The sequence below is a fragment of the Pinus tabuliformis genome, chromosome 2_2, assembly GCF_031772625.1.
Source record: "Pinus tabuliformis cultivar Carrire ecotype Pingquan chromosome 2_2, CPIR1, whole genome shotgun sequence".
Classification (NCBI taxonomy): domain Eukaryota; kingdom Viridiplantae; phylum Streptophyta; class Pinopsida; order Pinales; family Pinaceae; genus Pinus; species Pinus tabuliformis.
Window position 1 is genome coordinate 949,933,149 of NC_142300.1, and position 144,179 is coordinate 950,077,327.

Here is a 144,179-nt window from a genome sequence, read left to right on the forward strand (position 1 = left end):
GGTGGATGGAAGCTCACCTGTAAATCCACACTTCCTTAAATCCAATATTACAAGCTGGGTGCAATTAGCAAAGGATGAGGTTAGAGTCCCAGAGAAATTGTTAGAATGAGCGGAGAAAATATATAAAGAAGTTGAATTATAAGAGCACATAGTAGGAATAGGTCCCTCCAAATTGTTTTATGATAAATCTAATATCCAAAGTGAAACTAAGTTGATAATATTATTAGGAATCTTTCCAATAAAATTGTTTGAACTTAAATCTAAGACATACAAGGAATAGAGTTCTCCTATAGCTCTTGGAATTGTCCATTTGAAGTTGTTGTTTGATAAATATAATTCTCTAAGCTCCCTTAAACGGGCAATGATTTTAGGAATGGGACCTGTGAATTTATTTTGAGATAGATCTAGTAGCATCAAATGATTCAAATTGAAAATGCATTTAGGTATCTTATGGCTAAGTTTGTTATCGGAAATATCTAAAATTGTCAACTTAGATAAATTGGCAACGTCTTCATGTATATGAATGAGGCTCTTTTGAGAAAGACATAATCGCTCTATGTTAACCAAATTGGCAATACCTTCAGGTATGGTAGCGATTTTGTTACCAGAGAGATCCAAGTACTTCAACTGGGTCAAATTGGTAATGACTTCACATATGTGAGTCAGTCCGCATTCAGAAAGCTGTAAGTCAGTTAATTTGGTCAAATAGGCAATGGAATTAGGTATCCTCCCTGTGAAGTTAAAACTAAGAGACAGAGTCGAGAGGGGAAGTCTAAATATTTCAGAGGGAATAGAACCGGAAATACTACGACCAGAAATGGATAGATATGAAGTTGTGTCAAATTACTCAATTCACATGGAATTCCGCCTGAGAAGTAGTTGCTTTCTAGATCCATGAATTGTAGCTTCTGTAGCATGCCCAACTCTACTGGAATAGGGCCACTGAACATATTGCCACCGAGGTCCATGTACTTTAGTTTCTGCAGTGTGTGCAACTCGATTGGAATAGCACTGCTGAGCTTATTGTAGTAGAGGTCCAGATACTTTGGTTTCTGTAACAAGCCCAATTCGATTGGAATAGGACCACGGAGCTCATTGTCACTGAGACCCAGTGTTTGTAGTGCTTTAAGGTGGCCAAACTCGGCCGAAATTCCTCCAGTGAATTGATTTCCAGAAAGATCCACGGTGCGCAGATTATGTAGCAGGCCCAATTCGACAGGAATAGAACCGTTCAGCGAACTGAGGCTAAGGTCAACAACTCTCAACGCTTTAAGGTGGCCAAACTCGGCCGGAATTCCACCAGTGAAATAATTAAGAGAAAGATCCACGGTGCGCAGATTATGAAGCAGGCCTAATTCGACATGAATAGAACCGTTCAGCCCATTGCGGCTGAGGTCAAGAACTTTCAACGCTTTAAGGTGGCTAAACTCAGTCGGAATTCCTCCAGTGAAATCATTATAAGAAATATTGAATGTGCGCATTGATGAGAGGTTGCCAACAAACGATGAAACTGTACCTTGCAATAATCCATTAGAGAGGTCAATGGCGGCGACCCTTTTGGTTCGGGGTTTGCAGCAAATACCGAACCAGGAGTACATCTTGTCGGAGTTTTCCACCGTCAAGTTGGACAGTAGGCCAAATGGATCCTCTGTCACGACATTTCTGAACGACAAGAGGGCATGGAGGTCGCTTTTATCGTGGGTGTCCGTTTGAAGATAAATTGAATTCACGTTCCTCCACCATTGTCCTAAATATTTAATTGAATATTAAAATATTCATATTTTATAACAACATTAATGTTAATCTAAATTTAAGCATATAGCTTGAATTTAATCATACAATTATATAATTTGAATTTATTCATATAAAACTAGTATGTTTTGAATTTTTTTCCTATTATTTAGATGCGATTTAATCAACATTTTCAACAATATTGAACAATTAAATATAGCATATTTTATCTCTCAGCACACTTAATAAATATAGAGAATTTATTAAAATTTAGAGATTTATTAATTATTATATATACTAATCATCCGTAGTTTTCATTATCAATTAATTTTGTTATTTTATCATAAAATGATTGTATTTAAAAACTTTGACATTTAAAAAAATAGTGTCAATCTTTTATTTTGTTAATTCCAAATTAAAGTAGATCCATATAACATAAACTTTCAAAAAAACATAACATAAACTTAAAATTATTGTCCATTTCAGCGTCACTGTGTTTATATATCAATAATTAACAACAATTGAAAGAAATTATTTGAACTCTATCTTACATTCTTCCACAAAAGTAGGTAATTTTATCCATATTCAAATAACATTATGTCAAGTAATAATACATGTACACTTACTAAAATGACAAGGTATATTGATAAACAATATTCAAACCATATCATGAAGTGGCATTACATATATTAAGATAGTGATGTATAGGGACAAGTTTGATTGAGCTATGTAGGGAATTGATACAAGCCATAAGAGGGTCTTCTTGTGCTGGTGGAAGGCAAACCGAGAACCCAATACCTTGCTTTATCCCAAACAATAAACATAGCAATAACTCCTCCAAATCCTATCCCCATTCCTATGGATAATGCTATGAAAGACATTTTTTCATTTACATAGCTGAGCCATTCTCTTTTAATGTTACTTTGATTGCCATTGTCTCCACTGGGTGTTTCTGTATAGTTTTGATTGCAGCTTGATAGAGGATATCCACATAAGCACTTATTCTTTTGAAATGAAGCCTTATTAAAGGTGTAAAATTGTGTCCCTGTTGGAATTGGCCCACAAAGGTTATTAGATGAAACATCTAGAAAAGCCAGCATTGATAACTGAGAGAGTTCTCGAGGAATGACTCCACTCAAATTATTTTTGGACAAGTCCAACTGCTCCAAAGTAGATATCTCACTAAAAGATGCAGGTATGCTTCCTTGCAATTGGTTCCCAGAGAAATTTAGTAGCCTCAAGCTTCTCATGTTGCCTATGCTTACAGGGATTTCTCCAGTAAGATTATTCTTAGACAAATCAAGTATAATGTTTGTACTCAAGACACCTGAGACATTATACTCAATCCCTTTGATGTATTCCTCCATATTAAAACCAAAGTCCCTCCAATTAAATACATCTGCAATATTTATAGCAAATCCTTGGAGCCTTTCAAGATGATATGGTATTGTTCCATTAAAATTATTGTTGGATAAATCCAACAAAAACAAGCTGGTGAGGTTTGTGATCCATTGAGGAATACTACCATGAAGATTGTTATAACTCATGCTTAAAACTCCCAAGTTACCCAAATTTGCAAGGGTGGAATGAAGCTCACCTATAAATCCACACTTCCTTAAATCCAATATTACAAGCCGAGTGCAATCATCAAAAGATGATGTTAGAGTCCCAGAGAAATTGTTAGAATGAGCTGAGAAAAGATATAAAGTAGTTGAATAATAATTGCACATAGTAGGAATAGGTCCTTCCAAATTGTTTTCTGATAAATCTAAGATCCAAAGTGAAACGAAGTTGTTAATATTATTAGGAATCTTCCCAATAAAATTGTTTGAACTTAAGTTTAAGTTAGTCAAGGACTGGAGTTCTCCAATAGCTCTTGGAATTGTACCATTCAGGAGGTTGTTTGAGAAATCTAATAGTTCAAGGTTCTTTAAACGGGCAATGGTTTTAGGAATGGGACCTGTGAATTTATTTTGAGATAGATCTAGTTCCTCCAAATAATTCAAAGTGAAAATTCCTTTAGGTATGTTATGGCTAAGTTGGTTATCGGAAATATCTAAATTCGTCAACTTAGATAAATTGGCAATGTCTTCATGTATAAGAATGAGGTTATTTTGAGAAAGATCTAATTCGAATAAGTTAACCAAATTGGCAATACCTTCCGGTATGGTAGCGAGTTGGTTACCAGAGAGATCCAAGGACGTCATGTTAACCAAATTGGCAATACCTTCCGGTATGGTAGCGAGTTGGTTAAAAGAGAGATCCAAGTACGTCAACTGGGTCAAATTGGTAATGCCCTCACATATGTGAGTCAGTCCACATTCAGAAAGCTCTAACCCAGTTAATTTGGTCAAATTGGCAATGGAATTAGGTATCCTCCCTGTGAGGTTAAAACTAAGAGACAGAGTGGAGAGGGGAAGTTTAAATATTTCAGAGGGAATAGAACCGGAAATACTACGACCAGAAATGGATAGATATGAAAGTTGTGTCAAATTACCCAATTCACAAGGAATTCCGCCTGAGAAGTAGTTGCTTTCTAGATCCAGGAGTTGTAGCTTCTGTAGCATGCCCAACTCGACTGGAATAGGACCACTGAACATATTGCCACCGAGGTCCAGGTACTCTAGTTTCTGCAGCTTGTGCAACTCTATTGGAATAGGACCACTGAGCTTATTGTCAGAGAGGTCCAGGGACTTTAGTTGCTGTAACAAGCCCAATTCGATTGGAATCCAGTGTTTGTAGTGCTTTAAGGTGGCCAAACTCGGCCGGAATTCCTCCAGTGAAATGATTACTAGAAAGATCCACGGAGCGCAGATTATGGAGCTTGCCAAACTCGGCCGGAATTCCTCCAGTGAAATAATTACTAGAAAGATCCACGGTGCGCAGATTATGGAGCTTGCCAAACTCGGCCGGAATTCCTCCTCTGAAAGCATTACCAGAAAGATCCACGGTGCGCAGATTATGGAGCTTGCCAAACTCGGCCGGAATTCCTCCTCTGAAAGCATTACCAGAAAGATCCACGGTGCGCAGATTATGGAGCTTGCCAAACTCGGCCGGAATTCCTCCAGTGAAACGATTATCAGAAAGATCCACGGTGCGCAGATTATGGAGCTTGCCAAACTCGGCCGGAATTCCTCCAGTGAAATCATTATAAGAAATATTGAATGTGCGCAATGATGAGAGGTTGCCAACAAACGATGAAACTGTACCTTCCAATGATGCATTAAAGAGGTCAATGGCGGCCACCGTTTTGGTTCGTGGTTTGCAGCGAATACCGAACCAGGAGCACATCTTGTCGGAGTTTTCCGCCGTCCAGTTGGACAGTAGGCCAAATAGATCCTCTGTCACGGCATTTCTGAACGACAAGAGGGCATGGAGGTCGCTTTTATCGTGGGCGTCCGTTGAAGATAAATTGAATTCACGTTCCTCCACCATGCGTTCAAAATCAGAATGACCCACCGGAAGCCACGGGAATCCAGCGGCCATGTGCTTATGAGAAGCAGCATCGGGAAGATGCGTTGCTGCAGGCAGAGGGACAGCCATGATGCAGAGCAGCATATCACAAACAGAAGATCCATTTCTCTCTCCCTACCACCAAAATGTCTCTCACAATCCGTGAGTTGTATGTTGTACATGCATCTCTATATATACACACGGCGGTTCTGATAATGGAGGATCCGTGTAAGTCACGGTGAAGATGCGGAAGGATTGGTGTGGCCAGAAATGAAAAGAAATTGCTGAGTGCGTGCATTGAAAATTATGTATGTGGTATCAATTCACTCGTGGAGCGTTAGCCTCACGGTGGCCAGCGTTTGCCTCACGGTGGCCATTGGTTTTTTTAGCAAAGATAAAATGAAATAATTGTATTTATATTTAATTGATGATAATAATGTTGATAATGGAGGATCCTAGGCTTTAAAAAGCAAATGAAATATCTATGGTTTATTAATCACATCTCACTTAAAATTTAAGCGAAAATGATCTATATTCAAAAATATTTATTTATTATTATATTATATGTTAATGTATTTAATTATATTATTAATTAATTATCTCATAATAACTTTGGCTAAAATGTTATATAGATATTTCCTAATTTTAAAATAACAACTAAATGAAAATTAAATCTATGTTAAATAAATAATAAAAATTAATTTATCATTTAATATTTATATTAATCATTATGATTTAATTTATAAATATATAAATTAAATCAAAGAATAAAATGTTATACAGATGTTTTAAAATTTTAAAGTTAAGTTAAATGAAAATTAAATGTGTAGGGAATAAATAATAGAAATTAATTTATTATTTAATAATTTTATTTATCATTATCATTTAATTTATATATTTAAAAAAAATTAAAGATAATTATTTAAGTTGAATATTAAGTATTTTTTTAATAAAAATAATAATAAATTAATAATTAAAACTGTAAATATTATTGGACTTTTTAACTATAATAGTTATCATAAAAAATTAAAGTAATAATATATTATTTACTAAAATTATATATTTTTTATTTTATTTTAATTTTTAAATTTTAACTTTTTTTTTTTTTTTCCAAATTATCTATATTTTTAAAATTTTATATTTCTAGGCTATTTTCATACCTAGTTATTTGTATGTTATTATCAATTCACGCGCACAATTAATTCACCAGTACAAAGCAACTTAACACATGTATTAACTTAAAAATTAAAAATTCTATATTTTAAGAATATTATATTTTATAAATTGGATTGTTTTAGTTGTACATTTTACATTATTTATATATATAAGATGTTTCTGCAATTTCACAATGTGCATTAGTTGATGAAAAATCTATATTTAAAAAATTATATATATAAGATCTTTCTGCAATTTCACAATGTGCATTAGTTCATGAAAATTCTATATTTTAAAAAAAAATGTCTTTTTAAATTGCATAGTTTTAATTATACATTTTACTTGTAATTTCACAATATGAATTAGTTCAAGTTTAAATATGTATGGTTAAATATTTGAGATAAGCATATAATATTTTATAGTTTTTTTAATTTGTTTAAATGCTTTTTGGTATAAATTGAATTATCAGATTTTAAAGTAATTTTAATATTTTAAATATATATACTTAAATATTTGAGATAAGCATATAATATTTTATAGTTTTTAATTTGTTTAAATGCTTTTTGGTATAAATTGAATTATCAGATTTTAAAGTAATTTTAATATTTTATTTACATTAAAAAAATATTTAAGTAAGATTTATTATTAAAAATATATCTTTTTTAAAAGAAGTTAGAATTTCAAATTTAAAAGGATTAGAATACATACACTTTTATAAATTTTAGAAGTTAATTTTCTGGAGTCTTATACACCAATTTGATGTAAATAAATAATTACATTGAATAATATCCTTTACCTTTTTCTAAAATTAACTAAACTTTTTAACTTTTACCATTTTCCTTTTTATTTACTTATGTCAAATTTTTCACAACTTTATAACTCTCACCATCCTTCTTTTTACTAATTCTCTCATGCCAATTCACATAGAATTTGAAAAATCACTGATATTTTATTTTTATCATAAAGTCAAGTCAATTGTTAGAAGAAAAATGCCTTCGTTTTCTCAATACCTACTTGGCCCTTTACCCCATTTATCCAAGTCAATATACCAATTTCCTTGCAATTGCATTGCAATTTACTCCGCCATTTTTTTCATTTGACCTACTCTCTTATTCCAAGTCACATGGAATTTTGAAAAATCATTGATATTTCATTATAAAAAAACCACTTAATTTTATCATCTCTAAAAGTGAAGTCAAGGCAACCAACTAAGATGGTTAGAAAACACTTGGAAAATAGAATAGCCTATTTATTTTTTATTTTTTATAAATAGATAAAGAAACTTGTATTCACCTCTTCTTTACACACATTTCTATGCAATTCCAATACAATTTCTTCATTGAATTTTAATTTTACCTATTATACATTTGGATGGACATTGAAAAACTATTCACATTTTCTTGAAAAAATAAAAACTTCTAAATTTTATCATGTCATAAATTCAAGCAGATAAAAACAATTATCATGTTTGGGAAATTATTGAAACAATAATTTATTTTTATTTTAGAAAAAAAAATCTTTCTAGCTTATGCCCATTCATGTCAAATCAATACACCCATTTCTATGGACTGCATTACAATTTCATCCAAAAAAAATTATTTTACCTACTTTCTCACACCAATTCACATAATCTTTGAAAACACATTGATATTTTCATGATCTAGAGAAGCTGTCCATTTTATCATCCCATAAAGTCAAGTTAATAAAAACAACTCACATGGAAAAATACTCCCTTTTTCTTCTGAATTTATTAATTAAAAAAAATTCCCCAATTTCTTCTTAACCCTATATCCCATTCTTATTAAAATTAATACATCTATTTTTGTGTGATTGTTTTATAATTTCATTTACCACCTTCTACTTAAGAATCTCTCTTAAGAAACATTAATATTTTTTTAATTGAAAAACAAAATTTAAATTAATTATCTCTTCAAATAAATCAATACAAACAAAATATATATACATATATATACACACTACACTCTACTGTTTAAAGTAAATACACATATAAATAGAAACGAAATATAGATATAAATAGAAACACAAACCTACAACGAAAAGATAACTTCAATTCATTAATAATAAATGTCACAAACCCCGATAACCTCGCATGTAAAAGTAGGAAGTTAGAATTTTTATACAAATTACCCACTAGTAATTTATCAAATTCATAACTCCACAATCATCATTAACCATTAGAAATAGTGTTCATTAATGCATCAAGTAAATTGCAATAACAGTCAGTAAGTTGCATAACCATTAACCCTGCCCATGGTAGTGTAACAACATAAACTATCTCATAATTCCTTGCATCCATTTCAAGATTTCCATAACCATATTAATTTGGGCATTATGATCATGCCATCAAATAAAGAACCATCAACATCAAGGATTCAACATCATCCAATTGACACAAAAGGCAATCACATCAATCACACCATTGAACACTGATATACCCTGGAAACCCCGTAGGGTGAAAACCAACAAACGTTTAATCTTATTATTAAACGCTCGTGAGGGTTTTCACCCCTCACTCAATGGCTTATAAGGGATTCCATCCCTTAACCATTGTCATAAAATCGTTACAATGAATTATCATTAAGTTGTCATATAACTAGCTAAAGCTAATACAATTTCCATGTAATCTTCCACATACATACCGCCACATGCAACATTCCTTGTGGCATAATTGTTCTAGCAATGGACAATACTGCAGCTTGGACTCATTTGCATGGACGAATATTCCTTTTCCTGCCAATGTTAAACATCACTTTTCTTTGGCACCAACCGCCATCATTTCCTGTCAATGCTGTTGACAACAAGCTTGGCAACAATATTAGATACATTATCAATAATTCATTAAACAACCTCTAAAAATGATCTTTTAACATCTACTCATCTGTATGAGCAAGCATAACATACTAACTAACTAGTACATCTATTCAAGTAAATTCTTGTTCTACTTTTCACAACGCTTATTCACACTGGTGCATATCTCTCTCTAAGAGATCTAACCATTAGTTTTACAAGTCCATGTTTTTTTTTAAAACATATGACACAATGGTTATGTTTACATACCAGGTAATAACTGTTGTTCTGCGCCTTGCACATGCATTCCTTTCACATAGCTATTTTCAAGATTTTATCATAGTTTTGCTAACATACAAAGAACACATACTTGAAGTATGCTTTCTCTTACCAAAAAGAAGCTACAAGAATAAATAACTATGTGCCCACAAGCACCTCATTAGCTAACTCCCTCATGCATGTAATGCATTTTCAAAACATCAAAAGTTATCTAGATTCATAAAGCATTTAACACAAAATTCCCATGTAATTTGTAGAAGGAAAAACTGCATAAATTAACATGTTTTCTTTACCAAGAAAACACATAAAATAATTCAGTCTTTAACTTCACCCATTAACATGTTTTCTTAGCTAAGAACCACATATAAAACAACCAATCTTTATTGCATGCATTATCATATTTTCTCTACCCAGAAGACACATAAAACAATCCATGTTTTAGTAAAACCTCTGCATAATTGGAATATTAAAACAATCCATCTTTTAGTAAAACCTCTGCATAACTGGAATATTGCACCTGTTCTTTAAACTCGGTTTCAGAGTGTAAATATAATCTAAGGCATTAATCCAGAGCAGAGCTCTTTTTCCTCGTAAGTTTTTTTATGAAAATATGGAATATATTGGGCTCTGCACAAGTCTGAGTTACAACAGGCTCTTTCTCGCAAAGTCGCGGTTCCATATGTTGAGACTCTTTAATCTACCAAGGGCCATAAACACCTACCCTCTGTAGCGCTAATTCAACCAAATCGATGCCATCAGAAACCTGGGAAAGTTCTAATGAACCCGGGAAGGGACGCAAATAAATCTCCCCCATAAAAAAGGGAGGCAGGCATCCCAAAAGCCAGAGCTACATCCGATGCCCTATGGGCGGAGCCGGCGTGGGAAGCCTTGTGGTCTAGGAGCACGATCAAAATAAAATTTCTGGTGAATGGTCTCAACGCAGCTACAAAAAGCATACAAAACCCCACGCATGGAGGCACTAGATGTAAAAAAAAACTTGCATACCTTGTCAACGCCAAATGAAACCCCACCTAGGGAACCCGAAGCTTTAATCTAAAACAAGTATATAAGTGTGGAGACAGTAAGAAACTCACAACACTTGCCCATCCGTCCCGAATCGCCCACCACAGCATCTGTAAGTCAGCCACATCCACGGCCGCAGAACGCCGAACAACCAAAATGGTGTCGGCTACAGTGTTATGGCTGTCCACCATACAGAAAGAAGCCGTAAAGTCCCGCTGATTGGTTTCATAAAGACCCATATGAGCATAGTGCCGCCCATCCAAATAAGTTCCCACCGATAAAACCAACCCATGACGACAACGAAGGTTCTATTCGCTAAGTAGTTTTGGTCCCCTCGTCCTTGGTCGCCAAGGCGTCGAAGGAGAGAAGGATCCAAGACCACTGTGGCAAACTTTTCAGCTTAGTGGTTAGGAACCCCCGTAAAAGACCCGGTTTCCCTTTTCTTGATTTCCCCCAAATCAGTTATCAAGAATTAGTTTGTAACTAATTCATAACTTATTTCATAACAAATTTGATTTACGTTGAGTCAATTACGTGAGGGATATGACATACTCCCCCCCTTAACAAGAACACCATCCTCGGTGTTCATCTTTCATTGAGAACTTGAGATTTTACTCATGGTATACCATCTAAACCACACAAAACGTGATCCTTCCTCTTTAAAATCAAAGTTGTCATTCCAAGAAATGCAACAAACAAAATAGTAATGATATAGTCATAAGAAATATCATTAGTTATAAGCATCAATAGTCATAAGCATTCGTAATTGCAAAAATATGCAACTTCTAATCGCCACCACTTGGCCCTTATTCATTCATGTTAAACAATTCTCTATGTCAACTTACCATTACTTACCATCTATTCTTGGAAATCATGAATACTTTCATGTAAGCCTTTTAATAGTGGTTGGACAATTCTTCAACCCTCCATGGTAAGTAATTCCTGTAATATATGACTAACAAATTCAATCACATTAGTCACTATATTTTGAGTCAAATGAAATACGTTTGACTAACAACCAATTGTGCAATGCTAGATGATTTCTAAATTACGGTACTTTTACAAGTACTTAAAGAGCACTAACACTAATCATCAAATGATAAATCACTGCTCATGTGCACACTGAGCGAATTCTCACTAAAGGCATCCGCAAAGTGCTTCTAGATGTACCAAAAGAGCACCTAGCTCTCTAATCATCAAAATAGTCAATCACTGCATCGTTTGAAAATGGTCTTAGCCCCTACTAAGACGTTTACAAGATTAATAATATGATAAAGGAATTAAAATTTCCAATAACTCCTTATTGAACATTAAACTCATTTCCTCTTGAATGTGCATAACACATTTCACACAACTATATATAGAATTTATTTTTAACATCACATACAACTGATTAGTTAATTCCTTTAGCCATGAAAATCACAATAGACTAAAGAATTCCCAACCCATGGGAACTGGTTTTCACAACCAAATCGAGTCATTTTCACATCCATACAGTTTCTTTGATAGAGACCTTACCAGGTCTAACATGGAATTCCACTGACCAACCAGCTCAAGAATTCTAGGGAGAGTAAATCTGGGCAGAAAAGTACCATCAACCTCTCTGGGCAGGTAGCTGCCATCAACCCAACTCCGGGCAGACAAGTACCATCAACCCCTCCGGGCAGGTAATTGCCATCAACCCAAGGCATTCCAGCCTTTCACAATCCGGGTAGACAAGTACCATCAACCCCTCCGGGCAGGTAACTGTCATCAACCCAACTATCCGCAACTGTCTGGCATGTTAAATTTCTCTTTTATTACTCTTTCTCAAAGTAATTTACACAATGAACCATATGAACATTATCATTAGCACAACAAACATGCATGTATACCATGCATCTACACTTAACCCTCAACATGGGTCCACAACATCTAGATTGATGGGAAACATATCTATCATACACGTTGTATGCATGCAAATTTTCCAAATAACATAATTCATGCATATCATATAACATCATTCTTTCTCATTTATAATTGCATTTCACATTGCAGCAATTTATGTGATGAGTTTTCTTGTTGCCATTAAGCTACCACTACTTAATCCCATCAGCAACATTAGTTAACACGTAACACGTATTCCATTTCCACGAATGTTCATGCATACAATATTGTCATGTATAAAAGCATATGCAAATATTCATTAATGTATGAATGTCAACAACAGTTGAGTTAATAATCTAAACATTTCCAATTTTTCCATAGTCTGTTGTCTTAATTCAAATCGTCATTAATGGAGTATTATCTTACGTTTACTATGGCCAACATTGGCCATGCGTCATTAATATAATATACCACTTGTCAAAATGACTAATCTTTGTGCATACCATTGCTTATTATATAAGCCCTTCTTTAATGTATGCAACAAATATTCCCTTCACTAGAATACTACCAGCATTTCATACAACAAACTACATACCTCTTCCTTAAAGGAAGTCATTTTAACCTCGTCCCTTTTAGGGAATTATTAAAGATATTCATCTTTATGCATAAAAATCAAAATACAGAACAAGATTTACTTATCCATCCAAAATCAAGAAATCAACACAACTTATCTAGCAAAACAATCTCTTCAAAGATTATTGTCTTCAAGAAAGTTAACATGATCACTTCCTCTATGTACACACGGAGTCATAATTCCAAAGTCACAAGAACCAATAGAGGTTCTTGTAAATAAACAACCAATCTTTATTGCATGCATTATCATATTTTCTCTACCCAGAAGACACATAAAACAATCCATGTTTTAGTAAAACCTCTGCATAACTGGAATATTAAAACAATCCATCTTTTAGTAAAACCTCTGCATAACTGGAATATTGCACCTGTTCTTTAAACTCAGTTTCAGAGTGTAAATATAATCTAAGGCATTAATCCAGAGCAGAGCTCTTTTTCCTCGTAAGTTTTTTATGAAAAATATGGAATATATTGGGCTCTGCACAAGTCTGAGTTACAACAAGCTCTTTCTCGCAAAGTCGCGGTTCCATATGTTGAGACTCTTTAATCTACCAAGGCCATAAACACCTACCCTCTGTAGCGCTAATTCAACCAAATCGATGCCATCAGAAACCTGGAAAAGTTCTAATGAGCCCGGGAAGGGACGCAAATAAATTTCCCCCATAAAAAGAAAAAGGGAGGCAGGCATCCCAAAAGCCAGAGCTGCATCCGATGCCCTATGGGCGGAGCCGGCATGGGAAGCCTTGTGGTCTAGGAGCACGATCAAAGTAAAATTTCCGGTGAATGGTCTCAACGCAGCTACAAAAAGTATACAAAACCCCACGCATGGAGGCACTAGATGTAAAAAAAACTTGCATATACTGTCAACGCCAAATGAAACCCCACCTAGGAAACCCGAAGCTTTAATCTAAAACAGGTATATAAGTGTAGAGACAGTAAGAAACTTACAACACTTGCCCATCCGTCCCGAATCGCCCACCACAGCATCTGTAAGTCAGCCACATCCACGGCCGCAGAACGCCGAACAGCCAAAATGGTGTCGGCTACAGTGTTATGGCTGTCCACCATACAAAAAGAAGCCGTAAAGTCCCGCTGATTGGTTTCATAAAGACCCCTATGAGCATAGTGCCGCCCATCCAAATAATTTTCCACCGATAAAACCAACCCATGACGACAACGAATGTTCTATTCGCTAAGTAGTTTTGGTCCCCTCGTCCTTGGTCGCTAAGGCGTCGAAGGAGAGAAGGATCCAAGACCACTGTGGCAAACTTTTCAGCTTAGTGGTTAGGAACCCCCGTAAAAGACCCGGTTTCCCTTTTCTTGATTTCCCCCAAATCAGTTATCAAGAATTAGTTTGTAACTAATTCATAACTTATTTCATAACAAATTTGATTTACGTTGAGTCAATTACGTGAGGGATATGACAATAAAGTACTAAAAATTGTTTATGTAGCTTTGGCGATGGTAGTTTATCTCTGAGAAGAGATGTGGCATAGACATGTCTTCTGAAGTGTGTTACTATGAGGCTTAGAAACCTATTTATTATTGAGAAACAATGGAAAACCCTAAACATCCAAAAACCTAACTCGAGGAGATGAAGTGCCAAAAGTCTGTGGGCCCCATTGTGTAAATTGGTACATCAACTTTCTCGGGTTGTAACTTTGGCATATGATCTTCGTTTGGTGTGTACGATACCTCATTAGAAATATTTATTTGAGTTCTACAACTTTCAACTGCAATCCCTATCGAGAGATTCAAGTTTTCCCTTTTTCCAAAAAATTATCGTTTAGGTCCTCAAAATGGGTCCAAATGTTCAAGACCTGAAAGGCTACCAAAAATAGTAAATTGCGCTACAATTAAAGAAACTGAAAGAAAAAATGTTGGTGGTCTAAGTGGAATAGGCGAGTGGCCATCAATATCCACCTGGATCAGTCCTCTCCCCTTAGGAAGCAATGGACTCCATCGTGTTGAGTCCGTCCATGAGATGAGGAAACTTTTGTTGAACTTGGTCCCTAGTGAGCCACTTTCCCTGGTGTAGGAGTTGGCCAGCTTTGATAACTTGATATAGTTGGATCTTCTGTTGGAAAGTGTTCATGATTTGTGTGTCCAAGATCCTATCAGTTGTGTCCTATTCCATGCAGTTTGGGTTGAGTTCTTTTGGTGTTAGTTGTTCTATAATGTTTGATATGTCCAACAATGGTGGAATGTATGGCCGAAGGTGGTCCACATTGAATATTGGGTGTAGGCCAAAGAATGGGGGAATATTATGCTTGAAATAATTCTCACCTAGCCTTGGTGATGGTGTATGGCCCATAGCGAAATGGCCAGAGTTTTCGATGGGCTCCAACAAGGGATTCTTTCTGTAAATGCATCTAAACTTTGTCGCCCACCTAAAACTTATGTGGCACCTGATGCTGATCTTAACACTCCTTGTACTTTACATTGGAATTATGCAAGATGTCGTGCACCTACTAGCCGATGTGTTTGATGTGTCCAATAAACCTGGTTTCTTTATCATCCATGGACTCTACATGTGTGGATTGTGTCTATGTAGTCATATGAAACATGGCAACATCAATCATACACAATGTTGAAATGTCATAACCACTTGAAATGGAATGCAGTCAGTTGCGCTATGTAGAGATCTATTATAATTTTGTTGCATATAAGGAAGGCTCTTATCCCAGATTCGTGGAGGCTTGTAATTGTACATGCGTAGTATGTACACTATCATCCCGTTGACGACCTTTGTTCTGTTATCAGTCTAGCAGTGGAATTCATTAGACTTGGTGAGCTTGGTGTCTAATAATGTCCAGAGGCTCGACCAAAATGTGCTTAGGAACCTGCTATCCAAATTTGATATAATTATATGCAGGATCCAAAAATGTATCGAAACTCATTAAAAGAAGATTTTGGAAGTGTCCTATGTTGTGATACTCTTCTTCCAAGCTACTAATATAGCCATCTTAGAAAAATTGTCCATGACCACAAATACATATTCATTTGCATGCTTAGTAGAAGGGAGGTCAGAAAAATAATCCATGGAGATGGATTCCCATGGTTGACTTCAAGTAGGGTTGCTTCTTGATGGTTGGCTTGGCGATGGCACAAACAATGCATGATCTGATATATTTTCCAACATCCTGTCGGAGTCTTGGACAATCAAATACTTTTGCAGTATGACAACAATTTTCTCCACATCAAAGCATCCTATGACCCAATTGTAGTGTGGCTCCCAAGTCAATTTCTCACAGTTGCTTTAAGGAACATGAAGGTGGTCCAGGTAGCATAGTATTGCGTCTTGGGGGTGGAAATTTGGAACTTGTTTGGCATCCACTAGCATCTTGTATGTTCTAGCAAACTCTAGATCATTATTGTATAGTTACATCGATGTAACAATATCATGGCCACAAGAGTTGAGAACAATAGTTAGTGTTGCAATTGGGGGTTGACTGACGCAATATGAAACATGATTTGTGCTACCCTTCTTGTATTTAATGTTCAAGTGGAATTGTTCCATATATATGTAGACCACTTCTAATGGTGATTTTTCTATAACTTCCCTTGTGTCTACATAATTTGAAGAGGTCGATGATTTGTGTGGATGAACATCTCCTTCCACATAATGCAATGTTTCCATTTTCGACAAGCCTACACAATACAATACATCTCTTTTTCATAGGTGGGGTACTTCCAAATTGTATCAGAAAGTGTCTCACTATGATAGGTCATCGGATGCACTTGTTGGGTGATGACTACGCAAATAGCATAAGTAGAGGCATCTATCTCAATTTGAAATGGTTGTTGCAAGTCTGGCAATGTGAGTACAGGTGCAAAGCAGATGCGTTCCTTCATCTCAACAAACACCTTTTGTTGGGACTCAGACTAGGAGAACTTTTCTTTTGCACCACCCTTGGGAAACTAAATCAGAGGCCAAGTGATATGAGAGAATTCCAACACGAACCTCTGATAAAAATTGGCACGACCCAAAAATATGCGAAGCTATGTTAAAGTGGTCAAGGATGAACAATCTCAAATGACATGGATCTTAGATGGATCCACATTCATGCCTTTCTCATCTATGATTTAACCTAGATATTAGACTTGGCTCATGCCAAAGGTGCATTTCTCCAAGTTGCAAGTGCTCTTCCCAACACTTGTTGAAGATGAGGATATCGTCGATATATACAACCACGAACGAGTTGGTGAAAGAATACAAGATGTCATCCATCAACCTCATAAAAGATGCAAGGGAATTTGTCAACTCGAAAGGCATGACCAGCCATTCAAAAAGGCCCTCCTTGGATTTGAAGGTAGTCTTCCATACATTTGTGGGCTCTATGGGAACCTAGTGATAGTCGGACTTCAAATCAATGTTGCTAAAATAATTGGCCCTCTTGAGCTGGTCAAGGTCATTAATTAATAGGATTGTATACATGTTCCTGACAGTGATTTTGTTTAGTGCCCGATAATCAATATAGAGCCTAAAGGTCCCATCCTTCTTTTGTACCAGTACAATTGGGCTGCCACAAGGTGAGGAACTTTGTCATATGTGCCATTTTTGCAGTAACTCCTAGATCTGCCGCTCGATTTCTTCATTTTCTAGAATGGAGCGATGGTATATCAACCCATTAGATAGAGGTGCTCCGAGAGTCATATCAATCGACTGCTTGACCCGATAGTACAAGGGTAACCATGTGGGTGAGGAGAAGATGCCCTTGTATTCCTCCACGACCTTATCCACCCACTTCTACTGCATGGAGGAAACCTTCCTTGGGGACATGGATGTGGTCATGATGTTCCCCTTACTTTGAGAGGAAATTAGAAATGAAACAAATTTCCTAGAGTAGGAGATGATCTTACTGCGTTTCTTAGCAGAGATCAAAGATATGATAGTAGGCGGGGCTACCTCTGGTATCTTGTATAACTTGTTTCCCAAAGTAATAATAAAAGTATGAAGCCTGGACTCATACAAAACATGATGCTCCCATAAGTATGGTTGGCTTAATAATACATCACAAACTTTAAGAGGAGCAATGTCACACAGTACTTCATCCGTGAAGGGTTTGATGTTGTAGGGAAGATGCAATTAGTAGATGATGCGGAGATCCTATCCTTGGTGGAGCCACCCAATCGTGTATGGATGTGGGTGTAATGTGGTCGCTAAGACCAACCACTTAATGACCTTTGTTGAGATGAGGTCCTTTTGGCTTTCGCTGCAAACAATGAACTACAACATAGGCCCCTTCACCGACATCTGTGAATAGAAGAGACTGCTCCCCTTCCTCTATATCTTTGGGATTAATCTTTTGGAACTTGGTGGTGAAGTGGGTGGTGTTGGGATTTGCAACAATAATCTACTTCCCTTTGTAAATCCCTTTGTCGAGGTCTGACTCAGAGTCAAAACATGCATTTGACTTTAAAGCCTTCAGCTTAGCCACCAGTGACTACTTGGCACGACACTCACTTGTGTTCTGAGTGGGGCTCTTATGGAACTCACACCACTTCCTTGTGTCCTTCTTCGTTTTTGTGGCGCTATTATTTGTTGGCAGCTTCAATGGGTTGACTTGGGTTACCCGTCATTAGCTTTGTCCTTTGTTGTGCGGTTTGGTGGTGCCTTTTCCATGCTTCAGATTTGTAGATCCAAATTCTCATTTCTTATGTTTAAATTTCTATGTGATCTTAACAATGTATCGACAGGCGATGCTAAACAAGGAGATGTCGAAGCACTCCATCTCGTCTTGGATATATTTTTGTAGACAACAGAGGTACTTGAGTACCATATGTTGCTTAGAATCATTGATACCCAACTTCGTACGAAGGGTATGAAAAATATTTGTGAACTCTAACATGTCTGGGTTCCTTCCCTACCGTAGTGTGGTCCATTTTATGTACTTATCTTCATAGCTCATGATAGGGTAATATTGTTCCTTTATGGTGTCTTAGAAAGAATTTCAAGTGAGTGCCGCTAAAAACAATGAGGGTTCCCTCTCGCCCCTCTACTCACAGTAGGTTTCCCACTATTGAGGTACTTCTGAATTGTATCTAAAAGTGTGTCATTGTGATAGACCACCAAATGCCTTTGTTGGGTGAGGATTTTGCCAATAATATAGTCAAAGGTGCCTGTCTCAATTTCGAATGGTTGTTGCAGGTTTAGAAATCTGAGTACAAGTATAGACCAGAAGTGGCACTTCAGCCCAATGAATGCCTTTAAAATTATTTTTTGAGTAAGTTAATTGAAAATTGTGTAGGGTATCAATTCACTTGTAAGACAGTGGATGTTGGTCTTCGTGGCAGGAGCGAATTGAAAAATAATCAAGCCTTATCCTCATCAGTGGTCTTCGAAAAGGGTGGTTAATTAATCATATTTCAACTTAAAATTTAACTTAAAATTGTGTATATTCCAAAATGTTTATTTTATTATTATAGTATTTATTAATGTATTTAATTATGTTATGAATTTATTATCTATACACGGTGGTATTTATTAATGTATTTAATTATATTATGAAATGTACAAGACAATTCTCATAGAGGGGGAGTTGTGTAAGTCATGTTGAAGATGTGGAACAATTAGTGTGGTATGAAATGAAAAGAAATTGTTGAGTAAGTGCATTGAAAATTATGTGTGTGGTATTAATTCACTCGTATAACGTCAACCTCATGGTGGCCATTGGTCTTCCTCGTGAGAGAGAAGTGAAAAAAATTCAAGACTTATCCTTATTAGTGGTCTTGTCAAAAAGGGTATGTGGCATTTATAGGTTTTAAAAAGAAAATGAAATACATTATGCACAGATGGTTAATTAATCATATCTCATTTAAGTCTGTTGGGGTACTGCAATTGGAAATGGTCATCAAAATGAAGTCTCACCGAACCGAAAGTCTTGGGTTCAAACCTTTTGCAATCCCCAAAGAGACAATGAGGTGCCCATAAGGAGCTGGACAGATCACCCTTAGAGAGAGCCAAGTGCCTTACGAGGAGCTGAACAAACAATAGCCTCCTAGAAGTTAGCCCCCCAGAAGTTTACTGAAATAAATTGTAGGCCCCCGAGAGATTTACTAATAGTTAGGTGATCGTAGGCCCCTCAGAGGTTTACTAATAATTAGGTAATAGTTAGGTGATCGTAGGCCCCCGAGAGGTTTACTAATAGTTAGGTTACGTAAGAAGCTGAACAAACCGTAGCCCCCTAGAAGTTAGCCCCCCAGAAGTTTACTGAAATAGATCGTAGGCCCCCCAGAGGTATACCAATAGTTATATGATCGTAGATCGTAGGACCCCCAGAGGTATACCAATAGTTATATGATTGTAGATCGTAGGCCCCCCAGAGATATACCCATAGTTATATGATCGTAGGCCCCCGAGAGGTTTACTAATAGTTAAATGATCGTAAGCCCCCAAAAATTTACTAATAATTAGGTGTCACGACTACTAGGTCCTCAGTTACAAAAAAAAAGACATATCTCTTTTAACACTTAACCAAAAATTATGTATACTCCAAAATATTTAATTATTATTATATTAATTATTATTGTATTTAATTATATTATTAATTAATTATCTCATAATAACTTTATTAAAGATTGAAATGTTATACAGATATTTCAAAATTTTAAAGTAACAACTAAATATAAATTAAATCCACATCGAATAAATAATTGAGATTAATTTATCATTTAATAATTTCATTTATCACTAATTTTATATATATATATATATATATATATATATATATATATATATATATATATATATATATATATATATATATATATATATATATATATTATTTAACCGGCTGCAAAATTTTATAAGTTGAATAGTATTTTTTTAATAAAAATATAATAATGATGATTAAAACTGTAACTATTATTGGATTTTCTTAAAATATCTTTGTTATTGGATTGTCCTATCTCATAATTTTATTTTTTAATATAAATTTCATTTGAAAAATTAAAAATTTATTATTTACAAAATTTTAAAATGATATATTTTTAATTTTATTTTAACATTTAAATTTCAACCTTAAAATATCATATTAAATATTCTTTTTTCAAATTATCTGTATTTTTGAAATTTATATTTGTATGCTATGTGTGTTAATATCAATTCACGCGCACAAAGTTACAAAACGTAAAAGATATTTATTGACTTAAATATTAAAAATTCTATATATTTTTGATTTTTGATTTTTAAAATTGGATGGGTTTAACTAAATGGAAATGGAAATGGAAATGGAAATGGAAATGGAAATGGATATGGATATGGATATGGATATGGATATAAATGTAAATATAAAAATAAAAATAAAAATAAAGTCGAAGTTATTTATAATTTCACAATGTAAATTAGTTTTTAATATTTTTTTAATAGGTTTAAATAATTATTTTATTTTATTTATTTATTTTAAATAATTTTAATAATTTTTACATAGAATATTTGTATGTGATTTACTATTAAAAATATGTGTTTTAAAAAGAATTTGTAGTTTCAAATTAAAAATAAAATAAAATATATACAATTTCATAAATTTTAGAAGTCAATACCAATTTGACTTAAACACTTAAGTACATTGAATAATACCATTTATCTTTTTCTAGAATGGACTAACAATTTTTTTAACTCTTACCATTTTTCATTTTACTTATACAAACTTACCAAGCTTTGAAAAACAACTAATATTGTCACAACTTTATAACTCTCATCATCCTTCATTTTATTATTTCTCTCCTAACAATTAACATAGAATTTGAAAAATCTCTAATATTTTATTTTTATCCAAAAAAGCTCCCAAATTTTATCATCTTATTGAATAAAAATTTCTTAATTTCTACTTGGCCTTATTCGCTATTTATCCCAAGTCAATATACCAATTTCCTTTCCTCCACCATTTTTTTCATTTTACCTACTCTCTTATTCTAACCAACATGGAATTTTGAAAAATCATTGATATTTCATTATAAAAGAAAACACTCCCCAATTTTAGCATCTCTTAAACTAAATTCAAGGCAACGAACTCACATGTTTAGAAAAACACTTGCAAAAAGAATAGCTTATTTTGTTTTTTGTTTTTTTGCTTTTTTTTTTAATCAATAAAAAATTGCATTCACCTCTTCTTTACACACACATTTCTATGCAATTGCAATACAATTTCTTCATCATTTTTAATTTTACCTAATACCCATTCACATGGACATTGAAAAATTATTCACATTTTCATGACAAAAGAAAAACTTCTAAATTATAACATGTCATAAATTCAAGCGTTACAAAGAAAAACTTCTAAATCATAGCATACATGTCATAAATTCAAGTGCTACAAACAACTATGTTTTTCTTTTAGAAAATAAAATATTTCTGATTTTTCAGGGCTCTATGCCTCATTGCTGTCAAATGAATACGCCCTTTTCTATGGGACTGCATTACAATTTCATCTAAAAAATTTCATTTTACTTACTTTCTCACATCAATTCACATGGCCTTTGAAAAGACATTAATATTTTCATGATCTAAAGAAACTCTCCATTTTATCATCCCATAAAGTCAAGTTAATACAAACAACTCACATACTTGAAAAATATGGTTAGAAAAATACTTCATTTTTTTAAATTATGTTCCCCAATTTATTCTTAACCCTATATCCAATTCATATATATATATACACCCAATTTTCTTTACCACCCTTCATTATATAGCTTCTCTCTTAACCAACATTAATATTTAATTAATTAAAAAACAAAAGTTAAATTAATTATCTCTTCAAATAAATCAATACAAACAATCTAGATATATACATACCCTACAACTCACTTTCAAAGCAAATACACATAAATAGAAATTAAATACATATATAAATAGAAACAAAAACCTACAACAAAAACAAAAATTTTATTTACTAATAGAAAAATAATGAAAATTAATTAAACTAGTTTGAGTGATGGTAGCTCATCGGTGAGATGTTTCACCCACATGCCTCTTGAACTGTATTACAATGAGCCTCAGAGGACTATTTATTATTGAGAAACAAAAAAAAAACCCTAAACATCCAAAACAATAACCCTAGGTGATGAAGTGCCAAAAGTCCATGAGCCCCATTGGGATAAATTGGTAAATCAATTTCCACGGGTCATAATTTTGACATATGATCTATGTTTGAAGTGTGCACTACCTAGTTAGAAATATCTATCCAAAGACTACAACTTTTGACCGTAATCCTTAATTCAAAGGTTAGGTTTGCTCGTTTTCCAAAAAAAATAGTTTAGGACCTCAAAACGGCTTCAGAAGTTCAAACCGCGAAAAACAACCAAAAATAGTGAACTCTTCTACAATTAAGAAAACTAAAAGAAACTGTGTTCGGGGTCCAAGTGGAATAGGACCAAGTAAATGTTGCTAGAATTAAGGAGACTAAAAGAAAAAAAGTTTGTGGTTCTAAGTGGAATAGGTGAGTGGCCATCAATATCCACCTAGACCAATCCACCCCCCTTAGGAAGAAATGATCCCCATTGCATTAAGTGTCTCCATGAGATGGGGAAACATTCACTGAACTTGGTCCCTCGTGAGCCACTTGCCCTAGTGCAAGATTTGGCCAACTTTGAAAACTTAATACAATTGGATCTTCTATTAGCGAGTCTTATTGATCTATGAGTCCATGATTTGATTAGTTTTAGCATGTTCCAAGTAGTTTGGGTTGAGCTCTATTGGTGTTAGTTGTTCTACAATGTTTGATGTGTCTAGCAATGGTGGAACGTATGGCTAAAGGTAGTTCACATTGAACACTGGGTGCAGGACGAGGAATGGGGGGGGTTGAGCTCAAACGATTTGTCTCCCATAACCTTGGAGATGGTCTAAGGATTGTATCAAAGTGGTTAGAGTTTCTAATGGGCTCCAACAAGGCATTCTTTCTGCAAATGCAACCAAACTTTATCATCCACCTAAAACTTATGTGGCAATTGATATTGATCATGTCGTTGCCTATAATTTATATTGGGCTTATCCAAGATGTCGTGCACCTATTGTCAAATGTGCTGGATGCATTTAGTAAACCTAGTTTCTTTATCAACCTTAGATTGTATATGTGAGGATTTTGGTTTTGTAGTCGCATGAGGAATGGAAACTTCAATTAGACACAATGGTTGAAATCTTAGACCCACATGAAAGGGAGTGTGAGCATTCGAGTTATGGAGAGCATTGGTATAACTATGTTGCACATAAGGAAGGCTCTCATAATATATTTTTTTTTATGCTTGGATTTATACACGCATAACTTGTACACTATCATCATGTCGATGACCTCTATCTGACCATTTTTCTAAGGATGGAATGTAGTTGAATTGGTGAGCTTGGTGTCCAATAATGTCGAGAGGCTTGACCGAAATGTCCTGAGGAAATGGCTATCCCGATCTAATATAATTTTCTATGGGATCCCAAAATGTACCCACACTTCTTCAAAGAAGATTTTGGTAGTGTCTTCTACTGTGATACTCTTCTTGCAAGACACTAATATGGCCATCTAAGAACATTTTTCTACGACCACATATAAATAGCCATTCCCATGCTTGGTAGAAGGGAGGCTAGACAGATAATCCATGGAGATGGATTCCAAAGATTGGTTGGAAGTATGGATAGGAGTTTAAGGGCCTTGCTTCTTGATGGTTGGCTTGGTGATGGCACAGACAGTGCATGATCTGATATATTTCCAACATCCTATTAGAGTCTTAGCCAATAAAAATCTTTTTGTAGTACAACCACAATTTTCACCACACCAAAGAGTCCTACGACTTGACTATAGTGCACCTCCAAATTCAATTTTGAAGGTTCACTTGAAGGAACACAAAGGTGGCCCATGTAGCATAATAATACATTCTATAAGTGGAAATTTAGAACTTGCTTTCCATTCACTAGCATTTGGTATTTGGTGGCAAACTCTAAATCATCCTTGTATAGTTTTGTTCATACAGAGGTGTCATAGCCACAAAAAATGAGAATAGAAGTTATTGTTGCAACTGGGGCTGATTGAGGAAATATACAATATGATTGGTATTCCCTTCATGTATTTAATATTCAAGTGGAATTGTTACAGACATGTAGCCACTTTTGATGGTGATTGTTTTGCAACTTCCTTTGTGTTTGTATAAATTAAAGAAGTTGGTGATCTATATGGATGACCATCTTCATCCCCAAAATGTATTGTTTCCATTGTTCGCAAGCCTGCATGATAGAATACATATATTTATCATAGGTGGGGTACTTGAAAATTGTATCAGAAAGTATCTCACTATGATAGGCCAGCGGATGCCCTTGCTGGGTGAGAACTGCGTCAATAGCATAGTTGGAGGCATATGTCTCAATATCAAATGGTTGTTGCAGGTTCGACAATGTGAGTAAAAGTGTAGACCAAAAGTGATTCTTTAGCTCAACAAACGCCTTTTGTTGGGACTCGAACCAAAATAACTTTGTTTTCGAATCTCCCTTGGTATCCTCACTCAGAGGCCAAGTGATATTGGAGAATCCCAATACGAGCCTTTGATAAAAATTGGCAAGGCCCAAAAATCTATGAAGCTCTATTAGAGTGGTCGGGGCTAGCCAATCCCAAATGATTTTGATCTTAGCTAGATGCACATGCACACTGTAATGGTGTTTTTGTTGCTATGGAGTATCGTAGACACCTTCCTTGGAGTTGGTTGTTACCTACAAGTAAAATACAAGACATTGGTTTTCATTAGTGGACAAACTATGATAAACAAAGCATTGAAAGTAGTCGAAACAACGCATATATAAACATAAACTAAAAACTACACTAGATAACACATGAATGAAGCATAATGAAGCTAAAACATCAAGAAAGTAATGGAAAAGGGTTCAGACTGCTGAATGTAGAAGAGATACAATAGATGAATAAAAGACACTTGGAGAGAATTGTTTGAGAAATGGTGCTAAAAAATCCTCAACAAGGAATTCCCTTTCTCAATCTCCTTGCAAGCTTCCTCTCTCTAAAATAAGTATGAAAACTTTGTCAATGATGAAATCCTCTTCTAAATGAAATGCTTGATTGCTAAGGAGAAATTTTGGCGGCATAACATTGAACTTTTATTTATAAATTGTCTTGAATACTCCTCCTCCCCTTGGCTCATCAATGTGGTGGTTCACGTCATATATGAAGTGAGTTTATAAGTGGTATGAATTAAAAATAAATTGTTGAGTAAGTACATTGAAAATTATGTGTGGGGTATCAATTCAATACATGATGGCCATTGGTCTTCATGGCAAGAGAAAGTGGAAAAAAAGCCAGCCTTATCCTTATTAGTGTTCTTGTAGATAAGGGTATGTGGTGTTTATAAGTTTTAAAAAGCAAGCGAAATATACTTTGCATGGAAGGTTAACTAATCATATTTCACTTAAAATTTAAGCGAAAATGATGTATATTCCAAAATGTATATTTATTATTGTATTATATATTAATGCATTTAATTATATTATTAATTAATTATTTCATAATAACTTTGTCGAGTATTGAAATGTTACACAGATATTTGCAAATTTTAAAGTAACAACTAAATGAAAATCAAAATTTATAGGGAATAAATAATAGAAATTAATTTATTATTTAATAATTTTATTTATCATTATGATTTAATTTATATATTTAAGAAAAATTTAAGAATAATTATTTAACAATAAAATTTTACGATTTGTCAAACTTCCAAAAGTTTAATTTATAAGTTTGAGTATTAACGATTTAGAAAAAGTAATAAAAAAGTTAATGATTAGTAATGGAATTTTTTAAACTATAATTGTTATTGGATGGTCATATACTCTAAATATATATATATATATATATATAAACATAAATTTTAGTTAAAAAATAAAAAATAATACTTTATTATTTATTAAAATTATATATTTTTATTTTAGATTATATGTTTCTGTGATTTATGATATAATGTCTAGATTTTCTAGAGAAATCACATAGAGAACAAAGGGTCGACACGTTTCGAATCAAAATCTAGGTTCATCATTTGGACCAAGATGAGGAGTAAGATCAATTGAACACTAATAAATATATCATAGATGCAACAGCGTGTTTCCTTGATGTTCTTATCTCAAGGAAAGTTGATGGCTCTTTCTCCCACCACGTTTTTTGTAAGAAAATCCACAATGAGCAATATCTTCATGCTAATTCTCACCACTTTCTAGCCCAGAAACTAGGGGTTCTCAATACTCTAGCTACTAGCGCTATATGGGTTTCTAATTAGGACCATCTGATGGATGAGAAATACCATCTTGATGCAGGAGCATCTGGCTGACAGGACGAGATAAAAGGAAGGTTGTTTGGTCTCTGAAGGGGACGGAGGAGTAAATTTGCTGAGGGGATAATGTGTTTGTTTTTTTTTCTTTTATTTGATTAAGCTGTCTAAGTCAAGTAACTGAACAATAATTAGGAATGGTAGAAATTATAATTAGTTAGGATTAGAGTTTTAAAACAGCCAATTTTTGTCTTCGTGTTAATGACGAACGACAAAGAAAAAGTTTTGAACAAAACTGATGTAACTAATCAAAACATAACCGACAACAGTTGAAAAGAAACTGACATTCACCTAACGGTTGTTAAAAGGGGAACAGAACACAGTAGTCTTTCTTCTTCGATTTTCTGGGTAATGGAAAAATTGATTGTTACAAAAATTTTGTGTGCTTTAGCCTCTCCGGCGTCTCTAGACTGTTTTGAGTTGTTATACTATATAGCATCTGTTTTTCTCTTATGTATAGTATAGTTCTGTGTGTGGCATAATTCACAGGTGTATGGTTATATGTAAATCGAGCTACGCTGGTCCAACGAGAGAATTAAGTCTGGACAACACACGAAGGAACCCCCAGGATGAGGGACGAAAAGCCACTTACAGTTTACAAGAAATCTACAGGCAGAATTATCAAGACCCGACCCAAATTAAACGACAAGCGAGTAATTAATATCAGACATTGCTAGGTATGCACAACAGACGAATATTCATAGCTCTATGCGTTTAAATTTACACAGAAGAGAAAACATAAATTTCTGTGCATTCATTTCATATATATCGGTCAAAACCAAAACCATTCAACAATTACAAATTTCGTGCCAAATTCCTTGACAAGTTGGGGCAAGATACCACACAGGGTTAGAAACCCTCGACGCAATTACAGACACCAAACAGAGAAGTAGCAATTGTAAACCCTACAACCGAGACTGTAATTTTCAGCGGCGCAACAAGCCATTGACACATCGACTTGACAAAACCCGACCAGACTTGAACAAAAAAAAACAAAATCGACTAGAGCATAGAAACGTTGCTACCCGTGACAAGCTGGGAAAACCAAGCCGCCAGGCTTCGAATCACTTCGAGTAGCCAAACAAGCCACTAGGCTTCGAATCACTTCAACTAGCCAACCAAGCCACCAAGCCCCGAATCCTTTCGAGGAACCAGATTTGCAGTCACAAAACAATGTCATAAAAATAAGAAATGGTTCGCAAGGAGGGACGAAGCATATAACAAGACGACATCAAATATTCGTAAGCGTTTACCTGACATTGGCGAGCCGTGATCGAAGCAGTTCCACCAGAATACCCTGCTTACGAAGGAGCCGATACATTAGCTAGTTGAGAGAAGGAAACGCCAAAGCTGATAGCATAGAACTAGAGAACATACCTTGTGAGTGACGAAGGCGCCGAGAAAGTTGACACCATATCCTGCTTGAGAACGAGGAGGGATGAACAGAACCCTGAGGATGTACATCTGAAGCAGACCCCACCAGTAATCGAATACAGTAATAGAGAGAGGAAAACCACAGGCATTAATACAATTATTTACAGGAAGCACAGAGACGCAACCGCGTACCATAGACATCCAGTGAATAGTCAGGGACAAGAACGGAACAGGGGAGACCGGACCTTACCGAGTCGACATTGTCAATAGACGAGGAGGAGCAATGTTCGGGCAACATTCCGAGTCAGAGGACGAGCAACAGAACCCCAAGTCGAAACCTCTAGAAACCACCAAGCATGTAGAGCATACAGAACCCAAATGAAATGTGCAAACCAAACGACAAAGTGAGGGTTTGATTCCCCATACCTAGGCGGGACGAGAAATCTGAGGGAGGACAGTTGGAAATCAACGGAGGGCAGAGGTACGAATCATCTGTACAGGTACAAAGGACAATTACAGTATCCATAAATTCAACCACCGGCAAATCGACTTATATCTAAAAGAAATCTACTGTTCATTATTAACTGCCACGTAATTCCCGCATTGTTGTTCGTGGAGAAGGGCTACGTGGGCTGGGACCATCACATCTCTTAAATGTCTTCAGGAAGAATGGTTATAATAAGTTCCAAGGTTTCTGAGCCTTTTTAAAATCTAATAAAGGATGAAGAACTAAGAAAGAGGTTGAGGTGGCCTCTAATGTCCAACTTCCCTTTATCCAAGGGATGACTCAGAAATTTGCTAGGATTTTGAGGAAATAAAAGATTGGCTCCACCTTTAGGCCTTTAAAAACCATTTGTAGCCCATTAAGATATGTCAAATACCCTATTCATCCCAAATGCATGAAGGGTGTTTATTTAATTCTATGTTCTTGTGGAACCCCCTACATTGGTGAGACTATTTGTTCCATTTCACAAAGGATTCAAGATCACGTGGCAGATCTTAGACATTGTAGGACCCGCACCATATTTTCTTAGAGGATTCTAAGGTCCTTACAAAGGTTGATCATTTCCAGAACTGAAAAATTAAGAGAAGCTATTGAAATTGAAAAGAGGAGTAAGACTCTTAATACAGATGATGAATGGAATTTAAGCAGCTCGTGGATCCCTTCTCTTTCTTATTAACCCCTTGTTTTTCCTCGTATTTTTTGGGTTGATGGGAGTTTTGTTCTTTGGCTTGGTTTCCTTCTTATTTCGTGGTTGATGTGACTTCTATTCTAAGAACATGCTTTCGTCATTGGTTTTTATTTTTATTTTTTTAGTATTTTAATATTATTATTATTACTTTATCTCTTAGCTTTTTAGTATTAATAATATTTTTATCACATTTTTCCTTTATTAATAGAATAATTTTATAATTTTAAACATCTTTTGTAAAATTAATATAATTTTTTTTATTGTCTATTAATGTGTATCTTATTAAATTAGATAATTAAATATTAGATAATGTGAGGGTCACATTATAAATTAATTGAAATTGTAAAAGTTTGTATTTTTTAACTGAAAATAAAATAAATTAAACTAAAATTCAAAATTAATGAATAAATAAATTGGTTTTTATTCCTTAATATTCTTCTGTATTAATTTTTCTTGTGACCATTGGAAACTTACCATTGCATCTCTGAGATATTTATTAATGGTCATTTGATCTTGCTCCTCATCTTGGTCCTCATGATGAACCTAAATTTAGGTTCAAACACATCGACCCTTTATTCTCTATATGATTTCTCCATAAAATCGAAATATTATATACTTTTATTTTCACCATTAAATTTCAACCTAAAAAAAATCATACTAAATATTTTTTTCACTTTATCTATTTTTTAAAATTTTATATTTCTAAATTATTTTTGATACACACTTATTCATATGTTGTTATCAATTCAACCTAAAAGAAATCATATTAAATATTTTTTTCAATTAATCTATATTTTAAAATTTTATATTTCTAAATTATTTTCATAAACACTTATTCATATGTTATTATCAATTCACACGCAAAATGTTAATTCACCCGTACAATGCAACTTAACACATGTATTAACTTAAAAATTATATATTTTAAGAATTTTATACTTTTTAAATGGGATTGTTTTAATTATAAATTTTACCATATATAAGCAATTTGCAATTTTACAATGTGAATTAGTTCATACTTAAATATGTATGTCTTACACACAAGGGTATAATATTATTACATTTTAAAATAATTTTAATATTTTTTTTACTTTAAAAATAATAATGTCTGAGTGAGATTTTGCATTAAAAATATGTGTTTTTTCAAAGAAATTATAGTTTCAAATTTAAAAGGGGTATAATATGCACACTTTAATAAATTTTACAAGTCAATTTTTTCGTCCTCTCATATACCAATTTGATGTAAACAAGTAACTACATTAAATAATATCATTTAATTTTTTCTAAAATGGATTCACAGCTTTTTAACTCCTAATACTTTTCATTTTACTTACTGATACCAACTTACCATATATTTTGAAAAACCACTAATATTTTCACAACTTTATAACTTTCACCATCCTTCATTTTACTAATTCCCTCATAGCAATTCACATAGAATTTGAAAAATCACTAATATTTTATTTTTATCCAAAAAATCTCTAATTTTTTCTTCTCATAAAGTTAATTGTTACAATAAAAATGCCCTCTTTTTCTTCTAATTGAAGATTTTTTTTTCTCAATTTCTACTTGGCCTTATACTCTATTTTTCCGAAGTCAATATACCAATTTCCTTCCATTTGCATTACAATTTCCTCTGGTATTTTTTCATTTTACCTACTCTCTTATTCCAGCTCACATGGAATTTTGAAAAATCATTGATATTTTCATTATCCAAAAAAACCACTTCCCAATTTTATCATCTCTTAAAGTAAAGTCAAGGCAACAAACTCACATGCTTAGAAAAACACTTGTAAAAAGAATAGTCTATTTTGTTTTTTTAATCGATAGAAGAAGATCACATTCACATATTCTTTACACATATTTCTATGCAATTGCAATACAATTTCTTAACCATGTTACCTTTTCTTTACACACATTTCTATGCAATTGCAATACAATTTCTTCATCATTTTCAATTTTACCTAATACCCATTCACATGGAAATTGAGAAACTATTGGCATTTTCATGACAAAAGAAAAATTTCCAAAATTTATTATGTCATAAATTCAAGTCCATACAAACAACTATCATGTGTGAGAAATTATGGGAAGAATAATTTGATTTTCATTTATAAAAGAAAATATCTTTGATTTTTCTTGGCTCTATGCCCCATTCATGTCAAATAAATACATCCATTTCTATGGAAGTGCATTTCAATTTCATCCAAAAAATTTCATTTTACCTATTTTCTCACATCAATTCACATGGTATTTGAAAACACATTGATATTTCCATGAGCTAAAGAAACTCTCCATTTATCATCCCATTAAGTCAAGTTAATATAAACAAATCACATACTTGAAAAATACTCCATTTTTTAATTAATTTATTAGTTAAAGAAATGTTTCCCCAATTTATTCTTATCCCTATATCCCATTCATATTAAAATTAATATATCTATTTTTATGTAATTTTTTTAGAATTTTCTCTACCACCTTTAATTTTACCTATTATCTCTTAACAAACATTAATATTTATTTAATTAAAAACAAAATTTAAATTAATAATATCTTCAAATAAATCAATAAAATCAACACATGCACACACACACTACACCCCACTTGTCAAAGTAAATATACATAACATCAATTCATTAATTACAAAATACTGAAAACTATTTAAACTAGCTCGGGCGATGGTGGGCCTATCTCTAAGAAGAGATGTGGCAACTACATTCCTTCTGAACTATGTTACAATGTGGCTCAGAGGCCTATTTATTACTAAGAAATAATGAAAATCCCTAAACATCCAAAAACCTAACCTGAGGGAATGAAGCGCTAAAATCTTGTGGGCCTCATTGGGGTAAATTGGTACATAAACTTCATGGGGTCGTAACTTTGGCATATGATGTATGTTTGACATGTACGATGCCTCATCAGAAAGATCTATCTGAGGACCACATCTTTCATCTGCAAATCCTATCAAAAAATGGAAATTTTCTCATTTTCAAAAAAAAAAAATTGTTTAGGGCCTCAAAATGGATTAAGAAGTTCAAGACCCAAAAAACTAACAAAAATAGTAAACTATGCTACAATTAAAGAAACTTAAAGAAATAATGTTGGGCGTCCAATTGGAATATGCGGGTGGCCACTAATATCCATCTGGATTAATCCTCACCCCTTAGGAAGCAATGGTCCCCATTGCGTTCAATGCCTCCATGAAATGGGGAAACTTCTACTGAACTTGGACCTTACTGAGCCACTTGCATTGGTGCTAGATTTAGTCATCTTTAAAATCTTGATCTAGTTGGATTTTCTATTAACAAGCATTCTTGATGTAGAAATTAATGTATAGATTTAAAACCGCTCATGAAATTTACTAAATCATAAGACTAGAAGCTACTCTACTAATATGTGGAAGAAAATCATGATCGAGAACACAAATCATTAACATGAAAAAGGAAACATCACACATGCACAAATATTTGTCTAGGTGAAAGAAACTACGCAAAACCCCTTACTATCTGTATTGTATTAATCAAAGAATCTAGATGAATACAATTTTTTTGATCAAGCTTGAGCCCAACCTACACATGCATCTTCTATACTCTACCTGACTAACTGAACTTGACCAACACTTATCCAATTTTTCAAACCTACAAGATCCTAATTCCTTGTGTTTTTCATTCAAGAAATTAGCCCCTATTAAATAGGAAATTCCTTCATCTAGATCTCACAATTCCTTTAGGTCCTTCCTCTGACTGCATGCACCATATGTACACATTGAAATATGCCACAAATTGTAGTACACTACCTTGGAATCTCCATCTCAACTGGGTAACTTGAATTCTCTAATTGCATGAGCTAATTTAGGCTGAATGCTTAGTTATCTGGATGATCATTGTGTGTGATTGAAGTTACACTACACAACTTGACCTTCCACTAGTTTCTCCAACAGTTGGAACTATTTTAACTTACCATAACTCAATTTAACTTAACTAAATTGCTACAACTAAAATTAACTCAACCTAGGCTCCTAAAATTTAGGAACCCACTACACACAACTAAAATTCATGCCCCTAGATCGAATTAACTAAGCTAGAATCCTATTTTTTAGTAATCAACTCAAGCAAGCTAAAATTCAACTCATTAACTCAAATTCAATGTTATTAACTGAGTGACAAGAGCCATGTCACCTTAGTTAACTCCTCCAATTTATCTGTTGATGTGGAATTTCAAATTTCCTCAATTTTAATGAAGGAAAAATCAAAATTGAGACTTTCTTGCTTCATTTTCAACACTCCCTCTTAGCAAGAAATGGATTATTAGCCACCCATATAATGCACCTATGGAATGTAATGCATGCAACACCTCTCACGTTTGCTACTGCTACTGCAACATCTGCAACTGAGAAGTATTCAAAAAAGCATTTAATAAATTGTGTTGGAAATTGTATACTGGGAAATTGTGCTGCTCCTGACTCTACTATTGAGACTCATGCTTTTTTTTTCACCATTCCTCTACACTCCTTAATATTTGACTGACACTAATCCTCCTGCTACTCAATACTCTCAACCCCCCGTAGTAAGGTAATGAACCATGAGGAGAATGCCTCAATGTACCCTACCCGAAATTTTGCAATTCTTGGACTAGGGAATGAAATCACCCCTACCTCACACCTGGAGGTATGGGTGCATGTGATCCCTCTACACACTTGGCTCAGACTCTCCCCCTACTAGAGGTATCTTCTTGAGTGGATGTCTCCACTTTACCTCCTATTTGTTTCTCCAGAACTTGTTGAGGCTTCTTCTGAGGTTGCATGTTGAGAGATCTAACATGCTTTGTCTCAACCACCATGTCTCTAGTCTCTGCCTTTATCCTCAAGGATTTGCATGCATCTTCTACCTCAGCCGCATATAAGTTCTTTACTCGAGCATTGATCTTCTTCACATGTTCCATGGCTATGTATCTTAGGAATTCCTTTCCTTTGTTGAAGATCGCATTGTACCCATGATCTTCCAAAACTACAATGGAGACAAGATTCTTATTTATACCTGGAACAAACATCACATCCTTGAGTTTGAGAGGGGAGCCATACTCCCTCTAAAAGGTGTTTATGTCAATCCTGGTCACAATGTACCTTCCATGATATCCCATATCGATGTGCATCTAGAGATCTTTCTCCTCCAAGTCACTGAAAAATTATTTGTTCCCTGTCATGCGGAATGACGCACCATTGTCCAGATACCACACGCTTCCCATCACTGTGATCATCATGCATGTGATGAGAGTAAAGTTAAGCTCAAACTATGAACAAAATATTCACTTGCTACTGCTATTGCAGGCTCCCTCTTTCTTTCCTTCTTCTGTGGACACTTCGTGGCATAGTGCCCATATTCATGATAATGGAAGCACTTGATTTTGGACAAGTATTTCTTCTTATCTTCTTGGCTAGAATTAGCCTCACCTTTGGGCTTCTTCCCTTTCACCTTTCCTCCTTGGCTAACTAATACGAAGTCCTCTTCCTTTACCTTGGATGAGGTCCGATATCTGGTATTATGCCTTATTTCTTCCTACACTAGGTTAGACCATATGCGCTCCCAAATTTGTAGTTTCTCTCTACCATTTACCAAATCTTGATAGTTATGCCAACTATTGGGAAGGCCCAAAAGGGCTAGAGCTACCCAGGGACATTAACACCAACCCCACAAAGCTCATCATGACACTGTGTAAAATTACTCAGATACTGCATAATTGTGTCATTCTTTTGCATCTTGATACTTTGAAGTTTTTCCTTGAGTGCTAGCTTCTTGTGGTCACTATTGTTCTTGAACAAGTCTGTTGGTTTTTTCCACATAGCGAACGAATTCACTTTCTTGTGGAGATTCGAGACAATATGATCCCATACTCCCTCTAATAATATTATCCTCACTTTGGCCACATCCTTCTTCCACTAAGAAATAATCTAGGCATCATATGCTTAGGGTTTTTCACAAATTCCATGATGTATTCTAGCAACCCATTTTCATCCAATATTGCCTCCATGTGAATCTTCCATGCAACAAAATTTGAGGTGCTATCCAAGGCCTACTTGAACCTGAGTCCATTGAAATCCATCTTCTTAGTCCTAAAAAAAACATGTAACATTGATCTTCAAATTCGAGTGTCCTACAATGGCAACTTCAAAATCTCTTCTCCACTGAGAATATAGATCTAATACCATGTAGAAATTAATGAGTACATTCTAAATTTCTCATGAAATTTACTAAATCACAAGATGAGAAGTTACTCTACTGATCCACGAAAGCAAATTCACAATCAAGAACACAAATCATTAACATGAAAAAGGAAACATCACACATGCACAAATATTTATCCAGGGGAAAGCAACTTCTCAAAACCCCTTACTATATGTATTGCATTAATCAAAAAATCTAAATGAATACAATATTCTTGCTCAAGCTTGAGCACACCCTGCACCTGTATCTTCTATCCTTTTCCTGACTGACTGAACATGGGCAACACCTACCCAATTTTTCAATCCTCCAAGCTCCCAATTATTTGCAATGTTCCTTTAGGAAAGTAGCCCCTATTAAATAGGAAATTACCTCATTTGGATTGTGCAATTCCTCTAGGTCCTTCCTCTGATTACATGCACCATATGTACACATTGGAATATGCTACAACTAATAGTACACTGCCTTGGAATCTCCATCTTAACTGGGTAACTTGAATTCTCTGCATGCATGAGCTAATTTACGCTGATTGATTGGTTATGTGGATGATCACTGTGTGTGATTGAAGTTACACTACACAACTTGACCTTCCACTAGTTTCTCCAACAATTGGAACTAGTTTAACTGACCAAACTCAATTTCACTGAATTAAATTACTACAACTGAAATTAACTCAACCTAGGCTCATAAAATTTAGGAACCTACTGCACACACTGAAATTCATGCCCCTACCTCGAATTAACTGAGCTAGACTCCTAATTTTTAGGAATCAACTTAAGTAAGATGAAATTGAACTCATTAACTCTAATTCAATGTTATTAATTGAGTGACAAGAGCGATGTCACCTTAGTTAACTCCTCCAAGTTGTCACCTTAGTTAACTCCTCCAGGTTGTCTGTTGATGTGGAATTTCGAATTTCCCCAATTTTAATGAAGGAAAAATTAAAATTAAGACTTTCTCGCTGCATTTTCAGCACTTTATTTGTGTCCATGATCCGATCAATTGTGGCTAGTTCCATGCAGTTTAGGTTGATCTATGTTGGTGTTAACTATTCTTCAATGTTTGATGTGTCCAACAATAGTGGAAAGTATGGTTGAAGGATGTCCACAATGAACATTGGGTGTAGGTTGAGGAATGGGGGGACGTTGAGCTCGAAAGAACTGTCTCCCACAACCTTGGTGATGGTGTTAGGTTTGTATTGGAGTGATCGTAGTTTCTGATGGGCTCTGGCAAGACATTATTTTTGGAAATGAAACCAAAAATTTTCGCCTACATGAAAATTATGTGGCACCTAATGCTGATCATGTCTCTCCCTATACTTTGCATTGGAATTATCCAAGATGTTGTGCACCTACTAGAAAATGTGTTGGATGCCTTCAATAAACCTGGTTTCTTTATCAGATTTAGACTGCACATGTCCAGATTTTGTCTGTGTAGGCACATTAGGCATGGAAACATCAATCATACACACTGGTTTAAATCTCAAACCCACTTGAAAGGGACTGCAGCTACTCAAGCTATGGAGAGCTTTGTTATAACGGTGATACACATAAGTAAGGTTCTCATCCCAGGTTTGTGGCTGCTTGGAGTTGTAGATGTGTAGTATCTGCACTATCATCCTCTTGAAGAACTTTGTCTGGCCATCAGTCTAGGGATAGAATGCAGTTGAACACTCTATCCCAGTTTGATATAATGGTTTACGGGATCCCAAAATGTACCCACACACCTTCAAAGAAGAGTTTGGTAATTTCTTTTTTTGTGATACTCTTCTTGCAAGCCGCCAATATAGCCATCTTAGGAAATATGTCGATGACCATAAATACACAGTGATTCCCATGTTTGGTAGAAGGGGTGTCAGATAAAAAAATCCATGGAGATGAATTCCTAGGGCTGGATGGGAGTAGGAAAAGGACTGTACGAGCCTTACTTCTTGATGGTTGGCTTGGTGATGGTACATGCAGTGCATGATCTGATATATTTTCCAACATCCTGTTGGAGTCTTGGCTAATAAAATACATATGTAGTACAACAACAATTTTTTCCACGCCAAATTTTCCTACGACCCGACTGTAGTGTTCCTCCCAAATCAATTTGGAACAATTGCTTAAAGGAACATAAAGGTGGCTTGGGTAGCATAAGAATGCATCCTAGAGGTGGAAATTTGGAACTTGCTTGCCATCCACTAGCATTTTGTATGTAGTGGTGAACTTTGTATCATCCTTGTATAGTTGCGAACATCTAGAGGTCTTGTGGCCATAAGAGTTGAGAACAATAGTTAGTGTTGCAACTGGGGCCCGATTGAGGTCGTCTACAATATGATTGGTGTTGCTCTTTTTTTATTTAATGTTTAAGTAGAATTGTTGCAGATATGTAAATTGCTTCTCATGGGGATCATTCTGCAAGTTCCCTTATGTATGTATAAACTGAAGAGGTCAGTGATCTATGTGGATAACCATCTCCTTCCCTAGAATGTAATGTTTCCAATGTCGGCAAGCCTACATGACAGAATACATCTCTTTAACATAAGTTGGGTATTTCCAGAGTGTATCGAAAAGCGGGTCATTGTGATAGACCACCAGATGCCTTTCTTGGTTGAGGATTTTTCCAATAGCATAGTCAAAGGTATTTGTCTCAATTTCAAATGGTTGTTGCAGGTCTATAAATGCGAGTACAAGTGTAGAACAGAGGTGGTGCTTTAGCTCAAGGAACACCTTGAAAATTATTTGTTGAGTAAGTTCGTTGAAAATTATGTGGGGTATCAATTCGCTCATATAGCATCAGGTCCATAGTGTTCATCAGTCTTCGTGGCAAGAGAGAAGTGAAAAACGATCAAGCCTTATCCTCATCAGTGGTATTTCTCGAAAAGGATGGTTAATTAATCATATTCCAACTTAAAATTTAATTGAAAATTCTTCGATGTAAGGGGATGAGAGAATTTTATATAAGCTTCCTATAAAATATAGTTAAACCATTTGGTCATCATAAATAATAAATCTAAAATGCAGACTTCAACTTGAAAATAGAATTGAAGAAAATGGAATTTAATATAATCCATGACACATAAACACAAGTCATGAACAATGATATTTCTTTTAAGTATCTATTTATTGATTATGAAAAAGGGGCACTCCACCCAAACATAGGCTCCTTGTTGCACCAACTCTCATTGTAATAGAGGCCAACACTTAAGCTAAAACTCTGGATCAATGCCAAAGCCATGTGTCAACGCTGCTTCATTATTTTTTATAACTAAATAATGCAAATACATGCCTAATAATCCTTTGCAGTCGAGCATTCTTAGACAAAAACAACAACTTTACGAATGTTATTGAGATTTGCTTGAGGTTAGTATCCCAATCCCAACATATTCCAAGAAGGGTCAATAGGATGGACATGACCATTACATGCAATCAACATTGGTGGTAGAGTCCCTAAATGCTAGAGAGTTAGATTGGAATTTAGATTCTACAAAAATACCATGTGCATCATTAGTGAATTCTGAACTTGTAGATCTAGCTTATTTAAAATACCAATGGTAATCCAAAAATTTTAAGCTATTCTTGATCAAGGATTTGAACAAACAAGGATTGTATTCAACTTACTTCTTTAAGCCAATAATGATATATTCTGCAAAAATACCATGTGTATTCTTAGCGAACTGTTAATTTGTAGATCTGGATATAAAATACCAATGGTAATCCAAAAAATTTAAGCTAAGATTAATCAAATATTTGAACAAGGAAGCGTAACATTCAACTTACTTCTGAAGCCAATAATGATAACTTTCATGGATGTTTGTCTTTCTCTATGCTTGCAAATCAAGGATGTCGATTCCATATGCCCATGCACATTGCTCTAGATCAAAATTCTTTGATATAAGGGGATGAGAAAAATTTAGATAAGTTGCTTTTACAATATAATTAAACCATTTGGTCATCATAAATCATAAATTTAAAATGCAGACATAAAATTGCAAATAGAATTGAACACTTACATTTCAAGGAAGTATCTACTAACTAATTGTGAAAAAGGGACACTCCACCCAACCATAGGCTCCTTCTTACACCAACTCTCATTATAATAGATTTCAACCTTTATGCTAAAACTATAAATCCACAAATGTGATTTACCTATGGTTGACTTAAACTCTCTTCATATAGTCCAATTCCTCTATTCATAATCAATTTTCCACCTACAACAACCCCAATCCATAACGTTCTTTCTCGTCTACTTGTAATCCAAGGAATGGGATTGGTTTCACCAATGAGCAATCCATTAGGCTAATGCACTTTCCTCCAGGGCTCCAACATATGATGGCCAACAATTTTCACTGTTAATATTCCAAATATTTTAAATTGTAGATAACTTTCACAATGATAGCAATTTTCATTACAGATAGTCTTCATTACATTCATAAATATTGCAATGTAACTCAACATAATTTCTACATCTATTCTATGGTTGGTTATATAGTCAATGTGTTGTGTCCTTAAGTGGATAGAGTATATAGACTATCTACACTGACCTTAGGCTATAAAAAACTAGTTTCTTTATCCAAACAATTCTCCAAACCCAAAATTTCTTTTTAAATAGAATAATTCATATTCATAATTTAAATATTCAATTAAATGGCATAACACATACTCTTTCCTATGATATAGCCTTAAGGTGTTTACTTTATAACATATGGTGCAATTTCTAGTATTAATATTATTAGATTTAATAGCTTTGAATTAATAATTTGAGGAAATGTTTGTATCTAGATGGATTTGATCCCTCTTCGGGCAAGATAGATCTGCGATTAGATGTATCTAGGTTGGTTTTTAACACAAAAATTATAATTATTTAAAAAGACTATTAATTAATATCTATCACATCATAAAAATATATTAAAATAATAATATTTATAAAAAAGGAAAATCATTTCTTTAATAAGAATAATACATATTTATGTAAACCACCAAATTCCAAGTTCAAATCTCTCCAGGCCAAACCAACAAAGAAAGAAAACATTCATAACTCATAAATTTTATATATGTCATTACTTACACACATCAATTAAGCAAGTTTCATATAAAAAAAATTAATTAATCAATTTAATTAAAATGAAAAAAAGAGCATAACTACTTTTGAGATAAATCTCAATCTTTTATCTGTGACTATTAAAATATTTTAAAATATTCCAATAAGGTTTCAAGTCTCTATCATTCACCTCATTATTGATAATTATATTAAAATTTTATATGCCCTATTCTAAAATAGAAAAATCTCATAAAATCTCCACGTATTCCCTAAAATATTTGAATGGATGGTGGCTAAACTACTAATTACAATAGATATTCTATAAAAGAAAGTGATTTCTCTTCAAGTTGGGATATCATAAAATGGTAGAATTAGATCTTTTCAATTTATCCCAATTGCCTCTCCTATCACTTAAATTCTCGAACATTACATAACAAAGAACTTTATATCAAATCATTTCCATAGTTTTATAAATTTAACCTTGTTATTATTGAAAAATAAAAAGATTAGACTCACTCAAGTTCTTCTTACCAAATCCTGCATAACATTCCAAAAATACCCTACATCTCTTTAATAGGCCATCCAAAAATATCCTACCTCTCTTTAATACGCAATCCAAGGAATAGAAAAGGGAAAAAAATTAATAATTGTGAATTCAAAAAGAAATTAAATCAATTAAAACTATTTTATTTCTATCTCCTTTATATCATATTAATAAAAAAATTAAACCACGTATATGTTTAATCCCCCTAAATTGTGCAATTAATGATTAGATGACGTTGAGTGATGTATGCTTATTGATTCAAGGAGTTAACTGAGTTTAAAACTATACTAGCAATTGCGCCAAATGTTGCAAAGGAAATGTTGTAAGTCGGTAGCATATGAGGAGAGAGCATAGATGAAAAGTGATGTGTTATGATATGTTATCTAAATGCAGCCCAATTTGAAGAAAAGAGAAATTTTAATGTTGTCCTCCCTCTGCCTTGTGTCAAAGGAAACACCGTAAGTGGGTAACATATGGAGGATGAGCATAGATGAACACAAACTTATGCATTGGGAATCCTTAGGTTTGTTTTTGGAAAACTCTGTACCAGATCTAGATTTAGTATCACCTTTTCCAATCTCATTCTCTGCAACAAATTTGAGATCCAAGAGTCGACAATAGGCCTTATGTTTTTCAAAATTGATTTCACTTGCTTCTAATATCATATTGAGTAGAATGGAATTAGCTGAAAAATTTAAATCAACAAAGAACTATTTTGAAATACAGTATCCAACACATACCTTGCAAGGGGAGAGACAATGTATGATAAGTTAAGAAGAAAGCCCATGAATCCCTAACAATACACTCATTCTATGTTTTCTGGGGTTTAAAGCAACCAAGTTGCCTCAATTAAATGAGCTCTAATAAAATTACTAGAATTGAGTTTTGTCTCATTCATAAAAAATTGAAAGATAGTCATAAACCCCATGAGGTCCAAACTACAAGTCATTTTAAGTTGTTGACCATTAAAGTGCTCCATTAAACGAAATGGTATTGAAATTCTATAGAAAATTTTTCCAACTTCATTTTCATGGGGATCCCACAATAATCCAAGGGTTGTAGGGGCTTGGTACCATATTGTAAATGAAGCCGAAGAAGTCATGGAGGCTTACATGAAACTATAGAAAACAAATGTTAGTATTAATGAAGCTATGGCACAATAAGTTGTGGATTTTGAGCATTTGAATGTGGATGTTAAGCATTTGAATGTTGGTTAAGAATATTGACTCTCAGGGCCTGGTTTCCCTCCCTTATCCAAAAAAAACTTCACACGTATCGATCGAATATGGTTTGATGACTAAGTCAAAAAGAGATTAAAATATATGATATATACTAAAAGAGCTAAGAGACATCAATGGATTCAAATAGGTGTAAATTAACATGAAATGAAGATATATGATATATTTCAAGAAGAACAATAGAGGGACAAGTTACAAACCCATTCGTTGAGTTCATCCTATCCAATGTGATCAATAAACTGATGTAACATCCACATAAGATATACCCATATTGACCTAAATTTGAAATATCCATTTGAGTATTATATTGTAATCTATATAAGGATTACAAACACAACCAACATGATGACAAGAAAATAAGCAATAGTAATTGAAATAAATTGTCTACATGTAGATGGTACAAATAATTGTCATAATGAAGTTTTAACAATTATCTTCAACTCCAAGGACAAGGAAAATGTAATGTAAGAAAAAACAGATCAAAACTGCAACAGTTGACGAGAGTCATAAATAGATGATTCAAAAGACCTCAACAACGACACATTAGTAAATTGTTTGCTTCCCCAGTGCACCATGCTAGGTTGATCATGAGAATGATTAGTTTGTGTTTCCAAGGACCTATACATGAGATCTATAGTGCCTTGAATATATTGTGAGCTTGCAGCCTGAGAGCCCTTGAAACTTCTCCCCGGCATGCCAAAAATAATTCCTCCAAAGTTTCCCATTTTGCCTGCATTGGAAACAAGTGGCTTACCTTGGTGGTGTTTATCCATAGAATTCACAATAGTTGCAAGGAACCCACTTGTTGCAAGATTAGTAGAGGACTGGGGATACATTTTAATAACTTGTTTGTTGCAAAAAGACCAAAGTTGTGTTGTACTCCTTGCATCAATGATGTTTGGGCCATAAGAGGTTAATCCTCTAGCATAAGTTGATCCATTGTGAGACCTGACCGCATGCTCATATCAATTGAAGTTGGAAGTTGAGAGTTTGAATGTGGGTTAAGAATATTGACTTTTAGAGCTTAGTTTCCTCCCTTCTCCAAAAATACTTCACACGTAGCCATAGAACATGGTTTGATGACTAAGTTCACAAGAGATGAAAATATATGATATATACTAAAAGAATTAAGAGACATCAATCATGGATATTTTGATGAAATGCTCATATACTAAAAGAATTAAGAGACATCAATCATGATTATTTTGATGAAATGCTAATTCTTTGGCAGTGCATTTATTTGTTATATTTATTTGAAGGAAACTGGGGATGAAGGTTCCATACCCGTAGCGTAGTTCTATTGCAGAGAACCATAGCGCGTGGGCACATATTCTACAAACAAGCTACCGTTGACCTTTTCCATCTGTGCTATCGATTTTGGATTGATTTATTTAGATGGCTCACAAGATACCTGGAAAAATGGACAAAATGGGAATAAAGGGTTGGCCACCTAATTTTGGATCTTATGTTTACACACTGAAACTATATTCAAATACTAATAGTGAACTATATTCTTTTACATTGCACATTGTAGGAGTAATACCATGAACCAACCATGAAAGTGCGTGAGATCAACACTTTTGGATGCAATATCAGGACCAAAACCATAGGATCAAAAACTGTCAGACTAATACCATGAACCAACCATGAAAGTGCGTGAGATCAACACTTTTGGATGCAATACCATGGACCAAAACCATAGGATCAAAAATTATCGGACTAATACCATGAACCAACCATGAAAGTGCGTGAACTCTTCTCTTGCATGAAGGGAACTTTTCTCTGCATGAAAGTGCGTAAACTTTTCTCTACATGAAATAAACTTTTCTCTGCATAAAAGTGCGTGAACATTTTTCTACATGAAATAACCTCTTCTCTGCATAAAAGTGCGTGAACTTTTCTCTACATGAAATAAAATTTTCTCTACATAAAAGTGCATGAACTTTTCTCTACATGGAATACACTTTTCTCTGCATAAAAGTGCGTGAACTTTTCTCTACATGGAATAAACGTTTCTCTGCGTAAAAGTGCGTGAACTTTTCTCTACATGGAATAAAGTTTTCTCTGCATAAAAGTGCGTGAACTTTTCTCTACATGAAGGAAACTTTGTTGCACTATAATTTATCAAATAAATTTGCTGCACTATAATTTATCATTTGTGTGATTTTCCATCAAGGACAACACTTGTCTCATAATGCCAACAATCTCCCCCTTTGAACTTGTCATACTAAGAATTGTCATCTGATATCTCTTCCGTAGATTCATCTAGATATATATAAGTGGGTTGATCTTCTATGAGTTGTTTTCCATCAAGTACAACACATGCATCATAAAGCCAACAAAATAGCCCACAGAAGCAGACTAACAAAAATCAAGGACTAGCTCAGTCATCAACTGCAGAACCCATCTCCCATTTGCTGAAGTGCTAGTAAAACCAGGTTAGCTCTTGTTCTTCAAATCTTTTGTGCTGGATTTTCTTGATACAATGTAACTGCTGTATACATACCATCATATGTTGTCTTCATGGAAAAAAACATAATATTTTATAAAGTCCAATAACAGTTTGTTAATCCAAATAAGTACTACTAGTGCAAGCATTGGCAAAATATTAGAAATACATACACAGCTAACTGGATCTATTCGCTAAGGTGACACAATACTGGCATTGAGTGGAATTAAAGTGAACAAGCATAGGTGTATTAAAGCATAAATTTGTGTATATTGCAAGTGCAGACTGAAACATACAACACCTTATTGTCAATTATGCAATAGTTTTTTCTTTTTCTAAATGCAAATTATTTGGAAACCTCCAATGCCCAAGGTTTTATATTTTCTATTCCGCACTAACAAAAAATAGGCAGATTAGATCAATCCCCCGAAGAGTCAATCCTGAAGTCATTTTTCTTAAAAAAGGTTCTAGTTCTAGAAACAAAACAAAGGGAAGTGAAGTTTCTTTTTTCTTTGAGGTTGAGATGAAAAGTTCAAATCAATTCACTAACGCTAATAAAAAGCATTCGATAAAGAACTGGATAATCCATTAAACAATCAATGTGGGGTATAAAGAGAATCTTTTAGGGGAAAAATTGCCAGTGTGTTGATTGGTATATGACAATTTTGCAGTTCTTGTGTATTTTTCTGTTGACTGTCCTCTAGGACTAAGACACCCTAGTCTCCATGTCGAGAGTCAAGAGGACTGTTTTCGCTTAAGATAGAATCTTGTAGTTCTTGTCTATTTTTCTGTTGACTATCCTCCAGAACCAAGGAATCCTAGTATCCATATCAAGAGTCAAGAGGAGTGTTTCTGCTGAAGACGTTATTTTCCCTTGAAGGAATTGGTGATTGGAAATAGGTTTATAACTCTATTACAATTTTGTCATGTCAATTAAGCTGATTGGATCCATGCCTTCTTTACTTGAAAGGTGATGGGTGGTAAGGTGGACATTTATCTGAAATGAAATTTTATTAGCATCCACGGAAAGCCCTGAACATCTACACGAGGAGTAAAGCAATTACAGTTTTACGAAGAATTTATCTCCCCTTTAACTCCAATCTATAAAGGATCTAAAAGTATATCCGGTTACACTGTATATATTCCGTGTCTAAACTGTCTAAACATGTTCTTTGATATTGCAAGACATATTTCATGTAGATGGCAACTTGCTTGGCAGACAAGCAAAGCAAACTCTGTATAGTCTTCACATCTCACTTTATTAAGCGTTTTTCTCTTATCTCGTCGTCTCTTGCAGAGTTCAACATCACATGTACATTATCTTCAATTATTTCAAATCTTAATATTGCTATAGAGATGAAAGTACATGCTAGATTTGTAGATATCTCTTCGTAGATAACAACAGATAATAGCATTTGAGCTCTTCTGCAAGTAGGTTGAATCTATGGATTGTCAAGTCTGTGGCTAGCTCTGGCTAGTGGACCTTAAGATGCATGTCGTTTTACTGTAGACTATTTAAAGCTTTGAAGTTATTTGATTTTTAAGGTGTGCCTCTTTGCATCCAACGTATAATGCTGCAGGTTTTTAGTTTTGTTTAATTTTTTTGCTTTGCTTTGATGCAAGTAAATTGTAATTTATAATTAGATCACTCACGAATTTAAAAATTTGCCAAAAATCACCAGTTCAAATTGAACATCCTTAAATTTGTTACATCCAGAGTACTTGGAGCACTGACTTATCATATGTATGCAGCTTATGGAGGATTTTCTTTGTTAACCTAGGTTTTAATTTAGGATGTCTTGAAGCATGCAACATAAGTGGTTCTGAGCACTTCTATAATCTTCATTTACAGTCAAAATGGCAAACAGAAGTTGGCAAGTATTGCAAGAGTCAAATTCTTTTTATTATTTCTTTTGTGAGATTCTGGCGTTGTATTGTTTTTATTTTTATCTAATAGCCATTTTATTCTAATTCATTGGTGCTGATTTTTCATGGGCCTTAGATGTTACCAAAAATATAGATGTCCTATTGCTATTAATGAAGTCTTCATGCCTTCACAAAACTTTGTGCATTTACGGAACTTCTTGGTAATCCATATCCCAAAGCTCCCAGAATTTCCCTAATGGAGTATACATGGCAAACATCGAAAAGGAATCCCTTGAGCAAACAAATATAAAAGGATAAGTCAGTGTCTTCCAGGCTTGAGTAAGAGACAAGCCCAAAGTTCTCTAATTGCCAGACCGAGTAACACTCTAAGGAAAGCCAGAATTGCCAAAAAACACCTTCAAAATCCAATGTTGAGAATGCAAAACAGCCCATAGAAGCAGACTAACAAAAATCAAAAGGATGTGATACCCAAACTCCCATCTACAAGCCTAAACATAAAGATATGATAGGTCACTAGGTTAGACTTAGGAATATACAATATTAAATAATTGTTTTTCTCGCTGATGTGTTCTAACTTTTTCTCCATGATAATGTAGAACAAATTATAAGAAACCACGAGGTTCCTATAATGTGGACACCAAATAGAATTGCAGGTTTTAACTTTTATGGCATTGTTGGAGTTTGCACAGCAATAAAGAGTGAGAGAGATTTGTTTTCATGTGGCATACCAGATTTTGACAGTGTACTAAATCCCCATGGATATGTACTACCTTTCAATGAAGGTTATATAAAGGCAATGTCTTGAGTGTACCAGATGCCCCTTTGTACTTTCCACGAGCTTTCAGTTTTCATACGTACCCAGCACATACATTGAAGCAGGGACTTGTTATTCAAAGGAATTGGGACTACATGGTGCCACCAGGAACCAGTCTTCAAAATGTACCTTTTAAACTGCAACCTCAAGGGAATGCCCTGGAACTGCAACTACCTTTCAAATTGCATCCTCAAGGGAATGCCCAGGAACTTCAACTCCAAGATTTTCAGTACTTCGTTGTGATTGATTTTGAGGCAACTTGTGACGTGGGTACATGTCTTAGTCCACAAGAGATAGTGTTTTTTTTATTTATCTCATATCTGGTTCTTATTTATGGCGATTTCCTTTCCATTTATGTAGATTATGAACAATGGAAAAGAGGGGTCGCGCCCTCCATTTCCGTCCACTTCTTTTCATGATCATTCCAAGATGGAGAAAAAGGAATGTTTTGATAATTGCGAGATCCATTACTGTTTCATCTCAAACGATCTTTAGACATTCTCAATGTAAGAGAATACTTATCGTTATACTTGAAGAAGTGTATTGAATGATAACTGACCCATGACCGACGAGGATATGAAAAAGATGAAATGTAGGTGTTATATATAATGTGCTAAAATGGAACTACATAAGATGAAATATAAGTGTTATATATAATATGCTAAAAGGGAACTGCCGTTGTTAAATCGCTTTCATTATATAGAATATATGTTTATCCAACTCGATTTGTAGTTTTCTAAATCGTCAACATTTAAAATTTCGTCCTTTTGTGCTTATCGCTTCAAATCCCGATTTTAGATTGGAATTCATCCATGGTTCTCAGCTAAGACCAATCAAATTATCAAGGAAATTAATCCTGTAATCTTACTACAATAGAGATCAAATTTTGTTACTTTTACGAGGTGCCCTAAAGATTTGTTGCAAACGCTGGTCATAATAGGGCTCGCATAGTGTTGGTATTCTATCCTTTTGAATTCTTATTGTACATCGTAGATGTATTTCATGTCAAATATAATAAATCTCAGAAGCCACTAACTATTGACAGACATTCATTTTGAAGTAATAATGTTACTGTTATGAAATATCTTCTTAAAGTTGCTCCAGAATTTTGTGCCATGCGTACTTTTTGCAATAAACAGTTGGGAAATTCCACGAAGATGAGACAACTCAGGTAGCAAGATGCGTTCTTGGAAACAAAAGAAATAGATTTAAAACGCGGTTGGGAGAGCTCAAGAAACTATGTTATCACAAATAGGTTAATACCCATACTATAAAAGGAGACTGAAATTAAATGCAGGGTGCACACCGAATATTAAATGATAGTATCATGTTTAGATCATCTTCTGTATTTTTGCATTTTTTGAACAGATTCAAATGGACATGAAGTTTTTCGGGGTAAAAATCCAAAAAAAGTGGCCCAAAATCTAGTGATAAGGAGGGGAAGCAATGCAGGTAATTTCCACTGCAACTTGATTCCATATTTTTACAAGTTCTTAACATAAATGGTAATTTTTTATTAAATGGTTGTTCACAAGTCAACATCTCTTTCTACCTGTTGTAGAGCTTCTTTAACTTTAATTGACCTGTTATTATAGCTAGACAATTTCATATCATAGCTATTTAAGTCTTGTCACAACCTATTGCTTATTTCCCATTTCATATCTATGATATCTTTGTCTTATTGCTGCCTTATTATATGTAATGGTTTTTTCTTCAACGAAAATGGGCACAAAGGTTCTTTAGCCAAAATTTAAGGTTCTCTCACACGCCACACCCTCATTATTTGAGTATCCTCATCCTACAACACCTCCAAAAACAACTTCTACAGTAAAAATGCCAATGGTTGTTTTGTATCTATTAGCAAAGGCTAAAGTGAGAACAAAGAAAGAAACAAATCAGAAAATTGCTATGGATGAGGGAAAGATTTTTGGTGAAGAAGGACCAATGAAAGGCCCAAAATCTAGTGATAAGGAGGGGGAAGCAATGCAGGTAATTTCCACCTACAACTTGATTCCGTACTTTTACAAGTTCTTAACGTAAATAGGATATTTTTATTAAATGGAAGTTCATAAGTCAACATCTATTTCTAGATTTTATAGAGCTCCTTTTCCATTCATTGAACTGTTATTATAGTTAGAAGTTTATTTGTCAAATTCAATATCATAGCTATTTCAGTCTTGTCGCCAATTATTGGTTATTTCCCATTTCATATCTATCATATCTTTGTCTTATTGTCACCTTATTATTTGTAATGGTTTTTTCTTCAGTGAAAATGGGCACAAAGGTTATGTATAGAATATTATAGTTGAGATCTAGGAATGGAGTGTATCACACCATTATTGTTCATGGTCATGGTTGTATTCAGAAAATTAGGGTCAATTTAACATTGTTATTTGAAGTTTATTTCTCCTTCATTTTATGATCTTGGGCTTCTTCTCAATTTTTCCATCTACATAACCCACTCTTCCTCTATGCTTATTCAGGTTAATTTAATTTTTGCAAGTGGATATTGCATCTTCAGTAGCCATTTTGTGAAATTATCTCAAATGTACCTTCAACATTATTATTTGTGTCCTCATAGGGTGATCAAAAGCCTATTTTCTAGGCCTTTATATTGTTATTTTCGTGGTAATAAATGTTGGCTAAATGATCTTGAACATTGTAAATATATCATTTTGAAACATTATAATGTTGTGTAGAGATTGCATTGATTTTACAAGACACTTCAAGCTACTAGTTCATTTTCTATTGGCTTGCCTTACGACGTTTTCTTTGCAACATTAGGTGCAAATGCTAGTTATATGTGTTGTAAATGCCTTTTGGGGTGTAATAATCCATAGAAACCCTATGGTTTGCTAGTTCTCACTCATGGCATTTTTGTATGTGTAGTTTCCAAGAGCTAGTTCCTTTGAATCCTAGTAATATTTTTTGGTGCTGAGGATAATATCCTCGTATCCAAGTGGGAAGATACCATTCATAGAACATTGAATAGGACACGCTGAGCTAAATCAAAGTGTAAAATCAATAGCGTTATGTGTTTATATATATAAACACATAGGTAGATTTCAACTATCTACTATATTTAACTCTAATTGGAATGCAAGCACATTTTTTGAGATTAAAGTGTTTAATTAAATTGGTGCAGAATCAAAGATTTTTTTATAAGTTTATGCCACTAATAATTACATGTCATTAAAAATCATAATAATTTTAATTTACAAACTAAAATATACATACAATTGAGCAATATTCATATGTGTTAGTTAAAAAGATTTCTAAGTACAATGTATTTGAACTAATAATTACATGGCATTACATATCATAATAATTTTAATTTACAAATTAAAATATATAGACAATTGTGCAATAGTTAAAGAGAATTCTGAATACAATATATCTGAAAGGAACATATAATAATTATATTATAATTAAAATTTCTTAATATTGAAATATTATTTGATGAATTTTGCATTATATTTTATTTTTGTAATTTTCTCTCGATCAATGAATTATAATATCGAATGCTAGACTTTAAATTTAAATTTATAGCTCTCAAATTTGGGAAGAACAATTCAAGTTGTTATTTGACTTGTTGCGCTCAACCATTTTTTTTCCAAACCCTCAGCTAATTGAATTTTATGCAAACAATTAAACCTGAACCTCGAGTAAGTAATAAGTAATATATCAACATAATTCTTATTCACAATGTATTGGTAGCATTATTTTCTCCTCTAAATTCACCTATATTTTGGGCCCCAAAACAATAGAACTGATGCAAGTATAAGATAAAATCTCAAAAGAGGCGTCTTCACTATAGAATTCTCATGTTATGCCCTTGAGCAGGTTTAGTTAACTTATGGAAAACAACACCCGTGCAATCCATGGCCTCATGAAGTTTTGAAAATTTTAATAGATATCATGAGGTTGAAACCTTTAACAACCCCAATAAATTAATTATATTTCATTTTGATAGGCAGTGAATTAAATATAGATACCGTGACTTGTGAGAAGGAAACCCTGTTTCATATATCTCTGTAATTAAAAGAAAGTGATCGACAATAACACTAATATTACAAAAATGAACATAGTCAAGTCTTCTGAAACATGTAGCTATTACCTTAAATGCTCTATGTATGTCAAGGTTATTTGGAAGACCATCCTGCATCCATGGATTGCCAACAATAGTTTGCATCTTTAGCCTTCATGTCGAGATTTCAGGATGAATGATGAGGGGCAGTGTTGTTATTGGCATTAGATGGGTGAAAGTTGCATTTGCCTCTTCACCCTTCTTGAAGGCTGTGGAGGTGGAGGCTATCTATTGGTAATATGAACATCCTTCCACACAATTCTTCCCATTCTAACTGAATCCATATGAACAGAGGTTGTTTTCCAGTATCAAGAAGGAAAAATAGACCTCATCCTTGCTCCACTTTTGCTTCAAAGAAGATGAAATACCCTCTGATACTGAACGAGATTTCGAATTCTTGTTACTGATACTGTTTCTAGAGAGAAGAGGGTGTAGGAAGTTTACATAGAGGCACCTAAATCCGCCGAAGTCCATGACCATGGATTTCAACTTCCCACTCTGAAGCGAGGCGGTGGATAACCAATGGTGCGTGCGGATGGATTTCCAGAGATCCTCGTTGCATCTGACTTGCTTCCATTTATTTCCCAGCCAAGAAAGCCCTCTACCTACTCTCCTTACTGAGTTAAGTTGTTATTCTACCATCTTATCCCTCGTAGTGTAGGCTTAGAATTCAAAGTGCAGTGGTTGAGCAACCGGATAGAGAGTCGGTCGAGTACATAAATGACCTCATCTAATCCCACGCTCTCCTTGCGATATAGATAAGGCCGAGTGACTCCCTCCCATTATCTATAATAAATTCCCCTTCTCAGTCGAGTTTCTTATAGATAACAACCAACATTCATATTATGTATGTAATAAGGTGGCGTGCAATTACTGTCGGAGGGAGCGAGCAACAACCCTCAAGGCACTCGCTAGGTGAGGCATGAAATTGGGCCCACATTGGACCACTCATACATTTATTTCTCACCCAAGAAACCATGACTAGATGGAGCATGGTCAGCGCGTAGTGTGTGGCAGTGTGCTTTGACATATCTAACATGCAAAAATAAAAAGGTGGACAACGGTAGGGAGTGAGCCAATTCAAAAAGAAACACCTTCGGTGTAATTATATATTATTTATTAATATATTAAATTATATTATATACTCAATATTAAATTTATGATAATTAAATCTAAGAAAAATCAATTATGATAATTTCATCTATCATAATAATTATTTGGAGAAAGTTTCTTCATACAAATATTCAAGTATTGACATTTATTAGATCAATTGGAATTGTAGCATTAACAAAAGGATCATTAAGGATGAAATGTTTATTATTAGCTTGAAACCAATTGTAAGCTGATTAATCTTTGGGTTGGAGCGACAAATGGTTCCTCTTTGAGACTCTCGTCACCCATATTATTTTATATGGCTGTGAGGTTTGGCGTTGTAGTATATCTAGATAATCATGGAGGAAAATTGAGTTGATCCAAAAACAATTTGTAACCAACAAACTCAAGATGAAAGGAAATGTTGAGATTGCAACAAGATGATGGAGCTTAGTGAAAAGAGTTGCCTTCACTAAGTGGGCCCGCAGGCTATTTTTGGCGCAAGTCTATTTTTTAGACTATGTCTATTTTTAGACATATGGATCATGTCTATGGATTGCATGTTGCTGTTTATGGATGATTGATCAAGTTGGGAAAAAATAGATGGACTTCTATTTTTGATGAAAGTGTGAGTGATCATAGTGTGAGTGATCAAAGTCTATTTTTAGACTGGCTATCAAAAATAGAAAAGTCAAATATTATTATCTCACAATAATATTTGGACTATAAACTTAATCTTATTCTCTTGGAGCACTTCAGTTTGAGCTACAGAGGTGGCACATGCAGCTGTCAGAAGGAAATACACTTTTCTTATGAGTCAGTTGAGTTGTTGCATGCATGACTTCAGTTAGAACTCAATCAGTTGAGTTTGGTGGAGTTGATTGTGGAGTTGTTGGAGTTGTGTTCAATTTAGCTTTGTTAAACTGGTTGTATTTAGTCTAACTGGCAAATAGACTAGAGATGAGTTGGGTGAATTAGTTATTAATTAATTCACAAGTTATTAACTCATAATACAACTAATGAATACATCAGTTAACTCAGTTGCATGTCAGTGCATGTTCAGTTCAATAGGGAGAAGTGGTAGAGAATTAGATTGCTATCAGTTGTGACTATAGTTGTGCACCAGATCTTTCACAATCAAGGGATTGAGTATGCCAATGAGTTTGATCACGTATTTTCCCACATTATAGCTTGTGCTCACGTCCAACAAAGAGTGAGTGACTATTTTGCAGGTGAAAAACGAGTTTGGTAAGCCATTCTCATCAGTTCTTGAGCAGGTATTGAGCAGTGGAGGCAGGCAAGCAGTGGAAGAGATTTGGAGATAAGATCTGAGTTGTATTGTGTGTAACAGAGGTGGAGATACTTGTGAGAAGTATTATGCTGTGTAATGTTACATGACTCAATCATTAATATACAGATAGTTGGGGTTTTTAGCGAGATGCTTTCCTCGGGATACATACTGTGTTAATGTGTGAATGTTCTTGATGTTTTATTGTTATTGATGCTGCTATATTGATGATCAACGTAGAGGAGCTTATGTATTGTGTATGTTTTCCGCAATAGTACATGATCAGGATAATCTCCATTGAATATGTGTTAAATTATTCAAAATTTCTACATGGTATCAGAGCGAGGTAGATAATTGTAGAAAAAATTTCTACATGGTATCAGAGCTGTTGATCATCATATCTACTATTCAGGAAGTGTTTACATTCTATTTCTTCAGGCAGAGTTTGTAATTGGGCCAGGTAGCCTCTGGATTCATCCTTCCTTTGGAAGGTGAGATATCTGGTGAATGCCCATACAGTCAATCTCTGTACGAGAAATATTGTGTTCTCACGAATCTTAGATCTGAGGCGGTTGAGTTGGTTGCTGGTGGAATTCGAATTTGCAGCAGTGTTTTCTTAGTGACAACGCAGCAATGTCTTTCAACGGATTGCGATTGGAGTATGTTCTTGAGGGCAGCTCAAACTATATTGCATGGAAGGACAGGATGGAGGCAGTATTGGATGATAACGGGCTGAAGGAGTTCATAGATACGGATATCCCAAAGCCTACTGATGCTGCTGAGGCGGAAATTTGGCAAAAGAAGACCGCAAAATGTCGAAGGATTCTGTTGGAGGGCGTGAAGGATCACATTGTGTCCAGCCTTCATGGAAAGGTTACTCCATATTTGATGTGGAAATCATTAACAGAATTATTCCAAAGCAAGAGCGATCAGAGGAAGCTGGCGCTCAAAGATAAACTCAGAAACATCAAATGCGAGAAGGGTGATAGTATTCCCAAGTATCTCACAAAGTTCACTCAGTTTCGAGATGAGATGGGAAGTGTGGGGGTTACTGTCGATGATGAGGACTTGGTGAGCTTGGCTCTCCTTGGTCTTCCGAAGAGTTGGCATTCCTATCAGGACTCTGTCAATGGTCGGGAGAAGTTGCCAGGATGGGAAAGACTATGGTCAGATCTTGTGCAGGAGGAGATCAGGCGGAGTACCAAGGACGAATCTTCGTCAAAGGGAGCTGATGAAGAGAATTGTGCTTTGGCTGCCAAAGCAAAGAAAGGGAAGAGCAAGAAAGATTTTCAGTCTGGTGCGAAAGGCAAGAAGCAGGATATGTCCAAGGTGAAGTGTTTTCACTGTCACCAGCACGGACACTATGCCACAAATTGTCCGCAGAAGAAGAAGAACAAGCAAGCTGCTGGATCTGCAAGGGGAGAGGCCTTAGCTTCTCAGTTTGAGCTTGATTTTTCATTGATCGCATGCTTGGTTTCAAGTGTGATGGGATCAGTGTGGTTCTTGGACAGTGGTGCGTCTTTTCACATGACAAGAGATAGAGATTTGTTCTCTGATCTGGAGGACAAAGATCTTGGAGTGCACATCGAGATGGGCGATGATGGTAGATACAGTGCGACTGGTATCGGTACCATTTCCTTTGAGAGGGAGTCTGGTAAACCCTTTGTATTGAGGGAAGTCATGCATGTTCCAGGATTGAAGAAGAATCTCATCTCAGTGGCGATGTTAGAAGACAAGGGGTATGATGTTGTTTTCAGCGAGGGAAAGGCCTTCCTGCGCAGCAAGACAACTGGTGAGACCCGGAAGATAGGGGTTTGAGGGAGGAACCTTTATCAGTTGCATGTAGATGGATGCGCAGCAATGGCAGGCAAGGCAGAAGGATTGGTGAGCCGAGATGATGGCGAGTTGTGGCACAGGAGATTGGGTCACCTTCACCATGGAGCCTTGAAGATACTGCATCAGATCACTACAGGGCTTCCTAAAGGCACACTTGCGCAGTCAGATCAGTGCAAGGGGTGTACTTTGGGGAAGTTTGTGAAAGCCACCTTTCACGACAAGGATAGTCGTGCCACGACGATCCTTGAGAGAATTCACACAGACGTGTGTGGACCTTTCTCAGCTGCTTTGACAACAAAACACAGGTATTATGTGATTTTTGCTGATGATTTCTCTCGTAAGTGCTAGATCTTCTTCATGCAGAAGAAGAGCGAGACATATTCAAAGTTCTGTGAATTCAAAGCACTGGTCGAGAAGGAGTCGGGGAAGAAGGTGAAGGCTCTTAGGAGCGATAATGGTGGTGAATACATCTCGGACGAATTCAAGGATTTCTGCAAGACAGAAGGGATTCGTAGAGAGCTCATAGCTCCCCATAACCCACAACAGAACGGGGTAGCTGAGCGGAAGAACAGAACGATTGTGGTTGCTGCACGGGCAATGTTGCATAATCAGGGCCTACCCCTTCACTTGTGGGCGGAAGCATGCAATACAGCAGTTTATGTGCATAACCATTGTCCTCATAGGATACTTGGCATGAGTACACCCGAGGAGGCTTATTCTGGTAAGAAGCCTGATCTTTCTCATTTGAGGATTTTTGGTGCTAACATTTACATGCATGTGACGAAGGATGCCAGAAAGAAGTTGGAGCCGACCGCAGAGGTTGGGATATTTTTGGGGTACACTGATACGCCCCACAACTATTGTGTGTATTTGCCAGACAGTGGTAAAACTGTTGTGCGACGGGATATAAAATTTCAGGAGGAGAAAGCCATGAAGTGTTCGCTTGAGAGGGAGCTACGCTTGCATGCAGATGAGGAGCTATTAGTTCCTAAGGATGAGCTTCAGGACGTGGATCAGCCACAGGACGAGGTTCATGGAGTGGAAGAGACCACTCATGCAGCGCCAACCATCAGAGGGCGAAAGCGCTTGACAGAAGCTGAGCGACTGGCTCAAGATGCAGAGAAAGTTGTAGGACCACCTACAGCCCAACGCAGGCAGAGACAGTCACCTGATCGGTACACTGGATACATGGCACTTATGAGCAATTGTGTTGTGACTGAGCCATCCTCTTTCGAGGAAGCTGTGGAGGATCCCGCATGGGTAGACGCCATGGTGGAAGAGTATGATTCTATTGTCAGAAACAGTGCATGGGAGATTGTTCCTAGACCGGAAGGGAAATCCGTGGTGGGTTCGAGATGGATCTACAAAGTCAAGAAGGCAGCTGACGGGAGTGTGGAGAAGTACAAGGCAAGATTTGTTGCCCGAGGCTTTTCACAGATTGAGGGGATCGATTATGAGGAGACCTTTGCACCTGTCGCAAGGTATTCTTCCATACGGACGATTCTTGCTCTCTCAGCGCAGATGGGATGGCACATTCATCAGATGGATGTGAAGACTGCGTTCCTCAATAGAGTCATTGAGGAGGAGGTGTACATTGAGCAGCTCGAAGGCTTTGAGGTCTTCAGCAGCGAGTCGCATGTGTGCAGGCTCAAGAGATCGCTGTATGGGTTGAAGCAAGCACCACGTGCTTGGTACACACGGATAGATAGCTATTTCACAGGACTTGGATTCTCCAAGAGCGAGGCAGATCCGAACCTATACCAGATTGTGGTGGAGGGTAAGTTGCTTATCATTGTACTGTATGTTGATGATTTGATTCTAACGGGTGATGAGCTGTTGATATTGTCATGCAAGAAGGATCTTGCTACAAAGTTTGAGATGAAGGATTTGGGCCTCCTTCACTACTTCCTGGGATTGGAAATATGGCAGCGCAGTGGTGGACTGTTTGTTTCTCAGGGCAAGTATGCTCGGGAGATATTGGAGAAGTTCAACATGCATGGCTGCAAGCCTGTTGATACTCCTCTTCTTGGAGGTTGGGGGAAGGAGGATGCCACTTCGGGAGAAGAAGTGGATGCCACTGTTTATCGACAGTTGGTGGGGTCGCTAATGTATTTGGTCAATACACGACCTGATATATGCTATGCAGTTAACCAGCTTTCACAAGCTATGGTTAAGCCTACCAAGCTCTTCTGGAAGGCGGGCAAGCATGTATTGCGCTACTTGAGAGGCACATCGGCATATGGTTTGTGGTACAGACAGGAGGATGAGGTGAAGCTATGTGGCTTCACGGATGCAGATTGGGCAGGAAGCCCAACAGATAGAAAGAGCACATCAGGAGGGGTCTTCAGTATCGGATCGACAACAGTTTCTTGGTATAGCAGGAAATAGAGATCCGTGGCACTCAGTTCAGTGGAGTCCGAGTATATGGCAGCAAGTTTGGCTGCATGCGAGGCTATATGGATGAGGAAGATCCTAGTTGGTTTGTTCGGTTCTCATTTGGATCCTACTGTGATTTACTGTGATAACCAGAGTTGCATTAAACTCTCAGCTAATCCAGTATTTCATGATAGATCTAAACATATTGACATCAGGTACCATCATATCAGAGATTGTGTGCAGCGGAGGATCATGTTACTTTCGTACATTCCAACGGAGGATCAGGATGCTGATATTTTGACGAAGGCTCTCACCAGGAGCAAATTCGAGTACCACCGAGGCAGGATAGGGGTTGTTGATAATCCATATCTTATCGAGAGGGAGTGTTGAGATTACAACAAGATGATGGAGCTTAGTGAAAAGAGTCGCCTTCACTAAGTGGGCCCGCAGGCTATTTTTGGCGCAAGTCTATTTTTTAGACTATGTCTATTTTTAGACATATGGATCATGTCTATGGATTGCAGGTTGTTGTTTATGGATGATTGATCAAGTTGGGAAAAAATAGATGGACTTCTATTTTTGATGAAAGTGTGAGTGATCACAGTGTGAGTGATCAAAGTCTATTTTTAGACTGGCTATCAAAAATAGAAAAGTCAAATATTATTATCTCACAATAATATTTGGACTATAAACTTAATCTTATTCTCTTGGAGCACTTCAGTTTGAGCTACAGAGGTGGCACATGCAGCTGCCAGAAGGAAATACGCTTTTCTTATGAGTCAGTTGAGTTGTTGCATGCATGACTTCAGTTAGAACTCAATCAGTTGAGTTTGGTGGAGTTGATTGTGGAGTTGATGGAGTTGTGTTCAGTTTAGCTTTGTTAAACTGGTTGTATTTAGTCTAACTGGCAAATAGACTAGAGATGAGTTGGGTGAATTAGTTATTAATTAATTTTCAAGTTATTAACTCATAATACAACTAATGAATACATCAGTTAACTCAGTTGCATGTCAGTGCATGTTCAGTTCAACAGGGACAGGTGGTAGAGAATCAGATTGCTATCAGTTGTGACTATAGTTGTGCACCAGATCTTGCACAATCAAGGGATTGAGTATGCCAATGAGTTTGCTCACGTATTTGCCCACATTATAGCTTGTGCTCACGTCCAACAAAGAGTGAGTGAATATTTTGCAGGTGAAAAACGAGTTTGGTAAGCCATTCTCATCAGTTCTTGAGCAGGTATTGAGCAGTGGAGGCAGGCAAGCAGTGGAAGAGATTTGGAGATCAGATCTGAGCTATATTGTGTGTAACAGAGGTGGAGATACTTGTGAGAAGTATTATGCTGTGTAATGTTACATGACTCAATCATTAATATACAGATAGTTGGGGTTTTTAGCGAGATGCTTTCCCCGGGATACATACTGTGTTAATGTGTGAATGCTCTTGATGTTTTATTGTTATTGATGCTGCTATATTGATGATCAACGTAGAGGAGCTTATGTATTGTGTATGTTTTCTGCAATAGTACATGATGAGGATAATCTCCATTGAATATGTGTTAAATTATTCAAAATTTCTACAGGAAATACTTCCTATCCTATCATCTTGATTTAAGCTAGTTTTTCCCCCCATTGAAAGCATGGCCATGTTTAGGTATCTAATGTATAAGAAGAAACTTTACAACATGGATGCCACGAGGTTCCCCAAAACTTCTTCTAGCTCTAGCTCGAACCCCCACCTCTGGGTGAAGCAAGGATGGCATAAGGATGCATGGTCTTGGCTAGACCACTGGGGGATAAAGGAGGAAATCAACATAGAGAATAAGGATAATATAAAAAATACTATTCTTCCAAATTTAAAGATAAGTTGTGGGATGACAAGGAGATGGAGGGGAAAATGAAGCTAAGGTATTATAAGGAGGTGATCAACCTCACTCATGCTAACTAAATTCATCATTATGTCTTCAACAATACTAATAAGAAAATGGAAATTGTGAAAATAATAACTAATTCTCATGAGCTCTCAAGTGAAACTCATAGTTGGTCTATTCCCAAAACACCTTGGGATGATAGAGGTTGGCACCTTTACAATACTAAGAGGGTTCAACATGATTTTTTTTTTCTTGGTTTGTTAGGCTATTATCCATTCTCATTTCCAAAACACACTACCAACTTTCTTGACTTGTTAAGTCAACAAAACTATAGTGACCTAGGAATGCTTCTTTCCCTTCTTTTTGATCATAAAAATAAAAAATAAAAGAGTCTCAATTAGTCTCTTACTTTCTTAAGGTTCCGTTGACCAAATTGGTCTTAGTGAATGTTATTCATAAACATCATTATCATGAATTAATTATCTCATAGTAATTTTGACGGGAATTGAAATGTTACAATAATATTTACAAATTTAAAATAATAACTAAAAGAAAATTAATTCAATATGAAAAAGATATTATAGATTATTAATTTATTACGTGTTATTTTTATTTAGCAATATGATTTAATTTATTTATTTTTAAGTCATTTTAATAGAGAAAAAAAAAATTGATAAGGGTGGTTACCCTTCACTAAATTTTTCTTCTTGATGATGAGTATGGAAATTAATAGAGGTTGCTGTAGGTAGAGGGGGAGCATGATGTAGAGAAGCAATAATGATATGACAAATGGAAGACCATTTCTTTCTCTCCCACTAAAATATCTCTAACAACATGTGGATTGTGTGTTCTACATGCATCTCTATACATACATGGTGGTCTTGATAAAGGTACGAGTCACGTTGAAGATGGAGAACGAGTGGTGTCAAATCGAAAGAAATGGTTGAGTAAATCCATTGAAAATTGTTTGTGTGGTATCAATTGAGATAATGAGATTGTCTTTCAGAATAATCACATCATTGAGATTTGGTCGACCTTTCGAACCAACTAATGTGGTTCATCGGTCATGTCAAATCACTTTTATATTTATAAATATATCATTTATATAAACATAAGTGAATGATTTTAAAAAGGTTTTGATCTATTAAGAAGAGTCATGCATTTCTCACAACATAAAATATTCACAATATCTATTGCTACAATGAAAGAATTTGAAGAAGAAAGCTTTTCATGTGATTATGAGATCACTTTTATATTTATATATAGATTTTTATTTTGTAAGTTTGGTAGGACCTTTCCATTATTTTTCTATCAAAACAACAAGTTACATACACATGTCTTAAGGTTAGGTGGCCCTAACCTACCCTGAGGGAAACCGGGTATGTTGGCCACCTCATAGAAAAATAATCCATCTAAAGACAAAATAATAAGACTTTCTAGTCACACTATATGTGTGTGAGAGTCTTTGTTTTTCCTACTAGCTAGATACCTATAAACATAGCGATAATATGCCTAAAATTTTGAAATTCTTCATACAAAACTAAAACCAGGGGTGCACTATCACTCTACAAATCATCAGCTGAATCAACAGGAGGAGAGTCCTTCACAGTGGAACCTGGCAACTTCGTGTGGGGAATGCATGGGATGTGTTGCTCAATGCGGTTGAGGCATCCATTTTGCTACTACAATTGAAATTGGATCTTTTGAAAATCTTTATTATAATCCAAGTGCCCATGGGAAGACATATGCATGTTTGGTGGAAACTTCTTTAAGGCTTTATCCAGAAGGATCTTCATCATCCAATATAAGTGGACCGTTTTCTTGTATTGAGTGGAAGGTATGGCCAGGTTCTAGAATAAAATTTTGTCACTCTTCCAAATCAATTTCCAAACTTTCCTCTATTTGTTTATTCTCATCTTCCCAATATATTATGCACTGCTTGAATGAGTTTGAACTTCCCAAATGATATGTCTGAGTGGCTTCCTAGATAAATCGAGATGTTGATTTACAATCCCCATGGATGAGCTAGGTTGAATGGTCTCAGAATGGGATTCCTTCCTCTATTTCTCGTAATCGCGACCTCTTTGACCATTCCTATCCTTACTAAAGGCACGAAGCATTTTGCTACACCTACAAATCAAATAATGGGTTGTCTCAAAATCTGGAGGTTGGCCCAAACATAATATAGGCTCAAAAGTAAGACACTTTCGAGGGTCGCTACATCCCTTAATACCTTCCAATGAAATTGCATACTAAACCAACGAAATAAGGATCCAATTAGGTTGTCATCAAGCGACCACAAGTAGTTACAGTCCCCCATCTACTATTGCTCCACCAATTCCCGAAGTCAGGCCTATACTGACAGACTGAAACATCCACAAGAAAAACACCAGAAGTGGCCACGTGAATCTCATCTATAATTAATTTGAGCAACAACACTGTGCATCGGAGAAAGAAAGAACAATTGAGTCATGACCTACCCCTAGACCAGGACGCACACACAACCATGCGCCGAAACCATATACAATATACCATTACCACAGGGACAAGATTGACATAACTTCATTGAAAATGATTTGTGTGGTATCAATCCACTCCTATATAGCATTGGTATCAAGAGATATATGTGGAGTTTATATTTTAATGTGAAATGTGCAAAAATGTTAACACCTTTGAGTTGTGTGTTCTACATGGATCTCTATAGATACAAAACGTTTTGATCAAGGAAGAGTCCTGTGCATAGAAGTCACATTGAGGATGGAGAATGAGTAGCATTGATTGGTCTGGCATGAAATGGAAATAAATTGTTGAATAACAACTCCACTAAAAATGATTTGTGTGGTATCAATCCACTCCTATATCACATTACCACCATGGTGGTTGTTGGTCTTCGTGGCAAGAGAGAAGGAAAACAAATTAAAGATCCATCCTCTCTGTTTCTGACCACACATTCTTCCAACCACAGATTCTTCCAAAGAACATGAGCTGTGTGCTCTTGTATATATACACAACGACTGTAATGAAGAAGTCGTGTAAGTCACGTTGAAGATGGAGAATAAGTGAGAATCCATTCGTGTGGTATCGCATCTAAAGGAATTGTTGTATAACTCCATCCAAAATTATTGGTGTGTTATCAATTCACTCGTATAATTTTATCCCCACGGTGGTCGTTGGTCTTCGTGGCATGAGAGAGGTGAAAAAATTTCAAGTGTCTTCTAACCTTCTCGAAAAAGGTATATGTTGAGTTTATAAGTTTTAAAAAGCAAACAAAATATACCAAGCACAGATGGTTGATTAATCATATTTCAATTTAAAATTTAAATATGTATATTATTATATATTATTTAATAATATATTAAATTATATTATATACTCAATATTAAATATATGATAATTAAATCTAAAAAAATTAATTATGATGATTTCATCTATCATAATAATTATTTGGTAAAAGTTTCTTCATACAAATATTAAAGTATTGACATTTATTAGCTCAACTGCAATTGTAGCATTGACAAAAGGATCATTGAAGGATGAAAAGTTTATTATTATCTTGAAAACAATTGGAAGTGGAGTGATCTTTGGGTTTGGAGTGACAAATGGTTCCTCTTTGAGACTCTCGTCACCCCTATTAGTTTATATGGTTGTGAGGTTTGGGGTTGTAGTATATCTAGAGAATCACAGAGAAAAATTGAGTTGATCCAAAAACAATTTATAACCTACAACCTCAAGATGAAAGGACATGCCTCCTATCCTATCATCTTTATTGAAGTTATGTTTTGACCCATTGAAAGCATGGCCATGATTAGGTATCTAATGTATAAGAAGAATATTTACAACTTGGATGCCACGAGGTTCCCCAAAACTGCTCCTAGCTCTAGCTAGAACCCCCACCTCCAAGTCAAGCAATGATGGAAAAATGATGCCTAGTCTTGGCTCAACCATTTGGGGGATAAAGGAGGAGATCGTCTTGGAGAATAAAGATAATATGAAAAATATTATTCTTCCAAATTTAAAGATAATTTATGGGATGATAAGGAGCTAAAGGGGAAAAGGAAGTCAAGGTATTATAAGGAGGTGATCAACCCACTCTTGCTAACCAAAATTATTGTTTTGTCTTGAGAAATGTTAATAAGAAATGAACATTGTGAAGATAAGAACTAATTCTCATGGTCTCCCAATAGAAACTCGGAGTTGGTCTATTCCCAAAACACCCTGGGAGAAAGTATTTGCCATCTTTATAATACTTAAGAGTGTTGAAGATGAAAAACATTTTTTTTACAATACTAAGAGGGTTGAAGATGAAAAGCATGTTTTTTTGGATTTCTCAGCTCTTACTCACATCCCTTCTCATTTCCAAAACATTTGCCACCCTACCAACTTTCTTGACTTGTTAAGTCAACATAACTATAGTGACCTATGAATGTTTATTTCCCTTCTTTTTTATCATAGAAATAAAATATGAAAGAGTCTCAATTAATCTCTTACTTTCTTAAGGTTCCATAGATGACATTGATCTTAGTGGATGTTAATCATCGACATCATTATCATCTTCATAAATTAATTATTTCATAGTAATATTCATAGAGTTTAAAATGTTACAAAGATATTTACAAAATTAAAATAATAACTAAAAAATAAATTCCCATAAAAGAAATATTATAGTTAATTTATTACTTGTTATTTTTATTTACCAATATAATTTAATTTATTTAATTTTAAGTTCTTTTAATTTAAATTAATAAAATTGATAATAATAATTAGCGTTCATTAAAATTTTCTTAAGCAATAATGATATTGCAAACTTAAGAGCCATTTCTCTATTTCCCACTAAAATCTCTCTAACAACATGTCAGTTGTGTTCTATATGCATCTCTATATATACATGACGATCCTGATAAATGTACAAGTCACGTTGAAGATGGAGAACCACTGGGAAATTCTTAAGAACAAGTCACTCATCCAATTATTAGTGGCTTAGTGCATCACAACATGCCACATTTTCAGCTGATTTTATCACTCCAACTCCAGAGTCTTCACGATTTAGTCATCACTCCAACTCCAGAGGCTTCACGATTTAGTCTAATTAATGCAGATACCGATTATTAACGTCTATGATACCATGTCCATGCATGTTACTTCATGTACCATTCATTTTCCGATAGCTTTATCTTTCCGGAAAGACTTATTTCCAATTTTATTGTATAGTAAATGCCGCCTGACGTGGGTCAATATAACACGATATAATAAGTCGCACGGTAATGAGAGAGAAAATAAATAGCGGCGTGTTATATAGTCTCCATGTCAAGTGGCATTTACTTTGCAATAGGGTTATATCGGTTTTATGTCAGGCCGCATTTATTATGCAATAGAGTTGGAAATAGGGCTTTCCCATCTTTCCAACGTCGTCATCAGGCCAGACGACTTTCAGAATAATCTATAATGAGACTTTTTGGAAATGGACAAGACGTTGCTATGAGTGATGGTCATACATAACATGGCAATAATTACCGCGTCTCTTGATTTCCCGACAACTCCATTTTCCTTGCGAGTTTACATCTTCGAAGGTCTGACAACGAACAGAAGTTTCCGCCACTGTTCTTCCAGGCCGACTCAATCAAAGCAAGCCTGCGACACAATCTTTATGTGAAATTCAAAATTTGAAATTTGAGCGCGCTACATGCCCGCCCATGCTCGCTCCGGGTGAATGCATGAACGCGTGCAGGGTGGAGAGGGTGGTAGTGGGTAGCGGACGGATTCTATGGCAGGTGGCTTCCCAAAGAATTTATGCCTCCCCTGTTGCTACAACAACTGCGCCAACATCGTCGACCTCTATTTCAATACTGTGGCTGGAGAAGGTACTTATTATTCTTCATTATCATATTCATGTACCCTATATTGTAGCAGAGGTAAAATATTATATTTACTGGATATCTTACAAGAGACAAACCTGTAACCATGAATATATGAATGGCTTTTATACCTGAATTCAGTCCATGATTGATTCATATAGATATATAATTTCTGGTGTCTACTTGCGCCCACCTGTGCGAGGTTCACAGAACCAGAGACCGTGGGATGATAAGCGAGGTTACATCATTTGTTGTTGCTCCCACAACAATTGGTTTTGGCGATATAACAATTCCTCCCACTTCGGCTCCATCTCCAGTCTCTTCACTCAGTCATTAGCTATCAGATTGTGTAATTTTTCTAATGCTTGTACAAGCAGTGGAGTGTACAGTCAAATTCGTTTTGCAGAACTTGTATCTGATTTATTGGAGTTTCTTTTCCAAATATTCCTTCAATTAATAAACTTTACCGTAACTTTATTTGGAACAAGGGATTTAATTCGCAGTAGTAAGTGTTTTTCGCATCACTTTATAGTTTTATGGTATTCTTCGGCACTTTGTGGAAGTATGATTATAACACACATTTTGTGTATGGTATTTCACTTCTATGAATTCTTAGTTCAATCGGGCCCATTTCAAATTATTAATCATCTCTATAGAGTAATATATAAACTTACATGAAAGGGTTTTTTAATTATATTTGCTCTATGGTCCACTTAATAGAGTTTCTTGTCTAATTATATATTATAGGGTATTACTTAACTACATTAATCTCTAAATATATATCACCAAGATTGAAATAAATTTAAAATTCTAAAAAAAGCTAATCATACATTATCTTAATAAATTATATAATTTCATCTTTAAAAAGCTCAAAGAGCTCTTACTACCATAGAAGAAAGTAGAAAAAAAAATAAAAAAATTATAAAATAGTAAAATGTATAAAACCAACCCTGTGAAAAAGCTCAAAGAGCTCTTAATACCAGAGAAGAAAGTAGAAAAATAACCAACAAAATTATAAAATAGTTAAAAAAGTATAAAACCAACCACGTGAAAAGTAAAAAAATTAAATAGGTAAAATTTAAGAAATGAGAAATAATAAAAAATAAAATAAAATTACAAGTATAAAACCAACAATGTGAAAAGGAAAAAAATTAAATAGGTAAAATTTAAGAGAGGAGAGATAATATAAAAAAAAAAATTAAAGAAAAATTATATTCTAAAATTTATCGGAATAAGAAATCATTTTTAAAAATTGAAAAAATAAACAAATAACTAAATGAAAATTTATCAAAGTAATTAATTCTTTTAACACATGAAGAAAAAGATATTCTCATCATTTATTTTTTAATTTACATAAACTTATAAGTATTAATAATGTGCACACATTATTACATTAAGAAGCGAAAAATACATCTACATGTGGTTAAAAATTGTGATGAAACAATTAATGAATATATTGCTACATTAAAAAATTAGAAAAATACAAATTAATCCCATTTTAAAATTATATTATATAGTGTGTTTTGGTGAGACAGAACATTTAAAGAAATTTGATCCCTTAAAGTGTTTGATAGATTCAACTTTAAGATGGATCTACAAGAGTTAATAATAATATAATTTCATATCATGCAAAATTTCATTCACCTTTACAATGTAGTATAGGGTATAGAATTTGTCATAATCAAACCAATGAATATAATGTTACATTAAAAATTTTAAAAAATACAAGTCAATTACATCTTAGATGGCACTAAATTAATTTTAAAAAGTAAATAAATCACATGCATAAACAGATATGTATGTGACAACATCTAAAAAATATTAAACCAATATTCATACATTTTAAACCTAGATATATCAAGCATTTAGAGGTATAGAGTTTGTTAGTGTGTAAATTTTATTAATATGAAGGAATTAATACATAACATGGAATTAAATGATAAAACAATTACAATTTAAAAGATTGGTCTCTTTAGGTGCTTGATAGATTCAAGTTTGAGATGAATATGAGCTAGTTAATAACAATATAATTTCATATTATGAAAAACATTTCATACATTTAAAATGTATTTTGAATAGAAGTTGTGAAGAACAAACCAATAAACTTATTGCAACATTAAAAAAAAATATACAACTCAGCTCAATCTTAAACAATATTAAATTAAATTAAATAAAAAAAATTAATAACTACATACACACATATGTATGTTAACAACATTTAAAAAAAATCATCTAAGATCTTGATTAGTTAATTTAGTGTCGTAAATTGCTTGCATAAATTATCAATCGAGGTTTGTAAACTGATGAAGTGTGGTGCACTATATGTGCTTAGTTAACATTTTCTCATTTCGTTGTTTTGTATTTTATGTTGTTTTGGGGGGGTTTTGTTCTTTGATGTCTAAGAATGTTCAACCTAAAACTATGAGAATATTTAAGTGAATCTAAAGAAATGTTCCTAAGTTAATCTAATTCTCTAAATCAAAAACTGTTGGCTAGTAAGAACCTAATTTGGAAAACAAAGCATCTATCTTATCTTATCATTAGTCCTAATCCATGGAATTAATTCTTAAAACCAAAAATGAAATTGCAGTGTTTTTTTGAAGTAAAGATAGAAAATGAAATCAATTAAAGTACTTCTGGTTACTTTAGCATTCAATTATGAAGTATGATCTTCTTGAGATGGAGTATAAGCAACTGTCTGTACTTTAACGTCCTAGAAAAATAAGCAAAGTATGCAACTAAGTGAGAATTTGAAAGCAACAAGGTGAAAGCATGTAAAACTAACTGTAAAAAACTAATATATTTTTTACTTTCTCCAACATTCAAATGTGAAGCATTACCCTCGTGAAGTGCTGTGTAAGAAGTCAATTATGCCTTAAGTCCTAAGTTCCTAGGAAGCTAATAACAATGTACCGAGTAATTTCAATCACTATATGAATTAGACATTTAACCATTTAGTTTAGGATCATCATCATCTTGAAATGGCTTTTGAAAACATCCATTAACACAGTTAATTGACAATTCTATTCTAAGAAAATGAATGAAAAAAAAGTAAGAAAAACTAAGCAACTGTGTATTCTTATCACTTCAATCTTAATTCAATTTGGAAACAGAGTTATTTTTCTCCATCAAATATCTTAGAAGAACAAGGCTGCACAGTTATGAATTATCACTATGCTATTGCTAAAAAACTAGAATGAAATATTATCCTAATTAGAAAACAAATTTGCTGAAAACAGAGTAATGCAAATTGAACTAAAAACAACAATAAAAACCTCCTCCAGTGCAGGGGCCCTCTACAACTGATTTTGCTGGATTGCTAGCTAGTTAAAGATGTTCTTAACCAATCATTCACTACAGGAACTTTATATTACGATAAAATAAAGTTTGAATACAAAGTATAAGCAAAAAGCCGAATTTAACACTTAATTTATGAATTGTTTCTCAGTTCTACGTAACTGATATTTAAAGGAAAATAACATAACTATTTGTGAGATAAACTTGCTACATGTGGCTAATCTGAATTAGATTTTCAATAGGATTGTTAGACTCTTGATTTCCTACGAAAGAGTCCTACTGCTTTCGGATAACGTATTTTGACTTCATCTTTGACCATGATCTTAGGCTCGCTTTTTTGTTGATCTGGACCGAGTGAATAGGATATAATCCACGTGAGATGATTCTAGAAATGCCCATGTGGCCCAATTCTTCATTTGACACATAGAACCTGCCAAACCATGAGAGTAGCTACAGAATCCACAGTTAGCTATAGAATAGGCTGCGTTCTGTAGCTAAATTGCAAAAATCTACTCAAATAGCAAGAACATGAAAATATAATATGGAAATCATTTTAATGCTTTCCTTAAGACAAAACTTAGCATTTATCATTGATTGGGGTCTGTAATCTTATGAGAAAGTGAGAGAAAAAGGTGAGAAAAACTGTCAAGGAGAGGGTAATTCTGAGGTTCAATAGATCCATCTCAAAACCATATCTTTCAAGAATCTAGAGGTATCAAAGTTGTTAGTGTGTAAATATTTTAATATGAAGGAATTAATGCATAGCATGGAAGTAATGACAAAAAAATTGCACATCTAACTATTTTATCCCTTTCAGTTTTTAATATTCAAATTTAATATGGATTTAAGCCAATAAGAATGCATAGGTGTTTTTAGTACACAAATTCATATCATGCAAAAACTCCCTTACCTTTACATGTATGCAAAGAAAATATCTATTATGAAGACTATTTTCCTCTCTTAGGAACACTCAATGTCCCTAACCCATCGTTTTTATGCAAAATTGCCTAATAGTATGTATAATACCATTTGGGGATCAAAGAACCCAAAAGGGTATTATTCGTGGTGGGATGCCTTATTCACAATGCTCAATCATGAATACTATTTTCCTCTCTTAGGAACACTCAATGTCCCTACCTCATATTTTTTATGCAAAACCACTTAATAGTACCTAGAATACCATTTGGGGGTCAAAGACCCCAAAGAAAGGGTATTATTCATGGTGGGATTCCTTATTCATAATTCTTAGGACCTAGAGGGTTCATTTTCCTATGTAAGGCCCTTGTTTCTCTTTTACCATGGTTTAGGCCCTAGAGTTATCCTTATTTCCAAAATCCAATTAATTACAACCCTATTTGATCTGAAATCACCCTTGAGTGACCTCAGTTAATTAATTATTGAATGAAGGTATTACAGACTCATGTGTTGGTGTGTGTATATTTCATTTTAGGCAATGGATTGATCAGATTACAAAATACATAGACACTGGGAATATGGAAAATAACAGAGAAACACAGTAAGCAAATACAAGAACACAACAATTAATAAGGAGTTCAACCTATCCTCCAGGGCTACGTCTCTGGTCCAGTTTTCATTGGTGGCCTTCTTTTATTGTGTTTTTAAAGCAGAGAATTACAATGAGGAGCTCAATCTGAGTCTCCTAAATAGAATTTCCTGGCAGGGTGGTTCTTGGATTCCACAAACCACTAGAGTGCACAAACTCTTTGCCTTACCAACTCTTTACCTCTCTGGTATTTATTGGGAGGAGCCCAATGTGGTGCTTAGTTCCCTGACAGATCCTCTCAGGGATGGCTTGCTGTTGCCTTATGCTGGAGGTCAGCTCGGCTCTCTGTCTTTTTGTTCATTGCTTTACTGTCTCTTTGTTCTCTGTCTTCATCTTCTTCTTTCTGTGGTTCTTCCTCTCGATGTCCTCTCTCAGGGTCCATCTGTTCTCTGCCCCTATTCATGGCTTTAAAGCCAATCGATCTCACGACTGTTCGATTCCCTTTCCACCTTCGACGGATCACCTGATGTTGTTCACCTGGAATTCCTTGTCTTTGCGTCATGGTCATCGACTCACAGGGAGTGGCCACTTGTCCTCTCGTGAACTACGCTAGCTTTGCCTCGTCGGTTTGGTTTTTTCAGTTACGTAAGGAAATGACTCATCCACCACCTCAGCAGTCAAATCGAACCTCAAATCCTTATACATCGCAGCTCAATACCCTGTCAAATCCGGTTCTTTCATCGGGCACGTTCTTAGCCATTAGATTTGGAGTCCCCAGATCCGATGTCATTCGCTCATTTCGCGCATTTGACTTGCTCGACCGTTAGCGTGCGATTAGCGACGATTTTCTCTCTCCTCCACCTGCCACACGTCAGGCGCTGAATGGAATTGCTAGGTTTCAGCGAAATCCGCTTACAGCCAAAGGGTGCCCCCGATAAATACCGTTGGTTTTGGAGTATGGGTCCCGCCTTTAGCCATTAGCACTTTTCCCCATGGTTTTCCCAGCTTCCATGCGACCGAGCGCTCAGGGCCTCTCCTTCTTGAGGGGTTTTGCCTAGCGATGCGCAATTAGTGCTAAGCGCTAATCGCGCATCAGAAACAACCTCCTTTTCCCAATCCGGGCTTCCCAGGTGCTAGTTTTTCCTCCTGCACGGTCTCCATGGGCTTTTAACCGAGGTCCTCATCGTTCCTCGCTGACTGTCAATTGCCACTATTCAGAGATCTTCCTTATCGCTCTGTGTTCATACTTCTTTGAAGTCTGTCCTGTTTTGGTGTAGCCATGGTGTTTTGATTATTCTTCATGGATCCAATTCGGATCATGGCCTTCCCACTTAAAAAGATTTTGGACCACCAAAAGTTGGTTTTCAAGCATCGACTAAGTGAGGGTACAATTTTCTCACTTGTCCAATCTCTATCCACTTTGCATTGCTCAGCTTTGAACCCTTGAGTCCAATTCTGAGCTAGTCAACATCTCCCCTGTGCGTTGTCCTCACCTTCCTGTCTAAAACTATGTCTTCCTGCAATTCATTAAGATATTCAGGTAGCATATCATCAATAGAAGGCAATTGACTCTACTCTTCAGGATCTTCAATCAGTGAGGGTTCAAAAAATCTCAAGCAATCTGCATTTATGACTGAGTAGATGTGCATGTAAGCTGGTAGATGAAGACGAAAAGCATTCTCACCAATCTTCTCAAGTATTTTGAAAGGTCCATACCTGATAGGCTTTAGCTTCTTACCTTCACCTTGCTTTCTGTCTTTGCTGATATACGGCCAGACTTGGTCACCAACCTGAAAACCATGCTCCATCCGATGCTTGTCATGCCTAGCCTTGTATTTGGCTTGGCTCTTTTCCAGCTGTTCCTGTACTGCCTGGTGGATCTCCTGGATTTATTCAATGAACCTAGTTGCCTTGTCCACATCACTATATCCATTAACAATGGTATCTTTACCAAATACAAAATCTAAGGGAGACCTTGGTGTGAAACCAAAATAGGTCTCAAAAGGAGATCTCTGTGTAGAAGAAAGTTTTGCTCTGTTGTAAGCATGCTGTACATAACACAAATGTTCATCCCAAAGCTTAGGATGTTTGCAGCAATATCCTCAGAGTAATTGGATCACTGTCGTGTTAACTACTTCTGTCTGGCCATCAGTTTGTGGATGAAAAGCCATACTTTTCTTTAGTTTGGTGTCCATCATTTCCCACAGACTTGACCAAAACTTGCCCATAAATCGGGTGTCTCGATCAGATACAATGGAAGTGGGTAGTCCAAAATGAAGCCATACATGTTCAAAGAACAGTTTTGCAGTTTGTTTAGCTGTAATCTGTTTATTACAAGGTATCAAAATACACATTTTGTTGAACCTATCCACAACAACATATAAATAATCATGACCTTTCCTAGATTTAGGCAGTCCTCCAACAAAATCCATGGAAACACTTTCCCAAGGGTGAGAAGGAACTGGTAATGGAGAGTACAAGCCTAGTTTTCTATTGTTGGGCTTGCTTTTAGCACACATAGTACACCCTCTTACCTCTTACATATCTAGAAATTGTTTCATTCATTTTTGGCCAATAACAGAATCTTTGCAGCTGTGCAACTATTTTACTTACCCCAAAGTGACCTGATATCAGAGAAATGTGTGCTTCTCTAACTATCTTTACTCTCTTAGTTTGTGGAATGCAGAGTTTCCCATAATGGTATAAGAGTCAGTCCTTTACATGGTAATCCAACTCTTCTACTCATTTGCCTTGACTCAAAGTTGCATATACATCTTTAAAGTCTATATCTTGAGCATATTGTTCAATGTAGCTTTCATGTAGCATAGAATTATTCTTAAGTATAGTAGATGCATTTATAATGGGTCTAGATAACATGTTTGCAACTTTATTGTGTATGCCCTTTTTATATCTGATGACTAAATGAAACTATTGTAGAAAACCCATCCATTTGTAATGTCTTGATTGTTGCAATTTAGTTTGGCAGTGTAGATATTGAAGTGGTTGATGATCAGTATGTATTACTGTCTCATTGCCCATTAGGTAATGTTTCCACTTTTTCACACTCTGAACTACTGCATACAATTCTTTATCATATGTAGGATAGTTAACTACTGCAGGGTTAAAAGTTTCATAATGATAACATATGGGTTTACCGTGTTGTGTCAACACGCTCCCATGGCATAGCCACTTGCATCTGTTTGGATCTCAAATGGTCTTTGCAGATCAGGCAGTGCTAGTATAGGTGTTGTACTAATCTTTTCTTTCAAGGTGTTGAAGGCTTTCTGATGTTTGCCTCCCCATTGAAACACCTTGTTCAATCTTGTCAAAGCATGTAAGGGAGCTGCAATTGAGGAGAAGTTGGAAATGAACTTCCTCCAAAACTGTGCTGCCCCTAAGAAGCTTCTCACTTCTGTAGCAGACTTGGGTTTAGGCCAGTGTACAATGACTGCCACTTTACAGGGATCTATTTTCAATTCACCACCCCCTACTATATGACCCAAATAATTTAGAGATGTTTTGTCAAATTCACATTTTGAGAGTTTAACATGAAGTTTTTCTCTTTTCAAAACATCTAATGTCTGCTTAACATGCTTTAAGTGTTCTTCCCACGTTTTACTAAAAATCAGAATGTCGTCCAGATACACAATAACAAAATCATAAAGAAAAGGTCTGAGTACATCATTCATTAATCTCATGAAAGTAGCAGGAGCATTAGTTAAGCCAAAAGGCATAACCAACCACTCATACAATCCGTGCTTTGTTTTGAAAGCAGTCTTCCACGCATCTTGTTCTGCAACCCTGACCTGATGGTATCCACTGTGCACATCTAGCTTGGTGAAATAAATAGCTTCCTTTAATTGATCTAAAAAATCATCTATGCGAGGAAGGGGATAACGATTTTTTATTGTTATCTTATTCAGTGTTTGGTAGTTAACGCACATTCTCCATGAGCCATCTTTCTTTCTCGCCAAAATGATTGGTGACCCACATGGTGATGTGCTAGGCCTGATGAACCCCTTCTCGAGCAACTCCTGCACCTGCTTCTTGATTTCAACATTCTCTAAAGCAGACAACTTGTACATTCCAATGTTAGGCAATGGAGCATCTTGCTACAAAATAATATCATGTACTATTTCCTTTTTGGGTGGTAGACCTTTAGGTTCTTGAAACAAGATATCATACTTTGAAACAACCTTTTCTATATCAGCTTGCTATTTAGTATTACAGCCCTCAAATACTTTGGTTTTATCAGGTTTCTTTTCCTTTACAACCATCAATAAGAATTTTTTGCATGAATTTATCATTCTTTTCATCTGCCCTGAGTTTATGAGAGTATAATTATTCTTGAGCTTATGAGCTCTTACAAAGTATTCGATTCCATCTTTCACAAATAGATACTTGTTCTCAGCTCTATAGAAAATATCTTTTCTATCATACAAGTAAGACTTCCTAAAACAATTCCACATATATCTAAAGGAATTATGTCTAACTCAACCTCATCTACAAATGTTGAACCAAAAGAAAACTTGAGTTTGCACTGTCTAGTCACTTGTAGTTGTGCTTTGTCATTCAACCATCCTAATGGGTATGGTTTCTTCTGAGGTGTAGTTGCTAATCCCAATTTCTTTACAATTGATTCAAAAATTAAATTTACTTGTGAGCCACTATCAAACAAAGTATCAATCTTTTGATGTTTGGAAATAACTCGAATATGGAAAAGCTCATGTCTTTTTCTCTCATTTTCTTCATCAGTAATGGATTGTGCTTCAGAATTCTTACCTTTTATACCTGTGGCTGCAATGGTTGTTTCATCTCCCGAGTTTGACCCCAAATCTTTCTGAATAGCTGCAACAACAATCTTCTTATTTTTTCCCTCGAACTTCTTAGGTCTTAGCGCTAGATGCAAAATCCAACAATGCTCATCATCATGCTCGTCCTTTTTACAGTGAGTGCATGAAGCTTTGCTTTTCTGTGCAGTGTTGCCTTCCTTGCTTTCCATTTCTATTTTCTTTTCTCCTTGCTCTTGCTTGCAGTGGGTTGGGATGATCCCCCAACTTCTAGATTTCCATTCTTTCCTCTAGCTTCTAGATGAGTAGCTTGTACATATACCTCATCTATACTAGTGGGATTAAACATGAGGATGGTATGCCTCATGTAGCTGTGTAGACCACCAATGTACTTCAAAAGAGTTTCTGGTGAGTCTATTGAGATTCCTAGAAGCAATGCTCTCTTTCTAAATTCTTGAGTGTACCCTTGCACATTTTCCCTTTTAACTGCCGAAGAGTTTGCCAACTCATCATGGCTTATTGCATGTAGGCCAATGGATATAACTGCTTTTTGATTGCAGAAACAAATTCACTCCAGACAGAGATAGTCTTACCATGTCTTTTCATATCAGCTTGGGTTCTGCCTTCCCACCAAACCAAGGCAGTGCCTCCTAGGCATAGGCTTGCCAGCTGAATCTTGCTCTGGTCTGAGTCGATGTTCTGTACTTTGAAATAAACATCAAATTGTCTAATCCAATTATCCAACTTTTCTGCATTTAACTCTCCATCATATATAGGAAAATCAAATTTAACATCTAGCTTGATTAAATATGCTTTCGTGTTATGCACAGGGCTATTAGGAGGTGTGAGGAAGCTTTCCTCTTTCCCTTTTCCTTTGGAGTGGTCATGGAAGTGAGACTCATCTTCTTCTTTGTCTTTTTTAGAGCCTGATGAATCTTCATCCTTGTGTTTTCTAAAGTCCCTATACATTTCTTCTACCACGGACTTTATGGATAGGAAACTTTCTATGAATTGAGGGTCTGGGCCCATAGAACCTTCCTCTGACATTGTCTTCCGAGGATAGACTCTCCCAATTTTAGGATTAGTTTTGACCAACTCTCCTTCTCCTAATTTGAGCTTTGATCTAGTGAGCATTCAATAACTAAACCAACACAAGCTTGTCTAACCTTTACAACCTAAAGCTCTGATACCACTTGATCTGAAATCACCCTTGAGTGACCTCAGTTAATTAATTATTGAATGAAGGTATTACAGACTCATGTGCTAGTGTGTGTCTATGTCATTTTAGGAAACAAATCAATCAGATTGCAAAATGCACAAACACTGGGAATATGGAAAACAGTAGAGAAACATAGTAAGAAAATATAAGAACACAACAATTAATAAGGAGTTCACCCTATCCTGCATGGCTACGTCTCCGGTCCAGCGTTCAATGGTGGCCTTCTTTTATTGTTTCTTTAAAGCAGAGAATTACAATGAGGAGCTCAATATGAGTCTCCTAAAATAGAATTGCTTGGTAGGGTGGTTCTTGGATTCCCCAAGCCACTAGAGTGCACAGAATCTTTGCCTTACCAGCTCTTGACCTCTCTGGTCTTTAATGGGAGGAGCCCAATGTGGTGCTCAGTTCCCCGATAGATCCTCTCAGGGATGGCTCGATGCTGCATTATGATGAAGGTCAGCTCAGCTCTCTGTCTTTTTGCTCTTTGATTTATTGTCTCTTTGTTCTCTATCTTCATCTTCTTCTTTCTCTGGTTCTTCCTCTTGATGTCCTCTCTCGGGGTCTGTATGTTCTCTGTCTCTGTTCATGGCTTTAAAGCTAATCGATCTCAAGAATGTTCGATTCCCTTTCCACCTCTGTTGGATCGCTTGCTACTGTTCACTTGGAATTCCCTGTCTTTGCATCATGGTCATCGACTCACAGGGAGTGGCCACTTGTCCTCTCGTGAACTGTGCTAGCTTTGCCTTGTCGGTTCGGTTTTTTCAGTTACTTCGGGAAATGACTCATCCGCCACCTCAACGGTCAAATCAGACCTCAAATCCTTATACATTGCGACTCAATCCCCTGTCAAACCGGTTCTTTCATCGGGTGCATTCTCAGCCATTAGATCTGGAGTCCCCAGATCCGACGTCATTCACTCATTTCGCGCGGTTGACTTGCTCGACCATTAGCATGCGATGAGAGGCAGTTTTCTCTCTCCTCCGCTTACCATGCATCGGGCGCTGAATGGAATCGCTAGGTTTCAGCCAAATACGCTTACCGCCTAAGGGTGCCCCTGATAAATATCGCCAGTTTTGGAGCGCGGGTCCCGCCTTTAGCCATTAGCGCTTTTCCCATGGTTTTCCCAGCTTCCATGCAACTGAGTGCTCAGGGCCTCTCCTTCTTGAGGGGTTTTGCCCAACGATGTGCGTGCTAATCATGCATCAGAAACGACCTCCTTTTCCCAATCTGGGCTTCGCAGGTGCTAGTTTCACCTCCTGCGCGGTCTCCATGGGCCTCGGTCAGCACACTTTGACCGAGGTCCTCGTCGTTCCTCACTGGCTGCCAACTGCCACTGTTCAGAGGTCTTCCTAATCCCACTGTTCAGAGGTCTTCCTAATCGCTCTGTGTTCATAATTCTTTGAATTCTATCTTGTTTTGGTATAGCCATGGTGTTTTGATTATTCTTCATGGATCCAATTCAGATCACTATCCTATTCAAATTTGAAAATCATGTAGAGAGGTCCTATGTGGTGTGCCAATGTATCTTCCACCATGTTTGAGCCTAACATTATTTTTAAAATTCTGACTTGTTGATATAACATACTCAATAGGTTATGCCATTTATTGAGGTTACTAGATGCTTCCTGAAACCACAAAAATTATACTATTTTTTATTTGATACCTCTCTCTTATATATCCAACCACCCCAATGGCATGTTTTGGGTGTTGGAGTGCTCCAAGTTCCTTTCACAAACTTATAACTATTCTCTAATACCACTTTTTAGTGTATCTAGTATCTATACTACACCCATGACACTTTGATTTTAACTTTAATCCAAATATGGTATGTACTCATGTAGTTGCTAATGGTTAATTTATTGAATTTTTATCCTTTCAGGTGATGGAAAGACATTTATGATGGAGACTTTGCCACTAAGAGCTTAAGAGGAAATGCTTAATTTGATGAACAAAGCATTTTGAATAGAAAGATGGCTTCGCTTATGGATTAGTTTCTTTGAGATATATGGTTGCAAGCTATGTGTTGCAAACTATGTGATCTCCTTAGTGATGAGAGGTATGTATATGAACATACATGTATGCAAATTGACTTCGTATAACCATAACTACAAATATTGATTTGTTGGAAATAATAGTGAGAGGGGGGGGTGAATCAGTATTATCATATCAATAATACTTTTTCATTTCCATATTCAGATTCATATATGCTACTTCCACAAATTCTTATGATTCAATTAGTTGATCCTTAATGAGTGCATTAGAACATTATCAACCATATTAACAGTAAACAGGTGTAGTAAAATAGAACAGATCATCACACATAAGCCACACACATGAACACCATGATATAAGGTGGAAACCCAATGTGGGAGAAAACCACCTGCTGCAAGTCATCTCAATCTTCTTCTTAATAAGAAAATAATTTTAGAATATTTTTGTACTGGTGCAGTCTTATACCAGTACGCAGGGTTCTACCTGCAGAGAGCTACAACCCCCATAGTTCTTGTACTAGTCGATCCATTTACTAGTACGCAGGCTGCTACCTGCTACAATGCTCCAAAGTTTTCCCTTAGCTCTTGTACTAGCTTAGATACTAGTACGTAGAAGCTGGCCTACAATCATCTCTCCTCTGGGTACCACGTTTCATACATTTTCAGACTGGATACACCTGAAGCACAACACATAATCTGAAAGGCCACGTTTCATCCAATTTTCATACTGGACCCATTAATATCATTGAAGCACATAATCAATCAATCTTCTGAATCACCCAAACACCAGATCAATACATATACAAGGATAATATGAGAGTTATCAACCAGATCTAGTCCATCAGATCATATAAAGATAAGTCATTATGAACCTGATCCATTCATCCATCAATACTGCTGTTATCAGAACATAATATCAGTAACCAGACATCACTTCAAAAACCCAGAACACTTCAGTAAAAAACAGAAGCAGCTAAAGCATATTTTAAGAAAAGTACGACGCTTCTCCAATGGAAACCTGCGGGTATCCACTCCTGCACCAACTACTAATCCGCGGGTATCCGCACCTGAATAGGCTGCTGACTTGCGAGTATTCGCAGCTTATAGTTTTCTTCTCTACGAGCATCTGCACTTACGGTTGTGCGTTTCCTGCGCACCACCGCATTGTACTTGTCTCTGGCCTGCGATCCTCCTGCAATCCTTCGCACCTACACCGATCTCTGGCCTGCGAAGCTCCGCGTCTTTTGCTCGATCTATCTGTGTGTCTCCACGCTTTCTCCTTCAGTCGCCTGCGGATCTCCATGCCTGAAACATGTCGTACCTGCGGTCCAGACTTCAAATATGCCACAGACTATCAGATCTATAGATCGGCTCATGCACAAAGGAGATGTCGACCCATCAGAAGATTTGCCCTATAAAGCTCAGATTTCTCTTTGATATAGATCTAGATATCACTCACCAACCAGAATTTCAGATCTTGCTCTCCCTAAGATATTCAACCCATAAGCATTACTCTAGCCAAATGATATCCTTCCTCTTTTATAGCCTTAGGCCCTTCACAATACCACGGTCCAAAACCATAATAACACAATACCACGGACCCGACGGGCTAAATACCAAGGGTTAAACATAAGAAACCCCACGTGTGCTTTTCTCTACATGAAAGTGTGTGCACTTTAGGACCGCACTTTTTGTTTTGTGATCCCGCGAACATGTCCGCACATTATGAATGCAGAACCGGCGGACCTAGCCTCTGACCGCACCTACTGAAACGTCACACCTGCGTACTTCTTATTTTCTTCATTCTTTGTGAGATAATCATCAATCTCTGCTACTGACCTGTTGTACTGGGATCTATCACCTATATCAGTTGCCATCAAGGACAACACTTGAGCCATAATGCCAACAATCTCCCCCTTTGGACTTGATGGCAAAGCTAACTTGTCATATTAAGGACTGTCGTTTGATTCCTTTGAGCTGTCCTGCATCCCATGTATTATGTCGCATCTGATATCTCTTCTGTAGATTCATCAGATTATATATAAGTGAGATGTTCTTTTATGAGTGGGTTGCCATCAAGTACAACACATGCATCATAATGCCAACAATCTCCCCCTTTGGACTTGATGGCAACAACACCAAATCACTCTACCCCTTTGACATCAAGGGCAAAGGGTGGACCAAGATATTATCTTCCTTTGCTGACCATACTCCCCCTGAGAACTTGTTGAAGCCTCTGAATGAGCTCTCCCTTTGTATATGCCATGGTGCACCAATCTGTCCATGCTCTTTCTGAGAACATGCTGAAATCTCTGCTCTACTGAAGTGAGTTGTTCATGCTCCCCCTGACTGTAAGCAAGGTATGCAAAAAGATGTTCTACAAGAAGAACATGACTCTATACATCGTAAATGACCTTCCTATCACCAAAGACTCATACATACATCTATCTACCATCATAATGGTGATATACCAAAAGTTTACATATGATAACATAACATCATTCCTCCCAGGCATAGTGGGGAAACCAACATAGACCGTTACATGACCTGAAGAGATCTCATCAAATGACTACAATAGATAGAGACACACTATTACATCATGACTTTTACATCGAATGATATACATGACATTTATAACAAACATTATGATAAACATCAGCAACAACATTGAATGATCTGCTCCATAGCATCTGTCAACAACAACTAGACCAGCAACTTGTATCATCAAGGTATGTCCGCATCAACTCATCCTTTTGAACAGAATTCTGTATATACAGAATCATTCACATTCTATCATATGTGAGAAACACCATAGCCATCCAGATCTACATGAACCAAGTGTCATTAATTTGGAATATCAATCAACACATGAATATCCGCAGCTTTGTTTGTGTCTAAAATGCATAGATACACAACTGATCCTTCTGTCGCTCTGCGAACCTCCACAACTGTTCCTTCTGCTGTACTGCGTACCTCTTTGCAGATCCACAGCTAAACCGTCTGCTTGACGGCGTATCTACGCACCGGTCCTTCTGTTATTCTGCGTACCTTCGCTCTGTGACTTCTTCTGCATTGCGTAGCTCGCACCAGAGCCTACTGTTCGTTGCGGACCCCCGCACCTTATCCTTCTGATGAGCTGCGAACCCACGCACCTTCACTAAGTATCGCCTACGGTCCTCTTATTAGAGCCATGTAATCTTCATCACCAAGGACTATTAACCATAATGCCAACAATGCACTATCTGTGCCCACTACTTTTAGACTGACATATACGCAACTTTGCAATGTCTAACTCGCGTATATACACGACTTCCCTTTAAGAAACTTGTGTATGAGATTCAGGACACTGAAGTTTTACACTTTCAGCTCCCCCTGAGTCTGTTATATCCGTGCAGTGCTGTGTCTCAGTACATTGTGCTGTGCCACATCTTTCTGACTGAACTTCCTTCTTCTTCCATATCTTCAAGTGTGATGATGTTTTCTCCTTTTGGTGTGATGTTCATCTTTTGTTCTTGCATTCCTTTGCTATATGTCCAAGCTTGTTACATGCATAACATCTAACATGTTTCATATTCCTCCTGTAGCAATCAGCAGCTTTGTGACCAAACATATTGCAAGCAAAACAATATCCATTAAAGTACCTTGATTGTGATGATCTGTTTGCTTGATGATCTTGAACCCTTCTTCTTCTACATCTGGTTGCAACATGTCCAAGGTTATGACATACATAACATTCAACATTATTCATAGAAGGAGTAAAATATTTTCTTTGAAGGACTTCTTTCCTTGCTTGATGATGAGATTGACCTTCCATCTCCCTTTTGAGCATTTCAAATTTTACATTAGAGTCCCTTGTCTTACTAGATTCACCTTCAATAGTTTCATGAAAACCAAGACCAGTCTTGATAGCAGGAGATCTTTGACTACTAAGAATATCATCCAAGGCTTTAGTGCTATCTTGAAATCGTAACAGTTTATCTTTTTCTTCTAATTTACCTTTCAAGATATTTACCTCAACTTGAAGTTGTTCTTCCTTTTCTAGACATTGCTTCTTCATGTCTTCTTCAGCTTTCCTTCCTTCTTCCAACTGATGCCTTATTTTGAGAATTTCCTTTTCTTGTTCTTCATTGAGATCTTGCTGCATTTGACGAATTCTGAAGGCACATTCCAGCTGTGATTTTAAGCTGATAACTTCGTTTACCTGTTTCTCAATAGCTTGGATTAGATATTTATTCTGCTTCTTTGATTCTTCAAGATCTTCCTTTAGCGAGCAGATCGTGGCTTCAAGACTTTCATAGTAACTGGATATATCTTTGAGTTTCTTGATGGTTGTGCTTCTTTCATTGACTTCATCTCTTAGTGATGTTACTTCATCCTGCAACTTTTGATATTTGTCCTTGAATAAATTCCTTACCTTGTTTCCTTCTTCTAGTTGGGCCTTTAGTTTGGTAGCTTCTTCTTTGAAGTCACATTCCCTTTTGTTCAATAGATCTTGTTGATCTCTGATTTTATCTAAAAGCCTTTTAAATTCTGCCTCTATTTGATATCTTTCTTGTTCACCCATAAGAGCAAATTCATTTGTTTCGCTATCACTTTCACCTTTTCCAAATGGATAGATAGCTGGAACATCAGAGGATAGCAAATTCATACCTGATAGTTCATCTTCATTCTGAAATGATTCTGAATTTGATTCTAAATCTGAAGAGCTTCTTACACCTAATCCCCAATCGATTCTCCCACTATCATAGTTCTTATGAGATGTCTTCTTCTACTTATGTGCTTTCTTCTTAAGCTTCTTTCCCATTGTTCCATGGATCTCCTTTAAGCGATCAAGCCTCTACCAAAGGACCTGATCTGAAACCAATTGTTGGAAATAATACTGAGAGGGGGGGTGAATCAATATTATCATATCAATAATACTTTTTCATTTCCATATTCAGATTCATATATGCTACTTCCACAACTTCTTATGATTCAGTTAGTTGATCCTTAATGAGTGCATTAGAACATTATCAACCATATTAACAGTAAACAGGTGCAGTAAAATAGAAAAGATCATCACACATAAGCCACACACATGAACACCATGATATAGGGTGGAAACCCAATGTGGGAGAAAACCACCTGCTGCAAGTCATCTTAATCTTCTTCTTAATAAGAAAATCCTTTTACAATATCTTTGTACTGGTGCAGTCTTATACCAGTACACAGGGTTCTACCTGCAGAGAGCTACAACCCCCATAGTTCTTGTACTAGCCGATCCATTTACTAGTACGCAGGCTGCTACCTGCTAAAATGCTCCAAAGTTTTCCCTTAGCTCTTGTACTAGCTTAGATACTAGTACGTAGGCGCTGGCCTACAATCATCTCTCCTCCAGGTACCACGTTTCATACATTTTCACACTGGATACACTTGAAGCACAACACATAATCTGAAAGGCCACGTTTCATCCAATTTTCATACTGGACCCATTAATATCATTGAAGCACATAATCAATCAATCTTCTGAATCACCCAAACACCAGATCAATACATATACAAGGATAATATGAGAGTTATCAACCAGATCTAGTCCATCAGATCATATAAAGATAAGTCATTATGAACCTGATCCATTCATCCATCAATACTGCTGTTATCAAAACATAATATTAGTAACCATACATCACTTAAAAAACCCAGAACACTCCAGTAAACAACAGAAGCAGCTAAAGCATATTTTAAGAAAAGTACGACGCATCTTCACTGGAAACCTGCGGGTATCTGCTCCTGCACCAACTACTGATCCGCGGGTATCCGCACCTGAATACGCTGCTGACCTGTGAGTATTTGCAGCTTATAGTTTTCTTCTCTGCGGGCATCCGCACTTACGGCTGTGCGTTTCCTGCGCACCTCCGCAATGTACCTGTCTCTGGCATGCAATCCTCCTGCAATCCTTCGCACCTACACCGATCTCTGGCCTGCGAAGCTCCGCGTCTTTTGCTCGATCTATCTGCATGTCTCCGCGCTTTCTCCTTCAGTCGCCTGCGGATCTCCGTGCCTGAAACATGTCGCACCTGCCGTCTAGACTTCAAATATGCCACAGACTATCAAATCTATAGATCGGCTCATGCGCAAAGGAGATCTCGACCCATTAGAAGATTTGCCCTAAAAAGCTCAGATTTCTCTTTGATGTAGATCTAGATATCACTCACCAACCAGAATTTCAGATCTTGCTCTCCTTAAGATATTCAACCCATAAGCATTACTCTAGCCAAATGATCTCCTTCCTCTTTTATAGCCTTAGGCCCTTCACAATACCACAGTCCAAAACCATAATAACACAATACCACGGACCCGACGGGCTAAATACCAAGGGTTAAACATAAGAAACCCCACGTGTGCGTTTCTCTACATGAAAGTGTGTGCACTTTAGGATCGCACTTTTTGTTCTGTGATCCCGCGAACATGTCCGCACATTATCAATGCAGAACCGGCGGACCCAGCCTCTGACCGCACCTACTGAAACGGCACACCTGCGTACTTCTTATTTTCTTCATTCTTTGTGAGTTGATCATCAATATCTGCTACTGACCTGTTGTACTGGGATCTATCACCTGTATGAGTTGCCATCAAGGACAACACTTGAGCCATAATGCCAACAAACTCCCCCTTTGGACTTGATGGCAAAGCTAACTTGTCATATTAAGGACTGTCGTTTGATTCCTTTGAGTTGTCCTGCATCCCATGTATTATGTCGCATCTGATATCTCTTTTGTAGATTCATCTGATTATATATAAGTGAGATGTTATTTTATGAGTGGTTTGCCATCAAGTACAACACATGCATCATAATGCCAACATGATTCTATATTTTAGGTGCTCCATTCTTATGGGTCTTTACAAGACCTTATAGCATCTATATGAGAATATATTAGAAGCCTTTCCAACTTGAAGACATACGTATGATGGTCTTTTTTTCTTGAATTTTTTGATCTTGAATAAGGGTTTTTGTTTAGATTCAATGATGTTTTTGTGATAAAAATGAGCTAATAATAGTGTTTAGGGAGGGATCTATTAATTCTAGCCACTATGGAGTGAGAAAAACATTAGAAAATTTGCCATGTATTGGTTGTAAATTCAATCCAATGTGAAAATTATTTTATGTGCAATTGTTCATTGTGTAAAATTTTAAAGATAACAAATAGGAAGTTAGCATTTCACACTCCAATTCTTGTTCTTTCATTTTTTTGGAAAAGTATTTCCATATACATCCTAAGAAATTTACCGGAAAGGAGTTGAGGAAATGATATGTAGTTAGTACCATGTACAATTTTTCTCTTTTGTCTGAAATTCCTCATATAGTAACATGTAACACAAATTTTCTTCACTAATATGATGGTAAATTTTGGGTAAATGGTTTATATCATGTTTTTTTATCAAGATAACATAGTTTTTTAAACCATGCTAGCTCAATGGAAGATCACTTTCTTTGCAAGTAAGAGGTTGGTGGTTTGATTCCATCTTGCCCTAACATTAATTAATTATTGAAAGAACAAAAATATTCACATTCTATATTTATTTCTAAAGATAATTTTTATTATCTCTAGAGAGACAACAACTAGGATTAAAGACATATTGTCTCTATAGAGACAATAACTAGGATTAAATACATATTATCTCTATAGAGAAAATATGTATTTAATTGTAGATATAGCATAAACTCTAGCTTAAGAAACAATAATACTTGTGTTATATATTATTTTTTATAGAGACAATGATTTGAGACACTCACAATGTTTAAGACAGTTTACAAGTTTTTTTTTGTCTCAAGTTGAGACAATTTACTCAAAATTTGTCTTAAAGCCCCCTATATGTAGTAGTTGGCTAATTATAAGCATATGCTTAATTTAATAACTCCTTAGAAATTGTCAAATTAGTTTTATTATTTACCATGTTATAATTATCAATATGGTAATTTGAACAAAAGTTTCAAGTTTATATTATTGCTATTCTTTCCTTGTGGCAGGTTAATAATCTTAATACTGTAAATTTCGATTAAATTGATATCATCACTTAACTACTTTATTATTATTATTATTTTAAGATGAATAATAATATACCATATTAATTATTATTGTTGTTATGTTAACTAATTATTATTAATATATGCAATTTTATTAAACAATTAGCTAATACCAAATTATATTATGTTGAATGGTTAAATTGGTTAACCTATGTATCATTTTAAAAATAAACATTTAAAAATAAATAACATCATATTTTATTAAATAAATATATTAACAAAATTATATAAAATGAACATCAAAACACACACTTAGTTTACTCCATAATATGTCAAAAATTGATCAAATAATTGCTTGGGGTTTTGTAAATATATTTTTTCTTTTGCCATTTGTATGATTTAATTTAAAATTTGAATACATAATTGGTTTTGGTCTTGTGGCTACAACACCACATGAGTGAAGCCTCAATCTTGAATCAAAGGGTCTTACGAGTTGGCGAGAGTTTTCTCCCATGTTAAAAATAGTATTAATAATAGTTCAATCCTATTTAACTTATATAAATGAATTATTATTTAATTTACATCAAATAAAATTAGCATTATTTGATACTCTTAATAAATTATGGTACAATTTGTCACAATAATGATAAGATATAGAATATCAATAGATATAAAATCAAATGATGTTATATAAACTATCTAATTTATACAAATATATGTTAACAAATTATTTAAAATAATTCTTACACTATGACCTGATCTTAACATAGCGCACACATATGAGCTGATCTTAACATAGCGCACACATCATTTCACATTAATAGAAATCCTAAATCCACACTAGAAAAACTAAACTTAACTTGCGAGTAAGTAGACAATCTAAATCTACACTTCATAGCACAACTTAAATGACCGAGAACATGAGGAACTATAAAAGAAAAGTGACTGAAAGATATAACATGGTATGTAATAATCCTCAAAAGCAACTTTAAATGAAATGGAGTAGTTTAGAGGTTTGCTCAGTAGTGTTGGGATCATTTTTGATGGCAGTCTCATTGAGATGGAAACAATGGCCAACTTTCTCAGAGATATATTTCTCCACTTCATGAACTTGCGCTTTTCATGGCTTTGCAATGCTCCACCTGTGTGTCATTAATAATGTGTTTATCAGCGATGGCCACAAACATGCGTGGAAACCTCAAGTCCTTCATAAGTGGAGCGTCAGGTCCCATTGCGTTGGTGATTGAATGCTTTGTGGTTGTGAGGATACCCACTGGTATCATTATTAGTTAAGAAATTATTATTTCAAAACATAATTAAGTTTTTCAAATAGTTTGAAGAATTTATCGAACATTCCTCGACTAGAAAGCATAGAGTCAGGTGGAATCTCCATCTTGAATGTGCTTCTTTCGGATTTCACATACCGAGGATGTATACTGTTGACACCTAATCTTAGGGATTGGGTGAACAACTCTAATTAGTGTAAATAAATAATAGAGAAGATGGAGAGTGGCCGGGAGATGAACTGGACAAGCACTCCCTGTTGTATATAATAATGAACAACCTGAATGAATAATATGAATCGATTTGAGGAGTTACCTCCTGGTGTGACATATACAAACACCTCCTCACACGCAAACATGATGTAGTAAATCGACCACGGGAGTGGCGAGCCACTTCGAGAACGAGGTTTCCCCTGAGTAACTTCACCCATTAGAAAGAATCAGCTGAAATCGGGTACTGACTAAGCCACAACTCCTCGATCTCTTCACAGGCTACTAAAAAGAGCCATAGAAGAGCCCTAAATGAGTTGTCACACGTTGCGAGGAGGAGATCCTCGTGAGCGAGTTTGAAATCCACCAAAATGCATAATGAAGTATAATAAGTACCTTCCCAAGCCACAAGAATGAAGTATAGGTTGATGATGTTGGTGCCATTGTCATAGCAGTGGGGAAGGCATAAACTCTTTGTGAAGCCACCTACTAGAGAATTGGTCGACATCCCCACTGTCATCCTCTCTACCACACAAGCATTCATGCATTCACCGCACTTAAATTTCAAATTTAGAATTTCAAATAAAGGATTGTGCCCCAGGTGTGCTTTAATTGAGTTTCCCTGACAGAATGGTTTTTTCAGACCTTCGGGAGATGCAAACAGGAGTTGCAGCGAAAAGGGGGTTGCCGGGAAATCAAGAGACACTGTAATTATTCTCATGCTTGTATTACCATCACCCATGACAGCGTCCCATCCATCTCCAAAAAATGTCATGTTATAGACTACTCCATTTTACTTAAACTATTTTGACATTCTGACTTACTTAGTTAATGTATTAAATGTAATTGGTGGGAAATATATTTCAAACTCAGCTAGTCAAGTGGGAAATTTCAAAATTTGAAATTAAATATGAGAGAGAGGGAAGCATGAAAATTTAGAAAATCTACAGTGATCACCCACCCCTCATATTGTGTTTCAGAAAATCGAAATATGTAGCTTGGATTACCTTCGCAAATAACCTGCTCCAAGCTGGAACACCAATAGTTGCTGCAGATTTCAGATTCCCATGTATTGGGTGGGAATTATAATAGTTTGCTTCATCCTCCTCCTCCTCTGGGCAAAAAATTCAAAAAGTGGAATTATTTGCACCGCCCCTTCTCTATAAAGAATAATTCGCTTTGCTGCACAGTCTCATGCAAAGTGAGTGACGAGAATTCATTCTGCCAAAAAGATTACGGGAAAAAAATCATTCAAAAAGTTGTGCATTTCATTATTTCTATCACCTCCTTATACTACCCAAACAACACATCCATGACTACCCTATTGAACCGACCCATGCTCTTCATGTGTTGTCGAGCTACCTTGTCATCGGTGACGAACCCCTTCTCCTTCATATTTACTAGGAGTTGCCGCATCTCATCAGCCTTCTATGCCCTCAAGTAGGAATCAACCAAAGTGACATAAGTGGCAGCTTTGGCCTTCCAGTCATAGCCCAGAATATCAAGCATATATTTTCTGGAGTCCTGCAGCATTCCACCCTGCCACAGCACCTGAATGAGAACATAGTAGCTATAGGAATTGGGCAAGCACCCCGAGGCCTACATTCTCATGAAGACCTTGAGGGCGTCCTTGGGCTTTCCATCCTTCGCATATGCTTCCACGATGGTAGTGTGTGAAATGACATCTGACATCCTCGACTTGTCCTTCATGTATCCAAAAAGCTTCATGGCCTGGAGGGTTAGCCCATCCTAGGATAGGACTTCGAACATCTTGATGGCCTGTGTAACAACCCCGAAATAAAAACATGTAATTAATCAGATTAATCATGCGATTAATAATCAACACTCAATTTATTGTTGAGATGGTATTGAAGTGATTTTAGATAGAAAATCAACATTAGATCTATAACAACTAAGTAATGAGAAACTTTCCAAGTTTATTCATCTGGAGTAGATTGGATGTTTTGCTAAATATTGATTTCTAAATGATAATCCACTAAGAATGATGTAAATTGGAAATTTGAATTTGTTTTTTAAGGGTAGTTGGTAACTTTATGAAATCATGACACTAATAGTACTCATAAGATAGCATAATCCTAGAGGGATGTTAACTAATGCTAATTCATAGTTAGCATTCATTGTTTATATATGTAAACAAAATTAATTCATGATAAGAATGCTTATAGTGTATTGTTGTTCTATATTTGATAAAGTATTTGATGATTCTCATATTAATGATGTTTCATGATATCATGGTATGTGGTAGATGGATATAGTTCTCATGAGATGTTAATGATGTATATGTGGTACTTATTTATTTATTTGGTATGATAATGATGTTGAATGCTCATGATGAATATGATATGCGTAGGGATAATGATGTTATGATATGAGGTTATAGTGACAAGTGCTTTGTTTATTATGTCATGTCATGATATATCTTTAATGCAAATATGTTGATGTTATAACTTATGAGGGTGTTTTATGATGTGAAACATGTGGTAATTGCATGCAAATTTTACGACATGCAAGAGAATGTAGTTCTTTACTATTTAGAATGTTGTGATAACAATGATGAATATTCTCATGATGACAGATTATTTTCTATAATACTATGACGGTATAGATAATGCATTCGTTGCATGTTGAGGTGTGATGATTGATAGGACTCCACAAATGGGCCAAGAGGGCCGGTTTATTTGATGATCTCGTGTAAGCCCATACGCATGAGGGAGAATAAGTAACACCATATGGGCTGGGGACAAACTCAATCAACACTACATATGCCAGTGGTTCCTTTGTCTTGTATAGCTTTTGATGAATAGCTCTTGAGGGCTATGGGACCATCTTGAGGATGCCAAGTGCCTGATATTGAAGGCTAGGTGCCTTCAAACACATTTTCATAATTAACTAAGTTAAATAGTTCACCCTTATGACCGTTTGAGACTTGGCGCCATTTAACTTTGCAAACAATTTATAGAGGAACGAATAGTTTTACGTAGATGCTAAATAAATGAGCACGAATTTTCTTTAGTTCTCTTTCAGTTGTTAACACGCATGATGAATGGATAATTTACATTTAATGGTATGGGATTGTTAGCATTGTTCTAATTCGATAATCCCACTTGCTGATATGATTTATTGCTAATACGATTCGTAATCCACACACAATTTATCAACTAATTAACATCACATTTCCGAAATATGAGTAGAGACAACTTACCTGTGGAACGCTAGTTGAATTCTACTAATTGCAACAAGTCTTGGGGACGACTCTCCACCCTACTGTAGGTTCAATTGCACAAAAATCTTGCTTCAACTGGCCACCCCCGAGCCCTCAATCAACGTACTACTGCTAGGGAATCCTTTGTCTTGTATAGCTCTTGATGGATAGCCCTTGAGGGGCTATGGGACCATCTTGAGGAGTCCAAGTGCCTAATATTGTAGGCTAGGTGCCTAGTATTGGATTGGGAAGCCGAAGTCTAGTGGGGGTGTAAGGACTTTGATGCCTGGAGTTGTGTGCCTTAGTAGTTGTGGAGGGAGTGGGCCAACCTTGCGAGATGCCCGGAGACATTGAGCACTGTACCGAATGCCTGCCTTGGGGTAGATGAGGTCTGAGTCAAGCGCGAGCCTTGGGGCCAGCCTTGGACTAGGATACAAACCGAGGAGGCTTATGCCTGGTTCCAAAAGTGGGAAAAAGGACAGAGATTCCTTGGGATTTCCCGGGTGTTGTGAAACTTTCGATGCCTGCTGGTTATACTAGTTTAGCAGAGGGTGTCGGCGAACATGAAGTAATAAATAACAAAATAAAATGTTAAATAATTCAACTTAACTTTGGGACGAAGTTCCTTAAAGTGGGGGAGTATGTAATGTCCCTTAATAATAAATAATAAATAATAATAATAAAAAAAATAATAAATAATAAATAATATAATATAATATTAAAATACAAGAAAATAAATAATAAACAATAAATAAAAAATAGTAATAGTAAATAAATAATAAATTATAAATTATAATAAAATAATAAATAACAATATGAAAGCTCTATATAAATATATATATATAAATCAATAGAAAAATAGTAAAAAAAATTAAAGCTATCAAAAAGTAAAAACAAAAGAAATAAAACAAGAAAGCAATAAAAATTAGTAAAGCTATCAAAAAGTAAAAACAAAAGAATAAAACAAGAAAGCAGTAAAGTTGCATGTTGACACATGGAGTGTGTGCATGTGGTTCCCCTTCTAATGTTTGCTCTATTTAATAGATGGTGAGGAAGATGAGAGGCATTCCATCGTTCCATTATTCCATCATCCATTCTCTTGGGAGAATAGTGTTGTAAGACAAAGGATTCCCTGGCAGTAGTACGTTGATTGAGGGCTCGGGGGTGGCTAGTTGTAGCAAGATTTTGTGCAATTGAGCCTATGGTTGGGTGGAGAGTCATCCCCAAGAATTTGTTGCAGTTAGCAGAATTCAACTAGCATTTAGCCCTAAAATCATAAGTGAGAAACATCATCGCCACAGGTAAGTTGTCTCTACTCATATCTTTTGAAATTTAATGTTAATTAGTTGATAAATTGCGTGTTGATTATAAATCGCATGATTAATCTAATTAATTACATGTTTTTATTTCGAGGTTGTTACCACCTGTTGAACGAGGTGGCTGGGCTCTTGAATCATAAGCTTCTTGTTGAAGGAGTCCACGAGGCTTCTTCTTCTATTCGTCATCTAAGTCGTCATCCGAGGCGTTATTGGAATTGGCTTGGATGATGAGATTTCGGTGCTGGGGTGCCCTTTTGAAGGGAAATTTTGTGGAGTATACTGTTATGTATGGAGTGATATAAGGTCTCAAGGATTGCAAGGATTTGGTATTTGAAACGAAGTTATGGATATCAGAATGAGTGTGAATGGAGGAGGAGGAGCAATTGAGAATTTTGATAGAATCAAGGAATTTAAATGAGGATGGTATGATAATAGATGCTTATTGATTTCAATGGCGGTTGATAAATGACACATGAAAGGGCGTTGGAACAACATCTTGCTCATTGTTATGGCCAACTGCAGCAGAGAGCCGAAGAGTGAATATTGTAGCTGTCATTGAAAGTGTTTGTTGTGATTCGCTAATATTAATTGTACGTAAACAAATTGAAAATTTGAATTTATTTTATTGCACACTAACGTTAAATTGGGGTGGAAAATATTTGTGTTTGTTAAGGATCAAGTTTAAATTAACAAGAAACTGTGAATTTTATTATTATTTTAAACTAATTAAATAATATAACTTCATGTTCATTAGAAATTGTCATGAAAAGCGTCAATGATACATCATATTCATGAGCAACGAATTTAAGAAAAAAAACTAGTTTAATATAAATATCAAGGTTATACTCATTAAGATATGATAATGGTTAATTTTTAATGTTAAAATACCATTAAAATATGATTACAAGTTTTAATAATTATAAGTAGATGTTGTTATTATTATTATTATTATTATTATTATGTATTTCTTTAATTATGACTATGGATAATTTTATAATTTGTGGAAGTGATTAAATTAGGTATAGAAATCAAGTCTATTTTTATGTGAGAATTTTGCAAGTTAAACATACAAAAACTTCTAATTTATCAATGGCTAAGATGTGCTTATTCTTCTACCTTATTTCAATAAACTAACAAAATTTTTACTTTTTAGCTTTTAATTCTTCATTTTCCTACTTTCCTTGCTTAAAACATATATAAAATTACAAACATTTTAACCTTATCACATAACCTTTTTTATATATAGTCATTATAATTGTATAACTCTATTTTATATTAATTATAAACTTATGTTGTAATTATATACTACATTAAACAAAATTATAACAACTTAAAACTAATAGATTCCTGTAATGTTTTTCTTAGTTAAAAGACAAACCTTGCTAATCCAAACAATTACTAGATAATGAGATATTCCCTATGAGATAGTTGTGCCTAATGATTAATTTCTCACCGAATGAATGTAGCCATATAAATTAGGTGCTACCTTTAAGGGAAAAATAAGCTTAATAAAGTTAGGAATAGGTACATAAAGTGCTCAATAAATAGCTTATTCCAAAAAATTAATTAGGATCATGATATGGCCAAGGTTATTATAATATGATAATGGTTCACCATATGCTTTAATCGGTGGATTTATATTATAAGTTGTCCCCTCACTCTTCCAAACATGTCTATCATATACTAGCAAACAATGACATGGGTATTTGTAATTATATACTACATTAAACAAAATTATAACAACTTAAAACTAATAGATTCCTGTAATGTTTTTCTTAGTTAAAAGACAAACCTTGCTAATCCAAACAATTACTAGATAATGAGATATTCCCTATGAGATAGTTGTGCCTAATGATTAATTTCTCACCTAATGAATGTAGCCATATAAATTAGGTGCTACCTTTAAGGGAAAATTAAGCTTAATAAAGTTAGGAATAGGTACATAAAGTGCTCAATAAATAGCTTATTCCAAAAAATTAATTAGGATCATGATATGGCCAAGGTTATTATAATATGATAATGGTTCACCATATGCTTTAATCGGTGGATTTATATTATAAGTTGTCCCCTCACTCTTCCAAACATGTCTATCATATACTAGCAAACAATGACATGGGTATCTTCTCTTAATTTCACATATTATTATATGTTGTTCCCAATATAAAGGAATAACATGACATGCAATGTGTAGTGGAGATGCATCAATTATTAGATGGTTTATTTTCACCTAAAATCATCCATGGTCGAGAAGGATATTAAATGAATACCCAAGCATCAAATTTATGGGCGACATCCTAGATTATTTAAATGATCACATTTATTACTTTAATTCATTGATAAAATCTGACTAAGAGTGGGAGAATGGAGGGTACCTACCAACTATTTGACAAAATTTGTGAACAAGGTTCGGTGTTGTGAATTTCGTTCATGATTGGTTAAGATTGGGTATTATAGCAAGGCCTTAGAGCTCATTGCAACAATAAAGCATTGCCCTGAAAGAAATACTTGGCTACGAGAAGTTCCTAATTTGGGTTTCTGCATTAGGAATTAGTACATAACTTATTTGATGAAAATCTATAGTGAAATGTGATTTAATCTCTGATGGTGATAACATTACGTGCTCATAATGCAAGAAAGGCTTAGAAATGTAGCATAGAGTGGAGTGTGAATGCATTCATTAGGTTATGATAATGTGAGGGTAGCACTGATCTAGGGAATAGAAATCATAGTGAGTTACTATTCTATAGCTTTATTTGCAAGTCAAAATGGTTCCCTAAAATGGTTTAGTAATGGTTAAGGATACCACTGATCTAGGGAAAAGCCAATGTCAAGAGATGCTTGTAAAATACAGTGCACAAGCAATAAGGAAACCTTCTAGAAATAACTTGTCATCTAGTATCAATGTATATCAATATGCAACTCACAATTGGCTATTGACATATTTTGTTGTTTTTAGTCGCCAATAAAAAAAATCCTCTTTGGAAGAATATGAAATTTCTTTGTAAGTTCATCCAACAGTTTTGTTATGTTGCATATTGGAGAAAAGTATGGTAGGGTTTCTATCACACTAATTAGGAAAGGTAAATTCACAAATCACCACTGTCTCAATGCTATGTAAGGAATATCAATCACCTATTAAAATAATCATCGAATATTACATATGTAAACAAGAACCTTATCCAATTATAATATTGGAATAAGTGACAAAAAAACATATAAATATAAAGAAAATTGTATAGTTTCCATATTCTAGCTTAATGGTGTTAACATAGTGGAATTTAGGTAGCACCTTTAAAGACATTCCCAATCAGCAAAAATCCCATCCACAGAGCCCAAGGGTGCCCTTAGCATCGAATAATACTAATATGAGCTAGTGAGAAGATGTGGGCATATTGACCCAAGGATTTGAACTCCAAAGTTTACTTTTTGATGGGAAATCCTATAGGCCCATACTATGCTTGCTCAATATTTGGCACATGGATACTTTGAATGTGTACAATAAAATGAAACAATGATAGAGGACTAATGTAAGCTAGAGCATAGGGAAATGCATAGTACATTCCTACAACCCTTTCTTTGTAGAATACAATTCTCTCTACTGAAACTGTAGGGTGCACATTTGAATAGTTGTTGACTCCTAAGAATATAACTGCTCCATACAAAAGCCCAACGATGATAAAAAGATCATTTTTTTTGTCCCTGATATACTGTAATCTAGTCATTAGTTTCTACAAAGATTCTATATCATACAAAATGACAAGATCACACATTTTGCTGATTTTGCTATTCAAACAAAATGTTTTGGGTACTGATATGCCATACAAAGTTAAATTTAAGTACATACAACTTTGTGTCACATTTCCAAAATATCGTTACAAAGAGCAAAGCACCAAATAACATTATAATTGGGAATTTCCTAGTAAGTCCACCATTTCTTCTACACACATGACGCGAACTCTCCAAAGAATGATTATGAGTACTCGGTTTAGGAAATTCTCCGATTAACGACTTACGATCCCGCATGTTAGATGACAAGTCCATATCAGCAATCGAAGTTCGACAGTTTCATAAGTGAAAAGCATTAACAAACCTCCAATCAATGAACGTTGATTGAGTTAAATAAGTCGGGACAATTATTCTTTTTTAAATCGCTGAGAAGGCCAAAAAGGAATTTCCAAAGGAATTCGCTGAAAAAATAGGGTAGGCAAGGTCTCTTTCTCTCTCCCCAAGGCAAGACACGTGGAGGCATCCAGTTGGGTCCGATAAGGATAGATGACAGTCTCGGATGAGCTCCGATGTAGACAAGTAGCATGATCTTATTGGTTCTGAGAAGGGACACATGGCTGCTGACATCAACATGTCGTGAAGGTAAGGAGGGACACATGGTAGCTGATGTCAGCATGACGTGACGGTAAGGAGGGACACGTGGCAGGCCATTTTGGTGTTTTGAGGTGGCCTAATCGGCGATATCGTGGTGACACATGTCACCACTTAGGAGACGTCATGTGGCAATGATGACATCATAATGGCAATCAACGATCGACGGTTTGTTGTTGCTATCATATAAGCAACAAGTGGAAATCCCCGATAAGAAGGTTTCGATAATGTTAAGTGCTTGATTGTGGAATAAAAAGAAAACCATGGCACAGTTCTTAACAGAGGAAAAATCCTCCCGGCACAACGCTGAAAGACTTAGCGCCTCGGGTCATGGCACTTAGTCACCACCCTCGGTCCTATGAAGTGAAATGTGAAAATGGGCTAGAATAAAAAAGTACAAGGACAATCAGAATTTGTTGTTTGTTTGTGAATAAATTTCTGATAGAGGAAAAGCTTCGATAAAGTGCAATATAAAGGATAAAAGTCCCCCGGTACAATTCTAAAGGGCTTAGTGCCTTAAGGCTAAGCTTCTGGTCATAACACTTGGTTCTACAAGTGGATATTCGATGAGGGCTAAAAACAAAAGGGGCTTGACATAATCAAAGGTTGGAAATCAGTAGTTTCTTGGTGTTGCACCATGACTTAGCACTATGATGTATTTCCTCCGATAAAGCACAATACAGAGTACTGAAGGGCGTATAGAGCAGTAAGCTGTGTGAGTAAATGTTGAGCAGATTTTTGGTTTCAGGAATGAAGGTCGATTGTCAAATATCTCTAATACAAGGCAAAAAGGAAAATGGTCCATAAAATGTACATGCCTAAAGTATAGAGAAGCCATGCTAGAGTGTTGTCAAGCTTTGTGGGAGTTGAAGTGCATGGAGAGTCTCAGTGATGGGAGAGTTGCAGAAAGAGAGGATTGTGCCTACATTGAGTATGCAGGTCGGCTATCTAGTGGCAAACACAACAACAACATGGAGAGACCATGCCTAAGCATAGTGCAAAGTGATGAATGAGGACAGTGTGGCAGTATCAATAGTGTGGGAACATCAACAGTGTGGCAACATTGATAGGGTGGCAACATTGATTGTGTGAATGGAAGAGGAACAAAACTCAAGTGCTCTGATGAGAAAAGCATGGAAATGAAGCATTATTGTGTGATATCCTTAGAGAAAAGTGATTTGTGTGAGTGCACTTATATGAGAGGCTATGTGAGAGCCAATTCGGTGTGTAAAGGCTGAGAGTGCCTAAGCATAAGAAAAAGAGACCTCGAGAGAAGCGAGCTATGTGTGAAAGGAAAGAGTAGCCTGTGTTGTGTATGAAAGGTTGTGAGTTTCCTATGTGTTGGGTGAAAGGCCTAAGTAGCCTATGAGTTACTGTTAGAAAAAGGCAAAGAGATGAACCTATGTTGCGTGAATCAAGGCCGAGAGAAAACTATGTATTGTGGAGAACAAAGAGGCCAAGAGTTGAGTGACTGTTGATGTTAAGCAAATCAGAGGGTTGCTGAAGATTGCTGCAAAGAGTTGAAAAGTGCAGCAGAGTGAGCTGAGAAAAAAAAATGTTATCAAGAAGAGGTTCTACCAAACTATAGAGAAAAACCAATTCTTATTTGAATGTGGATTGGTGCCTGCAATACAAGAAGTTGGTGCTTCCATCTCTAGTGGAGCTTAAGAAGGCTTGGGTGTCAGTACCTCCTACAAGTTAGGACTTTCTTACATCCAAGGAGCTACAAGTTGGTACTTGTAACAAACCCATGAGGTTGGTGCCTCACATGGTTCTTCTGGTAAGCTAGGCAGGTGTCTACAAACAAAGCGAGTTGGTGATTCCTTCTAGTTGGTGCTACCAAACAATCAAAGGGATTTGGTGCTTCCTGTGAGTGGGCTCTCACAAAAAATATTGATGTAATAGAGTAGGAGCTCTTATTTACATGAATAACAACAACAAGATTTGTGGTTTTTTCCAAAAGGATGTCCACATGAAAAACCTGTGTCTAATGTGTATGATTCTTATGGTTTGTATGCTTGTGTGTTGAGTTAATGTTGCTACCACATTGTATATTGTTTTTGAAGTATGGATGGATGTCAAGTTAGAAAAGAAAAGTAAATTGGCTTAAAGAAGTTAAAATTAGCCATAATATTGATTCACCCCCTCTCAGTATTAACATTTTTTTCCAACAATTGGTATCAAAGCAAGGTTCCTTCAAAAATAGCTTAATTTCTAGAAGGTAGATCAAAGGGAAACAATGGCTAATGATGTTTGACTAGCAGCAGAAGAAATTCCATTCTTAGATAGATCAATCCATGAGCTTTGGTATGAAATCTGGAAGGTTATAATGGAAGCCTACTTGATTTCCTTGGATGGCGATATATGGGTCTCCATATTAAATGAAGAAAAGAACAAAAAATCCATGGACGTCATCCTGAAAGGGCTAGCTAAGTCAGATGATGATGAAGCAAGACATTGTGATTCAACAAAGGAAGTGATGAATAGAATGCAATGTTTGTCTAGTGGAGATATCCATGTGGCTCAAGAAGAGTTTGAGGAGCATTGTTGCTCAAGCAATGAATCAGAACTTGGAGAAGTTGCTACCCATCACACTCCTGGTGGTGATGAATAAGTCTCAAAAGAGAGAACATGTTGCACAGAAGGTATGATGTTTCCTTGTGATAAATGTAAAAAGGTAGGTCATTCATTATCTAGATGTTCATGTGAATCACTTGAAGATAGAGACACCCATGAATCTAGTAGATGTAATGAAGATAGACCCATTCTAGTAGAAATAGAAAATAAGGGATCCTCATATGAAGAAGGAATAACCCTTAGACCTATGGAAGACTCCATGGACACAAAGATGGGCTTAGATCTCTGTGATCACTCATCTATCACCTCTGATAGAGAAGAGAAGGATCTAAATGAAAGGATATTTTCTATAAAGAAGTTGAAATATGTTGTAAAAGAGATCAAGGACCTATCAGAGGAAAATCTCAAGCAAGAGGAGAAACTGGAAGTTTATGAGCTTGAGAATGAGAAATTGAGCAAAACAATAGTTGAACTAATTGCTCAACAAGAAGATGCTAATTGACTGACTAGGAGGTAAATCCACTAGTTGAGTATAAAGGAGGCTTGTTGCGAAAGACTACAAACTGAGGTAGTCTCATTGAGACATGACTTAGAGAAGTCAAACAAAGATCTTTATCAATATCAAAAGCTCGAGGGTTCCAAAAACAACAATAGAAAGGTTGTTGGACAACAGTAGTAGTAAGAGAAGAAAATACTACAACAAAAGAGGGCAAGGCAACTACAAGGAAGAGTGCATGACAACAATGCTTTTTTTCATAAAAGGAATGAGAAGATCTAGTAGAGGACCCCTCCTCCTCATCAAGAGAACCTTCATAGAGAATGTAACTTTTGTCATCAAAATCCTTTTCATGGTTTTTTTTTCTTGCAATAAGTTTGGACATAAAGCCATAGACTATAGATGGCATGCAAGGAAACAAAATGTGTTGGGTAGCAGCAACCCAAGGATGCACAATAATGCTAGAAGATGGAAAGTTGGCCACGAGAGGAGTTTAACAAAAGAGTTGTAAAAAGGAGTAACTCCTCCGCCCCATTCTTAGACCAAGAGAGATGGCTGCAGAAATGAGAAGAAATGAAATGATTCTCAGCATACGCATGAAATGCAACAACTCAAGGTTTGAAGGCAAGGAGAAAGAATCAAGCAGAGAATTGTCTTTAGTGCTCTGCGTCAAAAGAGAAATATGAAAAGAGGAGGAAGAAATCAGAAGAATGGTCCTCCCAATTTTGTGTCAGACCCCTCTAAAATGAAGAAAGGCTTCAAGAGGGTTTGGGTGTAGAAAGAGGAGATGAACGAATAATTTCCTCTATCCATGTGCAACTAAGGGAAGACCCAAATAGGGGTAAAGAAGAAGCAATATTGGAATGCTTTTGTCAAGTCTCGACCTTTAAAGGTTTAGAGAAATAAAGTGGGTAATCTTCTCAGGGGGAGTAGATCCTCTGTTTCTCTTCAGTGAAGGAAGAGAAGGGCCTTAAGGGAGGCTAAGTAAGTCATATGTAGGAGGCAAAGAAGATGAAAAGTATGGCACATTTTATTGATGAAGGTGGAGTGAAGAAAACATAAGGAGTACACAAAAATATCTTTTGTTGTGGGAAGAATAAGGGTTGCAATGGAAGTGTGGAATGATAGGAAGCTCACAGTCTTGTCAGGTCCACAGGATAAGTCCCCAAGCAAAGGCGAGATAGCTTTGAAGGATATCAGGGAACATTGGCTCAGGGGGAGCTTCTTTGATAAGCAGTAGCAGGAAACAATGGACAACCGTAGAAAGGAAGATTGCTAAGCAAATAAAAGGTTTGCATATTTGGTGAAATACTCTTATTTCATTTAAGTTGTAATTTTGATTATGATTAGCAGTCTTATGTTCATGATACACAATTGGTGTATGATTTTTGATGTCCCTTAACCCTCAATTGGTATAGCTATGTCAATTGGTTGTGATGGGCTCATGTTGAATAACCATGTGTGCAAGTGGACATTTATTTTTTAGATAGGAAATAATAGAGTTTTCCTTGTACAGTGTTCCACTTGTATCATTTCTTTTGATGCAATTGGTATGAGATGTGAAGCAATCCTCATAGTATGAAAATGATCTCAAGGGGAGAAGTGGAGATGCTCAAGTAAAGTGAGCACAATCTCGGAAGCAACAACAACAATGAAGAAGGGCTAGCCAAAATACATCATTATAACTTGGTATTTGCAGCAACATAAATACCATGCACAATTTAATGGGTATCAATATTTTTTATACAAAAGATGCCTTAGTGGACAAAGTTCTCAACCAGTAGCCATAATTTGTCTAACACTGGAAGGAAAAATCAAAGGCAATATATGTTCAAGGGGAGCATATCACATTTTACCAGTGTATGGAGCAGTAGCAACAACAGCTTTGGAAGAGAGGTTTGCAAGGTAGGATACACATCTCAACAACCAAACTGTAGTCCTCACAATGGGTGAGAGCATGGGGAGAGAAAGGTAGCTTGTAGCCCCTTTCCATTGATGTAAAAAGGGGAGAAACATTGTGTATAATTTGTGATGACAAGAAGGTCATTGATGTATCATACCATGAGATGTGTGGAAGCGGCTTGAGGTTTGGCCATCACGTGGAGAAAAGGATGGTGTGTTGCCATCAATGCCAAGGAGAAGAAGGCAGAGAGCTGAGCTTGTGTTGTGCGAAGAAAGGTCAAGAGCAGACTGTGTGTTGTGGAGAATAGAGAGGCAAAGAGCTGAGTGATTGTTGATGTTAAGAAAATCAGAGGGCTACTAAAGATTGATGCAAAGAGTTTAAAATTGCAGCAGAGTGAGCTAAGAGCAAAAGATTTTATCAGGAAGAGTTGTTTTCAAACTACATAGAAAAACAAGTTCTTATTTGAATGTGGGTTGGTGCCTGCAATATAGGAAGTTGGTGCTTCCATCTCTAGTGGAGCTTGAGAAGGCTTGGGGGTCAGTGCCTCCTACAAGTTGGGATTTTCTTAAATCCAAGGAGCTACAAGTTGGTACTTGCAACAAACCCATGACATTGGTGCCTCACATGGTTCTTTTGGTAAGCTGGACAAGTGTCTACAAACAGATAGAGTTGTTGCTTCTTTCTAGTTGGTGCTACCAAACAATCAAAGGGATTTGGTGCTTTCTATGAGTGGGTGCTTAGAAAACAGATTGATGTAATAGAGTATTAGTTCTTATTTACATCAATAAAAACAACAAGCTTTGTGGTTTTTTCCCATAAGGGTTTCCACATGAAAAACATGTGTCTAATGTGTATGCTGCTTATGGTTTGTATGTTTGTGTGTTGATTTAATATTGTTGCTAGATATATGGATGGATGTCAAGTTAAAAAGGAAAATTAAATTGGCATAAAGAAGTTAAAATTAGTCATAATACTAATTCAACCCCTTCTTAGCATTAACATTGTTTCCAATAATAATATCTTAGTTTCCTTTTCCCCCCTAACTCTTTATCACCCCACAACTTTTTCTTAAATTTGGAAGTAATAATATTTTTAATATTATCCTTATCCTTCAAGATTATCTCCTCCTTTTCCCCCAAATGGTCTGGGCAAGACTGAGCATCCTTATTCCATCATCACTTGAGCCGAAGGTGGGGGTTTTGTCTAGAGTTGGAAGAAATTTTAGGAAACCTCTTCACTTCCATGTTGAATAAATTCTTCTTCTACATGAGATACCTAGTTATAACCATGATTTCAATGGGGAAAAGGCTAGCTTCAATCAAAAGGATATGGTAGGGAGTATTTCCTTTAATCTTGATGTTTTAGGTTGTAAATGTTTTTTGGGTTTACTCAATCTTCCTCCACGAATCTATAGATATATTGTAACCCCAAACCTCACATCCATATAAAATTACAGGGGTGATGATCATCTCAAAGAGTTTTTTTTTAATTACAAATCCAAAAATATGTTGATTTACAATTTTTTTCAAGCCCATAGTAATTCCATCCTCCATTTATCCTTTTCTCAATTCTATAATTCAAATTAAATTGTTGATGGATGTCGATTCCCATATATTTGTATGAAAGAAGATTTTCTAGGTAGTTATTGTCATAAATGAAATTATCATAGGTGATATTTTTGGATTTAATTATCATGACATTAGACTTGTCGTTATAGATAGTCATACCCATCTTGGAGAAAAAAACTTGGAGGATTCTTAGTTTCTTCATGATATCATCATGGATTCTTTCCAAAATAGCAATATCATTACCATTAAGGGAAAGCGTTGTGACGATACGAGTAATGGTGGTGCCACCATACCTTGCATCTTCCAAAAATTCTTCTATCTTATCAATGTATATGCCAAAAAGGGTAGGGAATAAGGGACACCCTTGCTTGACTCTAGTATTGCATTTAATTTCTTCCAACCAACCCTTGATGGTATCAAGCTTGGCAATAACATTCTCATATAGTTGAGTCATAGCAACATGTTGGGTGAAAAATAGGGCATATTAATGGACAAACATTTAATTTTCAATTTGGGAGTTTGTAAACTTTGAGGCACAGCACTGGAAATGCCAGAGAGAGCCCCTAGCAGCTTGCAAACCAAACTCTAGTCTAATTTGTGCACTAATCCCAAAAAATAAATTGAATCTTTCACTTGAAAGGAAACTTGAGAAAGCATAAACACCAATCCTACAATCAATAAAAAATTGTAAGAAAACCTTAATGACAGAATACTAAACCATAATTATTGATCGATTGGAAACAAGCCCAACCTTTTGACAATTTAAAGAGAAAACCCTTCTATTAAATCAATCTAAAAACTAATGCATAAACTCCCAACTCAATTTCTAAAAGAAAAGAACACTAATCAATTTGGGTATTGGCTACTTTACTCATTAATTTATCAAGAAAAATAAGATTACAATTTTGTTCCTGTACTTCAGTTCTTGCACTGGGAAATCATAGTAAGTTTATTTTTTGTGTTATATCAATTATGTTTCCTGTACCAGAATGATCATGTTCCTGTACTGGACCAATCCTATTCTCATACTCAGAACAAGTTTGTTCCTACACTGGAACAATCCTATTCTCATACTCAAAACAAGTCTATTCCTGCATTGGAACAATCCTATCGTCATACTCATAACAAGTATGTTCCTGTACTGGTATGACTCTGTTCCTGTACCAGAATAGATTTACACTCCACAATCTTGCATCCCTTAATATATAAATCAAAACATTGTGTTTTCAAGCATGAAATTGCAAGTGCAGAAAGGAAAACTTCAACTCAAGCGATAACAAAAGAAATCCCAAATCAAATGCAAATTACAATTCAAGAATATTAATTGTGAAAGTAAAAGGGAAATTTCATTGATCTTAGTGAAAATAGTAAACTCCTGCATTTGAATAAAAGATCACCACTTGAAATATTCTTTAAGTATATCCTCTCTAAAAATTTATTACTATGTTGAATATATCATGTGTATAAACAAATTCAATCATTAAATAAAATATCTATCTTACAATCCTGAATGCAAAAAGTGATAGCAAATGATTCTTGTACTTAAACTTCAGTTTACAGATATTTATCAAAGCAAGGATTATGATTTAAACTTAATTATTTACACAAGAGGATTAACATCACTACATAGTTACAATATATATGCTTTGATTAGAGTATGCTTGTTGTAAAGAAATAGATCTTTAAACAAAACTTCAATGATCAAACCCTGCAACTCTAACCATTATTCCAAAAATGATTCAAGAGGAAGCTTCTGAGATAAAAGACATATTCTTGTGTTTTAAGAAAGTATACAAAAAATGTTTTAATAGAAATAAAAACACACTCAACACACACAAGCCCTCAGATCTGAGATCACTCGGTGAAAGAAAAATAAAAACAAGAGCATTATCAATCCTACACACTCACCATTAAGAAGCAACCTTCACAACACTCACTTCCTATAATTAAAACACAATATAATAAAAATGGGAGAATGGGTTGGGTTGGTTGGGCCCTAGCCAACCAACTCATTTTCCTTTAATGAAAACACTTGGTCTATTAGAGCAAGATTAACATTACAGGAAATAGACAAAATACATGCATAAACCTCACATTGATGTTTGTTATTAATGGAAATCGCAGTCCTTATACATTTAGAGATCTATAGTCTAGTTAAAAATTTATTTGAGGAAGGGGAATACCCAAACACTCATCTTAGTAGCATGAGAGTACAAAAAATGGCTTATTGTCCTCCCTACAAAGCCATGATTTGGCTTTTATATAATTTACAATTACATGACAAGATTTGAACAAGCCAAACCAAGGACAAACTGAATGAGAGGGGATCATAACAACTTCCCATCCAAAGGAGGTATATTACAACAATTATCTAATCAAGGAGATGCAAATCTAATACGTAATTTCCATTTTTTTGCAAATACGGGCATTTTTTGGAATTTTGGAAAAAAACATCAATTTTTATAAAACTACCTCAAAGACCCTTGTATATATCTTAGACTAATGCGAAATTTAGAAAACGGTTTGGATGAAATCTAAATTTTCATGTTTTCAACAACAATCTCTCCTGTAATTTTCTGAATCAGCTTCATTGCCTAGGAAATCATGCCCAAAGTTGATTGTTTGGCTACTTTTGCAAATCTGGGATTTACGTGATTTTCTACAAATTTGCCTCAAAGACCCCTTCGGATCTCCCAAATGGTGGTGAATTTTGGAAAAAATTTCTCCTATTACTCAATTTCCTATACTGGGATAAAAACCCATGTTTTAGAATTTTCATATTCGACTTCATTTGCACGCAAATATAGGAGGAACTTGGTCGTTTGGAAGCTACTGCGAATTTGGGGTTGAAGCATTAATTATTCCCTAAAATCCATATGTATGACCTAGGTGCATTTTGACTTATGTGGAGGTGTTCAAACAACATTTTGAACAAATACCATTTCCATCTTTTCTCGAAAATGTGCCGATGTATGAAAGCCCGAAATTAGTTGATGTCTAGTACAAGAATGTTGCTCTTTAGTGCAGGAACATGTCAATGAAAGATAAGTCAACCTCTGACTGTCAAAAAGGATCCAAGATTATTCCAAATGCGTTTTTGTACTACTATCTAACATTTTCCTTCGTGGTAAGCTTGAATGGTGAAGTGCTCCACATATACTTGGTGCAAGATCCCTATGTGATGCAAGAACAAGACAATCTACATTAATAACATTTTAATGAGCATTAGTCCTACAAATGCATATAACGAAGGTATTCTTATACAAAATACAACCCAAGCACAAATATTTGCTATTTCATTAAAATAATGTAGAAAGAGTTCATAAACTGTTAAAATAAGGGAATCATATGAATAAAAAGGTGCATTAAATACAACAATTCTAGGGTCTAGCACAACCCTCAGCTCAATAGGAACCATTATCTCTTCTGGCCTCTTCCATAGCATTTCCCTAGGAGAAATGTTAAAAAAAATCTAAAGTCAACAAAGCAACATAAGAGATCAATTTTATAATTTGGCATTCTTGTCAGAATAACCAGATGATCCACAATTGAGTGATGTCTCTTAAACCCAACTTTCCCTTTAGACCTTTTATCTTGGCTTTAAGCTGAAGGCTAATATTTTTTTCCAAAAAAAGTTTATACCACTTGACTAAAATGTAACTAATCATAATGATCCTAAAATCAATTCAATACGATAAATGATAAGTCTTATAAATATTATTATTTTTATGCGAATTTTTTATAAAATTATTGAAAACTATATATATATATATATATATATATATATATATATATATATATATATAGATAATAAAAATTCAGTAAATTAAATATAACATTTTTTTTTAAATTACAGTCACACATCCACTTGTTAATATTGTACATATTAATTTTTTTTTTTACTTAACTTACCATGTCACCATAAAATTCTAATTAACACTTATGAAATCCATCATTGCAATTATTCGTTATAAACTATTCTCAATGTAACATTGAATTTTTATTATATTTCAAATGAAATCATGCGGATGATGATTTTCCACTTTCATGTCTTAGGTGTTAAGTCATACTCTAGAGGGTTCACTATCGAGTCCAGGCTACTTGTCACTCTGGCATATATATATGGATCTTCTGATATTGCCATTTTTCTATTCGATCTATGCATTTGAATTACTATTAGAATAGTTTGTATGCCCTGTTCCTTTGCAGCAGTTAGGGTTTTTTATTTAGAGGATGATTCCTCAGAGTTTACTGCCATAATTCCTTTTATTACTTGAATATTTGAATTGTTTCTATTCATGCATTCTCCATCGCTTATTTTGTTATTTAACTAGACCAGTAATCGTCATACTTCAATCTGTGAGATTTTTAATGTATTCATTTCCCTTATTTCTATTTGGATTTCGTTATTCATTTTGTTTCGATACTCAGAGTTAAAAATGGTACCTGAGTATTCCTTGGAACTCAAGGGTTTGGTAACACCTATACTCGGAATTCACCCCTTCTCTCTGAGATTTGGCATTCCAGTTAGTGCATAAATATTTGAGTTGTAATAAATGGTTTATTCTACTACTTACGATGACTTCTGTTAGTAAAGATTCGTTTCCTAGTTATTGAATTAATTTCTTTGACAATCTCTGTCAGTGAAGACTTGTTATTCTAGTTAGCGCTTAATTGTTTCAACTTATAACCATGAAGTTTTTCTTACATAACTTTGTCTATCTTTCTAGTAATGATTTACTGTAAATCGACTATGATCTGTAACTGAGTACTGAATAATTCTTTTCTTACATGGAATATCTATTCATGAACTCCTTATGTAATTACCATAAACTAACTAGTCAATTTCCTAATTTTTGATAATGATTATTATGCATAGATTATATCAATATACAGGATAAATGTCTAGCTATTAAACATGAGAAATTTTCACTTGTCTAGACTATTGTTTCCGGGTTTTTTCCTATTTTGGTCTACAAGCAGACCTTGCTTCTTGTTTCTTTGCCTCCCAACCTTGTGATTATTATGCCAAATTGTCTCCCCCCGAGTTGTTCCCGTGTACATGAACTTATCCTCTATGAGAACTCACTGTCTCACTGCTCTCTAGTCCAAACCAGATATAACCACATAAATCTGCCTGACATTTCAGCATAGATTTTCCTTTTTACTCAACATTCTCATGATCTCAGATACCCCTATCCTCTTGATATTCTTGAATAAATCCTCAAGAAATCAGTTAGGAACAGGTAACTATCTCTCTAACTGATTAGAAAGTAAAATAATATTTACTAATAACTATTGTTTCATTTTCAGAAAGAATTAAATTCCAAAAATAGTTTTTATAACTAAGAAAATAAATAGTTTGTTTGGTCTTCAGTAATTTAAATATTTACATGGTTTAGGGATATCACATCTTCTCCCCCTAAGATGTAACATTGTCTTGATTTTTTCCTTCTGAAAATAAATCCAAAAATGTCTCCTTCATAACTTGCTCATCTTCCCAGGTGGCCTCTTCCGGCCCATAGTGCTGCCATTGCACTTTAACCTGGGTGATAACTCATTTTTGCAGCATTACTTCTCTCCGATCTAGTATAACCAGAGTTTCGACCAAGAACTCACCTTCTGGTTCGACCTATACATAGCAACAAAATAATTTAAGTCAACAACCAACTTGTTTAATAAATTTGTATTAAAAGAGAAACTTATTGAATGTTTTACCTCAATGTCTTGCCAATTGATTACGTGATTAGGATCATAAATTTATTTCTTAAGTAGAGAAACTTGAAATACATTTTGCACACGAATGTGGCTGGGTAAGGAAATCTGGTAAGCCACTGGTCTGATTCGAACTAAAATTTGGAAAGGCCCACAAAATCAGGGTGGTAGTTTAGCACATTTGGTCCATTATAAGGTGCTTTTCTTGGCTCGCACTCTAATGTAAACATGATCTCCTACTTGGAATTCCCGGAAGCTTCTTTTCTGATCAACGAAGTTCTTTTGTCGGTCCTAAGTAGCTTTAAAATTGACTCGTACCTTTTTCACCATATCCTCCATTTCCTCTAACATATATGATCATAACATCAACTTGTCCTCCGAACCACTCCAACTCAAGGGTGTCCTGCACTGACGTCTATATAATACTTCAAAGGGAATCATTTGTAAAGATGTATGGTATCCATTGTTATAGGAAAATTCTACCAAGTGCAAGTAGTCCTCCCATTTCAATGGCTATTTCATTACATAAGTTCGCAACATGTCTTCAACTACTTGATTTACTCACTCTGTTTGTCCATCCGTTTGAGGATGATATGCGGTGCTGAAGTGTAGTTGTGTGCCCAATCCTTCAAAAAGGGACTTCCAGAAGGCTGATGTGAATTTCACATCACGGTCGGAGATGATCATCTTGGGTATTCTAAGTAATTTAAAAATGTTAGTAATTTGTATCGCTTTATAAGTTGACTGGACTAGTATAAAATGAGTAGATTTGCTCAATTTGTCAACTACTGCCATGATGGAGTCATTTTTCTTTTTTGACTTAGGCATTTCAGTAATGAAATCGATGGATATGATTTACCATTTCCATTCAGGAATAGATAGAGGGTGGAGTAATCCTGTTTGGTGTTGGTGATCAACTTTTATTTGCTAGCATTCCAGACATTTGGCTAAATATTCTGCTACCTCCTTCTTCATACCAGGCTAGAAAAATTCCTTTCTTAGGGCAGAAATCATTTGCTGGTATTTGGGGTGGCCTACATAAGGAATCTTATGATATTCATCTAAAAGTAAATTTTTAAGTTGTTTCTGGTTAGGCACATATAACCTTTTCCTATAAATCAACAATTCTTCTGAACTTACCTCATATCCCAATTGTTGTTTATGGCTGTTCAAATTTTTTGCTTGCTACCATAAATGTTTATATACTAAATCTTGAATGGCTATTTCATGAATTTTCTCATAAAAAGTTGTTCATGATTCACTGAAAGAAATTTTATATAAACAATTTATCTTTTGACTTAAGACATCCGCAACCCGGTTTTCTTTCCCCTTCAAATGTTTGATTTCAAAATCGAATTCACTTAGTAAGTCTGTCCAACGAGATTGCCTAGAATTTAAAGTGGATTGTTTGAAGTATTTTGTTAGACTATGATGATCAGTCATTAACATAAATTTCTTACCCATTAAGTAATGACGCCACATCTTTAAGGCATGAATCACCGCTGTCAGTTCTAAGTCGTATGCTGAATACTTTTGTTCGTACTCTTTAAGCTTCCTTGACTCATAGGCAACAACCCTGCATTATTGCATTAATATGCCACCTACATCTTCCTCGTTAGCATTCGTACAAACCACGTATTCTTTATTGGGATCAACAATTCTCAAAATGGGTGCAGTGGTAAGTAGATGCTTGAGCTGATCAAAGTTCCTTTGACAGTCAACAGTCCATGTAAAGGCTTTTCCTTTCTTTTGCAGAGACGTAATAGGATATGCCACCCTAGAAAAACCTTCCACAAATCATCTATAATATCGAGCTAGACCCATGAATGATCTTATGTCAGCTACATCTTTCGGTACTAGCCATTCCATGATAGTTCTTATTTTCTCTGGATCTACTACAATTCCATTCTTGGTGATGACATGTCCCAAGTACTGGATTTGTTCCTTAAAGAAGTCACATTTGCTCTATTTGGAATACCGCTGGCTCTCTTAGGACTTGTAGAACAATATGGAGATTCTCCTTATGTTCTTCTATGCTCCGAGAGTAGATCAGTATGTCATAAACAAAGATTAATACAATCTTGTCTAAGTATTGATGAAATATACTATTGATGAGACACATGAAGGTTGTTGGGGAATTAGTTAGTCCAAAAGCTAACACTGTGAACTCATAATGTCCATAATGAGTTCTGAATGTTGTTTTTTCCATATCCTCCTCCTTTATCTGGATTTGATGATAACTTGAGCGAGATCGATCTTTGAGAATACAGTTTCACCCTTTACCTGATCAAATAACTCATCTATACAGGGTAGAGGGTATTTATTTTTAATGGTCAGCTTGTTTAATTGATGGTAATCCATGCACATTCGCAATGTTTCATCCTTTTTCTTAACAAAGAGCATTAGTGCTCCCCAAGGGGACACACTCGGATAGGCATACTTTTTATCAAGCAGCTCTTGCAGCTGCATTTTCAATTTTGTTAGCTTTGATATGCTCATGCGATAAGGGGCTTGCAAGGCTGGGGAACCTCCCAGAATGAGCTCAATGGTGAAATCTATGTCTCTTTTTGAGGGTAGGCCTGGGATTTCCTCGAGGAATACATCCAGAAAATTGTGTACCACTAGTATGTTTTTTAATGAAACAGATTTATCTTTAGATTCATTGTACCCTACTTGTATTGCATAAACTTGGAAACCTTTTCTGATGCATTTTGCTAATTGGGAGGCTGTTACAGGTCTTATTTGCAGAGGTTTTTGAATACCTTGAATTTCTTGCCTTTCTCCTTTCTCATCCCGGTAATTAATGGTTTTGGTCTTACAATTAATAAGGGACCATTGTGTTTCCAACCAGTCCATACCTATAAGTATGTCATATGACCCCAGGGCTAACACATTTAGATCTACCATGATAGATTGATTAGCCAATATTAGAGGGAAATTACTGACTTTGGCTAAAACTCTTCTTTTTTCTCGTGTGGCTAGTTGTACTAACCAAGGATTTTTAAACTTAACAACTTGCAATTTACATTGTTTCACTATATTGGGGCTAATATAACTCAAGGTAGCCCTGGAATCAATTAAAATAGATATAGTTCCATCAAAAAAATTACCTTCAAATTCAACCATTGTTGGCTGAAATTTTGCTTGACGATCTTCAAGAGTGGCATTAATTTTAGGAATGCTTCTTGCCACTTCTCCCACGGTAGATGCTTCATGTATCTATGAAATCTGATCAGCTTGTTTGCGGTGTGGGCAGTTTTTTGACATAATGTCGGGCTCTGCATCCCCAACACTGTACAATTGGCTTGTTAGTTAATTCAACTTCAGTTATGCCAGCTTGCTCATTCATCCTGGTTTCACCTGGTACTTTAAATATGGGTTGATTCCTATTCAAATTTAGGTTAGTTTGACCTTTAAACAATCCTTTGTTGCCTATGCCCTTATTCCCCTTGTGGCTGGGAACAAATTTACTTCCCTTTTTGTCAGCCCACCTCTTGTTCATGTCTCCCTTTGGTTTTTTTTGTTGGTAGCATATCCGTGCATTACAAATAACTTTGTCCATGGTTTTTGGGTTGTCAAACTCCAACCATTCTTTCATGAACAACAGGAGACTATTGATAAACTGCTGCACCTTTTCTCTTTCTTCGCGTATGTAAGTGACATAACGACGTAATGACATAAACTTTGTTATGAACTCATCCATGGACATTTGGTCCAGGCGGAGATCATGAAACTCCTTTGCTTTTTCATCATAAAATCTTTCCATTAGATATTTTTCCTTAAAATATCTCTGAAATTTTTCCCAGGTTATGCTTTTTTCATTGACTTCGCGAACTATTTTTACTTCCTCTCACCATAGTGTGGCTTTCCCTTGTAGCTGGAAAATGGCCAAACGAGCCTTTAGATTATGGTCATACTCATACAGCTGGATATACTTGTTCATATTTATGAGCCATGCTTCCGCTACATCTTCCTGTTCACCATCAAAGAGAGGAGGCTTTATTTTTCGAAACTCCCCTTGAGGTTCCATTTTCTGCCTTTTCTATGTCTTTTGGTTTGACACATTATCTGATTCTTCTTCATGATTTTATTTGCCACCTTTTGTTTCCACATTCTCAATTCGAAACTCTTGTTGCCCTGTCATATTTCTATGTTCAGGGCTAGGGACTAGTGGCCGATGATTCTGTCTATCAGATAGACCTTCATAATCTTTTCCTGCTCCTGCATCAATCTTTCATGGTCTACCCATAGCCAGGCCATTTCATCCTTTAATTATTGTACAGTCACCATGATATCTATACTGGTATTTCTTGGCTCATCGCCCAGCTGCACCCAAACCTTAGGATTGCCTTCCTTAAATGATGTTGGTCTTGCTCCCATTACAGGTCTAACCTATGTGGTGTTGAAAATAGCAACAAGAAATGATAAAAATAGAATCCAGAATATTCCAATTTTAATTTGTCCTTGAATTAAAATTGTGAATTAAAATTGAATATAGTGTAACCAACTGCTTGGAAATAATTAATTAATTCATTATGGATTAATTAGTTGTAGAAATTCAAGTTAGAAGTCTTTCTGAAGTCATGCAACAGTTATCACTTAGATTAAGTAGATTATCCCTTAATTAAGGACATAAGATTGAGTTATATTTGAGTTGTAATTAGTTAGCTCAGTTTACTGAGTTAAGTCCAGTTAAATGAGTTCCAAAGTGTTTGAGGAACTAATTGTGAGTTACCAGTCAGTTGATGGATGCATGCACTCAACCAGTGTACTCGAGATAATTGAAGATTCCCTCATCAGAAACTCATGCATGTCTATTCAGAGAAAGACCCAATTGAGATTAAAGACAAGGACAATGTATTATCAGTTGCATGTGTTTTCCTAGAAAGGAAACTCATGCATGTAGTCAATGTAAGGTTCCTTGAGGATTGTACAGTTCTGACAAGGTTTGAGATCAGTGTGATAGATTAATATTCCACTTGGTAACAAGAGGATCACCAAGGAGAAACTGTGCAGGGAAATAGGAGCTTGGAGGGAAGAGGAGAAGGCTTGTGAGAAGATTTGATTGCCTATGAGCATCTAGGAAGATTGTACTAAGAGCTGGCTAGCTATGAGAGCTAAGGCTTTGTATAATTCTAATGTATTTCCGCCTTGTATGATAATATAGATAGTGGGGTTTTTAGCTGAGGCTTTCCCCTGAGTATTTTATATTTTTCATGTACATTGATTCTTCTTCTTATGGTTATATTTGTTCAGCTCTGATTCAACTAGATCTTTAAGCTTCTGTAAAGCACTTTGATAGTAGAAGTAGGTTATAGTATTTTGCTTTGGTGTATTTCATTATTGGGTTAATCTACAATCAGATTTTCTATATGGTCTCAGAGTGAGATTTGTAGAGAATTTTCAGAATTTCTACATGGTATCAAAGCTAGCTAATCTATAGAGAAATTTCTACATGGTATCAAAGCCAAGTTTATCAAAGATGTGAATAGTATACTGAGAAGAGAATTCGAAGTTTGAAGTTCGAGGTTGTAGGTGCATATCGAATTCATATCATACTTCAATTGAGATGGGACATTATGCGACTAATTGCCCATCGAAGAAGTCCAAGAAGGGATCCTCAGATGGATCGGAAGGTGAGGCATTAGCCTTTCAGTTCGAAATGGACTTTACCCTCATTGCATGCATGGTGTCATCGATGATGGGTTGTGTCTAGTATATTGACAGTGGAGCCTCATTCCACATGATTGGCAATAAGAGTTTATTCAGTACCTTGGAGGAGAAAGACCTCAAGATGTGCATAGAGATGGGTGATGATGAAAGTTATAGTGTTTCAAGAGTGGGCACGGTTGCTTTTCAGAGGGAGCATGTACCTTCTATCACCTTGACAAATGTGAAGTATGTGCCTGGATTGAAGAAGAACTTGGTATCAGTCGCAATGTTGGAGGACTAAGGCTACGATGTTGTCTTCAGTAAAGGAAAGGCATTCCTTAGACACATAACCACGAGACAAGTGAAACAAATCGGTTCACGAGTTCAGAACCTGTATGCTCTTGAGGTTCAAGATGCATGCAAAGCCTTGAGGAGCAAGGAAAATGTTAGAGACTTGGTGGTTAAGAGGGAGATTAAATTACCTCTCAACATGCAATCCTAGAAGTCTCAGACAATTGTGGAGGACCCACAATTGGAGTGGGAAAAGGGATCACATGCAACCATACCTCCAGGTGTGAGGTGGGGTGATGTGAAGTGATAGTCTCAAGAATGTTGAAATTGGGCAGGGTCCATTGAGAGGTTTAATCTCATGGATCGTACCTTGCTACGGGAGCCCAAAGTACATAGTAGCGGGAGGAATTAGTGGGATTGATGCAGTCAGAGATCAATGTGACATAGGATAGAGCAGTCAGATACTGAAGAGTGCAAAGAAGGATTGACAACAATGCAGAAAGGAAGAGTCAGCCGAAGCGCAAAGTTTTCAGTTGACAGAGGCAATAGTAGTCACAAACTTTGATGACAGATGCATGATACTGATTCAGGTTGGATGTCTTTTTTTTTTGTTTCTAGAGTTGCTAGAGCAACAACACTAGAGAGAAGTGTTGCATGCAAACATTCCAAAGGTTCACGATCAGGATCGAGTTGAATTCCTTTCTTATTGAGAGGGAGTGTAGAAAATAACAACAAGAAATGATAAAAATAGAATCCAGAATATTCCAATTTTAATTTGTCCTTGAATTAAAATTGTGAATTAAAACCAAATTTAGTCTCACAAACTGCTTGGAAATAATTAATTGATTCATTATGGATTAATTAGTTGGAGAAATTCAAGTTAGAAGTCTTTCTGAAGTCATGCAACAATTATCCCTTAACTTAAGGAGATTATCCCTTAATTAAGGAGATAAGATTGAGTTATATTTGAGTTGTAATTATTTAGCTCAGTTTACTGAGTTAAGTCAAGTTAAATTAGTTCCAAACTATTTAAGGAAATAATTGTGATTTATTAGTCAGTTGGTGCTTGCATGCACTCAACGAGTGTACTCGAGATAACTGAATATTCCCTCATCAGAATCTCATGCATGTCTATTCAGAGAAAGACCTAGTTGAGATTAAAGACAAGGATAATGTATTATCAATTGCATGTGTTTGCCTATAAAGGAAACTCATGCATGCAATCAAGGTAACTTCCTTGAGGATTGCGCAGTTATTATAGGGTGTGAGATCAATGTGAGAGATCAATGTTCCACTTGGTAACAGGAGGATCACCCAGGAGAAAATGTGCAAGGAAATAGGAGCTTGGAGGGCAGAGGAGAAGGCTTGTGAGAAGCTTTGATTGCCTGTGAGCATCCAAGAGGATTGTACTAAGAGCTAGCTAGCTGTGAGAGCTAAGGCTTTGTATAATTTTGATGTATTTCCACCTTTTATGATAATACAGATAGTGGGGTTTTTAGCTGAGGCTTTCCCCTGAGTATTTTCTATGTTTCATGTACATTGATTCTTCTTCTTATGGTTATATTTTTTCAGCTCTGATTCATCTAGATCTTTAAGCTTTCGCAAAGCACTTTGATAGTAGAAGTAGGTTATAGTATTTTGCTTTGTTATATTGCATTATCAGGTTAATCTATAGTTAGATTTTCTATATGATCTCGGAGTGAGATTTGTAGAGAATTTGCGGAATTTCTACATGTGGTAGATTCCCAGTTTTCCTCATGTTGTCTACTCCTTTCTTCCTATGTGCACATCATCGAGTTTTTTATTTCTTTATTCCAGAGGTCTCAATTTGGAAACTTGAGCGCTCTAATACCATATGTGACACATTCACTAGTTAATATTGTACATATTAAAAAGAAATTACTCAAATTACTATGTTACCCATAAAAATTTAATTAACACTTATGAAATTCATCATTACAATTATTCGTTATCAATTATTCTCAATATAACATTGAATTTTTATTATATTTCAAATGCAATCATGCAGATGATGATTTTCCACATGCATGTCTTAGGTGTTAAGCCATACTATGGAGGGTTCACTGCCAAGTCTAGGCTACCTGTCACTCTCGCATGTCAGTTTTGTTTACATTACACCATTTGTCATTTCGTATATCAGTTTAATAAACCTTATACTATGTATTTACTTCGCCCTTGGTGACTGTCCGAACTTCTAAGCTGCATTTACTTTCCCACCTTTTGAACCCTGCTTTGCATTAACTGGTTGCGGTTACTCAGCCTAGGTGGAGCTGGCTCCTTGCTGGAGCCTTTATTGCAGTACTACTCTGACGGTGGCTTTGGGGTTCACTCTGGATCAACGGTCTCTGGTCATTTCATGGATGGAACAGAGGAGGAGAATCCTCGGGGTTCTATGCCTCCAGTTTTGTGCGTTTACCCTTTCATTCCTTCCTCTACTGGTGGTGGCTTTGGCACACTCTGTGGGGGTCTATCTTCTTGCTTAGGTATTATTTTACATGCTGGATGCTAGAACTGTATTTGTAAATTTATTTACAGTGCTCGTTTTATGATAGCTAACATTTGGCTAACTTATCAGGGGCTTGGGTTTCATGGGACAGACTTTGATTGTGGAAAGATTCCTCCACCAAGTTTAATCCAGGTATGGTTTTCTTAGTATTTTCTTTTGTTATGGTTTCCCTCAATATTTTTTTTCACTCTTGTTATGGTTTTAACCCACATTCCTCCTCCCAATTGGGGTGGATGGGTCTTGCAGAGATTTGGCAAAGAGATGGATGGAACCCTTGCTCAACTTTCTGAATGCAGCAAGGGTAGTCTCATCTGTCTCCGAGTATTTCGTGTTGCTTATGGTTCTGTGCTCGGTATATTTGGTTGGGGTTTTCAACTCTAAAGAATTCATTGCATGAATTGTTTACTGTGTTAATATAAATTTTCCTCAAACATTATCAACTGCAGGAAAGCCAAGAGAATTTTGTGAATATTAAGGGTTCTATGTGGCCTTCTGGATTCTTTAATAGTTTTCTATAGTTTATTTTGATTATCTCGGCCTGTAGATAGACGATTCAGTAATTGTATGTACTGCGGGTTGATGAATCCAAACCATAGCTTGACTTGGTTAACTTCTTGACTTAATACAGTTTTGAACAATCATAAATTATTATGAATTATTTATAGTTCTCTATATGTTTCATTTTTCTAGCCTCATCATTAATCTAGAGGCAGTATTGCTACCGGAAAGGCCTCTGCGTGGGTTTTCTTTATCCGGTTTAAAAGTTTATATATGTGGATCTTCTGATATTACCATTTTTTTTATTTGATCTATGCATTTGAATTACTATTAGAACGGTGTGTATGCCCTGTTCCTTTGCAACAGTTACAGTTTGTCATTTAGAGGATGATTCCTCAGGCTTTACTGTCGTAATTCCTTTTATTACTTGAATATTTAAATTGTTTCTATTTTTGCATTCTCCATCGCTTATTTAGTTATTTAGCTAGACCAGTAATCGTCATACTTCCTTGCCTGATATTTTTAATGTATTCATTTCCCTTATTTCTATTTGGATTTTGTCATTCATTTTGTTTTTGTACTCAGAGTTAAAAACAGTACCTAAGTATTCCTTGGAACTCAGGGTTTTGGTAACAGCTGTACTCAGAAGCTAGACCAGTAATCGTCATACTTCCTTGTCTGAGATTTTTAATGTATTCATTTCCCTTATTTCTATTTGGATTTTGTCATTCATTTTGTTTTTGTACTCAGAGTTAAAAATGGTACCTGAGCATTCCTTGGAACTCGAACTCAGGGTTTTGGTAACACCTGTACTCAGAATTCACCCCTTCTTTCAGAGATTCGACATTCCAGTTAGTCCATAAATATTTGAGTTGTAATAAAAGGTTTTTTCTACTACTTACAATGACTTATGTTGGTAAAGATTGGTTTCCTAGTTATTGAATTAATTTCTTGGACAATCTTTGTTAGTGAAGACTTGTTATTCTAGTTAGCGCTTAATTGTTTCAACTTATAACCATGATAGTTTTTGTTACAAATCTTTGTGTGTTTTTCTAGTAATGGTTTACTATAAATCAGCTACAATGTGAGTATTGAATAATTTTTTTCTTACATGGAATATCTATCCACGAACTCCTTATGTAATTACCATAAATTAACTAGTCGATTCCTTAATTTCTGGAAATGATTATCATGCATAGATTATATCAATATCTAGGATAAATGTCTAGCTATTAAACATGAGAAATTTTCACTTATCTGCACCAATGTTTCCTAGTTTTTTCCTATTTCGATCTACAACTAGTCCTTGCTTTTTGTTTATTTGCTCCTATTTCGATCTACAACTAGTCCTTGCTTTTTGTTTATTTGCCTCCCAACCTTGAGACTATTATGTCAAATAGTCTCCCCCAAGTTATCCCTGTGTAAAGGAACTTCTTTTCTATGAGAACTCACAGTCTCACTGCTATATGGTTCAAACTAGACATAGCCACATAAAATTGCGCACATATTTTCCTTTTTACTCAACATTAACTGTCTCTCTTAACTGTCTCTCTCACTGATTAGCAAGTAAAATAATATTTACTGATAAATGTTGTTTCATTTTCAAAAAGAATTAAATTCCAAAAATAGTTTTTATAACTAAGAAAATAAATAATTTATTTGTTCTGCAGTAATTTAAATATTTATATGATCTGAGGATATCACAATTATCTCATACTTTTTAAACTTTATTAATTTTTTATTTTTTATTTTTTTTCCAAGTTCTTTAAAGTAACTTATACAAAATTTGAAAAGACAATGTTCTCTTCCCATCATATTTCTTTAAACCATAAAAATATCTCTTTTAATATTTTGTTTATATGTAAATACAAAATGTAAAAAAAAAAGAGTTGAAATAATGGGCGAAATGATAGCTGGAATATTTTGTATTTGTATATATAACCTGTTTATTTTTTATGATTTTATAAAAAAATTATTTAAAAATAAATAAAAAATTTATTTTTTAAATTTTTTTAAATTAAAATTTAAAATTAGATATCCTTACGTTGAATTTCACAAATAAGCTCATTAATTAGATTAAATATAATAAAAATATTATATCAAAATGTCATACTCTTTTACTTATTAAATAATAATGTATTTAAAGTTAACTAAAACATAGTTTATCGTTAATGACAATGCTTATTCAAAATCGTAAAATCTCATATGCATTGCACTCAACGACAACGAGTTAAAACATAGACATATATCCTTTGTTAATCAAAGTTTTATTTAATTAAAATTTTAAATTAACAATTTTTTATTTAATTAAAATTTTAAATTAATAATTTTGTGTGTATTAACTAATATAAAAAATCAAAATTAACATTAATTTTAATAATTTATATTGTTTTTTTTTACATTTATATTTAATTATAATTAATGATAATAAATTTCAATTTTTTAAATCATATTAAAAAACCTTATTAATAAAATAATTAATGATATTAATAATTATGTTCTATTTTAAATATTTAATTGAATATTAAAATATTCATATTTTATAACAACATCAATATTAATCTAAATTTAAGGATATAGCTTGAATTTAATCATACAATTACATAATTTGAATTTATTCATATAAAACTAGTATGTTTTGAAATTTTCTTTCTTATTATTTAGATGCAATTTAATCAACATTTTCAATAATATTGAATAATTAAATATGCATATTTTATCTCCAGCACACTTAATAAATATGGAGAATTTATTAAAATTTAAAGATTTATTAATTATTATATATACTAATCATCCATAATTTTCGTTATCAATTAATTTTGTTATTTTATTATAAAATGATTGTATTAAAAAGCTTTGAAATTTAAAGAAAATAGTAAGTTACTAATAAAAAAATAGTGTCAATCCTTTATTTTGTTAATTCTAAATTAATGTAGATCCATCTATCTACTTTAGTTTTTCAATAATGAACAATAACTTAAAAAAAATAACATAAACTTAAAATTATTGTCCATTTCAGCATGAGTGTGTTTATATATCAATAATTAACAACAATTGAAAGAAATTATTTGAACTTTATCTTACATTCTTCCACAAAAGTAGGTAGTTTTATACATATTCAAATAACATTATGTCAAGTAATAATACATGTACACTTACTAAAACAACAAGATTGCTAAACAATATTCAAACCATATCACAAAGTGGCATTACATATATTAAGATAGTGATGTATAGGGACAAGCTTCATTGAGCTATGTAGGGAATAGATACAAGCCATAAGAGGGTCTTCTTGTGCTAGTGGAAGGAAAATCCACAACCCAATACCTTGCTTTATCCCAAACAATGAACATAGCAACAACTCCTCCAAACCCAAGGCTAACGCTATCATAGACATCAAAGACATTTTTTCATTGACATAGCTGAGCCATTCTCTTTTAATGTTACTTTGACTGCCATTGTCTCCACTGGGTGTTTTTGTATAATTTTGATTACATCTTGGTTGAGGATATCCACATAAGCACTTATTCTTTTGAAATGAAGACTCATTAAAGGTAAATGTTTTTGTATAATTTTGATTACATCTTGGTTGAGGATATCCACATAAGCACTTATTCTTTTGAAAGGAAGACTCATTAAAGGTAAAATTGTGTCCCTGTTGGAATGGGCCCATAAAGGTTATTAGATGAAACATCTAGAAAAGCCAACATTGATAATTGAGAGAGTTCTTGAGGAATGACTCCATTGAAATTATTTTTGGACAAGTCCAACTGCTCTAAAGTAGATATCTCCCTAAAAGATGCAGGTATGTTTCCTTCCAAATAAATTTAGCAACCTCAAGCTTCTTATATTGCCTATGCTTATAGGGATTTCTCCACTAAGATTATTCTTAGACAAATCAAGTATAATGTTTGTACTCCAGACACACCTGACACATTATACTCAATCCCTTTTATGTATTCCTCCGTACTAAAAGCATACTCGCTCCAATTAGATTCATTTACAATATTTACAGATATGGTATTCTTCCATTAAAATTATTGTTGGATAAATCTAGAAAAAACAATTTGGTGAGGTTTGTGATCCATTGGGGAATACTACCATGAAGATTATTATATTTTATACTTAAAACTCCCAATTTACCTAGATTTGGAAAGGTGGAAGGAAGCTCACCTGTAAATCCACATTTCCTTAAATCCAATATTACAAGCTAGGTGCAATTAGCAAAAGATGAGGTTAGAGTCCTAGAGAAATTGTTAGAATGGGCGGAGAAAATAATTAAATAAATTGAATTATAAAAACACATTGTAGGAATAGGTCCCTCCAAATTGTTTTCTGATAAATCTAAGATCCGCAGTGAAATTAAACGGTTAATATTGTTAGGAATCTTCCCAATAAAATTGTTTGAACTTAAATTCAAGAAAGGCAAGGAATGGAGTTCTCCTATAGCTCTTGGAATGGTCCGTTCAAGGTTGTTGTTTGTAAAGTTCTATACTCGGAAGGGACGAAGCTCTCTATAGGTTTTGAAATTCTCCCTTTGAGGTTGTTGTTTGATAAATATAATCGTTCAAGCTTTCTTAAATGGTCAATGGTTTTAGAAATAGGACCTGTGAATTTATTTTGAGATAGGCCTAGTTGGATTAAATTATTCAAATTGAAAATGCCTTTAGGTATTTTATGGCTAAGTTTGTTATCGGAAATATTTAAAGCCGTCAACTTAGATAAATTGAAAATGTCTTCATGTATATGAATGACGTTGTTTTGATAAACATATAATCCGTCTAAGTTAACCAAATTGGCAATACCTTCCGTAATGGTAGTGAGTCCACATTCAGAAATCTGTAAGTCAGTTAATTTGGTCAAATTGGCAATGGAATTAGGTATCCTCCATGTAAGGTTAAAACTAAGAGACAGAGTGGAGAGGGGAAGTCTAAATATTTCAGAGGGAATAGAGCTGGAAATACTACAACCAGAAATGGATATATATGAAAGTTGTGTCAAATTACCCAATTCACATGGAATTCCGCCTGAGAAGTAGTTTCCTTTAGATCTAGGAACTGTAGCTTCTGTAGAATGCCCAACTCGGCTGGAATAGAACCACTGAACATATTGCCACTGAGGTCCAGGTACTTTAGTTTCTGCAGCTTGTGCAACTCGATTGGAATAGGACCGCTGAGCTTATTGTAGTAGAGGTGCAGGTATTTTAGTTTCTGTAACAGGCCCAATTCCATTGGAATACGACCACGGAGCTTATTGTATCTGAGGTCCAGTCTTTGTAGTACTTTAAGGTGGCCAAACTCCGCGTCAATTCCTCCAGTGAAATGATTATAAAAAAGATGCAGGGTGTGAAGCTTATGCAGTAGGCCCAATTCGATAGGAATAGAACCATTCAGCGAATTGAAGCTGAGGTCAAGAACTCTCAACGCTTCAAGGTGGTTTACGCTTTAAGGTGGCCAAACTCAGCCGGAATTCCACCAGTGAAAGCATTAGAAGAAATATTGAATGTGAGCAATAATGACAGGTTGCCAACAAATGATGAAACCGTACCTTGCAATAATCCATTAAAGAGGTCAATGGCGGCCACCCTTTTGGTTCGTGGTTTGCAGCGAATACCGAACCAGGAGCACATGTTGTTGGAGTTTTCCGCCGTCCAGTTGGACAGAAGGTCATATGGATCCTCTGTCACGGCATTTCTGAATGACAAGAGGGCATGGAGGTCGCTTTTATCGTGGGCGTCCGTTGAAGATAAATTGAATTCACGTTCCTCCACCATGCGTTCAGAATCAGAATGACCCACCGGAAACCACGGGAATCCAGCGATCATGTGCTTATAAGAAGCAACATCTTCCCGATGGAAATTAACAGGCGTTGCTGCAGGCAGAGGGGCGGCCATGACACACAACAGCAATAATAATGATATCACAAGAAGAAGATCCATTTCTCTCTGTGCCACCAAAATCTCTCTGTGAGTTGTATGTTGTACATGCATCTCTATATATACACACGGCGGTTCTGATAAGGGAAGATCTGTAAGTCACGGTGAAGATGCGGAGGATCCGTGTTAAGTCAATTCACGCGGTAACGTTAATTCACCCGTACAATGCAAATTACATATGTATTATCTTAAAAAATAAAAATTATATATTTTAAGAATTTCATATTTTTTAAATTGGATTGTTTTAATTATACATTTTACATTGCAATTTTACAATGTGAATTAAATTCATAAAAACTCTATATCTTAAGAATTTTGTATTTTTTAAATTGCATTGTTTTAGTTATTTATTTTATATTCCATTCATATATATATAAGAGCTCTCTACAATTTCACAAGGTGAATAAGCTCAGACTTAAATATGTATAGTTAAATCTTTCAGATAAACATATAATATTTTATAGCTTTTTTAAACTGTTTAATTATTTTCTTGGTATAGTGTGAATTATCAGATTTTAAAATAATTTTAATATTTTTTTATTAAAAAAATAATGTTTGAGAGGGATTTATTATTAAAAATATGTATTTTTTAAAAGAAGTTATAGTTTCAAATTAAAAGAGCGATACCAATTTGATGTAAATTAATTTGACTTAAACAACTAAATCAATTGAATAATATCATTTATCTTTTTCTAAAAATCACTCACAACATTTAAACTTATTTTTAAAAAAATGAATTTTTTTTTATCCAGATTCTAACTACTTTTAGCAGTCAGCACATTTCCTCAGCGTCAGTAGAAAACTCCTTTATGAAAAAAGATCATGGAGGTCCCTTTATGGTGGGCGTCCATTGAAGATACATTGAATTCACGTCTCCACCAATTCACGGGAATCAGTGGCCACCTTCTCATATAAAGCAGCATCATCTTTCCCATGGAAATTAAGAGCCGTTGCTTCTCGCAGAGCGGCAGCCATGATTATGATGATGATAATAATAATAATAATATCACAACATCATCTTTCCGCTCGTAGAGGGACAGCCATGATTATGGGAATTAAGAGCCATTGCTTCTCGCCCGCAGAGAAACAGCCATGATGATGATGATAATGATGATAATAATAATAATAATATCACAAACTGAACATCCATTTCTTTCTCTCCCACTAAAATCTGTCTTAACAACCTGTGAGTTAATAATGATATATACACGATGAAGATGGAGGAGGAGCGGGCATCGATTGGTGTGGTGTCAAATCGAAAGAAATTGTTGAACAACGCCTTTGAAAATAATTTGTGTTCTATCACTTCACTCACATTTAGCGTTATCCTCACGGTGCTTGTTGGTCTTCGTGGCACGGGAGATGGAAAGAAAATTAGATTCCTTATGAGTAGAGGTGTACCAGAAAATGAAAGGGGCGCGAGAGAAGAGAAAAAATGCAGCAGTATCGATGGCCTTTCTGCAAGTAACCGTGCACCAGAGGTGTACCAGAAAATTAGATTGCCTCTGGCGAGAGCGCACTTAATTGTGGAGTTTTCCCTACAATGAAGCCCACTTAGCTTGCTACTGCATTTGTAAAACCTTAGCAAGCATTGTGCCTCATGAGTCATTCATGTAGAGTTCTCTTCACTCTTTTCAATTAAGTATTGGAGTTTTCATAGCGCATTATATTAGATATCATTTTGGGATTCAAGCCTACAGACTAACATGGTTTTCTCTCCTTACAGGCTGATTAAGATACATCCAGCCCCTGCACCATCTTCAAAATTGGAACCATCAAAATAAATAGTCCATAATAATAAATTATTTACAAGTTTATCAACTACATCTATACACTAGGAAGCCTCTGTTTGCGAAATTTTTTCTATTTGAGACACTACAACATTATCCAGAAAAGGAGATCTTTGTGCATTAAAGGATCCCAAAAATGACTCACCTGAGTAATTTCCAATGATATTATTGATGAAAGCTACAGATTCATTGCTTCCCTCGAGATCAGTGACTGTGTATTTCATGAATTTCTCATGATCTACTCTGATTTGGTGCGGCTTACCATTGTATGGTAACCACATGTGAGACCAATCAGTTGCAAAGTATCCCTGTAATTTTTCGGACCAATCCCTACTCATAATTAAACCATAAAATTTAGGTATATCAGATACTAAAATATCAATTATCTGTGAAACTTTTGGATTAGAGGAAAGCCTGATTGAAACTGATATCATTTCTCCAAGTACTTCTACTTTAGTCTTTTCCAGTTGAACTATTTGTACAACAGATATTTGAGGTATAATATTCAATTTGGTGCACACATTTATTGGCATGATGTTTGAGGAGGCTCCTGAATCAACAAGGCAATTATGGACGTTTCTATTGAAAATCTTATAAGTAGGAAGAAATGGAGGAGTATGAGAAATAGATCTATCACCTATCAAAACTAAGTCTATGGGATTTTATTTGTTTGAAGATGAAGGAGGTTTTCCCATATCTTTTCCAGCTTGAGTAACTACAACAGATGGTAAAGGAGTTATAGGTATGGCTTTTAATTCTCTAAGTAATATTTTCTGTTGTTGATTGAGTTTACTCAATTCATGCAATGAAATATTTGCTCTCTTATTTTTCATATCTCCAACTATATTATATTCCACTATATATGAGATTACTAAAGTTTTGGAAGCAGTTAGAGGATCTAATGGAATAGAATCAGTTTGAATAGTCTTAGATTTCTTACTTACTATCTTCTCCTTTATAGGAGTAGCTACTTTCTATTTCTAATTTTTTGTAGACGTATCAGTAGAGTTTTTACTTCTTGTAGCTACTGGCATAGCTTGTGCTTCCTCTTTGGTTGGAAGAATGAAGTTCGACATTCCATTTAACTCAACTTCTTCTTCAGTTGTTGAGTCCTCTTCTCATGCTTGATTGGATTCAACATTTGAAATAGTATTTGGTGGTTGGGATGTAGAAGAAGGATTTCTCTTGAATGGGCGAAGAGATTTCTTAGGAGCAGATGATTATGCAACTTGTTTTCTGATTTCGACCATTTCATTTGACATGGTTTTTAACACCTTTTGAAGGCCTTCAAGGCCGAAAGGGTCCTTTGGAGATTTATTTTTTGAATTTTCCTTGAATGTCACTTTATTTGAAGGTTTTTTCTACTACTTACAATGACTTCTGTTGGTAAATATTGGTTTCCTAGTTATTGAATTAATTTCTTGGACAATCTTTGTTAGTGAAGACTTGTTATTCTAGTTAGCGCTTAATTGTTCAACTTATAACCATGATAGTTTTTGTTACAAATCTTTATGTGTTTTTCTAGTAATGGTTTACTATAAATCAGCTACAATGTGAGTATTGAATAATTTCTTTCTTACATGGAATATCTATTCACAAACTCCTTATGTAATTACCATAAATTAACTAGTCGATTCCTTAATTTCTGAAAATGATTATCATGCATAGATTATATCAATATCTAGGATAAATGCCTAGCTATTAAACATGAGAAATTTTCACTTATTTGCACTGATGTTTCCTAGTTTTTTCCTATTTCGATCTACAACTAGTCCTTGCTTTTTGTTTCTTTGCCTCCCAACCTTGAGACTATTATGCCAAATAGTCTCCCCCCAAGTTATCCCTATGTACAGGAACTTCTTTTCTATGAGAACTCACAGTCTCACTGCTATATGGTCCAAACTAGACATAGCCACATAAAATTGCGCACATATTTTCCTTTTTGCTCAACATTAATTGTCTCTCTCACTGATTAGCAAGTAAAATAATATTTACTAATAAATGTTGTTTCATTTTCAAAAAGAATTAAATTCCAAAAATAATTTTTATAACTAAGAAAATAAATAATTTATTTGTTCTGCAATGATTTAAATATTTATATGATCTGAGGATATCACAATTATTTCATACTTTTTAAACTTTATTATTATTATTATTATTATTTTCCAAGTTCTTTAAAGTAACTTATACAAAATTTGAAAAGACAATGTTCTCTTCGTATCATATTTCTTTAAACCATAAAAATATCTCTTTTAATATTTTGTTTATATGTAAATACAAAATGTAAAAAAAAAAAGTTGAAATAATGGGCGAAATGATAGGTGGAATATTTTGTATTTGTACATAGAACCTGCTTATTTCTTATGATTTTATAAAAAAATTATATATATATATATATATATATATATATATATATATATATATATATATATATAATTAAAATTTAAAATTAGATATCCCTACCTTGAATTTCACAAGTAAATTCATTAATTAGATTAAATATAATAAAAATATTATATCAAAATGTCATACTCTTTTACTTATTAAATAATAATGTATTTAAAGTTAACTAAAACATAGTTTACCGTTAATGACAATGCTTATTCAAAATCGTAAAATCTCATATGCATTGCACTCAACGAGTTAAAACATAGACATATATCTTTTGTTAATCAAAGTTTTATTTAATTAAAATTTTAAATTAACAATTTTGTGGGTATTAACCAATATAAAAAATCAAAATTAACATTTATTTTAATAATTTATATTTTTTTTTTTTACATTTATATTTAATTATAATTAATGATAATAAATTTCAATTTTTTAAATCATATTAAAAGACTTTATTAATAAAATAATTAATGATATTAATAATTATGTTCTATTTTAAATATTTAATTGAATATTAAAATATTCATATTTTATAACAACATCAATATTAATCTAAATTTAAGGATATAGCTTGAATTTAGTCATATAATTATATAATTTGAATTTATTCATATAAAACTAGTATGGTTTGAAATTTTCTTTCTTATTATTTAGATGCAATTTAATCAACATTTTCAATAATATTGAATAATTAAATATAGCATATTTTATCTCTCATCACACTTAATAAATATGGAGAATTTATGAAAATTTAGAGATTTATTAATTATTATATATACTAATCATCCATAGTTTTCATTATCAATCACCCTAGTTTTCATTATCAATTAATTTTGTTATTTTATTATAAAATGATTGTATTAAAAAGCTTTGACATGGTCCGTTCAAGGTTGCTGTTTGTAAAGTTCTATACTCGGAAGGGTCGAAGCTCTCTATAGGTTTTGGAATTCTCCCTTTGAGGTTGTTGTTTGATAAATATAATCGTTCAAGCTTTCTTAAATGGTCAATGGTTTTAGAAATAGGACCTGTGAATTTATTTTGAGATAGGCCTAGTTGGATTAAATTATTCAAATTGAAAATGCCTTTAGGTATTTTATGGCTAAGTTTGTTATCGGAAATATTTAAACCCGTCAACTTAGATAAATTGAAAATGTCTTCATGTATATGAATGACGTTGTTTTGATAAAGATATAATCCGTCTAAGTTAACCAAATTGTTAATACCTTCCGTAATGGTAGTGAGTCCACATTCAGAAATCTGTAAGTCAGTTAATTTGGTCAAATTGGCAATGGAATTAGGTATCCTCCATGTGAGGTTAAAACTAAGAGACAGAGTGGAGAGGGGAAGTCTAAATATTTCAGAGGGAATAGAGCTGGAAATACTACAACCAGAAATGGATATATATGAAAGTTGTATCAAATTACCCAATTCACATGGAATTCCGCCTGAGAAGTATTTTCCTTTAGATCTAGGAACTGTAGCTTCTGTAGAATGCCCAACTCGGCTGGAATAGAACCACTGAACATATTGCCACTGAGGTCCAGGTACTTTAGTTTCTGTAGCTTGTGCAACTCGATTGGAATAGGACCGCTGAGCTTATTGTAGTAGAGGTGCAGGTATTTTAGTTTCTGTAACAGGCCCAATTCCATTGGAATACGACCACAGAGCTTATTGTATCTGAGGTCCAGTCTTTGTAGTACTTTAAGGTGGCCAAACTCCGCGTCAATTCCTCCAGTGAAATGATTATAAAAAAGATGCAGGATGTGCAGCTTATGCAGCAGGCCCAATTCGATAGGAATAGAACCATTCAGCGAATTGAAGCTGAGGTCAAGAACTCTCAACGCTTCAAGGTGGTTTACGCTTTAAGGTGGCCAAACTCAGCGGGAATTCCACCAGTGAAAGCATTAGAAGAAATATTGAATGTGCGCAATAATGACAGGTTGCCAACAAATGATGAAACCGTACCTTGCAATAATCCATTAAAGAGGTCAATGGCGGCCACCCTTTTGGTTCGTGGTTTGCAGCGAATACCGAACCAGGAGCACAGTTGTTGGAGTTTTCCGCCGTCCAGTTGGACAGAAGGTCATATGGATCCTCTGTCACGGCATTTCTGAATGACAACAGGGCATGGAGGTCGCTTTTATCGTGGGCGTCCGTTGAAGATAAATTGAATTCACGTTCCTCCACCATGCGTTCAGAATCAGAATGACCCACCGGAAACCACGGGAATCCAGCGATCATGTGCTTATAAGAAGCAGCATCTTCCCGATGGAAATTAACAGGCGTTGCTGCAGGCAGAGGGGCGGCCATGACACACAGCAGCAATAATAATGATATCACAAGCAGAAGATCCATTTCTCTCTGTGCCACCAAAATCTCTCTGTGAGTTGTATGTTGTACATGCATCTCTATATATACACACGGCGGTTCTGATAAGGGAAGATCCGTAAGTCACGGTGAAGATGCGGAGGATCCGTGTTAAGTCAATTCACGCGGTAACGTTAATTCACCCGTACAATGCAACTTACATATGTATTATCTTAAAAAATAAAAATTATATATTTTAAGAATTTCATATTTTTTAAATTGGATTGTTTTAATTATACATTTTACATTTCAATTTGACAATGTGAATTAAATTCATAAAAATTCTATATCTTACAAATTTTATATTTTTTAAATTGGATTGTTTTAGTTATTTATTTTATATTCCATTCATATTTATATAAGAGCTCTCTACAATTTCACAAGGTGAATAAGCTCAGACTTAAGGTGAATAAGCTCAGACTTGTATAGTTAAATTTTTCAAATAAGCATATACTATTTTATAGTTTTTTTAAACTGTTTAATTATTTTTTTGGTATAAAATGAATTATCAGATTTTAAAATAATTTTAATATATTTTTTTATTGGAAAAAATAATGTTTGAGTGGAATTTATTATTAAAAAATGTGTCTTTTAAAAAAGTTATAGTTTCAAATTAAAAGAGCTATATATTTCTATAAATTTTAAAAATCAATTGATCTCACATGCCAACTTGATGTAAATTAATTTGACTTAAACAACTAAGTCAATTAAATAATATTATTTATTTTTTTCTAGAAATTATTCACAACATTTTAACTAATTTCAAAAAAAATGAAATTTTTTTATCCAGATTCTAACTACTTTTAACAGTCAGCACATTTCCTCTACATCCGTAGACAACTCCTTTATGAAAAAAGATCATGGAGGTCACTTTATGGTGGGCGTGCATTGAAGATACATTGAATTCACCTTCTTCCACCAATTCAGTGGAATCCAGCGGCCACCTCCTCATATGAAGTAGCATCATCTTCCCCATAAAAACTAAGAACCGTTGCTTCCCGCAGACGGGCAGCCATGATTATAATGATAATAATAATAATAATATCACAAACTGAACCTCCATTTCTTTCTCCCCCACTAAAATCTGTCTTAACAACCTGTGAGGTAATAATGATATAAACACGGTGGTCACGATGAAGATTGAGGAGGAGTGGGCATCGATTGGTGTGGTGTCAAATCGAAAGAAATTGTTGAACAACGCCTTTGAAAATAATTTGTGTTCTATCACTTCACTCACATTTAGCGTTATCCTCACGGCGCTCGTTGGTCTTCGTGGCACGGGAGATGGAAAGAAAATTAGATTCCTTATGATTAGAGGTGTACCAGAAAATGAAAGGGGCGCGAGAGGAGAAAAAATGCAGCAGTATCGATGGCCTTTCTGCAAGTAACCGTGCACCAGAGGAAAAAATGCAGCGGTCTTCCTACAACGTAATAAGATTTAAAAAGCCAAATAAAATATCCTTTGTTCGGATGTTTAATGATTTATTAAACTTAAAATTTAAGTGAAAATTGTTATATCCATTTATATCATTAAAAATTAAGGAAGTAGTTATTTTAAAATTTTGAAATAATGACCAAACGAGAATTAAACAAACATTAGTCGAATAACAATTCCATTGAAAATGATTTGTGTGTTATCCATTCACTCCATTGAAAATGATTTGTGTTGAATAACGGCAGCCGTTGGTCTTTGCGGCACGAGAGAAGGAAAACAAATTAAAGATCCATCCTCTGTTTCCGACCACAGAGTCTTCCAAAGCACGAAACAGACCACAAAGTCTTCCCAAGCATGTGAGCTGTGCGTGTTTTTGTCCATTTAGTCTAATGAGGCAGAGGAGTTGCTCAGAAAGTTATGGAAATTTTGATTATATTTAGAGAAAATCTGGCCAGGATTTTTGTAAATCCAAGTTATAGTTGTTAAACTTCAAAATATTGGGTGTTTTAGATGTTTTTGATGGTGCTGAATCTATTTCTACCATCAAAAACATAATTCAAACACGGTCTCTATAAGATTTTTTGAAATTTTTTTGTCTAGATTCCGGCCACTTTTAGCCTTCCATGTCCGTTTAGTCTAATGAGGCAGAGGAGTTGCTCAGAAAGTTATGGAAATTTTGATTATATTTAGAGAAAATCTGGCCAGGATTTTTGTAAATCCAAGTTATAGTTGTTAAACTTCAAAATATTGGGTGTTTTAGATGTTTTTGATGGTGCTGAATCTATTTCTACCATCAAAAACATAATTCAAACACTGTCTCTATAAGATTTTTTGAAATTTTTTTGTCTAGATTCCGGCCACTTTTAGCCTTCCATGCAATTCCTCTACCTGGTTAAATACACAACAGTTGTAATGAGGAAGGTTGAGGATGGAAAAGGAGTGGGCATCCATTGGTGTGGTATCGCATCCAAAGAAATTGATGTATAACTCCACTCAAAATTATTGGTGTGAGGTATCAATTCACTTGTATAACTTCAGCCTGGCAGTTGGTCTTTGTGGCACCAGAGAAGTGAAAAAATCTGGCCTTTTAGAAAAGGGTATATTTCCAGTTTATAAGTTTTAAAAAGCAAACAAAATATACCAAGCATGGATAGTTGATTAAGCATTTTTCAATTTAAAATTTAAATATGTATATTATTAGATATCATTTCACATAGCATCAATCATCACTTTTTGGGGCTTGCACCCCTTCCGAGGAGATCAAATTAAGCATTTTTCAATTTAAAATTTAAATATGTATATTATTAGATATCATTTCACATAGTGTCAATCATCACTTTTGGGGCTTTTGGGGCTTGCACCCCTTCCCAGGAGGTCAAATTAACCAGGACTTCCCAAGAGGTAACCCATCCCAGATTGCCTCTGGCGAGAGCGCACTTAATTGTGGAGTTTTCCCTACAATGAAGCCCACTTAGCTTACTACTGCATTTGTAAAACCTTAGCAAGTATTGTGCCTCATGAACCATTCATGTAGAGTTCCCTTCACTCTTTTCAATTAAGTATTGGGGTTTTCGTAGTGCATTATATTAGATATCATTTTGGGATTCAAGCCTACATGCTAACATGGTTTTCTCTCCTTACAAGCTGATTAAGATACATCCTGCCCCTGCACCATCTTCAGAATTGGGACCATCAAAATAAATAGTCCAGAATAATAAATTATTTACAAGTTTATCAACTACATCTATACACTTGGAAGCCTCTGTTTGCGAAATTTTTTCTATCTGAGACACTACAACATTATCCAGAAAAGGAGATCTTTGTGCATTAAAGGATCCCAAGAATGACTCACCTGAGTAATTTCCAATGATATTATTGATGAAAGCTATAGGTTCATCACTTCCCTCGAGATCAGTGACTATGTATTTCATGAATTTCTCACGATCTACTCTGATTTGGTGCGGCTTACCATTGTATGGTAACCACATGTGACACCAATCAGTTGCAAAGTATCCATGTAATTTTTCAGACCAATCCCTACTCATAATTAAACCATAAAATTTAGGGATATTAGATACTAAAATATCAATTATCTGTGAAACTTTTGGATTAGAGGAAACCCTGATTGAAATTGATATCATTTCTCCAAGTACTTCTACTTTGGTCTTGTCCAGTGGAATTATGTGTACAATAGATCTTTGAGGTGTAATATTCAATTTGCTGCACACATTTCTTGGCATGATGTTTGAGGAGGCTCCTGAATCAACAAGGCAATTATGGACGTTTCGATTGAAAATCTCACAAGTAAGAAGAAATGGAGGAGTATGAGAAATAGATCTATCACCTATCAAAACTAAGTCTGTGGGATTTACTTTGTTTGAAGATGATGGAGGTTTTCCCATATCTTTTGCAGCTTGAGTAACTACAACAGATGGTAAAGGAGCTACATGTATGGCTTTTAATTCTCTAAGTAATATTTTCTGTTGTTGATTGAGTTTAGTCAATTCATGTAATGATATTTTCTCTCTTCTTTTTCATATCTTCAACTATATTATATTCCACTGTATCTGAGATTACTAAAGTTTTGGAAGCAATTAGAGGATCTAATGGAATAGAATCAGTTTGAGTAGTCTTAGATTTCTTACTTACTGTCTTCTCCTTTACAGGAGTAGCTACTTTCTATTTCTGATTTGTTGTAGACATATCAGAAGAGTTTTTATTTCTTGTAGCTACTGGCATAGCTTGTGCTTCCTCTTTAGTTGGAAGAATGAAGTTAGAAATTCCATTTAACTCAACTTCTTCTTCAGTTGTTGATTCCTCTTCTCATTCTTGATCGAATTCAACATTTGAAATAGTATTTGGTGGTTGGGATGTAGAAGAAGGATTTCTCTTGAACGGGCGAAGAGAATTCTTAGGAGCAGATGATTCTAGAACTTGTTTCTTGATTTCGACCATTTCATTTGACATGGTTTTTAACACCTTTTGAAGGCCTTCAAGGTCGAAAGGGTCCTTTGGAGCTTTATTTTTTGAATTTTCTCTGAATGTCGCTTTATTTGATTTCCTTTCTTCTATCCGTGACATCTTTTCTAAGGCAATAACACTTCTTTCTACAAACAACACTTCTTTCATGTTTTCTACGAGGATAACCTTATTGTCTCTATCTACAAAAAAATGTGATATTAGAGAGAATGAAGGAAATGTACCATTCAATTTGCACATCTATTGCAATTCTAGTGGCAATTGGGATTTTGCTTAGCAACTTGTTAAACCTAGAGTTGAAGTCTCTGATCCTTTCGTCTGAACTTTCTTTTAGGTTGAAATAGCATTGATTAAAGATGTCATGGTTCTATCATCACCAAATTGTTCAAGAAATATTTCTTCAAAAGTGTCCGAGTTTCTTATTGAGCCTACTGAAAGGGAAAAATACCATGATCTTGCAGATCCCTTGAAAGTATAAGGAAATAATCTGATAGCAACACCTTCATGTGAAACTCCATTAAGATTCATGACTAACATAAAGTTATTTAGATGTTCTTTAGCAGGAAGACCATCATCAGGATTATACTTGGGTAACCATTTTTCTAGGTTTGCTTGGAGAGCATTTGGATTAGCAAACAATACAGCACCAAGGTTGAGCAAGTTGGTTGGCCATAACTTGTGTTGAAGTTTGTGAAGATGAGGAAGCACATCCCGAAGTAGATAATGATGGTAAAGAACTTACTACTAGACTAGTACTACTAGTAGCGGCATTAATTGTCTGAGTCAAAAAAATGGATTATTGAGAAGAGGCGGATTGAGTAGAAGTGAATGGGGAAGTAAATGGAGGGAAAGGTGATGTTATCTCGCTAGTATCTGATTCAGATTTTGATGTGGCAAATTTCTTACATCGTAAATGAATGGGAAACTCAAAAGGGGTTACTCCAAGCTTTTCACTTTGTAGTCGAGTTAATACACCAATATCTCGTAATAGGGAAGTGACACTTTCTTCAAAAGCTTTGGGCTTTTTAGGTTTCTTCGCAGAAATGGATATTTGTTCCAATTTATGTATTAAGGACTGAACTTCGGGAGATTCGTGAGTGTAATATCAAGAAGGTGGTTGTCGTAATACTTCAGGAGACGAGGGAGATGTTTCTACAACTTCAGATTTCTGATCTAGAGATTTTGAACAAGATCTAGAAGGGGTAGAAGTTGTGGAGGGGTTTTGACTCTCATGAACGATTTTAAATTGATATTTAGATTTATATGCCATTCATATTTGGATCGCCCTCCTTCTAGTGCCAAAATGTTGAAGCCTCAGATTTCTGCTGCTCCATCTTGGGGGATAACCACATGGTCTGGACCTTAAAGACAACTAATTTTCTGTTTAATGTGGTGGCTTCAACTGGGGATGATGGGACCAATTTCCCAGAGTGGGTTTGAAAATGAGAATGGGTGGTTTTCAAGCGTTTGTAATGATAATAATGATAACTAAATGACTTATTCTAGCATGAAAATCTCTAGCTAACTTAATCTAATATAAACCCAGGGTATTATGTGTGATATGCGATCTAAAAAGATATATGTTTGACATGTGATAATAAAGATCATTCACGAATTAAACAGAGATGATAACATGTAAAGTTACTTTCTTTGACTAAATAGTTAGTCAAAGAAATTTATAAACTATATCACATATATTTAATGATCATATATGAAAATAAATACTTTCAACTAGACATCATACAAAAGTGCAATTAACACATAACAGAAAGAACATACTTCATATATAATTCACGAAAAAAAAATATTATCACTAATTAAACAAAACAAAACCAATCATACAAGTTAAAATTACCATATGTGTGAGGTTCTGCTCGTTTGACTAATGACATAGATCAGCTCCTTTCTTCAAATCAAATTATTCTCCAAGCATACAATAGTGCATCAACAAAGGAAAGTTGTTTGATATTCAAAAGTAATGACCATGTTCCATAATTTCATCAAGGCATTCACAAACTTACACATGTGCATTCTTTGCAAAAAAAATTTGATAAAATTATGGACCCTTCTCTAAATGCATGAGAAGGGTATAAATACTATCTAACTAAAGTTCAACAATAGATTATACAAAATATCTTGAGGAGGTTTCAAACAACCTTCCTCTTCACTAGCAATTAACTCTAAAAATAAAAGTGATCTGATGACTAGAGGTTATAAAGATGTATTGCTTTCAGCCAGCTTTTCCTTTCGGTTGCATATATTAGCCATTGGTTTCACTTGAGGAGGTGACCCGAATTGCGTCATAACATGTCCTGCGAAGATGGCATTTGTGAGAGGTGGAAACATCCTTTGTGTTGAATTGAGTGAACAATTCAACATCATAATTTGGTTGTGAGGTTTGACAAGTAATTTCCAATATGCCTCCTAATTAGTCTTTGATAATTTTGTGATCACCACCCTTTGGATTTTCACCTTTGCCTTCCAACTTTTATCCAACTCATTCAAATCTGGAAGTGACTTTGGGTTACCTTCTTTTATCAAGTCGGTGGTGTGCAAAGTGTGATTGACTGCTTTTATTATATTTTTAGCCACTCCTGCTGCTCTTACTACTGCCAATTCTGCCTGCTTGATCCACACATCCCAATCTATGAACAATATATCTTTGTGTGTTTCTCCAATTTCTGGTAGATTAACGCTTCTTCCTTCTTCAGATTATTGCCATTCAATGTAGTGAGAGACATTAGTATTTAAATCATTAAATTCGGTTCTCTGATCAATTGCCTTATCTATTAATTGGTCATTAGTAATCAGATAAGGGGTGATATGCGACATTCTCTGGTAGAATAGATCTTGTTGTTTTGTCAGAATGGATTTTAGCTCTAATGCCTCTTTGATGAATTCATCAACAGTAGGGACATCTTCATATTTTTCCATGGCCTCTTGCAACTCTTGGATTTGCATGTTCTTTGTAGAAATGTTTGCTTTGTGGCTTATCTTTAGTACTTGCATGCTCTATTGCAATTGGACTATTTGTTCCGCAGCCTGCTTGTTCACATTTGCTTTCTCTATCTCCAACTGTTGCTCAAGCTGCGCTATTATTTCTTCCCTTTCCCTTAACAAAATAGATACCTCTATGGTTGTATCCATGGTTGGAGTAGCATATTCCATTTTAAATTACGATAGCCTGGTTAAATTTTCCGCTGGGTTTGAAGGAATATCCCTCGAGACTATATCCATTGGCTCATTCACTGGTGGGATTTCAGGTGTTTCTACTATATTTCTTTTCCTCTCCCTTCTAAATACAACCTTATGTAGTGGGTTGTAAAAAACATCAAAAGGAGGTATCTCTGTAACCTTTAAAATAATTTCAAATGTCGGAAATGTAGGGATGATTTATGTATTCTATGAACTTGTCCCTTACTCATTGATTGGCTCTGACTCTGAAATTTTATGAGTTTGTTGTCGAGTATGATATTCTGTGGCTTCTCGGATATTTGTTGCCTTGGGAGTATCTTGGAGCTTTTTATTAAATTGGTCCCATTCCTGCTCCAAATTGCTGCTTTTTCCTTCGGGACGGGTATCCTTAGGTCACTTATGACTTGTTTTTCGGCCGACCTTCTACTGGATTCTGTTATAGTCTCTATCTCTGGTGTCTTCCCTGTATCCTGGGATGTGTTCACCTGAGATTCTATATGAGAATTTGGCCCTTCATTATTAATAGTTACATTGGGCATAGGCTTTTCATCAGCTCTTAACAAATGCAATGGGATTGTTTCAAGCCTCTGATTTCTAAATTCTTGAAACGTTTCGAAGTCATTAGGATTCAAATTCGCCTTTTCCCAATCGAATGCTTGTTCGAATGTTTCAGCTGATTGTAAAAGATATTAAATTCCTAAGCTTCATGGACATAGGTTTTGAGCCTTAGTGCTGTAGTAACAGTTTGTGCTACTTTTTCTGGGTCGAATTTACTTTTTGGTAGAGTATGGAGCGTGAGACTCTCTAAGTTTAGTAACTCTTTATTTGCATGGTTGAAATTTTCCAATGAAAAAGAACCAAACCAGATAGGAAAGGGTGGCCATAATGATTTTTTGCTTTCTTTCAAGGTCTTGGTCAAGCCCTTCCCAACAATTTGCTAAGCTATTTCTCTTGCTAAGAGCTTGTTAGAGACATAAAAAGGGAGTACATGCGGGTCTATTACTATCCGTCATTACTATCCTTCATATAGTCTATCATACCACCTATGATAACTTTATAGTTTTTTATTTATGCCTTGGACATAGCCTCTAGAAAGTCATTATTACCAAGGTGAATGTATCTATAGAATCTATATAGAAAGCATCACTAGCATCCTCACCTGCTTACCATCCAATAGAACCATTAATAGAAGCAAAGGCATTAGAGTAAGAAGCGAAGGTATTTCGTTACGCAGTTAGAGATTGAGATTGATAGCTACAATCTTAACCAGTTACAGGGCCGTAACTCATTCCAGATCCATTATCAGTTGACTCTGCAGAGGCAAAAGCAAAGGCGAGGGGAGCAACAAAGCAATAAACCATGGTGGAAGTAGATTGAAATCCAAATCTGGGTAAAAGAAAAAAAACCACTAGAGAAAGATAGAAACCCAGTTGCAAACATAGCATGGGTGGTTACAGCAGTAGTTTCATCAGTAGCAGTTTGAGATCGAGATCTAGAGCCATGACTCAACTTATTTAGTTAAGGGGGGCTGCCAAAGAATTGACTAATAATTTCGCTGGGAATATACTTAGGAATTGACTAAGCATGGAGGCCATCTAAATAAGTAACCTAAGGGCTACCAGCATTTTTCCTAGCATCCCAACTTGTTTCAGCTTACCTTCATTTGGTTAGAGATCGATATCTATAGCCAAATCCATATACAAAGCAAATAGTTTTGATCCTGGGTTTAGAGTGGAAAAGGAAGTCCAAAGCCCATAAATACATATTACATATATAATACATGCGTAGTTCAATGGTTACAAAGCACGTATATAAAACCTAACCCATGGCCAATGGTTCGAGATCATCCCTAGACAAAGAATAGCCAATCGAACAAAATATGAATGTTGTTGCCCTATGCTAGAGTAAGCACTATGCCTCCCCAATGAATGGGCAATGAACAAGCCTAGCATCCACCAACGAACAGGATCACAGGGGGAGCTTTCATTCAATCATTACAAAATAATTTACATAGCCATTCGGAAGAAATAAAAATAGACGGAAAAACACGGATCCCTGGACCAAAAACCAGCCCCAACATGGGTCCCGTATCAAGCCAAATGTGCAATCAGACCTTATATAAGCGCTCCTTTTTCATGATAATAAAGGAAAGACAAAACCAAACCAAAGGAAAAGTAGAAGTTGTAAGAGACACTAGCGACAGAAAATACATATGAATAGAATAGAACCTCCATGGTGATGGACTCATTGCAAGACACCACCCATTCAATAACATCGATGAAGGAAAAAATATTGGTTGTGGCTGAGTAGTATAAGGATATCTACACCGCAACACAAAATTGGGTGAATCTAATCAAGCAAAGAGAACGACTAGTTGAAGAGCTACAAGAAAGAATAAAAAAAATGCAAGTAGAGGTAGACCTATTGATGGATCCTGACTATCACACCGCCAAGAATAGCTGCATCTCTACATAAATCATGATTTCTTTTAATGATAAAAATACCATGATAATGCCGTTTTGGGTTTTTGTCCCTAGGAAACTCCTTTGTCTATCATCTTGTTGGACAGAGAAATTAATAAAAAATAAAAAATTAAATAAATAACAAATAGAAAATTAAAACTTGCAGGCGGTTAAATAAAGAAACATAAAGTTAAATATAGAAAATATAAATCTTCTGGGTGGGCACGTGTAGCTTGCTTGTAGCCCACATATCCCCTCTCCATACTAAATGTTCGGTATGTGCCAGACATTCATTTGAAACCTCGATGATGAAAGATGGCCTTGTTACCCAGTCCAACCATACCACCCAACAATCCCAGCTGGTTGTACCACGCTTTCATATATGGGAATTTTAAGACCGAAAGGTGGCGTATGCGATAATGGTAAAAAAAAGTTGGGTTGGATCGGGCTTATAACCTTTCACCAGCTTATGAGTTGATCCAGTCGAACTAGTTGAAATAGTTGCACCACCAACAATAGAGCCATCGCCAGCAGTAGAGGAAAACTAAGAGCACGAACTGAGCAAGCTTGCCATTTTTCCTTTATCCAAATGAAATGAAAGTGTTTCATCACGAAGCACATTTAGAGGTGGCCTGCCCCACTTCCTGTATTGTTTGTTAGCTGGTATGAGTTTGGAAATCAGATTTTCCTTTATGAGTATATTGAAGCAGCTTGACGCCTAGGTAAATGATGCCAATCCATCAACATTATCTGCTACTCACAAGAATCGCATCTAATAAAAGCAAATACAACAGCTAGATGAAATTCATGATTATAATGAAGGCCTCCAGCGTTTTCCAGTATCATGAAACATTCAATCCACTACTTCAAAATCTGTCTACAAAGCAAATAAAAAAGGAACAAAGATAACCAAAAGTAGAATTGATAGGTAGGCGGTGCATGTATTAAGATACCAGGCACCTTCCTTTGTGTCTGATGTGTATCTCCTTGCAAGCCAGCCTAGGTGTACAGGTGAGCGTTGTTTTAGGAAATTCTCGTAGAGTTTTTCCGGTAGAGTTAGTATAGATTTCTAATTTTTTCTAGTTATTCCAGTAGAGTTAGTATAGAAATAGGAAAATTTTCTAATTTTTTCTATCAAGAAGTTGAAGCAAAGCTGTCAAAACCCAAAACCCTTTAAATTAGAGTAAGCAAAAGTTGAAGCTAGAGCTATCAAAACCCTTTAATTAGAGTAGAAGAAGCAGAAGAAGGCATTGTCAAGATAACCTACCCAAAAGCCAAGTTGAAGCCCAAGCTTTCAAAAGCCTTTAATTAGAGTAGAAGAAGCTATTGCTAAACTATCATCCTTGCCATCATTCCTGTAGGCTCAACAGAAGAAGTTGTTGTTGCTAAACTATCATTCCTGCAGGCTCAGCAAAAGAAGTTGTTGTTGCTAAACTATCATTCCCGGAGGCTCAATAGAAGAAGTTGTTGTTGCTAAACTATCATTCCTACATGCTCTTAAGTGTTCATCACCAAGAAACATGCTCTTTCTGATTGCCACCGAAAAACATAAATGCTTACCACCAGAAAACCACCAAAAAACATTGTTGCAATTGTGACTATACTTGAAGCAAATTCCACTATTCCATCCACAAGAGTGAATGAACAAGAGTGAATAAACAAAATAATTGTGTAGCAAACATTGAACTGTTCGAGCCAAGAGCCAAATCAGAAATATCGCCAAAACATAAATATCAGAAATATTGTTGTGTAGCAGTGTTCCCTGCCAAATCCGGTTCTCATGCAAACAAGGGTTCTCATGCAAACAACAATTGTCAACAATTTTCAAGTATGGTTATCATGCAAACCACAATTTTGACACGACATTCGTTCTCTAGACACGTCAAAAATACATATTCAAAATAAAAAAATATAATGTCTCAATATTATTTAAACTCTGAGATACATGTTACTAATATTTAATGTCTATGAGTTAATGTTAACATTAAACCACTAGTAATCCATATGAACATTTATATGACGTCTTTACTCATTAGTTTAAGTTTCAAAATGAAAAATGGTTCATTTAAATTGCTTTGGCCTCGACATGAGGTGAAATAAGACGTTGAATCCTTTGATTGGTTACAAAAAAATATTTGATTTCGCTAATTGGTTAAAAAGAAAAAGTATTTCATTAATATAAATAAACTTTTGTTAAAATGGAAAAATAATTATTGATTTGAGTGTCAGACTAATGCTTATCAGTGAAATCGATTGCTATAGTCCCTGCAAGGGCCTTTGGGTAGGGACTAATAAAAATAATTTAATTTTATTCCTCGAAAACAGATAAAACTGTGTAGACTATGTTTATAATTGACATCTCAACACGGGAGAGATTCAGTCACTTGTGTAACAATAGTGTAAATTCATAAAGTAAGAAGAGTGATTAAATAAGAACTTTTAAATTTATTATAAAAATAATAATGATTGTATTTTATTAATTGATAATGAAAAAGTAGATTGAACTTTTTTTTATATACAATTTATTGTATTACAAAGTGTTATAATTTAATGTGTAACAATATTATAAGGCCATCAAATATTGAGAGCAATCAAATTTCCTCGTGTAAATTAAAGTTTAAAATAGAACTACATGTAATGTGTAAAATTTAGTTTAAGATACATTTATATATGTAATTATATGAATTATGACAGTTTTAATATTTCTTGATAGGACAATAAAATGCCTAAGTTGTATTATTTGTGTAATAGTATTATGTATTTTTCCTAATAATACTCTTAATAATTGAAG

The 144,179-nt window shown here is 35.2% G+C and overlaps 3 pseudogenes; all 3 read right to left on the minus strand.

Moving 5' to 3' along the window:
- Positions 1-43,317: 43,317 nt before the first annotated feature.
- Positions 43,318-43,802, minus strand: LOC149196342 (uncharacterized; annotated as a pseudogene).
- Positions 43,803-52,130: 8,328 nt separating this feature from the next.
- LOC149196343 (uncharacterized) lies at positions 52,131-85,188 on the minus strand (annotated as a pseudogene).
- Positions 85,189-89,828: 4,640 nt separating this feature from the next.
- LOC149196344 (uncharacterized) lies at positions 89,829-93,725 on the minus strand (annotated as a pseudogene).
- Positions 93,726-144,179: the final 50,454 nt, after the last annotated feature.